The following is a 144,179-nucleotide window of genomic DNA, read 5'->3' on the forward strand; positions in this document are numbered from 1 at the left end:
TGCTGATGAGGAACTGATGAGGCAGCCTCTGCCTCTGTTAGGACAGGGAGACGGACAGTGGCTGTCACTCATTGACTAAGCTGTTTGACCCCTGTCTCATCTTGTGCGCGTCGAGTGGTAGCAGAATGTCTCCGCTCAGCGTGAACTACCCCGGCAACCACAGCCAGTTACCGTGGAGACGGCTGTCAGCACTCAGGACCTGAGCGTGAAAGGGGGGTGTTTCCACATATGCCGTTTCACGACTGGCCCCCCAAGAAGGGGTCCTGTTTCAGAGATGGGGAGAAGGGACAGAGGGGGAGGAAAGGGGGAGGGAGAGGGTATCCTGGCACACATCAGTGGGATGTCATGCAAAGCTATCCGACTCCCACTCGCTCTTCAGAGAGATCTAAAATTTTGCCAGGCCATCAACATCCAACCATCTCTCCATTTCACTGACCCCCATGTCTTCTCCTTCACCATTACTACAGCCCCCACCAGTCACATCTTTCCACACCTTCTCAACGTTGCTCCTCAAAGATTCTGCCAGCCTTCCATCACCTTGAGAGGGCCTCAACACAAACAGACTCTCCAGGCCACTCCTGTCCTACTGATAGCCACATCTCACAGCCTGCCTGTGTGTACTCAGCAGAGCTCACAGCTGGTGTTTTCACCTGAATGTGTGTTGTAAAAACCCCCCCCCCTTAGAGAGGAGCCAGAATGAGACAGCCAAACAAATCAGTGTCATTTCCTCCATAGTGGCTTGAATGGGTCCACTGACAGGTGAAAAGAGGGGAGTTTTCATCTTGTCACCTTTTAAGTAAATCTTCCTCTGACACATTTGTGTTAATATTTAAGGGCCTTCTAAAGGGGAACACTGACCCGTTAGTCAATTATTCAACCTTGCAGTGAAGTAAGAGATCCTCAATACTCAGAAACACTAACTGTAGCCATGTGTTTCAATTTATTAAGGAAAATACCTACTAAAACTCAGATGAAGGTCTTATGACTGACACACGAAAACATTGGAGAGAATACAACAGGCCCAGTGTATGGGAGTATACATGCCATACTATAAAGAGCTTGGAAAGGATGATATTGCTTCCTGTAGGACTAACTTCATCATTAGCACTACTTCCTCATCATAGGACATTTGTTGTTTGATGAATGGAGGCATGTCCAGATGTCAGGGGAGTGACAGCTAATTAAGAGTGTGCTAAGCCCCTTTGAGCACATTGTTCCCCCTGATGTCCTCTGGTCAAAATCATCAGCGCACGCTTTGATGCCACCAGAGGGGAGCAGGGTCACCGGGCAAGTCCCCTTCTTGAATGTTCCATTTCACGTCACAATGCATCAGCGCAAGGAATTAAGTAAGTACAGGAGTGAAGCAAAGACCAGACATAGGAGTATGTTGAGTCTTACTCTGTTATGGTCCGTAAAGTCAACAACTTATAGCTGAGGAATTGATGTTGGCAAGGAGTGTAGTCCATAAAATAAGCCAAGATAGCAGAGCTTTTAATAGCAAAGTGACATTCAGCAGGAACACTGTTTCCCAGGCGATGTTTTCATGCACACTCAAAACTGTCTTTTAGCCGTGGGAGTCCTCAGCTAAGTGGAGACATTAAGTGGGTTGAACTTTGACCTAAAGTACTGCAGATTACTTAGCTCCAGATGCACACATAGCCTATACACTTTCTCTCACACATATCCAGCATGCAAAACTTGAAATGACGTCATTACAACGAGAAAATTAGTTTCTGCAATGAGTAGATGTAATACAAACGCCTTCCTCTGTCTTACACCAAAAGAAAATACTTAATTTCCATTTCTGTATTTGAAGAAAAGTACCTCCTATTGTCAGACAGGCTTCCCCAGCCCTCGGTGAACCTCCAGAGGGCATGGACTGAGTACAGAGAGAGAAGAGCCTCATTTGTGAAACTGTGTGAAGGGCTGCTCTTTTATCTCCTGAAGAGAAGAAGAAGAGGGCGGCTGCTGCAGGGCCACACTATAATATCTTTACTGACACAATGAGACAGCGCTTACCCACACCTGCTGCCATGCCTGGGTGGAAATTCCTCAAAGAGAATCACAAACGCAGCTAAAGCCCTGAGCCTTTTAAGCGTTTATCAGTAAAGCTCCTTAATATGCTTCATCAGCTCGCCCGGATTCCTCCATCGGCCTTCGGAAGCAAATGACCTGTAATACCACAGTCCTGAATGCTGCATGATAATATCCTCATCCTCTTTTTCTCATTACATGTTATCAGCTATGTGCAGTTTACCGATGCTTAGCAGCAGTCTAGGAACTCTGCTCTATCTGTATACATGGGCTTTGAGAACGCAATCTATGATAAGTGAATGTTTTGGACGAAACCGCCTAGGACATACTATTCAACCCCACCATTTTGTGTTTCATTATCCACTGATTGTCCTCTGTCGTCGTTTGTCCTCATGCAATGTAAGCAGGAGATAAGGGAGATAAGACTGGCACAGTAATAGTGTCACGCCCTGATCTGTTTCACCTGTCCTTGTGCTTGTCTCCACCCCCCTCCAGGTGTCGCCCATCTTCCCAATTATCTGTACCTTTGCCTTACCCTGGATTTTCAACCCATGTCTGTCTTTGCCTGCCCCTGTGCCACAATAAACATTGTTACTTCGACAGACTGCATCTGGGTCTTACCTTGATCCCTGATAAATAGATGGCATCAGATATGGAGAAAATGCCCAGTGGTTCTCATTGACTCAACAAACAGGGGGATTATCATTGGAGGCTTGTCACACATTAGTGTCGTTTCAGGCTGCACAGTGCCTACCCACACTATTCACTCAGTCCTTGGGTAACATGCTTGTTTTGTCTCACGTTATCTGAGTGTTTAAGTGGAAATCATGAGACTATCCATGAGACCGTTAGTCTGCATTACCTAATCAGTGATGAAAACTACAACTTCTTCAATTTAGTTCAATTAAGTTCAGTTAAGATTCATTTACATTGCCTTCAGAAAGTATTCACACTCCTTGACTTTTTCCACATTTTGTTGTGTTACAATGTAGAATAAGTCAAGGGGTATGAATACTTTCTGAGGCACTGTATACAACTAGTCGCTGTAATTTTCACATGACTAGTCAGTCTGCGGGCAAACAACGATTCTAACAGTGAGGAAACCCTAAATCTAACTGAGCCGCCAGGTAGGCGCTGCCATTGACTTCATCTACACACACTGATATAACATCTATCCTGCCTGTTAGTTTGAGTAGAGACAGAGAGACACAGTATGTAATCCTCCTGGTCCCTAACATATATATCTATCTCAGAGCCCCAGGGACAGATCCCATATCCACCCCACACAGTGTTGATGGCCTTCAGCATTAACACCCTGCCAGAGACAGCACCATACAGAACAGCTGTGATGTCAGTGCCCCTGTGACTGGAACATGCACTGTCTACGTTAACACACTGATATTCACTGTCTCTCACTGTTGTGAATATCCACGTTTCAACAGAAGATACACTGTGAGAAATCTCTGGTGTCGCTGCCTTTGTTTAGTTGTTAGAGATGGGGAAATGGGGATACCCTCAGAGAGGGAGGAACTGTGACTACTTATGAGGATACGATTTCAACTGATCTGTACAGTACCTTTGGATATAATATATAGCTGTGCTATAAATCATGGATCAAATGGAGAGCCTTTACCGAGGGCTCGGTTAACCAAGAGACAGACTCTGTGACAAACGGTAATTGGGAGCATGGGAAAGATCACAGGGGAGGGTTTCTGGCAGGGCTCTATTTCAGGTGACCTTGGTGTCCAGCAGGCAGCAGCAGCCATGTAACTCAGTGATGTGTTTCAAAGGGGCCAGCCTGCTTGGCAGCACGGCAGTCGGCATAGTTACATTTGCTTACAGCTCCGGGTAGAAGTTGCCATCATAGAGCTAGGACCAGCCTATCCTCCCCAATCAGAGGGGCAGACAGACAAACAGACAGACAAACTGACACACACACACACACACACACACACACACACACACACACACACAAGAAATATAATGAAAGGCAGGCAAGGCAACTAACCATTTTTTGCATGTTAGCGGCCATGGGGGTGACCCAGCTGCGCAGCCTATTGTGCTGTGTAACAATCAGAAAATGCTCCTTCAACCCAAGCCCTGGAATAAAGAAAAGCACACAATTATTTAGGACTGGTCGCCATGGCAATGGAATGCAAGTGTCTGTAAGGGGGACAAGGGGGTTGGCTGAAAGGTCTGTTGATACAGTAGCACTCCACAACATTGGGACAGTGTATATCCACAGCCTGTACATGCCATAGGCTAAACAAATTTGTTTGGCCTATCATTTGGAGAACTGAAATGTGTATTGCCGCCTATCATTGGAGAACTAATATCTCTATTCAATATATAGGCCTTGTAGCCTTACTGAGGATGTTTTTCCCAAATAGGAATCTGACAGAAATATACAAAAATCTTACTATTTTCAGAATCCTATAGCATTCTTTATTTTATTGGGTAAGAAGAAAAATCGCATAGGTTATTTTGATTAAGCATAGCATAGCATAATTTACTAATGAATGTTATCGGCTGTTTAGCCTAAATGCTAATCACATTTTAGCAATTTACAATTTAAGATGGAATGTAGGAAACAGATGACAACTTACAAGTTGTATCTGCTTAAAATTAGTTAGTTAGTCCAGTATGGCTCAGTTGATAGAGCATGGCGCAAGGTTGTGGGTTCGATTCCCACGGGGGCCCAATATGAAAATGTATGCACTCATTACGATAAATCGCTCTGGATGAGAGGGTCTGCTAAAATGTTAGCCTATATCCACTGTAAATTAAATAACATTGCAGAGTGAAATGTTCTGCATTAATTAGAATAGTTTGAGGATTCTTTGCAAGAGAAGTTAATAAAAACCATCACACTTTTCTTCACATATACTGTATCGCGTGCATCGGCCACCCTGCTGTTTTCCTCTGACCAGTGCTGAGACGAACACAGAACAGGTGATGCGCGCTCTTACCGCTCTCAGATGAATCAGCGCGGCTCGGTTTCTCCGTGATTATCCTATTCGCGTGGGTGCTGTACGGGGTCTGGAGGGTCACCATGAAAAACAGAAGCAGACACGAGGGACCAGTTAGAGACCCCATGGCTACTGAGGTAAATAGTGCCAAGTACTCTAAACTCCTCGTGGTCAAGTGGCTCCCTCTTTTACCCTTCTCTTCTCTCCCTCTCTTTCACTCCCACTCACTCTCTCTCTCTCCCCTTCCCACGAGTTGTCAACATTTTGCAACTGTTCTTATCCACTCACGCGCACACAGTTGGCCGCTACTCAAACTTTAGTTGAATGAATGATACACGATCAGCGATAAACCCACATGCACAACCAAACTTCTAAACGCTTGGCTGACCTTTTAACCACACAAATCAAATCAAATCAGTATTAATTCATGCAGTGGTGACCCGGTGGGGCTGTTAAGTCTGTTTAGCTAAAATATATATATACAGTGCCAGTCAAAAGTTTGGACACACCTACTCATTCAAGGGTTTTTCTTTATTTTAGTATTTTCTAGAATGTAGAATAATAGTGAAGACATCAACACCATGAAATAACACATATGGAATCATGTAGAAGCAAAAACGTTTTAAACAAATCAAAATATATATATATTTTGGATTCTTCAAAGTAGCCACCCTTTGCCTTGATGACAGCTTTGCACACTCTTGACATTCTCTCAACCAGCTTCACCTGGAATGCTTTTACAACAGTCTTGAGGTAGTTTCCACATATGCTGAGCACTTGTTGGCTGCTTTTCCTTCACTCTGCGGTCCAATTCATCCCAAACCATCTCAATTAGGTTGAGGTCGGGTGATTGTGGAGGCCAGGTCATCTGATGCAGCACTCCATCACTCTCCATCTTGGTCAAATAGCCCTTACACAGCCTGGAGGTGTGTTGGGTCATTGTCCTGTTGAAAAACAAATGATAGTCCCACTAAGCGTAAACCAGATGGGTTTCCAAGAAGGCTCAAGGTCATTGGCCACAGATCAAATGACGTCAAATCACATTATATTTACCGTAGCTTTGATTGGACTGATCATGTTACTTTCAAAATCTTAGCTAGCAAGCTAGACAAGCAGTCATCATCATGAATCAGGTATTGGTGCTCATTGGCCATTGGACATAAAAATGTGTCACGACTTCCACCGAAGTCGGTCCCTCTCCTTGTTCGGGTAGCGTTCGGCGGTCGACGTCACCGGCCTTCTAGCCATCGCCGATCCACTTTTCATTTTCCATTTGTTTTGTCTTTGTTTTACACACCTGGTTTCAATTCCCCAATTACATGTTCATTATTTAACCCTCTGTTTTCCCCATGGTTTTTGTGCGTGTTTGTTTATTGTAAGTTTGGTCCTATGTTTGTGGGCTTGGTGTTACTTATTTTATTTTGAATTTTTGAGTAAAGTTCCTTTTGTTACTCATCTCTGCTGTCCTGCGCCTGACTCCTCTGCACCAGCTACACCCAGATCCTTACAAAATGTCAAGTTGAAAATCACAAATTCAACAATGAGTGGTTGTGAAGGAATCAGTAGCAAAGCAAAGCAATCACTATTTTTTTGCAAAGCAATCACTATTTTGCTTCTCCTGCCTGCTATTCGGTGGAGAGGGTGTGTGGTCCAAGTCTGAGTTTAAGGATATAAAACATCTGTCTGAAATGATCTCTTTTCCAAGCTTAAAATGATACACATTCACTCGCAGTACCATGGCCCAGTAAAGGTTGAGTCATTGGCCATGTTGTCAATCCAGCATGACTTCTGCAGCATTCAAAACAACTGGAAACTCAGAACTGGGAAATCTCAGGCTTCAATTCAAGACAACTGGGAACTTGGCGAAAAAACGAGCTCCGACTAGGAAAATACATTTTGAACGGTCATCCAACTCAGAATTCTAAACCGGGAACTTTGGCCTCTTTCTAGAGCTCCAACCTGAAGATCACTGACGTCATGATTCAACTGTGTTTTTTGTTGTTGTTTCCAGTTGTCTTGAAAGCACCTTTGATGACAAAATTTGCCCACAAGAAGCACCACCACGCCACCTTCCTGTTCAAGTGAGGACAGCGCAACAATGGTGAGTCCAAAAATGTATTGTATGCCGCTGCATAAATTAGCTCATGTGCTTTTCTTCACGAGGAGGGATACTATATAATGTTGTTGGCTCTGTAACCATGCTTGCCAGTGACAGTCGCTTCCCATTCAAATATTTGTTTTCAACAAAAAGTTCAGTAATAGACCCGTGTAATTCCAGTTGATATTGCAAGCATTGTTTATTGTTTTCTTGTCACCGTTATAGTGCAGTGAATGTATTGTTATGTGCTGTGTTGTGTAGTGGCTTTGCTGGCATGCATAAAAACAATGGTTGAGTTTGCCCCACCAACATTTACATGCTAAAATCTTCACTGGTCTCATATGTGAAAATGTTTCGTCTGTTCCTCAAAATTGTAAATGTCAACCATTCCCATGAAAAATTAGGTGAGACAATTCAACTCATTCAAGTTGTCTACAGAGAATATACAGTGCATTCGGAAAGTATTCAGACCCCTTGACTTGTTCTACATTTTGTTACGCTACAGCCTTATTCTAAAATATATATTTTTTAAATCCCTGATCAATCTACACACAATACCCCTGTCACGCCCTGGCCTAAGTTATCTTTGTTTTCTTTATTATTTTAGTTAGGTCAGGGTGTGACATGGGGGATGTATGTGTTTTATATTTTCTAGGGGTTTTGTATGTTTATGGGGCAGTGTCTAGTCTAGGTGTATGTATGTCTATGGTTGCCTAGATTGGTTCTCAATTAGAGACAGCTGTCTATCGTTGTCTCTGATTGGGAACCATATTTAGGAAGCCATATTCATTAGGTAGTTCGTGGGTGATTGTCTATGTGTAGTGTTTGCGTCAGCACTATTTGTTTATAGCGTCACGTTCGTTCGTTTGTTGTTTTGTTAGTTTGTCAAGTGTTCTTTGTTTCGTTTCATTAAAAGAAGAATGCATTGTTATCACGCTGCGCCTTGGTCCTCCACTCTTCAACCATATAACTAACGTGACAGAATCACCCACCAAAATCGGACCAAGCAGCGTGAAAGGAGGGAACAGCGCTTTATGGAGGTATGGACATGGGAACAGAATCTGGACTACATTACTTGGGAGGAGATAGACAGGTGGGCGATCGACCCAGGGAGAGTGCCGGAGCCCGCCTGGGATTCTCTGGAGCAGTGTGAGGAGGGATACTGGCGTATGGCGGCAGCACAGCGGCGCGGTAGGAAGCCCGAGAGGCAGCCCCAAAAATGTATTGGGGGGGGCTCTCGGGGAGTGTGGCGAAGTCAGGTAGGAGACCTGCGCCAACTCCCCGTGCTTACCGTGGAGAGCGAGAGTACGGGCAGACACCGTGTTATGCGGAAGAGCGCACAGTGTCTCCTGTACGCGTGCATAGCCCGGTGCGGTACATCCCAGCTACTCGTATCGGCCAGGCTAGAGTGGGCATCGAGCCAGGTGTCATGAAGCCGGCTCAACGCAGCTGGTCTCCAGTGCGTCTCCTCGGGCCGGTGTACATGGCACCAGCCTTACGCATGGTGTTCCCGGTTCGCCAGCACAGCCCAGTGCGGGCTATTCCACCTCGCCGCACTGGCCTGGCTACGGGGAGCATTCAACCAGGTAAGGTTGGGCAGGCTCGGTGCTCAAGAGCTCCAGTACGCCTTCACGGTCCGGTCTATCCGGTGCCACCTCCTCGCCCCAGCCCAGTACCACCAGTGCCAACACCACGCACCAGGCTTCCTGTGCATCTCCAGAGCCCTGTTCCTCCTCCCCGCACTAGCTTTGAAGTGCGTGTCTCCAGCCCGGTACCACCAGTTCCGGCACCACGCACCAGGCCCACTGTGCGCCTCCAGGGTCCAGTATGCCCTGTTCCTGCTCCCCGCACTAGCCTTGAGGTGCGTGTCCTTAGCCCGGTACCACCAGTTCCGGCACCACGCACCAGGCCTACTGTGCGCCTCAGCAGGCCAGAGTCTGCCGTCTGCCCAGCGCTGCCTGCGCTGCCCGTCTGCCCAGCGCCGCCTGCGCTGCCCGTCTGCCCAGCGCCGTCTGAGCTATCCATCTACCCAGTGCCACCTGCGCTGCCCGTCTGCCCAGCGCCGTCTGAGCCACCCGTCTGTCCTGAGCCGTCAGAGCCGCCCGTCTGTCCTGAGCCGTCAGAGCCGCCCGTCTGTCCTGAGCCGCTAGAGCCGTCCGTCAGTCAGGAGCCGCCAGAGCCGCCCACCAGTCAGGAGCAGCCAGAGCCGCCGCCAGTCAGGAGCAGCCAGAGCCGCCGCCAGTCAGGAGCCGCCAGAGCTGCCCACCAGTCAGGAGCTGCCAGAGCCGCCCGCCAGTCAGGAGCCGCCAGAGCCGCCCGCCAGTCAGGAGCTGCCAGAGCCGCCCGCCATTCAGGAGCTGCCAGAGCTGCCCCTCAGTCCGGAGCTGCCCCTCAGTCCGGAGCTGCCCCTCAGTCCGGAGCTGCCCCTCAGTCCGGAGCTGCCCCTCAGTCCGGCGCTGCACCTCCGTCCAGTGGCGCCCTCTAGGATGGTCTTCAATCCGGGACTCGCTGTAAGGGTCCCCGCTCCAGAGGCGCCACCAAAGCGGGTATTGACTATGGTGGAGTGGGGTCCACGTCCCGCACCCGAGCCGCCGCCGTGAGAAGACCCACCCGGACCCTCCCCTTCTGTGTCAGGTTTTGCGGCCGGAGTCCGCACCTTGGGGGGGGTGGGGGGGGGGGGGGGGTACTGTCACGCCCTGGCCTTAGTTATCTTTGTTTTCTTTATTATTTTAGTTAGGTCAGGGTGTGACATGGGGGATGTATGTATTTTTTATTGTCTAGGGGTTTTGTATGTTTATGGGGCAGTGTCTAGTCTAGGTGTATGTATGTCTATGGTTGCCTAGATTGGTTCTCAATTAGAGACAGCTGTCTATCGTTGTCTCTGATTGGGAACCATATTTAGGCAGCCATATTCATTAGGTAGTTCGTGGGTGATTGTCTTTGTGTAGTGTTTGTGTCAGCACTATTTGTTTATAGCGTCACGTTCGTTTGTTGTTTTGTTAGTTTGTCAAGTGTTCTTTGTTTCGTTTCATTAAAAGAAGAATGCATTGTTATCACGCTGCGCCTTGGTCCTCCACTCTTCAACCATATAACGAACGTGACAACCCTATAATGACAAAGCAAAACCTTTTTTAAATTTTTTATATTAGCAAATTTATTACAAATAAAAACTGAAATAGCTTGTTTATTCAGACCCTTTCCTATGAGACTCTAAATAGCCACTGCTTCCTTCCAAACCACTTTTGCGATTTCCGACTTGTTTTGTAATGTTTATGTCCAATGGCCGATGAGTACCGAGACGTTTTATTTCTCTTCATATGAAAAGGTTTGAAAAGGATTTGCCAGTAGATTTTCAACGTGATTCATGATGCCGACTGCTTGTCTAGGTTGATAGCTAATATTTTGAAAAAAAAACTGATCATGTCAACATCCTAATCAAAGCTACGGTAGATAAAACGTCCTTTGATCTGTGGCCAATGACCTTGAGCCTTATTGGACGGGCCCTTCTACCGTAAATCTATGCCAGAACCCAAAGGGACTTGAACTTTCTAGCTCTCCCTGTAGATTTTTTCGGTGACGAGGTGTCCCCATGAGTGACAGAACACTGAGCCAATCACAGTGCAACTAGAGAACATTACCAACCCCTACGCTCTGCATTTTCCGCTGGCTGCCCCACCACCTCAGAAAGTACTGAGCTAGGCTGAAACACCTGCATTTTGGTGCTGCCTCACTCAATAAAGCTAAAAAGAGAACATGTTGTATGTGGCTTTATTAACAGTTTTTTACATTGTGTGCAAACAGATATTTGATATGTAAAAAATACATATACAGTACCAGTCAAAAGTTTGGACACACCTACTCATTCAAGGGTTCTTTATTTTTACTTTTTTCTACATTGAGAGAATGTCAAGAGTGTCTTCACAAGGTCCTTTGCTGTTGTTCTGGGATTGATTTGCACTTTTCGCACCAAAGTACGTTCATCTCTAGGAGACAGAACGCGTGTCCTTCCTGAGCGGTATGACGGCTGCGTGGTCCCATGGTGTTTATACTTGCGTACTATTGTTTGCACAGATGAACGTGGTACCTTCAGGCATTTGGAAATTTCTCCCAAGGCTGAACCAGACTTGTGTAGGTCTACAATTTAATTTAGCAAATTAATGACTTAAAATGCAAATGAATTACTTAAGAATCCTACAATGTGATTTTCTGGATATTTTTTTTTTAGATTCCGTCTCTCACAGTTGAAGTGTACCTATGATAAAAATGACAGACCTCTACATGCTTTGTAAGTAGGAAAACCTGCAAAATCGGCAGTGTATCAAATACTTGTTCTCCCCACTGCATATATTAGCTAAACAGAGCCCCATCTGCCCTGAATGACAGGTCGCCACTGTAAAACACATAGGATGTGTGTATATATGGAAAAATAGACCTTAAAAAATGTCCACCAAATCGATTTGGTCGAGCAGACGACTTTTGATTAATCACTAGGAGCCCAAACAGAGCAGAGATCAGTGTCACTGATCCATGAGAATAACATCTACAACTTCTACAGACTCACAATGAAAATATTTATGTTTCACTGAAGGCAACAGACATAACAAATATCTGACATGTGGCTTTTTTTCAATTAAGGTTTTCCAAAGAACAGATATTTTGTGTGTGTGTGTGTGTATGTGTGTGTGTGTGTATGTGTGTGTGTGTTCATTTGATGAGACTGGGCTACCAATGACTGGCAGTACAGTCCTAACTATGGCATTCATTTGGAGAATTCTGCACCGCTTGTCCTATTTCCTCAGGATAGGTAACTACAGTGATTGCAGAGTGTAGCGCTGAAAGAAATAGCTCAGTCCGCCTTCATGCAATAGTGGGCAACACTGTGAGAGAGACCAAATAATCAGAGGTTTTCCTATGCCATCTCTATACGGCTAATCTCTGCAAACACAAAGTACAACTATAGAATGAGATAAGTTTCAATAATCAGGGATGCTCACACACCATGACGAGAAATCTCACCCATCTTTTCAGGAATCCTTTGTTACGTCGTGGTCTACTACAGCAGTAGATCCCCACAAAGTCAGCAAGACAATATAATCACCACAGTGAAACTATGAAACGTCTGCTGAACAGAAGAGTTCTGATACCCAATCATTCTCCATCATCACATCAAAACACAACTTTTCCAACTACACCCCCGCCGCACGACACACAAACATATCAAATGTCTTGACCATTAGTAGGAAATAATATGCGCAAATGTAATCAAAAATGACATTTCACAAAAAATCCCTCCAAACTTGAGTATTCTCAAGACTCTGTGATTTAATTTGAGGGTTCATACTGTATGTCTGTGTTCCCCACAGAAACTGAAGGACAGGGGGTAGGGGGTGTGTATTGGGGAACCAGTTTCAACAGAGCCTCAACTAACTGTGCTGTTCTGCTTCTCATTACAGAAGGATCTCACAGGATTGAGAGCCATCTCGTGTTTCTGTATTAAATTCTCAAAGATATAAAAGAACAGACATTGTGGAGTGAGACCCCCATGCAGTGAGGCACCAATCAGTCACAAACCACTCACTGGTCATGGGCTATTGATTCTACATGCAGCTCTCTTCCCATTATCCTCCCATAGTGACATCACCTACTAGGATTAGGGAACGTACTGTAGTAGCGCCGAGTCACCTCAGTGAGTAGGACAGAGATTCAGACATGGGAGTGATGCTTATATCACATCCTGGGCATAGTGAAGGGCTTTCAGTAGGATGGGGTACTGTACATGGGTGAGTAGGTGGGTGGGTGGTAGTGGGAAAGTTACTGTTGTGTGACTGTTGTCTTCAGTGCTGTCCTAGGGGATTTGAGACCATCATGTCAATGAGTCGTGAAAGAGACAGATTTTACCCAAGAGGACGGGTGCGGAGGTCCCTGTGATGAGTGATGCAGAACCACAAGCCCTGGAATAGAATAGAATGCAGAAGGGATAAATGTGAATCATAATGGACAGTGGGAGATAACTATAGCTGAGCAAGCAGAGAAGCAAGGAGCAGTAAAGTAGAGGCCAGTAAATGCAGTACAGTTCAGTGCAGTCACAGTGGGTCTATACTACGTGGGTGGGTGGTTGAATCAGCTACAGGTGAAATCAGATCTAACTCACTGACAGGTATGTGATGAAACAGGACTCCTGATGCTTCAGCAGTTGGTGATTTACTATCTGGAGCTGATTATGGCATGAGAATGTTTTTATGGTATGAGAACGTTCACCAGGCTGGGGGTACGACAGAACAACTAACCTCAGCTATACTTCCATGGTAGTGGTGGTGTTAGGTGTGTTCTGCTGGGGAGATGAGAACAGAATCGTTGTATTAGATGATGGCAAGGTGATGGACACTTGCTCCCTGCAGAGGGCACACCTTCCCCACTTTCTATGCTCATTCAACAGTACACTTTTACTCTCAGGATGTCTGCCATTCAAGATAACAAAAAAACACATTGGAACACAGACTCACTGTCCATTAGGCTACTGTAATTACCTGGTAATAAGCACAAGGCTGAGTTAATTCAACAAAATGTTTGTGCTGTTCAAGTAGGTTATATGTATTCCTGTGTTACATAGTTATTTCCCTAATGAAAGATGGGTCTACATTTCCTCGTAAATCATGAGAAGATGCAACCTGTATGAGTTGTGTCTCACATTACCCTGCTTGTCACCTTCCCACAGTGCCCACTGCCCAGTGGAGCTTGCCTCAGTCCATCCAAGCTTCCTGATAAATTTGTTTTTCTCTTCAGTTTACAAATTCCACATCTGAGAGGCTTTCATGAGGGAGGAAATTTGCCATGTGCCTTCCAAAAAAAGGAAAAGAGTTTGAAAAAAACACATTCCTACGCAATGGTTATTTTGTCAAATGTGGTCAACAGGTCTTCTAGTCCCATAACCTGATTGGTTCTCGACGAGTAAACCCTACATTCCATAAAGTTTCGCTTTGGCAACTTGTCTGACATGTGAATGAATTAATAGCATTTCTCACAAATACCACTGAGGTGCTTATAAGCGCATTTTACACACTGGAAATTCACTGTACCCAGAAGATACCAACCTAGCACGCTTCGGGACTGAGTGTAAACGCAGTACAGGATTAACTGAAAATGATTTGGACGCACGCTGTCATTGTGTTCCTGTGTCTTTGTCCAATCCACACTGCGTTTGGGCAGGTGAGTGTTTCCTGAGCTTGTCAGTGTCATGAGGGCACCCTGGGCACTATTAAGAGACAAGATATGGTGTTTCTTGGATATATTTTGCACAGCTGGTTGGTCCAATCAAAAATGTAGCTGATTTAAAAGCACATATTACACTACATATCACAGAGTAAAACGTAAAATCTAAGTAAATTACTGAATTTGATATGATCATGGATTACCATTATAATCTCTATGAGTGTGTTACGATTTAATGTAGGCTATTGTGGTTTCTGACGTGTTTAGGTAGTCCATTAATGTAATAAACTCAGAAAACATTTCCAGACCAATTAACTATCACATATAGCCTCAGGTCATAGTTAAAATTCTTGCCATTATCTGTAATGACCTGAAAAGACAGTGGATAAATATCACACAGATTTACAACTGAGAAAATAGACCTGAGAGAAAGGTTGTCTGAATGCCCTTTTCGTGGACAGGCTTTAGTTCAACATCTAACACTGAGGGATGCAGCATTGATGTCTGGGTGTTGTTGAAGGTCAAAACGCATCAAGCTGAAGTGTCAATCTCTTGTCAAAGTCAGGAGCCTGCAAGTCCAGCTATAAGATCATTATCCATGCATCATGACATGGACAGACACCCATTGATAGAACTGGTGTTTGGTCCACCTCAATTCCCAGGCAAGCTGCACAAACAATTACTAAGGCCCCTTGCATGCATGTACAGACACCGAGAGGCCCATCACTATGAATAGACCCAACACCTCTGACGTGTTTCAGCACAAAACCGCTAAACCTCTCTACCTTGTCCAAGGACAAGGGTCTATATTACAGCAGGCTGGTGTGTGTGTGTGTGTGTGCGTGTGTGTGTGTGTGTGTGTGTGTGTGTGTGTGTGTGTGTGTGTGTGTGTGTGTGTGTGTGTGTGTGTGTGTGTGTGTGTGTGTGTGTGTGTGTGTGTGTGTGTGCTATGCTGTACTCTTTCTGTTGTTCAGTTAGAAATTCATGTGGAATGTCAAATTTGGACTCAATTTAATTTTTGTCCACATTTAGTTAAGATCATGACGTACTGTGTGGTAAGGAGCTGTGTGTATGAGGAGTCTGTTCAGGTCTCATTAGTGATCTTTGGCTTGTTCTTGTCATGGCACAACTCACACTGCAGAACTGAAGCCATGCAGGGATTACATAATTGAACAATGTCAGCCAGAGTATTATTAGCTACAGGACACTTTTCCTTTTATGCAAAACCTTTCTGCATCACAGAATTCACTTAGAACAATCTAGAATTCTTGGATTAGATCACCATGCTACTTTGGCCTTCATCATTGCACTGCACACCTCTCGATTCAAAGAGCAGCTCAGAACTTACTGAAGGAGGCTATATGTTACCTAGGCACACCAAGATAATGTCACAGACACATGAAATGCAAATGCATGAAATGTTTTGCAGCGGAGGCAGAAAGAGGACATTGTCGCTGGGGCACACAAACAGCAGCCTCTCTCTCTCTCCCTCCCTCCCTCCCTCCCTCCCTCCCTCCCTCCCTCCCTCCCTCCCTCCCTCCCTCCCTCCCTCCCTCCCTCTGTCCTGACTGATGTCGCTCCAGCAGCCCAGCTCCCTGCTCCAGTTTCAATCAGCCAGGTGTTTTCACAGGATGACCAAATATTTACTTTTCTTACATAACTTCTGCCAGATGAAAACACTAATTGGCTTTCTGAAAACATTCATGAGAGGACAGAGAGGAGGAGGGAGAGAGTTGAAAGAGGGAGTGAGAGTTTAGGAAAAATATACTACTAACACTCCCTGATTTTCTCAGCCAATGGGAGGAGAGGCTGTGCCTCATACACAGGTGATGTTTACCCTCTGGGTGTTTATTCCACACCATCTGACCCCAAACAGCCTCCCTACCCTTTATCAAACCCTACAGTACACCCACCCCTGCATCAAACGATGAACGCTATGAGCAAGCAACAATGTTTTATGCCTCCAAGGAGATCATTCCACTGACTGTCAGAACTTCCAGAGACTTATGGGCTAAAGAGATAGAACAGCAGAGATAGGCTGGGATATGAGAGAAGACAGACTGGGAGGGGATTTAGTGTGATGGGAATCTGTTGTGAGAATGAGTCCAGATAGGATTGGAGCCACTCTTTCTCTCATGGAGTGTGTCTTCAGTCTTTCACAGCAACCCCCTTAGACCATACAGGAGGCCTACAGGACTTCTCTCTGGCACCATCAAGTAACCCCACCATGGGCATAAGCACACAACCTCCAGAACATAAAACTACTACCACTAGAGAACAACTCACTTTGCACAAAGGCAACAGCCTACCAACACTACAGCGACCTCTGACTTCAAGTTCCCCAGCTGGTGGTAGGGGTTGTTGAGATGCCCATGAGTGCCCAGAACTCTTGGTTCACGTGTAGGGCAGACAACCAGGGGGATGATGTCGCCGCTCAATTCATTCATTCACCACATCGACTAGGCTGCCTACTGTGTACAGTGAGATTAAAAACATGACCTTCTGAGTGCTGAGGTAGTGTTGAAGCAGGTATGTCTACTCTGATGTCTCTCCTCTGGTCTCCCTAGAAACCCAGACCAGTGACCATATGCCTTTTTAGTAACTTTTAGGTACTGTACACTACATTCTTTACCTTTCAGTGCTATCTTAGGAAAACCCCTCAAATACTTTCTAAATGCAGTAACAAATCACTTCATGTGGCTCACCAGCTGCTAGTTTATCATTCATAACTCAAGCCAATGTACAGTAGCTGCTGTACTTCTCTCCTGTTATTCCAATATTAACTTGTTGGTGAGGTCATTTCTCTGTTCTGTCCAGTGATTAGGTAGCGAGGACATTTGCCAAGCTTTTGCAGTGAATGTGTTTTGTATAACTGAGTGATGTCAAATTCTAGGAAGCTAATGTAAGAGTTAGTTCTGCCTCCATCTTCTGACCAAGTCACCTGTGTCTCACGGTCCCTGACTTGAGTTTAAATTAGGCAGCCGTCTATCAACTGTAACTGCATTTCATTAGGCAATGAATGTGCTCTGTGTAGCCTATGTCAGCATAGGAAAATAAACGTGCATGTTCCTTATGTTCCTCAACCCACGTTTGTAACGTGCCCCTTCACTAAAAACCAATTAAGATCTTCCTGTATTACGGCTTTTAAAAATACAGTAACTCTGCAAATGAATTGCCTTTTTGGGGATGACTCTCTTGTCAAGTTATCCCTGTACAACACTTTTTAACTGTTCGACTGCCACTGGCTTCCCCTGTTTCTGTTGGACAAAAAACTTTTCACCTGCTTACCATGCCCTGTCCCTGTAGGACTGTCCCAGCAGGCAGGACATGCAGAGCTCCCTAAAGCAGGTCCAGAAGCTGCTGTCGACCCACGAGGCTGCATATCTTCAGAGCCTCCGCACCCTGAGGAAGAAACTCAACTTGCTACAAAACACAGCCACCAAACAGACTGGCAAAGCAAACAATGGTAAGTCTGCACACAGCCCAAACATTGGTTGAAGAAGCAACATCTAGCCTATCATTTTAGCCATAGGCTTAAATTCGATTTCTTCACGTTTTTTTAAAGTACACTGAAATGCCTAAAATGGCTTTCAGTAGGCCTGCTGCTTTTTATTTTAGAATCCAAAAAACACCAGTTGCAAGAATGTGAAGAAGTTTTGTATTACTAATGTTTTTGCTATTGTTGTCAACCTCATGAACGAGAACCAATCGTGATTCAGTAAGTTGTGTAGGCCTACACACAGCCCCAGCCGGACCGACTAGTCCTGGTAAAAATGCTAATTAGCTGTAAAAATGCTAATAGCAGTGTCATGCTGCGTTCTAAAAATGTTTACTCTGGTGGATTATTATTCCTTTGCTACTACTGGTATGTCATTTCACATTTGGTGGTTAGCGGTAGGTAGAAATGTTAAATTGAGCTCCTATGGAGCTACGGCTGGAGAGTTAAGTCTTGGCTTATGTCCCCCTACCAACCACCCCCCACCACTTTACAGATACCTGTCTAAAGCTGGACACGCCTGCCAACAGCAGGAAGTTGGGAAAGGCGCAGACCCCAGGTCACGAGGTTCACTTCCTATGTGATGTGGGTTATGAGTTGGTGGGAGCAGAGAGCAGGATGTGTCAGGAGAGCCTCACCTGGAGCGGCCAGCAGCCCACCTGCCGCAGTGAGTGACCCTACCATCTGCTACAGATCACCCTACCACTAATCCAAACCTTAACCATTAGGGAGACACACATCTGACGTGAAATCACTATCTTTTGTCAACTACCATCTACTTCTTCTCTTTCTCTGGCGTCCCCCCCCCACCCTTTTCTCTTCTCCATTCCTCTTCTCTGTTCTGTCACTCATCTCTTTATCTGCTCTACCATCTCTCTCAAGTCCTTGTCAGCATCCTCTTTGTGTCCCCCTCTCTTTTCTGTATTTATCTTTCCCCCATTTTAAACTTCATGCATATTACTAACATTTATCTAGATAAGATGGCTTGCATCCATATGCGTTTCATTATCAAATTTCCTTTTTATGTATTTTCATGGCCATCCAGAATGGGTTATTGAATCCAGTGACTGTGACACATAGTGATAGCAGCCCTCTGTCTTGACAGCTCGCTAACATTTAGATAATGCTTCAAAGACGTTCTGTGAGACTAAAAGTCAGGCCCTCCCTTTCGCTCCGGTTATGTCGAGTACTCACACGCATGCACATTCACGCTCACAAGTGTGTGCACGCACACACACACACACAGAGAGAAGGAGCTTTTCTCTTTTGGTTCATGCATCAGAGCTATAAGGTTCCACCTGTGCTTGTCAGTGAGTTAGCTAGCCAACATTTACATCAGGGCTAATATTACTTCATTCTCCTCTCTTGACTAATCCCTTACTCCTCCTGTCTTTCCTCAGACATAAATGAGTGTGCCTTGTCTCCCTGTCTGAACGGGGGGACGTGTGTGAACGAGGTGAACCAGTTCTCCTGCACGTGTACCAAAGGCTGGGCCGGAGCCACCTGCCAGAGCCCTGTGCCAACATGTAGGTAGAGATGCTTAAGCAATAAGGCCCAAAGGAGTGTGGTATATTGGCCAATATACCATGGCTAAGGGCTGTCCTTATGCACGACGTGAAGTGCCTGGACTCAGCCCTTAGCCGTGGTATATTGGCCATATACAACAAAACCCTTGAGGTGCCTTATTTATATTATAAACTGGAACCAGGACTTACAGTCCTATATATCTCTATGCTATGGCTAACTAGTAACAACAACACACAAGGGCCAGACACCGAGGGAGACCCAGGTCCACTCCCTCTCGCTGGTTCTGGCTGGCTGGGCTATCATACACACTAAGGGCTCCAGGCAGAGCCAGCGAATCAATATGGCCCAGTTAGGTTTTGTTTTTCTCTGTTTTGTTTCTCTCTGTCTGTTTGTTTTCATTTCTCCCCCCTGTGTACAGTACACTGCTGTAAGTGAGAACCACACACAGACTAATGGGGATTTAGATGGACTTTGACCATGACTAACACTGCTTGCACTGTGTGGGAGCCTTCTATAAGTCTATCATCCCACTCACACACAGCCCACTGATAGAGGGCTGCATGGTGCAATGGATGTGAACACTGAGGTCAGGAAATGTTGGGAAACTACAGTGTTGCATGAATGTTTAATATTTAAAAGTTTAATGTAGCCTAACTTAAGTTGCAAGTCAGTCGAGACCATCCGCCCGTCTGGTCTCCAGACAATATTTTGAGTGTCTCATCTCCGTGTCCAATACATTTGTGCTCAGTCTTGACTCAGTCTTGGATAGTAACAACTGGTAATTTCTGCTGGAGACCAGCCGAGACCAGCGCAGTAAAAAACTCTTAATTATCAGCTTCCATTCAGTCAGCACATAAAACCGCTTTGCCAGGCCAAATATATACACTCCTTTGTTGAAACATTAATACCTGCAGTCTTTATATCTAGTATAGACATGTTTGCGCAGTGGCGAACCTATTGGACCTAGGCCTTCAGTGTGTGACAGGTTCGTGATGCTGAAAGGACAGCAACCGTCATACCAGCGGACTCATTTAGGACTGCACTTTTTTTTTAAACAAAGGGCCACTGGCGTAGTGGAGGCTATATGCAGGTATACACCGTAAACCCACTTTGTTATGGGCATTGTGTATACTCACTTCTTAATCCCCAGTGATGCATATCAAAGTAGTGTAGTGGAGATATATGACTTATCAATTACGTATAACAATAAAGAAACCATGCATAAAGTAGCCTACACAATCGCAAAGTACGTGACATACAGCTCTGGAAAAAATTGAGATCACTGCAAAATTATCAGTTTCTCTGGTTTACCTATTTATAGGTATGTGTTTGGGTAAAATTATCATTTTTTATATATATATATAAACTACTGTCAACATTTCTCCCAAATTCCAAATAAAAATATTCTAATTTAGAGCATTTATTTTAAGAAAATGACAACCGGTCAAAATAACAAAAAAGATGCAGTGTTGTCAGACCTGGAGTAATGCAAAGAAATGAAGTTCATATTCATTTTTAAACAACACAATACTAATGTTTTAACTTAGACAGAGTTCAGAAATCAATATTTGGTGGAATAACCCTGATTTTCAATCACCCAAACACATACCTATAAATAGTAAAACCAGAGAAACTGATAATTTTGCAGTGGTCTCTTAATTTCTTCCAGAGCTGTATATTCACATGCGCCGCACACACAGCCTAGTTTCAATGGAATGTCATCTGCAGGCAGCAAGAGCGCACAGCTCTCAACTGTTTTTTTGGCATAGAGCAGCTCACAGAAAAATGACATTGGTAGCCTGTAGGGTAGGTTGGAAATACTTTTCAATGTATGATATCTACCAGTAAATGCTAACTATGGCAAGAATGGGTATGCAAATAAGGTATTGACAAGGGTTTGATCCAAAGTCAGTAGGCTATTGTGATGAGCGATTCAGTCATCATATCTTGTTTGCATCAGTGGCGTAGGCATTGGTGGGCCTGGGTGGACACAGGCCTACCCACTGGGAAGCCAGGCCCACCCAATCAGATTGAGCAAAAACAGAAAAAGAATACATGATTATGACAAAAATATATATTATTTATATTGTCAGACCTCCAAAAGGGTCTCCTGATGTGCTTTAAACATTGTTGTGGACTTAGAACGTCACATTTTTGTTGTTTTTCTATTTAAAAAAAGGTGTGATTTAGAGAATGCAAATCTAAAAAACATAGAAGAACATAAGATTTTTCCTTCGCTTGGCAGGCCATTTGAGATTTATTTTGCAAAATGTGAGTATACCTACTTCTCCAGGCACAACTACACCACGGCATAGGGCCGATGGAAAGACAGCAGTCACACACAGCATGATGTTAAAGAATAAGCAATCCAATCACTCTGACATAGTAAGCCAGTGGGTTCCAATCATAAGAATACTAAAACACAACCATTAGGCTAAGCATTTCTTAATCGAAATGTACAACTATTAATTTCCATTGCAAAAAATATTTAACATTTAGCACACAAAGTAACCGGTGACCTAAAGTTTAAATGCAACAATGTTTCACACATAAGTTATTTTCAAAGAGATGGCTAACAACAGCAAGGGAGCTGAAATAAAATAAACAGTTCCACTCAAAAGATGAGGATAAATTTGGACTTATTCAAGAAGTTATTCTTGAAAAGGGAGAAGCTAACAAATTAGTAACATCCTCTTCTATAACACCTGCTGCAGCCGCTACAAACTAGCCTACAACAAAAGATAGCTAGCTACACCATAGGAAAACTACTGCTTGCTATTGCGCAGTGACCTGTCAGCCTTTCAGAAAGCAGATGTTTCCATATTTTTTTTGTAAAAAACAGTCCACCAATTACAAGTCAAAATGTGATTGGTTGATTCCACTGTCACTCCAAAATGTTGCCCTGATTCAGTTGAATGGCAGATGCCTTCTATGTATCTATTTTATATTTCACCTTTATTTAACCAGGTAGGCTAGTTGAGAACAAGTTCTCATTTACAACTGCGACCTGGCCAAGATAAAGCAAAGCAGTTCGACACATACAACAACACGGAGTTACACATGGAATAAACAAACATAAAGTCAATAATACAGTGGAAGAAATTATATATACATTGTGTTTAAATGAGGTAAGATAAGTGAGGTAAGGCAATAAATAGGCCATGGTGGCGAAGTAATTACAATATATCAATTAAACACTGGAGTGATAGATGTGCAGAAGATGAATGTGCAAGTAGAGATACTGGGGTGCAAAGGAGCAAGATAAATACAGTATGGGGATGGGCTATTTACAGATGGGCTATGTACAGGTGCAGTGATCTGTGAGCTGCTCTGACAGCTGGTGCTTAAAGCTAGTGAGGGAGATATGAGTCTCCAGCTTCAGTGATTTTTGCAGTTTGTTCCAGTCATTGGCAGCAGAGAACTGGAAGGAAAGGCGGCCAAAGGAGGAATTGGCTTTGGGGGTGACCAATGAAATATACCTGCTGGAGCGCGTGCTATGGGTGGGTGCTGCTATGGTGACCAGTGAGCTGAGATAAGGCGGTGCTTTACCTAGCAAAGACTTGTAGATGACCTGGAGCCAGTGGGTTTGGCGACGAGTATGAAGCGAGGGACAGCCAACGAGAGCGTACAGGTTGCAGTGGTGGGTAGTATATGGGGCTTTGGTGACAAAACGGATGGCACTGTGATAGACTGCATCCAATTTGTTGAGTAGAGTGTTGGAGGCTATCTAGCTTCTGATGGCCTAGCCAATGGCTGACTTAGCTAGCTAGATTTATCTCCCCAAAGACCAGCAAAGAAAAATCCTGATTGGATCTTTTTTTCTCTCCAGTGTTAACTGTTTCCTTTCCAACAAAAACTGAAGTGATTAAATAAGAACTTAATTGAAAATAATAATATAATTAATTATAGTTATTTTATAAATCCTTAGCCCTTCTCTGAAGGTGTAGAAGGCCCTCCTTATTCCACACTGTGTTTGGGTTATTCACAAATTGTAGAGTGGCTCTATTATCCCTCCGCCTGCCTTTTTTTCACCATTCTGAATGTATAAAGAATCCATATGTTCTTCTGAAATATAAACACAGAAATACTGGACATTTTGAACTGCTATTATGGTGGCAATTTGACATAATTACAATCATGGTCTTGAATTGGACTCCCATTTTTCTAGTCTTGGTCTTGACTCGGTCTCGTACCCATTGTCCCCCTCTGGTCTCGGTCTTGACTCAGACGAGATTTGCTCCGGTCTTGGTCATGAATCGGTCTCGCTTTTGGTGGTCTCAAACACAACACTGTTCCAAACACTGTGGTTACCCTGGGAACAAATAGTTAATTTGTAACTCTTTGTTCACATGGTAACCATAGTGTTTTATAAAGAAATAAGCTGCACTGTACTGATTTGAAGATGGAGATGTTTAGATGGCCATGCCCTCAGACTGCAGTCAGAAACCTCCATATCAATGAGAATCATCCTTAGTATCACTCTTCTCCTCATTCCTCTCTTTCTTTTTCTCCCTCTTTCTTTTTTCTCCAGTCTTTGTCACCATGACGAACACCTCGTCTGCCACCTCCTCTGCGGCTGCTGCCATCTCTCCCCCGGCTGTGACTGTTGGTCCGTTTGTCCGTCCGTCTCGCTGTACGCAGGTCCAGGGCACCACCCACTGCACCTGTGACCCCGGATACACCATCTCGGGGCGTGACAGCACCACGTGCACAGGTACACCACAATCAGCTACCATTGCTATGGTAACATAAAAAGACACACAGTCTGACCACATAATGTTATATACTGTAACTGACATCAATGGCAATTGATATGTGTGTGTGTGTGTGTGTGTGTGTGTGTGTGTGTGTGTGTGTGTGTGTGTGTGTGTGTGTGTGTGTGTGTGTGTGTGTGTGTGTGTGTGTGTGTGTGTGTGTGTGTGTGTGTGTGTGTGTGTGTTTCAGACATTGATGAGTGTGAGTTGTTCCACATGGGTCAGGCTGGCCGGCTGTGTTTACATGCCTGTGTTAACACCCCTGGAGGCTACCGCTGTACCTGTCCTGCTGGATACAATGTCACCCGCGACGGACGCAACTGCAAAGGTGAAAGGAGACCACCCACACACACACACACTGTAGCAAAGTCTCAAATGCTGAACACACACGCACGCACACACACACACACACACACACACACTCACACACACCATCAAATCATCTGGCTCAAAACATGCCAGTTATGCCAGATGAATACTAAACATTTGAATAGTCTACCACAAAGAGAAAGAAGATAACTTGGCTGAAGGATAATGAATGTTTCCTATTATTTCCTATCCGTTGTATCTGTAATTCCATGCAATTCTGTTATCCACTGGCTGAATAATTAAACAAACCATACATCTGGTCTGAATAAATGTTTGTTTTTGTAGGCAATTACAATAAATCAGTTATTTCTCTGTCTCGCTCTCTCTATTTTCTCTCTGTCTTTTTTTATCTGTCCCTCCCTAACTTTTACACACATTATTCTCCCTCTCTCTCCCTGGCCTGTAGACATAGATGAGTGTTCCACCAGACTGAATAACTGCACCCGGGAGCAGATGTGTATAAACACCTACGGAGGGTTCCAGTGTGTACGTGTGGACTGCCCCCGCATACGAAACGCCACCTACAGCAAAACCTCACCCCTGTGAGTACCTTCTCTTATAGTTAATCAAGAAAAGATTTGATAACATGTAACTCTTTATCACTCTCTTGCAATAATACACCTCTCAATGCCTATATCATTTTCTCTTTCCCTGTTCCCCAGGCGTTGTGAGCGTAACCCCTGCTCTGTGGACAACAAGGTGTGCTCTCAGGCCCCTAACTCCATCTCCCACCACTACCTGTCTGTTGTATCCAACCTGTCGGCACCACGCACCATGTTCCGTGTGTCAGCCCTCCGCCTCATGGGCGACACGTTGCGTTTCTCCCTGCTGGGCCGCGGGCAGGCCAGACGCCACTTTACAGTGCAGCGGTCGGACCGCCAGACAGGCCAGCTGGTGCTGGGGAGCCCGGTGCAAGGACCTGCTACACTGGAGGCAGAGGTGGAGATGACCGAGCTGGAGAAAGGGGTCCAGCTGGGGCGGTACATCACCAAGATCACCATGTTCATCTCCCAGTACGAGTTCTAGAGAGGGAGAGAGGAAAGTAGGGATGTAGAGGGAGGAATGAGCGCTGGGGGGCTGGGAGAAGTGAGGCACTAAGTCCTAAGGAACAAAGAAGGACTAAAATGGGAGGAAGTTTAGTCGAGACATACAGGTATGGCAGGAACGGATGCATTTGGTAGAGTTGTATCAATTATAATGACAGAAAGGGAATGGTTCAGGTAAGGTTTAGGGGGTGAGAAATTAGGGATGGGGACACAGGGTCAGAGACATGAAAATGAGAAAATGGCCACTTTTGGTGAATATTGAATGTTTCCTCACTGAAGCTGAGAGAGTGAGAGAGAGCTGGGCATGTAAATACAAGCAGAAGTCCTTAACTGGTTTCATTGTTTTACATCCAACATATGACAAAGTAACAATCAATATCTGTAAGATGAGAAGACATGAAGCTACACATTGACAATCCTATATTTCCTGGTCTTGTGTTAAACTTGTTTTGATATATTTATTTTGAAGGTGTTGTAAACCCCTGTTTGTGATCTGCTTTTTATTTATCTGAGAAAGCACTATTAAACATGTAATCCAAACAATACTGTATGATTTCTAGGGTTTAATTATTTACTTTTCATATACACTTATGTCTCTGCACAGGACTGTATAAGGGGCTTGCCTTGAACTGTGACCTGTAGATGATCTGTCCATCATAGAGGCTGAAACAGGAGTATGATGTACAGTACTAGTAGTGCAGGTCTGGGGAAGACATCAGGCATGGCAGTACAGAGCTACACTGTCCAGCAGACAGACAGCCAAAGTCACTCTGCTCAAAGAGCTCCTAGATCCTTACAGTATATGCATGAGCTAAACCAGCAAGCACAGTGTATATTGTTACTTAATGAGATATGACAAATTGAAATGCTCTTTTCCACCTTTTTAGCACTGGGTGTTTGGGTGCTTAGGTGTGTGTGTGTGTGTGTGTGTGTGTGTGTGTGTGTGTGTGTGTGTGTGTGTGTGTGTGTGTGTGTGTGTGTGTGTGTGTGTGTGTGTGTGTGTGTGTGTGTGTGTGTGTGTGTGAGAGAGAGAGAGGAGATGTACTGTAGATTTGGCTGGTGTTGTTGTGGCGTGGGTTGTAGAGGATGCTGATGAAATGTTTCACCCCTGTGTCAGGCTGCCCACAAACCTTCCCCACTCTCTGCACTCTATCATCTGGACGGACGTGAAAACCCTGGTTAACACCACACCACACATAGGGCCAATGCCACGGACACACACAAACAAGATCCATGTGAGTAGTGGTGTGAGAACGCATACACACAAATTCTTACACAATAAATGACCAGAAGTGTATAAGATATCCCACATCACAGCTCCCTCAACATAGAGCACCCTGTAATGACCACAGCACAGTGAGTGTACTTTATATAGGCACTGATGTAAGTGTAGAGTGTGAGGGGTTAACCAGTCCAATGCAGCCACGCAGAGCTAGGCAGTGTGTATCAAGGCACAAGGCGAGACCCAGATGCAGACACAGGAGGCAGATTGTTGGAGTCTTATAATGTGTTTAATCCAAAAGGGGGTAGGCAAGAGAATGGTCGTATATAGGGAAAAGGTCAAAACCAGTTCGGAGTCCAATAGCTACCGAAGGGCACGCAGATTCAAGGTCAGGACAGGCAGGATGATCAGGCAGGTGGGAAATAGTCCAGAGTCAGGCAGTGGTCAAAACCGGGAAGACAAGCAAAAAGAGAATAGAAAAGGAGTACCGTGAAAAACACACTGGTTGACTTGACTAAACATACAAGACAAACTGGCACAGAGAGACAGGAAACACAAGGATAAATACACTGGGGGAAATAAGCGACACCTGGAGGGGGTGGAGACAATCACAGGGACAGGTTAAACAGATCAGGGCGTGACAGTGTGCCTCAGACAAACAGGCACTGACACACTAAACCCAGCCCCACCTCGGAGTCACCATGTTGGGCTGAGAGAGACGAGGAGGGACTCCCCTGACCTGGCTGAGACCCACTAGGGGACCACAGGGGGGATGAGGATCCCAAAATGAGATTGCACACAGAGGGACAGGGGGAAATGATAAAGAGAGATAGAGGAAGAGAGAATGATGGCTGAATAGAGTGGTATCAATAGCAGGCAATTCACAGCGGTCAGTCAGTCATCGGCTAAGGGCTGCTGTGAATTAAGAGACTCTATTTCTGCTCTGAAAGAGACCCCTCACTGTTCTTCACTCTGTCTGTATCTCTCCCCCTTTCTGTCTTGATGAAAGGAAGGGACAGAAAGAGAAAGGAAGTAAGGAGATGTATAGTTGAATGGCAGCCTGTCCCAATGTTGTCTGTCCCCGGGGGAGGAACAAAGCTGATGTGGTGATTAGTCCGTCCCTATATCCTCTCTGACCCCCTCCACACCTCTCCTCTCCTCACCCCCTCCTAACCCTCCTGTCTCTGCCCACCCAGGACTACCTGTATCTCACACACACCCTCCTCCTGTCCTGAATACAAACCCTACACCTTGACCCCACTCCTCTCCTCTTTTCAATCTGTCTCAGACCCCACACATACACATTAAAGATCCAATGCAACTGTTTTTTTTATATCAATATCAAATATTTTCTGGGTAACACATAAGTACCTTACTGTAATAGATTTCCATTAAAATGGGCAAAAATTCTAAACTATTTCTCAAGCAAGAATTTAATTGGTCTATTAACCAATTTACTGCACGGGGATGTCACCATGGAAAGCCAAAACTCCCACCCATACAAACCTGCTAATTATACGGTCCTGTGTGGGAGATTGTATTTTAATTCAGCAACTATCAGGAGATAACACTGATACATTTGTTCACACTTTTACAGTGTTAGTTTCATCAGCTGCACTGGGCCTTTAAAACACAAGCATATACAAACATGCATGAGCACCCAGGCGCACACACACACACACACACACACACACACACACACACACACACACACACACACACACACACACACACACACACACACACACCCTGGGTCTGAGTTGAAAACAGAGTTGGAAACAGTAGCGAGCGTTCCAGTACTCTTTATCCATTAGTAACCTTAGACCACCATTCCATTCCAACAACATCAAAGAGATCCAAGCTCTCTTCCTCTGTATCCCCCTACACACACACACACACACACACACACACACACACACACACACACACACACACACACACACACACACACACACACACACACACAGTACAGTCAATAGGGTGCTCTGATGATTTCATCTATCACGGCCTGTCTGTGGGTGCCCATGTGTCAGGTCTAGAGTGTCTCTGCTTCCCTCCATCTCTCTTTGCCTATCCCTCTCTCTCTCCTCTCTCTTTCCCTACATCTTCCATCTTTCTCTCTCTCCCTCTCTGTCTGATGTGGTGGATGAGTCACCCTCTGAGCAGATAAACCTCTGAGTGCCAGCGGTGCCAACTCTCTGAAATCAATATTCTCATTCCAGTCCGGCCTCCCCACACAATAAGAGCTTATACTCCTATAAGCCTTTACCTAGTCCTCTTTGAAGCCCCTCTCAGTCAGACATCAGGATTGTATGTGAAAGGGGACACTCCGTCCCTGTCGTAGGTTTAAGGGAAGGAAGGAGAGTTGGGGCCCAGACCCTTGTCTGTTGACTGGGCCCAGGCAAACTGAGACATGGCCTAGATCTAGAGCCAGAGTTTGGCTGGCAGAGGCCCAACCTGGGTGGGCGCACTGGGCAGGTGAGGGGGGTTGGTATGCATGGCAGCAGTGCCCAGCTGTTACAATGGGAGGTCTGTGAGAAGTACGGCCAGGGCCAACAAAGCCCTGACTGTGCCCACGTCAGTCCCCCAGTCCTAGAGCCAGGAACAGGTAACATATGCAGCCAAGTACGGCAAACAGGATGTGGGGGTGTAAGGAAGGTGGGTGTGGAGTGGGGGAAGGGGAGGAACTGTTCCAGAAGATGTCTGATCTGACCTCTAACTGTCCTTTACTCCTCTCCCCGGGACACTCTCTCTCTCCTTCCTTGCTGGTGACTGTTATCAGCACCTCACAGCCCTTCCAAGCTGCTCACTCCACTCCCAATGCCCCACGACCGAAGCCTGAGTGTGTAGGAGCACCTTAGACCGGCTTCTCAAACTCTCCCTGAACTGTGTGACCTGGCCCTGATTGATTGTTGCTAAGGGGCACGTTGTTAGGGGCCAGGCACCTGGCAGCACTTCAGACTGTACAGGCCACTATCTCCTCACTTCTCTGAGTAGACTTGTGGATTGGAGTGCAGAAAACCACATCCTTCGCACAACTATTCAAATCAAAATCAAACTTTATTTGTCACATGCGCCGAATACAACAAGTGTAGACCTTACTTACAAGCCCTTAACCAACAGTGCGGTTCAAGAAGAGTTAAGAAAATGTTGACCAAAAAAACGAAAGTAAAAAAGTACAAAAAGTAACACAATAACATAATGATAACGAGGGTATATATACAGGGGATACATGTAGGTAGGGGTGAAGTGACTATCAATAGATGATAAACAGCGAGTAGCAGCAGTGTACAAAACAAACGGAGTGGGGGGGTCAATGTAATATTCTGGTGGCCATTTGATTAATTGTTCAGCAGTCTTATGGCTTGGGGGTAGAAGCTGTTAAGGAGCCTTTTGGTCCTAGACTTGGCGCTCCGGTACCACTTCCCGTGCGGTAGCAGAGAAAACAGTCTATGACTTGGGTGACTGGAGTCTCTGACAATTTTATGGGCTTTCCTCTGACACCGCCTATTATATAGGTCAGGATGCTCTTGATGGTGCTTCTAGCCTCAAGCCATAAGACTCCTGAACATCTAATAAAATGGCTACCCAGACTATTTACATTTCTATTTCTTTTACGCTGCTGCTACTCTCTGTTTATTATCTATGCATAGTCACTTTAATAACTCTACCTACATGTACACATTACCTCAATTACCTTGACTAACCGGTGCCCCCGCACATTGACTCTGTACCGCTACCCCCTGTATACAGCCTCGCTATTGTTATTTTACTGCTGCTCTTTAATTATTTGTTACTTTTATTTCTTTTTTTTCAGTATTTTTCTTTAAAAAGTATTGTTGGTTAAGGGCTTGTAAGTAAGCATTTCACTGTAAGGTCTACACTGGTTGTATTCGATGCATGCGAAAAATACAATTCGATTAGATTTGATTTGAAGATACGTTTACCAGTCAGTCACATGGACCTGCACTGCACCCTAGTGTCAAGAACAAGGCACTTTACCAGCCTGAGGGGGTTTATGCATGGGTTTATGTGGAGGCATCATCTTAATGGAACAGGATACCTCTCACCAAACATGCCTCCCCTATAGATCCCCCCCCCCCCCCCTGTTTAATTGATGTCAAATTATTAATTATGTATGTAAGATTGGTCAATAATAGTGTTATACCACAAGGTGGCAGCACCAGTGAACATTGATTCACTATTATGGTGGCCTGAGCTGCTACTGCTTCTCCACAGCTCCTAAAATGAAGTTAAAACTGTTTCCCTTGCTGTGAATTCAATATCACTTTTAAAAGGACTCACATCTCACAATCATCTCATCATATTAATCAATAAAGTACTCGTAACACTAAAGTCTCTCCTGTTATTGATCCTAAATGTTGATATCAGGTTAATCAATGGTTTCAGAGAGGTTGATGTTGTTTCCTGTGACTGCAGCATGAGAGACTCAGGTTGCTTTCCATCTATTAGCTGTTGTTCATCAGCAAATAGAGCTTGCAGTATGTTTCCTCTTCTAGTTTGTTATTCTTCCTCATCCCTCTCGTACTACCTCCATCACTTATTAGACAGTCAAGCTCACAAACAGGTGGTTGTTCGTATCTTTCTACCTTTACTGTGTGGGAGAGAGCATGTCTGTGTGATTACTGTGGCTCAGTGACAGAAATAACACAAGCTTTCCCAATTACAGCTCCAGAGTGAGGCCACCTGTTTCTTCCTCAACATCATGCTCAGGGAAATTGTACTTGCAGGTATGATGGCTTTAAATACCTTAACCCATTTGTTCCCACATTTTTCACAGACATGACACTATGCAAATATTTTGCAATTAGTAAGCCTAACATGTAATCCATATTGACTTTTTTATACATATTAAAAAGTATATTATATATACAGTATATATATATATATATATATATATATATATATATATATTGTCCTCTTGCTCAGTTGTGCACCGGGGCCTCCCACTCCTCATTCTATTCTGGTTAGCGCCAGTGTGCGCTGTTCTGTGAAGGGAGTAGTACAAGATCTTCAGTTTCTTGGCAATTTCTTGCATGGAATAGCCTTCATTTCTCAGAACAAGAATAGACTGACGAGTTTTAGAAGAAAGTCCTTTGTTTCTGGCCATTTTGAGCCTGTAATCGAACCCACAATGCTGATGCTCCAGATACTCAACTAGTCTAAAAAAGGCCAGTTTTATTGCTTCTTTAACCAGGACAACAGTTTTCAGCTGTGCTAACATAATTGCAAAAGGTTTTTCTAATGATCAATTAGCCTTTTAAAATGATAAACTTGGATTAGCTAACACAACATGCCATTGGAACACAGGAGTGATGGTTGCTGATAATGTAATAATGGGCCTTTGTACGCCTATGTAGATATTCCATAAAAAATCTGCCGTTTCCAGCTACAATAGTCATTTACAAAATTAACAATATCTATACTGTATTTCTGATCAATTTAATGTTATTTTAATGGACAGAAAATGTGCTTTTCTTTCAAAAACATTTCTAAGTGACCCCAATCTTTTGAACAGTAGTGTATTATATATATATATAAATGTCACGTCCTGACCATAGTTTGCTGTGTATGTTTCTATGTTTTGTTTGGTTAGGGTGTGATCTGAGTGGGCATTCTATGTTGTTTGTCTAGTTTGTCTATTTCTATATGTTTGGCCTGATATGGTTCTCAATCAGAGGCAGGTGTTTGTCGTTGTCTCTGATTGGGAGCCATATTTAGGTATCCTGTTTTGTATTGTGGGTTGTGGGTGATTGTTCCTGTTACTGTGTTCTTGTGTTTGTGTTGTCACTTTACGGGACTGTTTCGTCTTCGTTCGTTTATTCGTTATTTTGTTTGTTTCAAGTATTCACATTAAAATGGATACTCACCACGCTGCATCTTGGTCCGACATTTCTTATTCCTCGTCAGAGGAGGACGAAGAATTCCGTTACAATAAAAAATATTAAAAAATATATAAAATATATATATATATATATTTTTTTTTATAGTATTCTCGATCTTGACCAATGGGAACATAAATCCTATGCCTATAATACAATTAACAGACATTTACCCATATTCCTTAGCCCCAATATCTATATTCCTCAGCCCACTTACCCACACACCTAAACCTAATTATCCACACACCCCAGCCCATGTCCTAACCCTAACACCCACAAGCCAATATCCTAATGGTGATACAATAAAGTACTAATACACCCATTTCCTAGCCCTAAATGCCCTATTTGTTACTCATAGACCCTAGTTCCTTTGCCAATACACATCATCCCTGTTACTTTTTATCTCAGCACTGTTACCCACTTTCCTTAGGCCTCTATTCCCCAAGTCACTCATATAAACCAGGTCAATCCATGGGCATACTCATATAAACCAGGTCAATCCATGGGCATACTCATATAAACCAGGTCAATCCATGGGCATACTCATATAAACCAGGTCAATCCATGGGCATACTCATATAAACCAGGTCAATCCATGGACATACTCATATAAACCAGGTCAATCCATGGGCATACTCATATAAACCAGGTCAATCCATGGGCATACTCATATAAAACAGGTCAATCCATGGGCATACTCATATAAACCAGGTCAATCCATGGGCATACTCATATAAACCAGGTCAATCCATGGGCATACTCATATAAACCAGGTCAATCCATGGACATACTCATATAGAACAGGTAAATCCATGTGCATACTCATATAAACCAGGTCAATCCACGGGCATACTCATATAGAACAGGTAAATCCATGGGCATACTCACATAAAACAGGTCTACCCCAGTGACCAAGCCTCAACATTCATATTAACCTGGTCTACACTCATACTTCAGCCCCAATATTCTTACAGACCAGGTGTACACCTGCATGTCTAACCCAGTACTGATTTTAAAAATAAATTAACAGGAATACTCCTTCATGTTAGCCCCAATTGTCAAAAAATGGTGTACTTATGCATTTCAGCCCCAATACTCATACAAACCAAGTCTACACCTGTAATTCAGCTACAATATACAGTACATACCTACAATGTCTGCACCTGTGCTTGAACCCAATTAGTCAACTAAGCCAGGTCTAAATGTTTGCAAAATGGCACGAAAGTAATGTTGCAAAAATGTGGCAAAGCAATTCACTTTTTCTCCTGAATACAGCATTGTGTTGGCTGCATCAACCGCAGGGCTCTCCAGAGGGTGGTGTGGTCTGCACAACGCATCACTGGGGACAAACTAACTGCCCTCCAGGACACCTACAGCACCTGATGTCACAGGAAGGCCAAAAAGATCATCAAGGACAACAACCACCTGAGCCACTGCCTGTTCACCCCGCTATCAGCCAGAGGTTGAGGTCAGTACAGGTGCATCAAAGCTGAGACCGAGAGACTGAAAAACAACTTCTATCTCAAGGCCATCAGACTGTTAAATAGCCATCATTAACTCAGAGAGGCTGCTGCCTACATACACAGACTGAAATCATTGGCCACTTTAATAAATGGAACACTAGTCACTTTAATATTGTCACTTTAGGCTTCCCGAGTGGCGCAGTGGTATAAGGCTGTACCATCAGAGATTCTGGGTTCGATTCCAGGCTCTGTCTCAGCAGGCAGAGACCGGGAAACCCACGGGTGGTGCACAATTGGCCCAGCGTCATCCGGGTTAGGGGAGGGTTTGGCTGGCAGCGATGTCCCTGTCCCATCGCGCACTAGTGACTCCTGTGGCGGGCCGGGCGCAGTGCACGCTGACCAGGTAGCCAGGTGTACGGTGTTTCCTCCGACACATTGGTGCGGCTGGCTTCCAGGTAAAGTGGGCATTGTGTCAAGAAGCAGTGTGGCTTGGTTGGGTTGTGTTTCGGAGGACGCACGGCTCTCGACCTTCGCCTCTCCTAAGTCCATACGGGAGTTGCAGCGATGAGACAAGACTAACTACCAATTGGATACAATGAAATTTGGGAGAAAAGGGGGTATCAAAAAAATTAAATAATGTACCTTTAATAATATTTATATATCTTGCATTGCTCATCTCATATGTATATACTGTATTCTATACTATCTACTGCATCTTAGTCTATGCCGCTCTGACATTGCTCGTCCATATATTTATATTTTCTTAATTAAATTCCTTTACTTAGATTTAGATTTGTGTGTATTAGGTATTTCTTGTGGAATTGTTAGATATTACTTGTTAGATATTGCTGCACTGTCGGAATTAGAAGCACAAGCATTTCGCTACACTCACAATAACATCTGCTAAACACGTGTATGTGACCAATCAAATTGATTTGATTTGATCATGTTATGGGTATGCTTGAAAGGACTGGGGAGTGTTTCAGGATAAAAAAAAGAACAGCACAGGTAAAATCCTAGAGGAAAACCTGGTTCAGTCTGCTTTCCACTAAATCAAATCAAAGTTTATTTGTCACGTGCGCCGAATACAACAGGTGTAGACCTTACAGTGAAATGCTTACTTACAGGCTCTAACCAATGGTGCAAGAAAAAAAAGGTATGTGTGTGTGTGTGTGTGTGTGTGTGTGTGTGTGTGTGTGTGTGTGTGTGTGTGTGTGTGTGTGTGTGTGTGTGTGTGTGTGTGTGTAAAGAAATAAAACAACAGTAAAAAGACATTTGAAAAAAGAGTAGCAAGGCTATATACAGACACCTGTATAGTCAGGCTTATTGAGGTAGTATGTACATGTGAGGTATAGTTAAAGTGACTGGTTGGTCGGGCAATTTAGGTAGTATGTACATGAATGTATAGTTAAAGTGACTATGCATATAACATAAACAGAAAGTAGCAGCAGCGTAAAAGAGGGGTTGGGGGGGGCACACAATGCAAATAGTCCGGGTAACCATTTGGTTAGATGTTCAGGAGTCTTATGGCTTGGGGATAAAAACTGTTGAGAAGCCTTTTTGTCCTAGACTTGGCACTCCAGTACCGCTTGCCATGCGGTAGTAGAGAGAACAGTCTATGACTGGGGTGGCTGGGGTCTTCGACAATTTCTAGGGCCTTCCTCTGACACCACCTGGTGTAGAGGTCCTGGATGGCAGGCAGCTTTGCCCCAGTGATGTACTGGGCTGTACGCACTACCCTCTGAAGTGCCTTGTGGTCGGAGGCCGAGCAATTGCCTACCAGGCAGTGATGCAAACGGTCAGGATGCTCTCGATGTTGCAGCTGTAGAACCTTTTGAGGATCTCAGGACCCATGCTAAATCTTTTTAGTTTCCTGAGGGGGAATAGGCTTTGTTGTGCCCTCTTCACGACTGTCTTGGTGTGTTTGGACCAATCTAGTTTGTTGTTGATGTGGACACCAAGGAATTTGAAGCTCTCAACCTGCTCCACTGCAGCCCCATCGATGAGAATGGGGACGTGCTCGGTGCTCCTTTCCTGAAGTCCACAATCATCTCCTTAGTCTTGGTTACGTTGAGGGATAGATTGTTATTCTGGCACCACCCGGCCAGGTCTCTGACCTCCTCCCTATAGGCTGTCTCGTTGTTGTCGGTGATCAGGCCTACCACTGTTGTGTCGTCAGCAAACTTAATGATGGTGTTGGAGTCGTGCCTGGCCATGCAGTCGTGGGTGAACAGGGAGTACAACACCAGACACTGGAAGATGAATTCAACTTTCAACCTGAGGAGAACGGTGGGAGGAACTTTAGGAGAACAGGCTCATTGTAATGGCTGTGGTATCCATATGTTTGATGTGTTTGATACTGTTCCATCAATTCCATTCCAGACATTACAATGAGCCCATCCTTCTATAGCTCCTCCTACCAGCCCACTGCTTTCAACAGGACAATATCCCTAAACACAAGGCCAAATCTACACTGGAGTTGCTTACCAAGATGACAGTGACTGTTCTCGAGTGGCTGAATAGAGTTTTCTCTGAAATCTGCTTGAAAATAAATGTCAAGACTTGAAAATGGTTGTCTAGCAATGATCAACAACCAATTTGACAGAGCTTGAAGAATTTTGGAAATAATAATGTGCAAATGTTGCACAATCCGGGTGTGGAAAGCTCTTAGAGACTTACCCAGAAAGACTCACAGCTGTATTTGCTGCCAAAGGTGATTCTAACATGTATTGACTCAGGGGGTTGAATACTTATCTAATCAAGATATACTGTGTATACAAAAAAAATAAGAACACCTGCTCTTTCCTTGACATAGACTGACCAAGTGAATCCAGGTGAAAGTTATGATCCCTTATTGACGTGACTTGTTAAATCCACTTCAATCAGTATAGATGAAGGGGAGGAGACAGGTTAAAGAAGGATTTCTAAGCCTTGAGACAACTGAGAATGTGTGCCATTCAGAGGGTGTATGGGCAAGACAAAAAATGTAAGTGCCTTTGAACGGGGTATGGTAGTAGGTGCCAGCCGCACAAGTTTGTGTCAAGAACTGCAACGATGCTGGGTTTTTCACACTCAACAGTTTCCCATGTGTATCAAGAATGGTCCACCACCCGTAGGACATATCTCTCAATTAAATTTCAATTCAATTTAAGGGGCTTTATTGGCATGGGAAACATATGTTACATTGCCAAAGCAAGCGAAATAGATAATAAACAAAAGTAAAATAAACAATAAAATGAACAGTAAACATTACTCACAAAAGTTCCAAAGGAATAGAGACATTTCAAATGTCATATTATGTCTATATACAGTGTTGTAACGATGTGTGTGTGTGTTTCTCTCTCTCTCTCGCTCTTTCGCTCTCTCCCCCGCACCTGCCGTCTCAACCTCTGAATGCTCGACTATGAAAAGCCAACTGACATTAACTCCTGAGGTGCTGTCCTGTTGCACCCTCTATAACCACTGTGATTATTATTTGACCCTACTGGTCATATATGAAGGTTTGAACATCTTAAAGAACGATCTAACCTTAACAGCTATTTACTCTTATATTCGACACCAGCACAGCTAGAAGAGGAGTGGCCACCCCTCAGAGACTGTTCCCTCTCTACATTTCTTCTGTCACGTTCCTGACCTGTTTTCCTTTGTCTTGTATTTATTTAGTTGGTCAGGGCGTGAGTTGGGTGGGTTTGTCTATGTGTGATTTTCTATGTTGGGATTTTGTGTTCGGCCTGGTATGATTCTCAATCAGAGGCAGCTGTCAATCGTTGTCCCTGATTGAGAATCATACTAAGGCAGCCGGGGTTTCACATGTGTTTTGTGGGTGTTTGTTTCCGTGTTTGTGTTTTTCACCACACGGTACTGTATCTGTTTTCTGCACTTCGTTTATTTGTTTTTGTAATTCAGTGTTCAAGTTTCGTTATAATAAATCATCATGAACACTAACCACTCTGCGTATTGGTCCGATCCGTCTCGCCTCTCCTCGTCCGAGGAGGAGGAAGAATATGAAAGCCGTTACATCTTCCTAGGTTCCTGCCTTTCTAGGAAGTTTTTCCTAGCCACCATGCCTCTACATCTGCATTGCTCACTGTTTTGGATTTTAGTCTGAGTTTCTGTGTAGCACTTTGTGACATCGGCTGATGTAAAAAGGGCTTTATAAATACATTTGATTGATTTGATTGATTGGAGTCAACATGGGTCAGCATCCCTAGGCCAGGATCCTTGTGGAACGCTTTTGACACCTTGTAGAGTCTATGCCCCCAAACGAATTGAGGCTGTTCTGAGGGGTAAAGGGGTGCAACTCAATATTAGGAAGGTGTTCATCATGTTTGGTATACTCATTTTATATGAGTGTTTTATTTTTCATAATGTTTTTACACATTTAATTTTTCTTCCACTTTGACATTAAGGAGTATTTGTACAGATCAAAAAAATCCATTTAAATCCATTTTAATCCCACTTTGTAACACAACAAATGTGGAAAAGGTCAAGGGGTGTGAACCCTTTCTAAAGGCACTGTAAATGAGACCTTAGGTCTGGAATGTGGTGATGACATATGCAAACAGATGTCCTTGTTTTATTTATGACAAGGATGAATATTGGAATACTGCTGAAAGGTTATGTATATTTATGTTTCAGATTAATTTGCTTAGTTTAGATAGCTGTCTGACATCTGAACTGAGAGGGTGTATTGCTATGAATGCAACGCAATCAAGGATGTCTACACCTGTACTTCAGCTTCAATTTACATACCTACAAAGTCTGCACCTGTGCTTGAACCCAATTAGTCAACTAAGCCAGGTCTAAATGTGCCGAAGCTTGACTACTCATAAACTGTAAACCCGGACTACACCTTTGACTTAAACCAGATCTACATACGAACCAGGTTTACACTAATGGCTATGTCCCAAAACTCTGATAAAGCTGGTTTACCGTTGTAACTATTAAGCAAAGGTTTTCCAATGCCTCACAAAAAAGGGCACCTATTGGTAGATACATTTTTTTAAAGACATTGAGTATCCCTTTGAGCATGGTTATTAATTACATTTTGGAATGTGTATCAATACAACAAATCACTAGAAAGATATAGGCGTCCTTCCTAACTCAGTCACCAGAGAGGAAGGAAATCGCTCAGGAATTTTACAATGAGGCCAATGGTGACATTAAAATGGTTACAGAGTTTAATGGCTATGGTAAGATAAAAAACAGAGGATGGATCAACAACATTCTAGTTACTCCACAATACTAACCTTAATGACAGAGTGAAAAGATGGAAGCTTGTACAGACTAATAATATTGCAAAAAATGTGGCAAAGCAATTAACTATTTGTCCTGAATGCAGAGTGGGGCAAATCAAATACAACACATTACTGAGTACCACTCTCCATATTTTCAAGCATTGTGTTGGCTGCATGTTATGGGTATGCTTGTAATTGTTAAGAACTGGGGAGTGTTTCAGGATACAAAAGAACAGCACAGGCAAAATCCTAGAGGAAAACCTGGTTCAGTCTGCTTTCCACCAGACACTGGGAGATGAATTCAACTTTCAAACTGAGGAGGCTGGTGGGATGAACTTTAGGAGAACAGGCTCATTGTAATGGCTGGAATGGAATAAATGGAATGGAGTCAAACATGTGGTATCCATATGTTTGATGTGTTTGATACTGTTCTATCAATTCCATTCCACACATTACAATGAGCCTGTAAGGCGTGTATATGGGAGGCGAAGTCAAGTGCAGGAGAGCGGAGTATAATAAACAGGCGCACTTTAATACCGGTTACCAAATGACAGCACATAAAACATACTAGTGCCAAAAACACGGTCTATAACAGTGTGCAGCGCCTGACAATCATCCACGTAACAAATAACAATCACTCACAAATACAACATGGGCAACAGAGGGTTAAATAGTAAACAAGTAATTGGTGAGTGAAGCCAGGTGTGTAAGACAAAGACAGAACAAATGGAAAATGAAAAGTGGATCGGCGGTGGCTAGAAAGCCGGTGACGTCGACCGCTGAACGCCGCCCGAACAAGGAGAGGGACGACTTCGGCGGAAGTCGTGACAGAGCCAATCCTCCTACAGCTCCTCCTACCAGCCCACTGCTTTCAACAGGACAATATCCCTAAACACAAGGCCAAATCTACATTGGAGTTGTGTGTGTGTCTGCATTTTACTGGACCATTAGGAAGCTGTTGTTGATATGTTGTTTGGACTGTGAATGCTAATTTGAACACTTATAATCCAGTCAATGATAAGAACTTAAACTCTGTATCCTCAATGGCCTGGGCTGTGGGGGGACTGTGAGGAGGGGTGTGGTGGGCTGTGGGGGGACTGTGAGGAGGGGTGTGGTGGGCTGTGGGGGGACTCTGAGGAGTGGTGTGGCAGGCTGTGGGGGGACTGTGAGGAGGGGTGTGGTGGGCTGTGGGGGAACTGTGAGGAGCTGTGTGGTGGGCTGTGGGGGGACTGTGAGGAGTGGTGTGGTGGGCTGTGGGGGGACTGTGAGGAGGGGTGTGGTGGGCTGTGGGGGGACTGTGAGGAGGGGTGTGGTGGGCTGTGGGGGAACTGTGAGGAGCTGTGGGGGGACTTTGAGGAGCGGTGTGGTGGGCTGTGGGGGGACTGTGAGGAGGGGTGTGGTGGGCTGTGGGGGAACTGTGAGGAGGGGTGTGGTGGGCTGTGGGGGGACTGTGAGGAGTGGTGTGGCAGGCTGTGGGGGGACTGTGAGGAGGGGTGTGGTGGGCTGTGGGGGGACTGTGAGGAGTGGTGTGGCAGGCTGTGGGGGGACTGTGAGGAGGGGTGTGGTGGGCTGTGGGGGAACTGTAAGGAGCTGTGGGGGGACTTTGAGGAGCGGTGTGGTGGGCTGTGGGGGGACTGTGAGGAGGGGTGTGGTGGGCTGTGGGGGAACTGTGAGGAGGGGTGTGGTGGGCTGTGGGGGAACTGTGAGGAGCTGTGTGGTGGGCTGTGGGGGGACTGTGAGGAGTGGTGTGGCAGGCTGTGGGGGGACTGTGAGGAGGGGTGTGGTGGGCTGTGGGGGGACTGTGAGGAGTGGTGTGGCAGGCTGTGGGGGGACTGTGAGGAGGGGTGTGGTGGGCTGTGGGGGAACTGTGAGGAGCTGTGGGGGGACTTTGAGGAGCGGTGTGGTGGGCTGTGGGGGGACTGTGAGGAGGGGTGTGGTGGGCTGTGGGGGAACTGTGAGGAGGGGTGTGGTGGGCTGTGGGGGAACTGTGAGGAGCTGTGTGGTGGGCTGTGGGGGGACTGTGAGGAGTGGTGTGGCAGGCTGTGGGGGGACTGTGAGGAGGGGTGTGGTGGGCTGTGGGGGAACTGTGAGGAGCTGTGTGGTGGGCTGTGGGGGGACTGTGAGGAGCGGTGTGGTGGGCTGTGGGGGGACTGTGAGGAGGGGTGTGGTGGGCTGTGGGGGAACTGTGAGGAGGGGTGTGGTGGGCTGTGGGGGAACTGTGAGGAGCTATGTGGTGGGCTGTGGGGGGACTGTGAGGAGCGGTGTGGTGGGCTGTGGGGGAACTGTGAGGAGCTGTGTGGTGGGCTGTGGGGAGACTGTGAGGAGCGGTGTGGTGGGCTGTGGGGAGACTGTGAGGAGCGGTGTGGTGGGCTGTGGGGGAACTGTGAGGAGCGGTGTGGTGGGCTGTGGTCGGAATGTGAGGAGCGGTGTGGTGGGCTGTGGGGGGACTGTGAGGAAAGGTGGGTGTGGTGGGCTGTGGTGGGACTGTGAGGAACGGTGGGTGTGGTGGGCTGTGGGGGGACTGTGAGGAACGGTGGGTGGGCTGTGGGACGCTGTGAGCAGCTGTGTGGTGGGCTGTGGCGGAACTGTGAGGAGGGGTGTGGTGGGCTGTGGGGGGTCTTTGAGGAGCTGTGTGGTGGGCTGTGGGGGGACTGTGAGCAGCTGTGTGGTGGGCTGTGGGGGAACTGTGAGGAGGGGTGTGGTGGGCTGTGGGGGGACTTTGAGGAGCTGTGTGGTGGGCTGTGGGGGGACTGTGAGGAGCGATGTGGTGGGCTGTGGGGGAACTGTGAGGAGCTGTGGGGGGACTTTGAGGAGGGGTTTGGTGGGCTGTGGGGGAACTGTGAGGAGTGGTGTGGTGGGCTGTGGGGAGACTGTGAGGAGGGGTGTGGTGGGCTGTGGGGGTACTGTGAGGAGCGGTGTGGTGGGCTGTGGGGGAACTGTGAGGAGCGGTGTGGTGGGCTGTGGGGGAACTGTGAGGTGTGGTGGGCTGTGGGGGAACTGTGAGGAGGGGTGTGGTGGGCTGTGGGGGGACTGTGAGGAGCGGTGTGGTGGGCTGTGGGGGGACTGTGAGGAGCGGTGTGGTGGGCTGTGGGGGGACTGTGAGGAGCGGTGTGGTGGGCTGTGGGGGTACTGTGAAGAGCGGTGTGGTGGGCTGTGGGGGTACTGTGAGGAGCGGTGTGGTGGGCTGTGGGGGAACTGTGAGGAGCGGTGTGGTGGGCTGTGGTCGGACTGTGAGGAGCGGTGTGGTGGGCTGTGGGGGGACTGTGAGGAAAGGTGGGTGTGGTGGGCTGTGGTGGGACTGTGAGGAGCGGTGGGTGTGGTGGGCTGTGGGGGGACTGTGAGGAACGGTGGGTGGGCTGTGGGACGCTGTGAGCAGCTGTGTGGTGGGCTGTGGGGGAACTGTGAGGAGGGGTGTGGTGGGCTGTGGGGGGTCTTTGAGGAGCTGTGTGGTGGGCTGTGGGACGCTGTGAGCAGCTGTGTGGTGGGCTGTGGGGGAACTGTGAGGAGGGGTGTGGTGGGCTGTGGGGGACTTTGAGGAGCTGTGTGGTGGGCTGTGGGGGGACTGTGAGGAGTGGTGTGGCAGGCTGTGGGGGGACTGTGAGGAGGGGTGTGGTGGGCTGTGGGGGAACTGTGAGGAGCTGTGGGGGGACTTTGAGGAGCGGTGTGGTGGGCTGTGGGGGGACTGTGAGGAGGGGTGTGGTGGGCTGTGGGGGAACTGTGAGGAGGGGTGTGGTGGGCTGTGGTCGGACTGTGAGGAGCGGTGTGGTGGGCTGTGGGGGTACTGTGAGGAGCGGTGTGGTGGGCTGTGGGGGTACTGTGAGGAGCGGTGTGGTGGGCTGTGGGGGGACTGTGAGGAAAGGTGGGTGTGGTGGGCTGTGGTGGGACTGTGAGGAACGGTGGGTGTGGTGGGCTGTGGGGGGACTGTGAGGAACGGTGGGTGGGCTGTGGGACGCTGTGAGCAGCTGTGTGGTGGGCTGTGGGGGAACTGTGAGGAGGGGTGTGGTGGGCTGTGAGGGGACTTTGAGGAGCTGTGTGGTGGGCTGTGGGACGCTGTGAGCAGCTGTGTGGTGGGCTGTGGGGGAACTGTGAGGAGGGGTGTGGTGGGCTGTGGGGGGACTTTGAGGAGCTGTGTGGTGGGCTGTGGGGGGACTGTGCGGAGCGGTGTGGTGGGCTGTGGGGGGACTGTGAGGAGCGGTGTGGTGGGCTGTGGGGGAACTGTGAGGAGTGGTGTGGTGGGCTGTGGGGGAACTGTGAGGAGTGGTGTGGTGGGCTGTGGGGGGACTGTGAGGAGCGGTGTGGTGGGCTGTGGGGAGACTGTGAGGAGGGGTGTGGTGGGCTGTGGGGGAACTGTGAGGAGCGGTGTGGTGGGCTGTGGGGGAACTGTGAGGAGCGGTGTGGTGGGCTGTGGGGGAACTGTGAGGAGCGGTGTGGTGGGCTTTGGGGGAACTGTGAGGAGCGGTGTGGTGGGCTGTGGGGAAACTGTGAGGAGCGGTGTGGTGGGCTGTGGGGGGACTGTGAGGAGCGGTGTGGTGGGCTGTGGGGGTACTGTGAGGAGCGGTGTGGTGGGCTGTGGTGGGACTGTGAGGAGCGGTGTGGTGGGCTGTGGGGGGACTATGAGGAGCGGTGTGGTGGGCTGTGGAGGGACTGTGAGGAAAGGTGGGTGTGGGGGCTGTGGTGGGACTGTGAGGAACGGTGGGTGTGGTGGGCTGTGGGGGGACTGTGAGGAACGGTGGGTGTGGTGGGACTGTGAGGAACGGTGGGTGTGGTGGGCTGTGGGGAGCTGTCAGAACCTGTGGGAGGCCTTCCTCTCCTCACCCAATACATTCACAGCCTGCATCACCAGGCGACAGCACTCAATTTAATATCAGCTGTCAGCAGTCCATGCGTCTTAATGTTGTAACAGGCCTCTCCTCAGGTGGAGATCACACTTTCAAGACAGCGTCTGTACTGAGATATATAGATGCTATGAAATAATGAAATACATGTGGTGAGATCAATAGTTGGGGGCAAACTCCTCCTAAGCCTTCATGTTCTAGTCTTGACAATAGGGTGTGAGAGGGTTCAAGGGGACGGTTCTATTGCTGTTTATTTTCCCTCCGACAATTAGTCCTTATACTTTAAGTATTTAGCTATTTCCCTTGATGATCTGCATTCTCTAACTATGTTTTTTATGCTTCTGTTTTAAAACGTCATATTAAAAAACAGTGTCTATGTGACAGCGACATCCGAGGAAAGGGAACAGAATCATTGATGATGAATATGTCAGAGCCGAACGCACAGGGAGGGTCTTATCTCCTAGTTAGTAAATAAATGCACTGTATGCACTCCCTGCTGATGTCAAATTATTTCCCTGTGAAGAGAGAACAACGTAATCAAAACCGGAAGTATGGTGTGTCAATATAGAAGATTTAAATATGATACGCTCTAGAGGAAAAAACACCAATAACTACAGAGGTCCATGTAGTCGATACACAGTTGGTAGAATAAGTGATTCAATCTGTTCTCTTTTTTGTCATACATTTATCTATAAACGTAGATCCTGATCGAGAATGCATTCTTATTTCCAACAACAGCCAACTGGAGACTTGCAAGAGAGTGTTGAGGGGTTGAATGAGCCAATTAGAAGCTGGGATGATTAGGTTGGTATGATAATACTGTATGAAGGGCCAGATTAGGAAGCCAGGAAACCGGATCGATAGCCCCTCTAATGACAAGTGCCATAGGATCTTTAGTGACCACACAGAGTCAGAAGCTAAGTATGTGACACAATCACTAACAACCTAATTTTCCTTGGAGGTATCCGATCCAAGTAGCTATCCCAGGCCAAGTCCTGCAAATTAGTAACAATTATAGTGACAAATGATAATTTATCAAGCACTTTCCATTGGATTACGCTCAAATTGCAAATAAACAAGTTAAGAGTTGCTGGTCACATACAAGGGTTAAATGTAGAAGGGCTGGAGGTGTTCGTCATTAATGACAACCTTATTCCTCTCAATGGGTGCTCCCCCATCACAGTGTCACTCTGTAGGACCCAGGGGAAGTGAAAATTACATACCTCCTTCTCTACGGGGCAGAAGGGACCCTGCCCTCTGGTAAGAAACACTCGATAAAATGCCATCTCTCATTAAACCCCCTTTTCTTCCTGTTGGAAGTGACTGGTGAGATAGGGATTTCTGATGTCTGTGGTTCACATAGAGAAACACTGCCTTTATGTCTGGAAGTGTTGTTATCTTAAGACAAGGGTCATGCTACAGTCAGAGATGCGTATTGTCATGGCTTTGGTTCATGCCAAGTCAACCAATCCAGTCTCAGGTGGCTAGGTCATGTACTGAGGATGTAATCAGATGTCAAAGTCAAGACAGTCCTTTGTTGGACACTACAAAGGAGACGACTCCGGGGCAGGTCAAGGACCCTTGTGGCGTGGGTTTGTTGCAGACTTGTGCTCCACAAGTAGCAAAGAGGAGGGAGTAAGAAAGTAAAATCTCACAAACTGTACATACACAATATGAACAAATTCTGGGTAATGTTTGGTCCATGTTCAAGATTGAGTAGTGTACAAAATCAAACACCAACAGGAGCAGTATATAATGCCAAATGAATACCCTGCATGCTGTGTTCATCGGGCAACTACAGTAAGTTGTTGAAACGTTGCTATTAAACCTTGGAAGTACTGAAACAGTGATGTTATTCTACTTGTTGCTCATGTAAAAGATTGACAATCAGCATTTGGCCCTAGAATCACAGAATGTTGGTTTTGATGTTGGGTTAGTGATGCCGTCGTCGAAGGCTCTTGTTGTTGATGACATGACCTGTTGCTATCGTTAAATCAACCACTGACATTGCAGTTAGGCAACCTCTATTGTAACAAGTGATTGCATAAGTAGAGAGGCACAGCAGGGTTAAATCATATGGACTTGGCAAAAATCAATACACTGCAGTTTACCAGAGGCCATAACAAATTGCCATCTTTAAGACAAAATCAGAATAAGACCACTTGTAATTACTGAGACTGTGTGTAAAGAACACAATAAGAAATTTGTTGTTCGTCATCCATAATTTCTTTGTGCTATATTTAATTGGAGGCCTAAATGTATTTTTGTTATCCGTATATATAGATATATTTTACATTCATTCAAATACTAATTTAACTACAGCACATCCTCCCATACCCCAGCTCTTGGAGAAGTGCATGGTATTTTAGGGCTGCATCTAAAAAGGGTTAAGATTCTTGCCCTTTCCCACTATTACATCAGCTGCATTGCCATGACAACAGCAATTAGCAGGAACTCGGTTTCCAGGCAGGCAGTGAATAACTCTGTGCCTTGTCACCATGGCAACCGAGATCAGGGCAGCCACACACACATCTGTCTGAAGTGAAAAGCAGCCATGATGGTGTGGAGCAAAGCACATGGGCTTCTCTCTGTGAGGACAGATACAATTGATCAAAATACAACTATCTAAGCTAAGCAAAACGTATAGTGCATGAAATAGCAGTTGCATTAAGTATTGGGTTTAGTTGATCAGTTAATTTTATTCATTTGTGTAGTCATATCACCCTTGGCTACTGAAGAGATTTGATTCCATGTTTCTTTGAACATAGAAGGACTAATGCCTACACCTGTCACATTCCACAGGGTTGCCAACTTTTGAAGAAAGCTTGGAGTGAGATTTGTAATGTGAATTTCAATGCCCATTGGCACAACCCCTAGACGGGGGTACTGGGTGTCCTCCCCCAGGAAAATTGTACTGTTTTAAAGCTAACTTCATGTATGCAACATGTGCCGGGAAGTGCTACCACTTCACCAAGGCTCTCCACAGGAAATGCTAATATTAATAGTTGATGGCAGTGGGTAACCAAATCATAGATTGTAGTCTCCTTGTCAATAGACTGCTTTGAAGGTAAAGACACAAACATTTAGTATTTTGTAATTTGGGTGAACGATCCCTTTAAAATAGGACTGGAAGAAAATCCTGTTTGTTCTCCAGGAGGGTTTGCCACCCCTGATCTATGTTTCCCAAATGCTGGGTGTTTGAAAATGTTTTTGTTATAACAATTAATTTCTCAAAATCACCAAACCTTTAAGAAAATCTAATGAATATCAATATTCAGGTACTTTATGCCTACTAGTTGAAGATCCTTGCCATTCTCTTACTCTACAATGACAAAATATATGTGTTTGTGAGTTGTGAATACCCCTAACATCTCTGCCTAGCATGTACAAAACACTAAAATGTACAAAATTATATTAATACTCAATGCTTATTTGTATGACTTATTCAAAATTGTCCATGAATGGCTGCAATAATATACAGCCTCATATAGTTAATTTTCAAAGACAAAAGTAGAAATATTAGATTTAAAATATGTGAACACACTGGAAAAATTGTGAAGACACAAGCAGAGTAATTACTCTATATTAGCCCATTGTTAAGAAAAATAATTATTGTACTGATTAGACCAAATAAAGTAAATAGATCAAATCTCATAAAGACATGATTACACAAATTTGCCCCTACACCCTCACAAATCATTTTCCGATTGATTCTTTCCCCTATAGAATCAAACGTACCTTATTGATTCACAACAGTTTGACAAAATGGTATTATTCATGGTTACAAATCAGTTCACCCGACAAAACTTCCCTGCTAAAACATACTGTAGGTCTCTGCTGCCTTTTCGTTGTTACAACCTTAATTCTAATCACCAAAAGAACGGATGCAAGTGTGGATTAAATCGATTTTAGCACATGCTGTCAAAAGGCTGCATTCTGCAACAGGGACGCAACCAAATTTTGTTGACAACATTGTACATAAAACAACGTTACCATGCTGCTCTTTTTACAGTTTTATAAACGCAGCAGAGAACGTTCTCTCTCCATCAGCTCTGATGTTACGTGATACTTTAGTGTTTCTGGCATGATATGATGGCCGCTCACCGGAAGCGTTCATGGGGATGGTACATGTCTTAGTGTGTGTAGAGTAATATGGGAGGTCAACGCTGTTGATCAAATCGACTACATTTACTCAAGAGAACCATAATAATAAAGAAGTGTCTACTGTTCATCCTGTTCACATCACAAGGTCAAACATGACCAAAATACACAGCCTGTATGCAAAAGGCCTCACTCAGCGCAAAATGCATATGGTAAATGTAGTGGAGCATTAATGGCACCGGGTTTCAGTTTTTAAAAAACATGAGATTACTGTTTCATTGCAAATGTTATTTAAAGCAGTTTACAGTTAAGCCATATACTGTATAGACATGCATGCAAGCAACATGCTCCAACAACCTGAGCTATCGGGAACCAAGATTCTTTTTGAAAGATTTTGCAATTTAAATAAAAACTGTGAACCTTCAAACTACATACGGACTTAGGAAATACCCCCGACCATGAGGATAAACTTTTATAAGGTCACTATGCGATCGTAATTTCAAAAATCCACTTTCATGTCATTTGCTCTTGCATGAAGTACCTGCAATTCTCACTTTTCCCAAGTGAGAGAGAGGGCTGAAGTGATTAGACTGAAATAGGGACTCCTGTAGGGTTTTCTGTTTCATATTACAGGTCTGGCATCCAGGTGAAATCAAATGGAAAGCATTCCACATGCGGACGGACACCCTCACACACACTCACACACAGGGAGCCGCTGTAGAATCACACCTCTCTCAGAGAGAGAGAGAGTGTGTAAGTGAGAGAAAGAGAGAGAATTGTACACTATCAGTGTACTAACACAGAATATTCCAATAAATTATCGACCAGCTCATCGAACACAAATTCAACCCTAAGTTGAGGCCGCACCAGCTCCACTAACACTGCCTTAGCATCTCTTGAGCCCACTCACTCTAAATTGTGTTTTTTTCTTCCAGATGGCCATCCTATCCTAAAGAATAGCGTAACAGTCCTTCCTCCTAAATGTGTAGCTCAGTTCCCCAGTGCCCTCCCACCCATCCCCCTCCTTCCAACTGAAGGATCAGCGTCTGTTAGCAACAGTCCTGTGAATAATCCTTCACTGTAGAACATACTGTATGTTTCTCTATGGAGGGCTTTCAAGAAGGATTCAGGTCAATACAGGACAATATCTCATACTAGGGTCGGGCAGTATACAGATGTTCGTACCTTCATACCATTCTTGTACCATACCGGGGTAAACAGTAGCACCGGCAGTGCACACATCTTTCCAAATGTAAAAAAAAATAAAAAATACTAACAAGCAAACTTAAACTAATTGCAACGGCAGACAATCCAGCTCATAAAGTTCTACAACTGCTGTATCTTAAAAGGCTACTCACAGTTTGGTGCAAGAACAAAACATATTGGGGTGGACGTGGAGTTGGCCGCTTTCCTCAAAGCCTGCATGATGTCTGCATAGCGGAACTGCACATGTTGAATGGCATCCTATATGGATGCCCATCACGTGGGACACAGTCTTTTCAGGGTCGGGTTTGGAGAAGTGGAGGGGATTGATTGTCTCTGCTGTAGCAAAGAAGCTTGATCTTGCAAAAGCTAGCCACCAAATGCATAGCTGGAGTCCTGAGCTGGAGATTACTATCTAAGATGTGCCAAATAAATTAACTTATAGTCATAAACACTGAGTTTACAAAACATTAGGAACACCTACTCTTTGCAGGGCATCATACACTGACCAGATGAATCCAGGCGAAAGCTATCATCCCTTATTGATGTAGCTCGTTAAATCCACTTCAAATCAGTGTAGATGAAGGGGAGGAGACAGGTTAAAGAAGGATTTTTAAACCTTGAGACATGGATTGTGTACGTGTCATTCAGAGGGTGAATGGGCAAGACAAAAGATTTAAGTGCCTTTGAATGGGGTATGGTAGTAGGCGCCAGTGGTAGTAGCCCACTGATTTGAGTGTGTCAAGAACTGCAACGCTGTTGGGCTTTTCACGCTCAACATTTTACTGTGTGTATCAAAAATGGTCCACGACCAAAAGGACATCCAGCCAACTTGACACAACTGTGGGAAGCATTGGAGTCAACATGGGCCAGCATCCCTGTGGAACGCTTGTGACGCCTTGTAGAGTCAGTTTCGGTCTGAACGTTCCGATAGCAACGACTATGGAGGAAAAAGTGGCAATAAGTGATATGTTAATTGACGCTTCTGTCTTGTGCTGTTTATTCCTGATAGTTTTCAAAACCTATGAAGATGTCCAACCCCCCCATACCATGGGTATTTCAAAATAGCCCGGGATACGGTATATACACGGTATACCGCCCACGCTTTTTTCATTACGTTTAATAACCTTGCAATGTGCTAAGGACATACAGTATGTCGCAGCATTGGGTATTTGTTTCAGGATAGGTTTCAATGGATAGGTAAGACATCCACAATGAAAAGTCTCCTTTATACAGTACCCAGCTATTACCGCTTTCTCATACAATTGATTTGTCCTACAATTTTCATTCATTGCTTTTTTACATTGGATTTACCCAACTATTATAAGCCCATGTTCTTTCAACCCTTACATGTGTCTATTCGTCAAATATGAACAAGAATGGCATTTTAAACTCTTTTTGTGTCGATTATAGCATTCTGTTATTGTATTGTATTATATTTCATATTCCATTTTTTAAAGGAATAACATGGTGGTTTTAGATTTTCTTTATAAGAAAAAGAAAAGACAAACAAAAGAAACGGTCTTCTCAGCCCCCTGTTTGATCTTGCTCCGTGATTCTGTGCGCTCTAGCAGCGATGGATGTGTGTATAAAAAAAACTCACAAAAAAGAGCGAAATAGGCTTAAAACAGTGGAAAGGACTGCACGCATGGCCTTGAGTGCAGCATAATGGGTCTAACACCAATTATCCCTGTTCCACGCATGGCCACTCTACAACTTATAATTTCCTTTGCTAGCAGCATGTTATAGTACAGGCTAACATTAAAAACAGACTTTAAAAACAAGGGAAAGAACATTAGAGTTTCTTAGTGAACATTGCAGTATGTAGTGTGCATTCTCTCTAATAGGGGCTATGGGGACAAAAGGTCTTCATCTTTTCATCAGGGTAAAACTCACATCCTGTATGTGGAATGCCTATATCTGTGCCTGTCCAGGGTTGTTCTGAGGACACACACATTTGGCCAAGCGTTTTCCTGAGTACATGACATTATTAGTGTATTTCTAGAAATGCAATTATACCAGTCTTGCTCGCTCAGGCTTTTAGCAGAAGCCTGAGATGTATTATAAAGATGGACTAGACCTGTGGGTGACACAGTGAGAAGGAGAGAGAGAGCAGTACTTGTGCCATCAACGGAGGAAGGCCGGGGCCTACTTGAGCTCCATTTGGTGGCTCTCACCTGCCTCTCATCTGTGAAAAGCTCCTTTGTTCTGCAGGGGACCATGAGGGAGGTTGCAGATGCTTAGGAGGGGGGCTGCATTTTGGTAAGTTGTTCCTCCAGTGTTGTTTAGACATGGTGGGCCAAGCCATTTAAGAAAAGGGAAATTATGAAAGGAAATTCAATTCAGGTACAGTTGGGGATCTGTGATGGACGTGACTGAAAAGTTTACTATTAATACTAAAAAGCGCATGGATTTATATTATATTAATATACACTACCGTTCAAAAGTTTGGGGTCACTTAGAAATGTCCTTGTTTTTGAAAGAAAAGCACCTTTTTTGTCCATTAAAATAACATCAAATTGATCAGAAATACAGTGTAAACAACTATTGTAGCTGGAAACGGCTGATTTTTAATGGATCTACATAGGCGTACAGAGGCACATTATCAGCAACCATCACTTCTGTGTTCCTATGGCACTGTAACGGCTGTCGAAGTCGTTCTCCTCCTCAGACGAGGAGGAGCATGGATCGGACCAACACGCAGAGTGGAAAGTAGTCATTATTTAATGAACGTAAACTGAACACTTACACATACAAAAACAACAAACGTGACCAAACCGAAAACAGTCCCGTGTGGCACGAACACAGACACGAGATACAAACACCCACAAAACACACGTGAAACCCAGGCTGCCTAAGTATGATTCTCAAATCAGGGACAACGATTGACAGCTGCCTCTGATTGAGAATCATACCAGGCCGAACACAAAAATCCCAACATAGAAAATAACACATAGACAACCCACCCCAACTCACGCCCTGACCAACTAAATAAATACAAGAAAAAGGAAAAACAGGTCAGGAACGTGACAGGCACATTGTTAGCTAATCCAAGTTTATAGTTTTAAAAGGCTAATTGACCATTAGAAAACCCTTTTGCAATTATGTTAGCACAGCGGAAAACTGTTGTCCTGATTAAAGAAGCAATAAAACTGGCCTTCTTAAGACTAGTTGAGTATCTGGAGCATCATCATTTGTGGGTTTGATTACAGGCTCAAAATAGCCAGAAACAAAGACCTTTCTTCTGAAACTCGTCAGTCTATTCTTGTTCTGAGAAATGAAGGCTATCCCATGCAAGAAATTGTCAAGAAACTGAAGATCTCGTACAACGCTGTTTACTACTCCCTTCACAGAACAGCACAAACTGTCTCTAAGCAGAATAGAAAGTGGGAGCACAACTGAGCGAGAGGACACGTTCATTAGTGTCTAGTTTGAGAAACAGACGCCTCACAAGTCCTCAACTGGCAGCTTCATTAAATAGTAGCCGCAAAACACCAGTCTCAACGTCAGCAGTGAAAAGTCAACTCCGGGATGCTGGCCTTCTAGGCAGAGTTGCAAAGAAAAAGCCATATCTCAGACTGGACAATAAAAATAAAATATTAAGATGGGTAAAATAACACAGACACTGGACAGAGGAACTCTGCCTAGAAGGCTAGCATCCCGGAGTCGCCTCTTCACTGTTGACGTTGAGACTGGTGTTTTGCGAATCGCTGCAAAATGCTGGTTAAGTGTGCCTTGAATTCTGAATAAATCACCAACAGTGTCACCAGCAAAGCACCCCCACACCATCACACTTCCTCCTCCATGCTTCACGGTGGGAATCACACATGCGGAGAGCATCTGTTCTCACAAAGACTCAGCGGTTGGAAACAAAAATCTCAAATTTGGACTCAGCAGACCAATGGACAGATTTCCACCAGTCTAATGTCCATTGCTTGTGTTTCTTGGCCCAAGCAAGTCTCTTCATCTTATTGGTGTCCTTTAGTAGTGGTTTCTTTGCAGAAATTTGGTCATGAAGGCCTGATTAACGCAGTCCCCTCTGAACAGTTGATGTTGAGATGAGTCTGTTACTTGAACTCTGTGAAGCATTTATTTGGGCTGCAATTTCTGAGGCTGGTAACTGTAATGAACTTGGGTCTTCCTTTCGTGTGGCGGTCTTCATGAGAGCCAGTTTCATCATAGCGCTTGAGAGTTTTTTGCGACTGCGCTTGAAGAAACTTTCAAAGTTCTTGAAATGTTCTGGATCGACTGACCTTCATGTCTTAAAGAAATTATGGACTGTCATTTCTCTTTTCTTATTTCAGCTGTTCTTGCCATAATATGGACTCGGTCTTTTACCAAATAGGGTTTACCAAATATCTCCTGTATACCACCCCTACCTTATCACAACACAACTGATTGGCTGAAATGCATTAAGAAGGAAAGAAATTCCACAAATTAACTTTTAACAAGGCACAGCTGTTAATTGAAATGCATTCCCGGTGACTACCTCATGAAGCTGGTTGAGAGAATGTGTGAGTGTGCAAAGCTGTCATCAAGGCAAAGGTTGGCTACTTTGAAGAATCTAAAATATATTTTGATTTGTTTAACACTTTTTTGGTTACTACATGATTCCATATGTGTTATTTAATAGTTTTGACGTCTTCACTATTATTTTACAATGTCGAAAATAGTAAAAAAATAAAGAAAAACCCTTGAATGAGAAGGTGGGTGCAAACTTTTAACTGATATTTTATGTATGTACTAATATATATATATATATATATATATATATATATATATATATATATATATATATACACACACACACACACACACACACACACACACACACACACACACACACACACACTTTTTTGTGAGGACCAGATAACAAAAAAAATATATGCTTTGTTATCTAAAAAGCAATGTCTGACATTTTGAAGAAAGCCTCATTCAGAATTGAACTGAATTACTCACTACATCCTCATCAAATTGTGTAGTACATGAGTGAATAAAAATAGTTTTAGCTCGCATAGAATTACATTTTAAGAATGTTCTTGACAAAATGTGTCTGAGTAAATGGTACTGGTTTATTCAGATTTATTGAACAATTATCTCCCCTTGGTAATGCCACGCCATATTACTCTAAAGCTCAGAGAAAATATACTGTAGTTGTTCGGCTGTGAAAATCACACAAAATAAAGATACAAATAAATAAATAAATTATAAAATAATAATTGGTGGGTGTTTATATTTGTCCTGTTACACACAAGTGTGTAATGCAAATGTATTTCTTACATATCTCCACTCCCCCTGAGACACCCGCAGGAAGTGAGGTCATGGCAAAGGTCACCATTGTCCTACGCCCCTGGAGCAATCAAGTATTCAAACCAGTGAACTTTTGGTTACTGGCCCAATGCTCTAACCTCTAGGATACCTTTCGAAATATGACTATTCCACTGCAACTGTGGTTTCTCTCTGTGTAACCACGGCATCCTCAAATTCCAGTAACAACCTTTGTAATTCCCTCTTTGATGATGATTGTTTGCACACAATTTGTGGCCTGTGCACCCTCTCCAGTACATAGTTCTTCAAGGGTTCTTTGGTAAGGCTGATGGTTTTATGTTGAACCATAATGACTCAAATAACCCTTCAAATAACCCAAATAACCTCTTTGCAGTTCAGAAAAGGGTCCTTTCCTCTTTCAGTGATAATTAAAATGTAGGAGCGGCGGCTCAATAGAATATTTTTAGGCGTGGTTTGCACACAGCTTTTTTTGTGCAAACGTAAGTGTCATTCCAGTTTATCTAATGTGTTGTCTTATACCATTAAATGTTGAACATGACTACAGCCAGAAATTGTGTCTTGTGAAAGACTCACGTAAGTCCTTGTGTCATGGGAACTGTTGTCTAAATCAGTGGTTCTCAAACCTCTCCCTGGGGACTCCGAGCAGTTCCATGTAAATGATCTATTCCAGAGATAGCTCACCAGATGAATCAACTAACACTATAATAACAACAAAGGAATTTTAATTTAAGAGAAAGCAATATAATATGGCTAACCAGAATAAATAACCCTGTATGGTTTTCAAAAGGCTATTGAGATTCTCCATAAAGGTTATATACAGATCATTTATAGTTACATAATTTATAGTACCAGAAAAGGGTTGTAATGATTTATTGTGCTATATAATATATATATATATATATATATATATATATTATATATATATATGGTTCTTTATAGAAGCTTATAAAAGGATTATTGATAGCACAATAACACTGGGTAGTTGGGGTGGCAGGTAACCTAGTGGTTAGAGTGTTGGGCCAGTAACCAAACGGTTGCTGGATTGAATAACTGAGCTGACAAGGTAAAAATATGTTGTTCTTCCCCTGAACAAGGCAGCCCAACCCACTGTTCCCTGGTAGGCCTTTCATTGTAAATAAGAATTTGTTGTTAACTGACTTGCCTAGTTAAATAAATGTGAAACCTTTAAAAATAAAGGTTCCATTTAGAAATGTACGAGCATGGTTCTTTATAGAACCTTAAAAAACTAATTCTATATAGCACCTAAAAGGGTTCCTGTATTTTTAAGCGCCAAATAACCCGTATTTGGCTCTATATGAAAAACATATTTAAAAGTGTGTACAACACATGAGTAACGTGTGATGTGTAAAAGTCGCCGTCTCTGTCTGATTCCCCACCCAATCAGAGGGACTAGTCCTACTCCTCCCGCCCTGCCTGTGTTGCTGGCCAAGCTTCATCCTGTTCACGAATCACGCTGAAAAGGAAAGTCTGCCACTCACTGAAAAACAGCTCAGGAAAATATTGGTTGCTTTTTACTCTAATGCTGGTTGCCATGGAAATAGAAATGTGCCAAACAAAGGACAGAGAGAAAGGGAGAGAGGAAGAGAGAAACAGGAAGGAGAGGAGATAGCTTAACAACTCATGTGACGCGTGTGTGTGTGGTTTGTTTTGCATCCAGTAAAAGATTTATTCAGGTGTGATGGAGTAATTGTGTATGTTTGCTATAAAGGAAGTTCAAAAGCCATCAAGACACCTGTAAATATGTGTGAAACGTCTTGGACTTTTGATTGGTTTGATTGATTGGTGATTAATTGGCTACTTTTATGTGTATGTTCAAGAGGAAGAGAGAGGAGGGGAGAGAAAGAGGGAGAGATTGAGGGAGAGAACGAGAGAGAGAGAGAGAGAGAGAGACCATGTGTTTGTGTGGGTGTTACGTGGGTGTCCTAACGGATTGGATGACTACGCTCTTGGTGGTGCACGGTTGTTTGCCATTAAACTAGTCTTCTCTCATGTGGTGAGCTACGTACTCTGTCAGTATTCTTTGATATTACTATGAACAGGCATAGTATTGAAAAGTGTTTTACTCTGAAACATTCAAGGAGTATATCGCCTACTCCAGTCACGCTGAAGGCTAAATGAATGTCGTTATCGCCTACAGTCATATCACCCAGTATAGTGAAGTTTGATACTGATGTTGTTTTGCACTGCACTACTACATAAATGGAATATGGTTCATCTTTTTATTTTTTTCACACTTTCTTTTCGAGAGCTGGTGCTGTTGGCGTGTGGGGTGAACAGTAGGAGAACACTAATGAGAGTTTCAGGGAGAGCAAGGTACCAAGCAAAGGAGGAGAAATGGAATAGAGATTGGCCAATCAATGATTCCCTTCATTTTCTAAATGAAGAGCAGAGCACTAAGAGGTCAAGCAGCACTGTGGGTGGGCTGAAGTGAGAACAGACTGACACCTGAACTCAACAGGAGAAACACTGGGGAGTCGGGGGCTCATATTCACAATGGGGCCAGTTGGAGGAAGTAGTCTACTCATGCACAATGTTAAAAACATTTTTTTTTACCAACATTGGACTACCAGTGGTTTACTTTTCATTTGCCACATGACATCATGCTGCCGTTATACCCTAAGATATCAAATCAATCTGATTCTCAGTTAGGTCTTAAACCAGAACTAAAATCTTGCTTAATTTGGTCAGATATGTCTCGTCTGTCCACAACAGATTAGTTAGGACCTAAATGAAGGTCATGGTTCTGCAGCATGCATTGCCCGGCTGGAGAGCATTAGAATTGTTTGAGGTTTTACACCCTACCAAAGAAAAGGTCATTAGCTGATGAGGGCAGTTACCTGGAAGAGAGGCACCTGGTGGGTGATCCTGCTTTTCTGTTGGCTGGAGAGAGAGAGAGAGAGAGAGCGAGAGAGCGAGAGAGCGAGAGAGCGAGAGAGCGAGAGAGCGAGAGAGCGAGAGAGCGAGAGAGCGAGAGAGCGAGAGAGCGAGAGAGCGAGAGAGCGAGAGAGCGAGAGAGCGAGAGAGCGAGAGAGCGAGAGAGAGAGAGAGAGAGAGAGAGAGAGAGAGAGAGAGAGAGAGAGAGAGAGAGAGAGAGAGAGAGAGCGAGAGAGCGAGAGAGCGAGAGAGCGAGAGAGAGAGAGAGAGAGAGAGAGAGAGAGAGAGAGAGAGAGAGCGAGAGAGCGAGAGAGCGAGAGAGCGAGAGAGAGAGAGAGAGAGAGCGCGAGAGCGCGAGAGAGAGAGAGAGAGAGAGAGAGAGAGAGAGAGAGAGAGAGAGCGAGAGAGAGAGAGAGAGAGAGAGAGAGAGAGAGAGAGAGAGAGAGAGAGAGAGAGAAAATACATGAGCAGATGCTCGCTCTCACGCTGCACAGTGAATTGCCCATACCCTGCCTAAACAAACCCAGCCCATCACAGGCAGGTGTGTGTGTTGTAGCACTGATACCGAGTACAGACATCTGTTCTAGTGACCTTTGAACCCCAGGTCTGTTTTCATGGCAGGTAGCAAAGCCCTTATCGTCTCCTGAGAACTCTGAGTGGCTGATTGGAAACATCGGGGAGCATGATGAACCATGGTCTATAAATACAATGTGAGCCACTCCCTCTGGTCCAGGCTTTTTATTAATTGTCTCATTAAGCACTCTTTATACACAGGGATTAAAATAGAATCAAATCAAATTTTATTTGTCACATGCGACGAAAACAACAGATGTAGACTTTATCGTGAAATGCTTACTTACAAGCCCTTAACACAATGCAGTTCAAGAATCACACCCTTACAGAGAAAATGACGGTATCGACTGGAATTGCAGAAATACTACACCAATATTTAGATTTTATTTTACAAGGCAAGTCAGTTAAGAACAAATTCTTATTTTCAATGACGGCCTAAGAACAGTGGGTTAACTGCATTGTCCGGGGCAGAACGGCAGATTTTTACCTTGTCAGCTCAGAGATTCAATCTTGCAACCATTCAGTTACTAGTTCAATGCTCTAACCACTGGGCTACCTGCCTACCCATACCATTATAACCAGAATGTTTCAGGAATAATGTTTCATACATGAAAGAATATATAGATCTGTGATATATGCAAATGTGTTTTCATCGACTACAGTATGTCAGACCCGAACATTTAGTGCATCACAATAAAAAAGCTAGTATATTATATTGAAGTCATTAGTATAATGCTCAACAAACTATATTTTTGTGTGCTCTTCATAAGATATATTTCCATATGTCTCATTTTTACCCACCAAGACACTTGCATACAAATCCAAGCACATTTCTTTGGACAAAATACAAAATTCAGGTGTTCATTCAATCAGGAAAAAACTATAACTCTACATATTTTGAGTAGATAATACTGTTTAAAGCAGCACATTGACATCTGAAAAGATTACATGGTCTCTTGCTTTGTGAAACTGCTAAATGCCAGTTACAGGCTCTTTGCTGCTGTCTTGGATAAAAGAGAGGAAATATGCATGTAAAAAGCCCAATTTGAGAAGAATACAGAGAACAATTTGCCTCCATGCGTTCTTCCTGAGGGTGGAGACACTGTGTTTAAATGCAAGCTGTTTCTTTGAAAGGCTGAGGTGCTGATCTCCAGTGGAGAATGGAGGCAATGTTCTGTATACTGTAGTCGACACACATTGGGACAAAGCAGGAGCAGATCTGTCAGGCAAGCATGCTGGTAGGCTACTATACAGCTACTTGTTTAACAGGAATACAGTGACACAGTGGTCAACATGAACAGAATAGTGTGTGTCGTATTTTAACAATGAAATGCCTTGTGAATAAAACATATAGTGACTTTTTTCACATTAAAAAGGAACTACATGATTTGTCACAATAATTGATATTGTTGCTAATTCCCCTATGATTATCAAGGCATTAAGATTATAGATGCAGTCTTAATGCATTAAGGGGTTCATTGGAGGTGTTTTCAATTGGGTTTTCACAATGCATGCAAAAAATGTGGAAGGGGTTTAACCAGATCTGGTACCAACAGGCAACAGCTGTGAAATCTATCTCTCTAATATAAACAGGTATATAGTATCTTGCATATTCATATGTATCTGTTGAATGGCTTGGTGGAAGATTGGCTGGAGTTGTGGTGTGCCCTTTAAAAAAAAAAGATATTCAGGGACTTTCAAATTCAGTCTCCTCGATGGTGACGTCACCGATGTTCAGAATATTGACAGGCCACCTGTCGGGCGACCTGCTCTTTAAAGCGGCAGAACTGTAACAACGCTAGACTTCTCTCTCTCTACACATGGCAAAGAGACGGGCCGTCATCTTTCTTCCTTAACATATAGCAAGAGAGTAAGCGACAAATAAACGGAGGAACAGAGATAGAGCAGGTTGACAGGGGGAGAGAAGGAAGTGCTATAGGTTGGCGCTAATCCATGATGTGCAGTTTATACCATCTGAACCTGATAGTCCTTCTCAGCAAACCAGTGACGCGTGAGGCATCAGCAACCAGGGAGGATTGAAGGAACAAATGAACGCTGTGTCTTGTCTAAGTACTCTGAAGGTAAGATACTTGTATTTACTGCGTGTGTGTGTGTGTGTGTGTGTGTGTGTGTGTGTGTGTGTGTGTGTGTGTGTGTGTGTGTGTGTGTGTGTGTGTGTGTGTGTGTGTGTGTGTGAGAGAGAGAGAGTTTATGTTGGGGTCGGGGTGAAAGGAGAGAGGATGCCGGACAGTGCAACAGGTCGGCTGTAGCAAACAAGAACCAAGCACACAGACGGCTTTTTCCTCCACCTACACAGTAAGCTACTTGGGCTACATTCGTCCGTCAAAAGCATTGGTAAAGAACCCCCGATTGAAATAGATATATTGTAGGCTAGGTACCATTTATATATTCCGATAAACCCTGACCTTTCGAACCGTAGACTACATTATATATTTATTCACGATTCCTAGGATTGGGATTGAGCAGCTGTAGTGCGCCGCTATCAAACGGATTTGCAGTTAATTATTTGTAAAAACGTCTGCTACATTGCTTTCCGATAAGTAGGCTATATGTAACCATTGCCATTTCTGACATCATTTATTATTGCTTTATGCTACTTCCTGATAGATAAACCATCCATAGCACACACAGTACTATCATCTCCGGTTCAGCACCACCGATGTGGACAGCTCCTTTCGCTATGGTGTTGGCTGTAATTGGTCTGTTAGTTTCCCACTGTAAATTATCCACGGTAAACACAAAACTAGTAGATATATTTTCTAAAAATCATATTTGCATAACACTTGCAGGTTAACGAGTATACCTGTTCATTGTTCCTGTTTAACCAATTGAAGTGGCAGAATAGGGCACCTGTACTTAGTAGCATATAGTGTATAGTATGAGTAGCATATAGTATGAGCAAACATGTTTAACAAACAGGTTGGTTAAATGAATTCAGTGGGTTTGGTGTAGTTATTTGGAACAAACCAGTATACACAAATGTAGAAATTAACCAAACCAATTCATGCTAGGAGTCTATCTTTGATGGCTGATTGTTTGTGGAGAAATTATTTATCATATTGATGCCTCTGGCTCCCTCAAGGCTAAACAGATATGTGCAAGCAGGGATGCATCTGCCAGGAGCACATCGCGCGAAATTCAGTCTCAGCTCTAACCTTGAAGAGGGCAATCTGCTTCTGAAAGAGGAGCTCTTTTGAAGCGCCACAGGGTACAGAAAACACACACACACACAAAAACAGGTCTAAATGTATTTGTGTGTGTGTGTGTGTGTGTGTGTGTGTGTGTGTGTGTGTGTGTGTGTGTGTGTGTGTGTGTGTGTGTGTGTGTGTGTGTGTGTGTGTGTGTGAGTGAGTGAGTGAGTGAATGGATGCCATTTAAAGAGAGACATTTGAAGTAAAGTCCCAGTAGTTAATGCCCGAGTGGCCGGTTTGTATGTGGGTCCCCATGGAGCCCAGGGGAGGAGCCCCAGCATCTGAACTGTCCTTTCATCAGCCTGTCAGGGCAGGGAGCTGGTCACCCACACTGAGAAAGAGCACCCAGACTCCTCATCACCACACAACTCAGATATTTAAAGAAGAATTCCACAACAGCCGAGATGAGACAGGAAAGAACACAGCTGATCAGAGGAAGGGAGAGCAAATATTCACTCCAAATGCACTAATCTTTCTATGCTCCAATAAAAACAAACAAAGGATAATAGAATAGAGAGTGAATCATGTGTCTAAGCATATTCATCCCTGTTGGTTTGTGACAAAAGATTGTTCACACAGCTTTTGGTATCTTAGAATACATTTCCATGGTTTCGCTGAAGCAGAAGGGAAGGCGAAAAAGTGTGAACAGTATCTATGGAGAAGGAGGTGAGGTGGCGGTGTGGATGCATGATAGAAGTCTGTTATACAGTCAGTTTGGTGGATAACATGTAGTCAGAGCTGAAGCTCAGTCCTAATGTAATGCAGAGGAGTGGGGAAGGAACGTGGCAGATCTGACGCCAGATGGATGAGTTGAGAGTCAGTCAGTGTGGCTGTGTGCCCAGAGAGAGTCACCAAGCCTCTCAGAGGACCATATATTCACTTACTGACATGGACACCATGGCCCTAACCCCCCAGCCGGTCTCTAACCAACACTCATTTCCTGCATCCACACACCATAATATTACTACTCACATATCCCTCTTATGACTGACTACATTGCCTCTTATGACTACCTCAACCCCCAACCTTTTCTACACACTTACCCCCACCATCACCTCCAATCACTCTCCCCCACACCTTGAACGCCCCCCATCACCCCAATATATCACCCTGCATCTGCCTGTAACCTTCATAACCCATCCCCCCTCCATCCCATCCCTACTCCAACAGCAGCCTCCACTTCAACCCCAGAATCCCACCCCACCACTACTTTGATATACCTCCAGTGATGTTATGGTAAAAAAAAATATGCTGATCGCAGTTCTCATGAGTAAAGTAACGTTCCCTATACTTTCAATGCATTTTTACGCAAAAGGTGGGTTAGCGGCCATAATGTGTGTTTACCTTCTACTACACCACAGTATACCTCCATCCCTGACTCCCCTCCCTCCATCCACCAGCACCTTACTTTCCCTGAAATTTGTTTTATTACAGTACCAAGAGGGCTGCACTTTAGAAATCAGTAGAGAGTCCCTGTGCTCGTCTTCTTCACGCCCGTCAGTGTAAAAAATCCACTCTAAAATACATCTGGCACAGAAAGAATCTTACACTAGACGGGGTATCGTACACTATAACGAGGTAAAACGATTGGGAGAGCGTGCAGTGCACACTAACTGAGTCACCATAGAGCACATCCATTGGGGAGGGGGCCAGAGTGGAGGAAAGGGGGCCACTGCCCCCAGTCTTCTGTCCTGCTGAGGCATGGCTGTGGGTGGTGAGTCGCCAGGCTCCAGCTGGCCTACTGTCTGTGGCAGCAGCTCTGGTGCAGGAGTGGAGATAGATCACTGCCCTACACATGAACAGGGTCACTGATAGCACAGCACCTGACATGAAATTACACACTAAGTGCAATGAAACATGGAGAATACAGAATAAATACAGAGGACAGTCGCAGTCGGGCTACACCTAATGTGATCTTTTACTGTCATTTGATCATACAGCAGCAAAATGTTATTTCAGTTAGTGTCTCCTGAAAATGGGATCAAACTGAGAATCCTTTGAGGTGACGGAGAATTGTAATCGAATGTGTATTGACCCAAAGGTGTTTTTATTTGATTTGCTGGGTAATTGATAAGGGAAAATACAGTCTGGATAGCCTGGGGATGTAATGGATTTGATTTTCCTGCACCGCGTGTCAGCAGCTGTAAGATTAGATTTAATATTAGGACCTACAGGATTTCTTCCATTGTGCAAAATTCAGTTTCTAGTCACAGCTTTTTACAAGAAAGAAGCCACATATTTAGAGCTTGTTTCCAAAGGCACCCCATTGGCCCATAAGACTACCCTTTAAGACGAAACAAAATAAATATACACAATGATAAAAAATCCATTTAGATAATGATCATTCTTAATTCAATACTAGGGAGGCTCTCTAGGTAGGACATGTACAGTGTTGTTGGGAATCACTCCATGTAGATGAGCTACAGTAGGAAATCATTCAATTGCAATTACAGCAACAGTGTGCACTGCACGCTCTCCCAAACGTTTTTTTCTCGTTATAGAGTACGATTCCCCGTCTAGTGTAAGATTCTTTCTGTGCCAGATGGATTTCAGAGTGGATTTTTTACACTTTGACGGGCGTGAAGAAGATGAGCACAGGGACTCTGGACTGATTTCTAAAGCGCAGCCCTCTTGTTACTGTAATAAAACAAATTGTTCATGTAACTCGACAGAGACCTCAGGGGAGACATCATGCTTGAGTAGTAAAGAGAAGCTGAGCTGTGCTCCAGTCATAGCAGACACTGGATCCTGTGCTGTTTCTAGAGCTCTGATACGTCCTCAGATCTGCCAACAGGCCACAGGCAGGTATTCTATTATTACATACAATAAGAAACAACAATGCCTGCTGTATTTCATGTTCCCCTGCCACTGTAATGTTAGTCTGTCAGATGGAAACAAACCGCATTTCAGATTGAATTGAGCTGTTTTCTGAGCCGTTGGCTGTCACTCGCGTAAAGATGAGGCCCCTGGGAACAGAGGGAAAGTAATACCTAGGGCCATAAGGGATTATTTAGTGGTTGATGGGGGGGGGGACTGTTTGGCTCCTAACTCCCAATGTACTCCTGACAGGTATTCCCTCATCAGCTTCTTAATGTGAGATCAATAGGGAAGCCCCCACCAGTGTTTGTGTGTACCTGCATGCATGCGAGTGCCTGTCTGTTTGTTCATCTGTTTGTGCGTTTCTGTGTGTGTGTTTGTGTGTTTGTGCATGCACATCATGCAGTATGTATGTATATCGGTGTTGTTATCGGAGATAGGGGAGGGTCTGTTTGTCTCCATAAGTCTCTCCACTAATCAGAGCCGCTCCACGCCTGTGGAAAGACAGAACTAATGAAACGAGGGGTGAATAAAATGCCATTTAAGAAATTCCCGTCATGTTCCCTGCTGACAGGGCTGGGTGATGGGATGTTATAATGGAGTTAAGGTGAGGCCAGAGAGCTGCCCTAAGGGCATGATTATTCTCACTCAGAGTTATTGAATTAAAGTCCCCCTCATCCTCATTTCAGTCTGGTTCTGGAAAACTGGAATGCATTTTTCTTTTTACACCTGATTGTTTGGCCTCAGGGAGTCTGTTTTATCTTTCTCCCCGTGCAAGGTGCATGCTGGTCTAATTTGTAAGTGTTACTTGGAATCAGAATGTTTCCAACTGCACTGTCTAGACATTGTGATTTTAAATGTAACGACATATACTGTATCTAGGTGTTCTTCCTCTTTTGTTCCCCATTCTACATCTTATGTCGAAAGGAGAATGTGAAATGTTCCGAGGTGGTGTGTTTTAGTCACGGGGTCAGGCCGAGACAGGAAGAAACATGCTTTTGTGTTTGTTATTTTCTCCTTTTTTGTGTTGATGCAAAAAAAATTGCAAATTGCCAGCATTTTATGAATCATAGTCTGCCATAATCATAGGCGCTCTAGTTGAACATTAGTTTCCATTCAAAGCGCACAAGGACAGAATTGGCCCTGGCCCCTCTCTGCCCGCTGTGTCGGTAATTGTATAGAGGACAGGCCTTCATTTGAGCTGGAGAGCATAATTCAGCCGGCTTTAATAATGCATTACCATTCCATGCTGCACCTATTAGTTCTGCCAGGACTCCAGTAGAAATAAGAGGAACATATTCCAGCCCTTTTTCCTCATGAAGACCCCAAGTAAATATATAAATGGATGCAGAGGCAGGCTCTGCTATTTTGAACGAGTCTCTCATATTCACACTAGCGGCTGGCCCTATTATGGTTAATATATATTTAATTGGGAAAACGTATTTGATCCAAGTCAATTTCACTCTCACAGTGGGACTCCTAACGTAATACATTACCCATGTCGGTGGCAAGTTACCCTTTCCTCCCCAGCCAAGTCTGCTCCCATTTAGTGGAGCTGACTCCCATACAATGCTATCCAATTATGACCTCCGCTTTTGTTTGCGATAACCCAAGCAGTTCCTTATGCAAAATAAATGGGACTTGAATATAGGCTAATCAGGCCAGTTAGCACACTGCCAAACCCGTCAGTGGGGGTAATGACAAAAAGCTATTTAGAGGCTAATAATTATATATTCATTGATATAGAATGATGTGTTTGTGTAGGCGTGTAGACAAAGAGAAAGCAAGAGGGATGGAGAAGAGTGGAGAGACGGTATTGTGACTACTTAGCCTTAGACCATTTCAAATGAAGCAGATTAGCCACAGTTCCAGTCAGAGGTGGCCAACACAGCTCCATACTACCTGCTGAGATCAATGGGGAATCATTCATTTAGCCAAGTGCCTTATTTCACATTGACTCGTTTAAAATTCATGGACCCAGCTCCCTTTCAGCACCTTTTCAGCATCCAGACAGGTTGAACTGCCTTTGATGAGCAAGTTGATAACTTGATACTGAAAGACTGTTATACTTCTGCTACTCAGTATGTTCAGACCGTTAAACAGAATGGCTAAATATTCATCAGAGAGGATAGCGGGTGAAGTATCATGTCCTATTTGAACTCTTTATTTCTACTTCAATGCATCCAATCAAGAGATCTGATCGTGATTGAAAGTATCTTAGGAAAATGATGTGCATAAACACGGTCTATTGCACATTTAGTTTCTCTGTGTCCCACTGCGTCAGTTGGACGATTGGTTGCACTATGCATTAGATGCAGTTTGAGCATTTACAAGGACACCCTCTCTCCATTGATGGGTTTTATTAGACTCAGAGTGCTGTGGCTGTATTGACTGCGTCCTTCCTGACCACTGAGAGAGGAGGGGGACACAGGTGACAGTCTCTGGAAATGAAGGACAATATTATGGATTTGGGAGGGACTGCCCACTCACAGGAAAGGGCATTAGGATTTTACACCATGACATTATTAACTTCTCCAAAACAGGATTTGTAAGGTCACATGGAGCCTTAATAAACAATTCAAACAGTTTAGTAGCTATAACTGCAGTCTTGAATTTATTTGTCTTAATTTCCTATTAATTAATACAGGTGGTAAATTAAATCTTACAATGTATCTGGCTGGACCTGATCGAGCTTGTCGTGTCTTTTTATTTTCCCTAGGGAGATGACACTGCATCGTGACTCAGAGGGCTAACATCCAAGCTGACCTTACAGAACGCTACAACAGAAACGGAGCCATAGCTCAAGGTGAAGAGTTCTGACTTTTGTGGTCCTGGATGCTATGGAAGACTAGTGATTTTGTTGTTGTAAATACAGCACCCAGACAACAAGTCATAGTCTACCTCAGTGTCCAGAACTCATGCATCAATGACACCTCAAGCTTTTAATAGAGACATAATCGTAGAACGCTTAGGAAGAGTGGACTCTTTTTTTGAAATTGTGGGATGCACTGTAACCTATTGTCATTTTCTATGGCTTATGTGTTCTTTGACGTTTCATCATAAATTCACATATTGTAAGTCTATTCCCATTCAAGAAAACTCTCCATCTTGATTGAGGCATATTTTATTATTCTTTTAAAATATAATGGCTTTTGTCAGTTCTGTGTTTAGGCTACATCTGATGTTAAAATTGACACGTTTCGGCCATAGAGGCTTCAATCATCAGATGCTGATGAAGACTTTATGGCCAGCCAAAATAGGTCCATTGTGAGTGTTGATATGGAATAAATACTCATACTTAATCCTCTTCGTTCCTATCTGGAACACAAGTTTTCTATGAGAGAGCGCCACTGCTGCTGATCTCCAGCCTTTTTGGGAATGTATTGAAATATGTTATAAAATAATGGATTATGTGTTGTGATTTCTTATTCGATCAAGTCTTAAGAAATCTTAGCGTAGGTCCTTAACTTTTTCTTTAGTGTTACCAATCCGAAGGTTATTAACACTGTAATAACACAATGCACACACTCTGTTTACAGATATCATTCCAAAGCCCTTGAGTGGCAAATAGTAAATAGTAAGCCTTGTACAGGAAAGTCTTGTCCGTGCCAGACGGACCATAGTGCCAAATGACTCTGTATAATTTCCCAGCAGTATAGCCTTGACAATGTAGTGAAATTCTAGACCTCTATAGAATTTTTCATTCATTCGCCGCAAGGAAAGAAGAATGTATTGGTGGAAATTAGTTGTATTTATTGCATTTACAGTAGTTACTGGATGCAAAGAGAGATGGACAGATATGAAATAGAAGCCTAATGACAGCCATTTGTAATAGCTTTTTTTGAATATGAATATGCATCACAGAGAGTAACAATGAGAGTGGGCGTTACCTTCAACTCTGAGATCAGTGTAGGATGTTTCCATGGTTACTACCATGGCAACCTTTACTAAAAAACAGACATCAGCCTAGAACAAATCAGTATGGAATAGTCTGATTTCCATGGCCTCGAGGGTCATTGTTGGTGAAACTCAACAACCCTTTCAATGTGCTGTAGAAATACATCTCTATGGAAAAGGGGCATGCTGTAGAAAGCTGGATAATTGAATGGTGCCTCAACTGAAATGGACAGACAACCAAAATATAGACATAACTGCTACAATAATATCAGGCTATACTGCAGAAAGAATAATCTCCAAGGTCTTTTTGCAACATTGAGTATTAAAATGGCCTGAAGTACAGTGAAAAGATTGTTTTATACAGTGCATTTTGAAATGAATCCATAATAGATGATACCAAACTGAACTCAATGTTGGAGAAATACCTTTGGTATCATTTTAGCAGTAGACCTCCTCTGTCTACATTTTTCTTAGGTCATTAATTGTGCCATAGAGTTACGTTGAGTGGGTTTGAGACAGGGGCTCAGCAGCAATAGCCTACCAAAATGGCTTTCCAAGCATAGATCCAATGCTGCCACTTTATCTTAATATCAAATAATGTATGATTAACAATTAAGTACCTTACTGTGATTTTTTTTTTTTTTACATTTTAATTGAAAACAAACTTCTAATATCAAAGGGCAATTTCTCAAGCAATAATTTTGCAGACTGAAAACTAGATGTTGACTTCACAGGGCCTTTAATGAGCAAGGATATGATACATAAATTCACAGTGTTATTATTGGTTCATTTGTAATTATTTGCATTCTTTTATTTGGGAAAGGTCATTTTTAACGTGACTCCAGCTGGCTTTCTGCAGAAACATGACAAACATGATCCATACAGTGCATTTGGAAAGTATTCAGACCCCTTGACTTTTTCCATACTTTGTTACGTTACAGCCTTGTTCTAAAATTGATTGTTTTTCCCCTCACCAATCTAGCACAATACCCTATAATGACAAGGAAAAAACAGGTTTTTAGAAATTATACCAAATTTATATATAATATATATATATATATATATATATATAATATATATATATATATATATATATATATATGTGTATTGTGCTAGATTGGTGAGGGAAAAAACAATCAATTTTAGAACAAGGCTGTAACGTAACAAAGTATGGAAAAAGTCAAGGGGTCTGAATACTTTCCAAATGCACTGTATGGATCATGTTTTGTCATGTTTCTGCAGAAAGCCAGCTGGAGTCACGTTAAAAATTACCTTTCCCAAATAAAAGAATGCAAATATATATATATTGTTGGTGAAACTCAACAACCCTTTCAATGTGCTGTAGAAATACATCTCTATGGAAAAGGGGCATGCTGTAGAAAGCTGGATAATTGAATGGTGCCTCATATATATATATATATATATATATATATATATATATATATATATATATATATATATATATATATATATATATATATATATATATATATATATATATATATATATACACACACAGTGCTGTGAAAAAGTATTTGCCCCCTTCCTGAATTCATATTTTTTTTTGCACATTTGTCACACTTAAATGATTCAGATCATCAAACAAATGTTAATATTACACAAAGATAACCCAAGTAAACACAAAATGCAGTTTTTAAGTGATGATTTTATTTATTAAGGGAAAAAAGCTATCCGAACCTTCATGGCCCTATATGACAAAGTAATTGCCCCCTCTTGTTAAATCATGAATTAACTGTGGTTAATCACATTTTTTGGAAAGCGGAGTTCAATTTCACTAGCCACACCCAGGCCTGATTACTGCCAGACCTGTTGAATCAAGAAATCACTTAAATAGAACCTGTCTGACAAAATGAAGTAGGCCAAAAGATCTCAAAAAGCAAGACATCATGCCGCGATCCAACGAAATTCAGGAACAGCTGAGAAACAAAGTAATTGACATCTATCAGTCTGGAAAGAGTTACAAAGCCATTTCTAAAGCTTTGGGACTCCAGCGAACCACGGTGAGAGCCATTATCCACAAATGGAGAACATTTGAAACAGTGGTGAACCTTAGTAGGCCGGCCACTCCTGAGTCAGGAGTACCAAAATTACCCCAAGAGCGCAACGACGACTCATCCAAGAGGTCAAAAAAGAACCCACAACAACATCTAAATAACTGCAGGCCTCACTTGCCTCAGTTAAGGTCAGTATTCATGACTCAACCATAAGAAAGAGGGCAAAAAAAGAGGGCAAAAATGGCATCCATGGCAGAGTTCCAAGGCGAAAACTACTGCTGACCAAAAATAACATAAAGGCTTGTCTCTCTTTAGGCAAAAAAACATCTTGATGATCCCCAAGACTTTTGGGAAAATATTCTGTGGACTGACGAGACAAAAGTTGAACTTTTTGGAAGGTGTGCGTCCCGTTACATCTGGCATAAAAGTAACACAGCATTTCAGAAAAAGAACATCATACCAACAGTTAAATATGGTGGTGGTAGTGTGATGGTCTGGGGCTGCTTTGCTGCTTCAGGACCTGGACGACTTGCTGTGATTGATGGAACCATGAATTCTGCTCCCTACCAAAGAGTTTGTGACCTCAATCTGAAGCGCACTTGGGTTCTGCAGCAGGACAATGATCCAAACCACACCAGCAAGTCCACCTCTGAATGGCTAAAAAAAAAAAAGAAAAATGAAGGTTTTGGAGTGGCCTAGTCAAAGTCTGGACTTGAATCCGATTGAGATGCTGTGGTGTGACCTTAAAAAGGCGCTTCATGCTCGAAAACCTCCACAGTGATGTGAAAGACTCATTGACAGTTATCGCAAATGCTTGATTGCAGTTGTTGCTGCTGAGGGTGGCACAACCAGTTATTAGGTTTAGGGGGAAATTACTTTTTCACATAGGGCCATGAAGGTTCGGATAGCTTTTTTCCCTTAATAAATCAAATCATCACTTAAAAACTGCATTTAGTGTTTACTTGGGTTATCTTTGTGTAATATTTAAATTTGTTTGATGATCTGAAACATTTAAGTGTGACAAATGTGCAAAAAAATATGAAATCAGGAAGGGGGCAAATACTTTTTCACAGCACTGTAAACATATATACTATATATATACACTGCTCAAAAAAATAAAGGGAACACTTAAACAACACAATGTAACTCCAAGTCAATCACACTTCTGTGAAATCAGACTGTCCACTTAGGAAGCAACACTGATTGACAATAAATTTCACATGCTGTTGTGCAAATGGAATAGACAACGGGTGGAAATTATAGGCAATTAGCAAGACACCCCCAATAAAGGAGTGGTTCTGCAGGTGGTGACCACAGACCACTTCTCAGTTCCTATGCTTCCTGGCTGATGTTTTGGTCACTTTTGAATGCTGGTGGTGCTCTCACTCTAGTGGTAGCATGAGACAGAGTCTACAACCCACACAAGTGGCTCAGGTAGTGCAGCTCATCCAGGATGGAACATCAATGCGAGCTGTGGCAAGAAGATTTGCTGTGTCTGTCAGCGTAGTGTCCAGAGCATGGAGGCGCTACCAGGAGACAGGCCAGTACATCAGGAGACGTGGAGGAGGCCGTAGGAGGGCAACAACCCAGCAGCAGGACCGCTACCTCCGCCTTTGTGCAAGGAGGAGCAGGAGGAGCACTGCCAGATCCCTGCAAAATGACCTCCAGTAGGCCACAAATGTGCTTGTGTCTGCTCAAACGGTCAGAAACAGACTCCATGAGGGTGGTATGAGGGTCCGACGTCCACAGGTGGGGGTTGTGCTTACAGCCCAACACCGTGCAGGACGTTTGGCATTTGCCAGAGAACACCAAGATTGGCAAATTCGCCACTGGCGCCCTGTGCTCTTCAAAGATGAAAGCAGGTTCACACTGATCACATGTGACAGACGTGACAGATTCTGGAGACGCCGTGGAGAACGTTCTGCTGCCTGCAACATCCTCCAGCATGACCGGTTTGGCGGTGGGTCAGTCATGGTGTGGGGTAGCATTTTTTTGGTGGGCCGCACAGCCCTCCATGTGCTCGCCAGAGGTAGCCTGACTGCCATTAGGTACCGAGATGAGATCCTCAGACCCCTTGTGAGACCATATGCTGGTGCGGTTGGCCCTGGGTTCCTCCTAATGCAAGACAATGCTAGACCTCATGTGGCTGGAGTGTGTCAGCAGTTCCTGCATGAGGAAGGCATTGATGTTATGGACTGGCCCGCCTGTTCCCCAGACCTGAATCCAATTGAGCACATCTGGGACATCATGTCTCGCTCCATCCACCAACGCCACGTTGCACCACAGACTGTCCAGGAGTTGGCGGATGCTTTAGTCCAGGTCTGGGAGGAGATCCCTCAGGAGACCATCCGCCACCTCATCAAGAGCATGCCCAGGCGTTGTAGGGAGGTCATACAGGCACGTGGAGACCACACACACTACTGAGCCTCATTTTGACTTGTTTTAAGGACATTACATCAAAGTTGGATCAGCCTGTAGTGTGGTTTTCCACTTTAATTTTGAGTGTGACTCCAAATCCAGACCTCCATGGGTTGATAAATTTGATTTTCATTGCTAATTTTTGTGTGATTTTGTTGTCAGCACATTCAACTATGTAAAGAAAAAAGTATTTAATAAGAATATTTCATTCATTCAGATCTAGGATGTGTTATTTTAGTGTTCCCTTTATTTTTTGAGCAGTGTATATATACACATAAGTACACACAAGTATTCAGACATTTTACTCAGTACTTTGTTGAAGCACCTTTGGCAGCGATTACAGCCTCGAGTCTTCTTGGGTATGACACTACAAGCTTGGCACGCCTGTATTTGGGGAGTTTCTCCCATTCTTCTCTGCAGATTCTCTCAAGCTCTGTCGCTGCACAGCTTTTTTCAGGTCTCTCCAGACATGTTCGATCGGGTTCAAATCCGGGCTCTGGCTGGGCCGTCAAGGACATTCAGAGTCGTTGTCCTGTTGGAAGGTGAACCTTTGCCCCAGTCTGAGGTCCTGAGCGCTCTGGAGTAGGTTTTCATCAAGGATCTCTCTGTACTTTGCTCTGTTCAGCTTTCCCTCGATCCTGACTAGTCTCCCAGTTCCTGCCGCTGAAAAATATCCCCACAGCATGATGCTGCCACCACCATGCTTCACTGTAGGGATGGTGCCAGGTATCCTCCAGACGCAATGCTTGGAGTTCAATCTTGGTTTCATCAGACCAGAGAATCTTGTTTCTCATGTCAGAGTCCATTAGGTGCAATTTGGGAAACTCCAAGTGGGCTTTCATGTGCCTTTTACTGAAGAGTGGCTTCTGTCTAGCCACTCTACCATAAATGCCTGATTGGTGGAGTGCTGCAGAGATGGTTGTCCTTCTGGAAGGTTCTCCCATCTCCACCGAGGAACTCTGGATCTCTGTCAGAGTGACCATCGGGTTCTTGGTCACCTCCCTGACCAAGGCCCTTCTTCCTCGATTGCACAGTTTGCCATGGCCGCCAGCTCTAGGAAGAGTCTTGGAGGTTCCAAACTTCTTCCATTTAAGAATGATGGAGAATGATGGAGGCCACTGTGTTCTTGGGGACCTTTAATGCTGAAGAAAACAGCATTACATCCCCAACAAAGACCGAACAAGCAGTAATTTGTCTCATAGAATCTTCAAAATTAAGTATGAATGAAATCAAAGACTGTGGCGTTTGCTATGTAGTATTAATCATTCATGAAACTCAACAGAAAAACTATAGTGAACTATAGTGCCTTTCCAAATCATGTCCAATCAATTGAATTTACCACAGGTGGACTCCAATTAAGTTGTAGAAGCATCTCAAGGATGTTCAATGGAAACAGGATACACCTGAGCTCAATTTCGAGTCTCATAGCAAAGGGTCTGAATACTTATGTAATTAAGTTATCTGTTTTTATTTTTAATAAATTTGCAAACATTTCTAATAACCTGTTTTTGCTTTATCATTATGGGGTATTGTGTGTAGATTGAGGAACATATTTAATTTAATCCATTTTAGAATAAGGTTGTAATGTAACAAAATGTGGAAAAGGGGAAGCGGTTTGACTACTTCAGATAACATAATATAACCATATGTGGATATTGCAATAATAATAATAATAATAATAATGAGACTATGATTAACCATGTTTTAATATTGAAGGATAAACTGCCAAATAACCTACTGCATATTTGCTAGAGTACTCTTATTTCTCCTGTCTTATTCAAATGTAAAAAACCGGAGAAGATTCAGAATCATAGTTTATTTGATTACAGTCATTGGACCAGAGCTGTTTCAATTGAACACGCTCAGCACATTACTTTGGACGGGTTGTGAATAGATACAGTACAGCTACGAACGGAAGTGACTTTTCATTGTACGCTAGTAGAGGATTTTAGCTAACCCTTTTCCTAACCTTAACCTAATTCTCCCAACCTGCTACGAAAAAGTAATTTACGGTCATGGATGTATACCCAAAGATTTGTTCTATCTGTGTTACCACATAGTCGAAACCCTTTGGACGAGCATCTGCTTGTGTCTACTGAATGACATCACTTCATCCGAACATTCCCACACCTTTTCTGCAACTCTCAAGTCTCTCTGCTGGAGGTTAATGGATTGGAAGATGAAAAGTTAAAGTTTTCAGTAAGTGAATACATTGCAATATGTTATTTACATATTCATTTTACACTTTTTCCTGCTTTATGTATGCATAAGAGGTACGGGATAACTCATTTTTGTGTAACAACAACAAAAACGTTGAAGCTAACGTTAGCTAGCTAACTTTTTTGGGCCAAATACTGCTAGCTAACGATGGCGTTCTGTGAAGATACTCAACCAAATTAGCTATTTTGGCAGCTAACGTTACGGTATACGTATGTATTTTGTTGTTCTCGTAAAACAATGTTAGCCAGTTAGTTAGTTAGCAACAAAAGTTACTTTCCTCGCTAGTTAGCCAGCTAGCTACCGAGACTATCATTAGATCTGGTCCATCAAGCGATGACAACGAATTGGCTGGTCATTTTGTATTTATTTAACTAGACAAGTCAGTTAAGAACAAATTATTATTTACAATGACGGCCTACCAAAAGGCCTCCTGCGGGACTGGGGCCTGGGATTAAAAATAAAACATAAATACAGGACAAAACACATCACAACAAGAGACAACACTTCATAAAGAGAGACCGAAGACAACAACATAGCAAGGCAGCAACACATAACACAGCATGGTAGCAGCACAAAATATGGTACAAACATTATTGGCACAAAGTCAAAGAAGGTAGAGACAACAATACATCACACAAAGCAGCCACAACGGTCATCTGCTAACGTCTTCAGTCTAAGTGTTATTTTTGGCAGTAAATTACTTTTGTTTAGTGACTGGCATCAATATACCTTTTCTGTAACTCAGAGTAAAGATGTTGCCCGAGTGATGGATAACGTTTTCTTATGTGCGCACAGGGTGGCGTACTTTTAAGCATTTTGGTCCACGCTCATACTTTGGATCCCCACTAGTGTAAGCGCACCCGACGTCAGTGGTCGAAAGTATTTTATGTAGGATAAATGATGCCCTGCACACAGAGAAGGGTCAGAGAGGAAGATGCGAAGCGTTAGTATGTATTTTTACCTGAACTTGTCGCCTGCCTTCCTACCTTTGTGACAATAACTCCCATTATTAGGGCGGAGACATGAACATCTCGTCATTATATACAGATCTCTGGAAAACGTATCCAGGCAGCACTCTCTGGCAACATTTATACTTTTGGGTCTACTCTACAAATCATTGATTGGGTTCGTGTATGCAATGGACACGCAATGGACCAGAGCTATGCCATCCTGTGCGTAATTAAGCTAAAGCTAACCTGCAGGCTGTGCGAGTTCCAAATCAAAGTTTTTTTTTTACTTGGCGGACGAGACGTCAGCCATCTTTTCCATGCTAATTAATGTATACAAATCCCCAAAACAAATTCAGACTGGATGTGCTGTTTAGCAGATGACTAGCCAGTTACAGAAATCCACATCTTGTTTTGCTAGATGCTTATTTTATTATGACCAGATAACAATGCCATCTATGAAGTTCCCATCATAGCATGGACTCATTGGCATTGTCTATATAACGATAGAGCTAGGCCTATATTTAAGCAATAAGGCCCGAGGGGGTGTGGTATATGGCCAATATACCACGGCTAAGGCTGTATCCAGGGACGCCGCAACGCGGATAGCCTGGATACAGCCCTTAGCCGTGGTATATTGGCCATATACCATAAACCGTATTGCTATTATAAACTGGTTACCAATGTAATTAGAGCAGTAAAAATAAATGTTTTGTCATACCTGTGGTATATGGTCTGATATACCATGGTTTTCAGCCAATCAGCCTTCAGAGCTCGAACCACTCAATTTATAATATATTATTTACATAATATATTTGTTGTGCCTCTTTCTATTAGCATTTTCTTTCTTTCACACATCTTATTTCTTTCCAACATGGATCACATTGAATGTTAACATATTTTCTGTATGAGGATTATTGATGGGGTTTTTCTGTATGAGTGTATTAGTTGATTGTGGTTATTTTGGCCTGTGTAGGATGTCCTGTCTAAGATGATTGAACTCACAAACCAGAAACCCTGAAGGGACCCCTGACAGCTAGCCCAGGCTATCAGCGATGTCTCCCAAAGTGCCTGGTCATGGCAGGGCGGAGGACATGGCGGTGCAGGTCGCTGTTCGAGTGCGCCCCCTGCTGCCCAAGGAGCTGCTGCACAGCCACGAGAGCTGCATGACGGCTGACCCTGAGCAGCGCAGGGTCACTCTGGGTCACGACCGACACTTTCACTGTGACTTCCTGTTTGAGGAGAACAGCTGCCAGGAGGAGGTGTATGCTGTGTGTGTCCAGCCCCTCATAGAGGCCTTCTTTCAGGGCTTCAACGCCACTGTCTTCGCCTATGGACAGACAGGCTCTGGCAAGACATACACTATTGGAGAGGCCAACATTTGTGAGTTTCTGGTTTCTTCCCTGCTACCTGCAATGTTTGGTCATTTAATAATTTTTGTTCTATGGCTTTTGAGTCCGATCAAAGGAGATGTACTAGCTTGTTGTGTAGAGGAGCGGAGAATGGATGCACGTCTTCTGGTGTGTGATATATAAATGCTGATATGCAGAGAGTTCACACCCATCCTGGAAGCCAACTGCACTTCCTACAATTCAGCTGCCACAGCCTGCGGGAACAGTCCATACCAGACAGGCTTGCCATCTGAGCTACTGGTGTGTGAGATGGCAAAGCTGTGTGGGTGGGTTATGGTTATAACACAGAGCGTGTGTGTTTGTGTGAGATGAAGTATATGTTATATTAGATCAGTTCTGTGGTGCATGTGTGTGTCAGAGGTACGTGTTCCTTCAATGAAAACAGTGCAAAGCTGGAGGCAATAGTTTTATATACGTACATACTTAATTATCCTTAGAGGTTACTAGGCTATACCATACAGGGTATATGAACCCAGTGTCTGTGTGTAGCTTCATTTAGGGATGAGGAGCAGGGCATCGTCCCCAGGGCTGTGGCTGTGGTTTTCAAGCTGCTGGATGAGAATGACCTCAGTGACTTCTCTGTCCGAGTGTCTTACCTGGAGGTGTACAAGGAGGACTTCAGGGACCTGCTGGAGGTGGAGACAGCCAGCAAGGACATCCACATCAGAGAGGATGACAAGGGCAACATTGGTATGGATCATTTTTGTTTGTTTTTCCAACAAATATTTATCACAAACAAGCATCTCTTTGTGTTGTCAGGGATCTTAAATTTCAACATCAGGGTGGGGAGTAGTCAAAGTCATGTGTGTTAGTTATTCATGGCTCTGTCTGTGCTCATGTTTGTGCGCTTCCCTGCAGTGCTATGCGGGGTGAAGGAGTGTGAGGTGGAGGGGCTGGACGAGGTGCTGAGCCTGCTGGAGTCTGGCAACACAGCCAGACACACAGGCGCCACCCAGATGAACCCCCACTCCAGCCGCTCACACACCATCTTCAGCGTGCACATGGACCAGCGCCGCGGCGGCTCCCAGGCCCATGGTAACCCCACCACGGGCACCGGGCTTCACGTCCTCTCTTCTAAGTTCCACTTTGTGGACCTGGCAGGGTCGGAGAGGATCCTCCGCACAGGAAACACAGGGGAGAGGCTGAAGGAGAGCATCCAGATCAACAGTGGCCTGCTGGCCCTGGGGAATGTCATAGGAGCCCTGGGAGACCCCAAGAGGAGAGGCACCCACATACCATACAGGGACTCCAAAATCACCAGGTATGTAGTCTAACATTTGGGTACTCATAAAATGGTGTGCAGGATATATTGCTTTCCTCCTCTTTATTTTGCAAATAATTTCCCTCCGATTGACTTATGACATTTAAAATCTGTATTCAGGATCTTGAAAGATTCTCTGGGAGGAAATGCCAAAACGCTGATGATTGCATGCATCAGCCCCTCCTCTGCGGACTTTGACGAGAGCCTGAACACACTGAACTACGCCAAGCGGGCCCGCAACATCCAGAACCGGGCCACGGTGAACTGCCGAGGAGAGCCGGACCGTGTGGAGGGGCTGGAGCAGCAGATCCGGGCGCTCCGCAGGGCCCTTGAGAACCGTCAACGCTCAGAGACCCGTATCATCGCCCGCTCGGACCCAGACAAGCGGTTGCGCCCCGGAGAGGGAGAGATCATCAGACTGCAAGCCCAGAGTGCCCACTACAGGACCTGCACTGACACTGCATACAGGTGAGATGAAACTGCTTTGTTTTTCTTAATAATCATTGGCAATAAGTTCAGTAGTTGACTAGATATAATATAATCAGTTTCATAAACAAAGTGCACTTTATTGTGAGGACAGATGTGTGTGGGTGTTGTTTGACTAATGAGCTCAGGAGTAGTTGTCTGAATATGTAAGTCTGTGTACCCATCCCCAGGTTGCTGTGTGAGCTGCAGGGTGAGGGGACGCTGACTGCGGAGCAAGGCCTGAGGGTGAAGGACTGGCTGTGTTCTGTGGAGGAAGAACGCAGCGGCCTGACCACTGCCTCAGGACCTGACAGCGGCATCGAGAGCAGCTCAACCGAGGACACCGCCACTCTGAGGAGGGGGAGGGCTGCCGTCAAGAACCAGGTCATACACACATTAACAATCACTACATCACTCACTACATATTCATAAAGCTCCTATTTATTCAAAGAAAAGGTTGAACAAAATATTTTATCTTATCAACAAGAGGTTCATCCTAGGGCTGGGTAATATATCGTATTTTAAGGTATACCGGTATGAACCCATATACTGCTATGGGTTTTTACAATGCTGTTTATAGCGATATGTTGATACAGTGCTAAGTTAACAGTTCTATAAAGTGGACTACTTCATGGTCAGTTTTTTCCTAGTTTGATTTGAGTTTAAAGCAGTCAGAATGGCAGAAGCCCAATAAAACCACTTAAAAATAATTTGTTGTTGTAACTAACCAAAGTAAAGTTGTTGCCAGAGTAATGGATAACGTTTTCATATGTATGCACATGGTGGCATACTTTTAAGCACTCTGGTCCACGCTCATCCGTCGGATCTCCACTAGTGCACCCAACGCTTGTGGTCGAAAGTATTTTCTCATGGATAAATGATGCCCGGCACACACAGAGAAGGTTCCGAGAGGAAGATGTGAAGAAAGAGGTTTCACTGCTCATAAAACATATTTAGAATGTTTATTTTTCAGAAACATAAAATACTGTCAAATACCACCATACCTTCAAAAATGAGAAAAATATTGTAATGTGATATTTTGGCTATGTCGCCCAGCCCTAGTTCATCCTATCCTAAAAACATTCAAACAACCTGATGGAGTTATGGTGGTAAGGCATCAATCATCTCACCGAACAATCCAGGTAGTGTTGTGCTCTGTGACTCATAATGTATCTGTCATTGAACCCCACAGGAGGCAGAGAGTGGTGGGGAGGAGTTGGGCCGAGAGAGGGAGGAGAGTGTGGCTCAGCTCCAGGGCCAGGTCCAGCAGCTGGAGAGAGAGAATACAGACTTCCTGGCTGCTCTGGAGGATGCCATGGAGCAGTACAAACAGCAGGTCAGAACTACACAGCATTTTGACTTCTTACTGGCATTTTAGTGTTCAACATGACAGCACTGTAATCATCAAATCAAATGTATTTATAAAGCCCTTCTTATATCAGCTGATGTCACAAAGTGCTGTACAGAAACCCAGCCTAAAACCCCAAACCGCAAGCAATGCAGGTGTAGAAGCACGGTGGCTAGGAAAAACTCCCTAGAAAGGCCAGAACCTAGGAAGAAACCTAATCATCAAAGAATAAAAGCAAATACATTTTGTCTCATTTCTTAGTCTGTCCTCACTTGCCTCCTATATTTCAGTACTAGTCTCTGTCGATAATCATTTCCATCTTGAGAGATGATCAACATTGTTCATTGTTTCAATGTTATATTCTCTCCCCCTCCCCTAGAGTGATAAGCTGCAGGAGCAGCAGGACGTGATAGTGGAGCTGCAGTGTCTGCTCTCGGGGCCAGGTGTACCGGGGCTGGGATTACACCTGACACCACGCCCCCACACCGCCCCCCAGGGTTCCACGCGCCACTCCCACAACGGACTTACCAACAGACAGGTAACACATCAGATCAGCACCTCTTAGTAGTGGGATGAAAACTGGCATGAAGTTCCAGTCTCAACATTAATCAGTAGTGTGTTCCACAGTGTATGTCGCTGTGTGCTATGAGTGTGACTGTGTTGGCTGTAGGTTGGTCCACTGGAGAGCAGCTCATTTGGTGACCAGATCCAGTGTGGTTATGGTCAATCTTCTCATGACCACGAGGACCTGGGAGGGGGAGAGGTGAAGGACTCTGAGCAGGAGGACGCTTACGTCAACATGAGCCATGACAGACGGAAGTATGGAATATCACATCTTTATTTAAAACAGTGAGATCAGGCAGATTATAGAATGCCCAAGCATCATTGACTTTCTAGGTTATTGATGGCTACTGTATGTATCTCTTAGACACGTGAATCTGACTTGGACTAAGAGAGTTATCATGGGTGGATCAGCAGCTGGAGGGAGAGGTCTCCTGTCTCAGCTGCCTGGGCTGCCTGCCTCTGAACAATTCTCCACCAGGCGACCATGTGAGTCCCACAGCAGGACGGGGCCTAATCAAATTCTAAATGAACTAATTCAAAGTTAAGTTATGACTGTGGAAGCACTAACATGTGTTTGCGTCCCCTTCTCTCTGTGCAGCCAACTCCAGTGTAGGGGAGAGCTCAGTGGGGCTGGGGTCAGAGTGGGGCCTGCTACAGGCCCAGCAGAAGATCAGAGAGCTGTCTGTCACCATCCGCATGAAGGAGGAGCTCATCAGAGAACTGGTCAAGACAGGTACATACCTAAGACCATTCCTTCCTGGCTTTCTGTATGATGGCAATCACATGCCTGTTTTCTCCCCATAAACAATACGTAATGTACCATGGAGTGGTGGGACAGATGTTATCGTGTATTACTGTAGGTAAGGACGCCCAGGCTCTGAACAGGCAGTACACCCGTAAGATCTCTGCCCTGGAGGGGGAAGCTGAGCAGGCCAGGCAGGAGGTCCAGGAGGCCCAGAGACAGCTTCAGGACCTGGAGAAACAGGAGAAGGAGACCAGTGGTGTCACTGACAGGACCAGGGCCCAGGAGTGTCGCAGGAAGATAGCTGCAGCACAGAGCAAAGTACAGGTCTGTCTGTCTGAGTCAGACTCCTACACTAATGCATACTGTACACTCGTAACATCAGTTAGTGTGTCTGCTCATAGTGGATGTTTGTATTTGCCTGTGTCGGTTTGTTCATATATGTGTGTGTGTGTGCGCATTAGGTCCTGAGCCAGCGTCAGAGGGACACTGCACGGCTGGCCTCGCTGTCTGCGCAGAGCGAGCGGCGTGTTTCGGAGCTGGAGCGCAGCGTGCAGGGCATGAGGAAGCAGCAGGAGCAGCTGCAGAGACGTCTGCGACACGAGAGCCAACAGAAACGACGCCTGGAGACAGAGATGCAGCGACGCACGCACAGAGTCAAGGTGCAGCCCTGGAGAATGTAGAATACCTGCTAAGAAACAGAGTGGAGCAGGACAATGCTGTGGTTTTTACAGATTGGCATTTGTCACATCAAAAGTCTCCAGTGATCACATGGCATCAACACATGACTAATTTGCATTCATAGCGTATTCCATACACTCCACTGGGGCCTAAATTCTGTGGACAGAATCATAAAATATGATGCCTGCCTACCTTGGTATCCCTCTGTTTTTACTGAATACTCCTTTTTTCCCTCCATCCCTCCCTCTTTCCATCCCGCCCTACCCAGGAGCTGGAGATAAAGAATGAACAGCAGCAGAAGATCCTGAGGATAAAGACGGAGGAGATTGCTGCCTTCCAGAGACAGAGACGCAGCGGCAGCAACGGCTCTGTCATATCACTGGAGGAGCAGCTGGTGGGACATGGGGCTTCTACAATGCTTATGAAGCATTTATATAGCACATATAAACAGTTGATTAAGTATTTATCCACCAGTTATACAATAGGCATAGAATCTCAGAAGCATTTATACAGATGTTACATACAAACCATGCTCATTCACCTCTATGCAGTAGTTCTACGCCATTTATACAGTAATTCTACAGCCTTTTCACGTATTTTATGTGGTTTTACACATATTTTCCTCTATATATGAGCCAAGGACATAAAACAACAAAACACTAGCCTGGCCAGGAGATCAGCTGGCTACATATTTAGCCAAAAGGCATGTTTCAACATCCAAAGGCTTTATTTCCATTGTTAAAAGTGAAAGATGAAAAATGGCTCGTATCCCCCAGCAACTATATGCAGCTGAGTTTCCCCTGTGTGTGTCTTATATCTCACACACATAGTACACATTGAGTGGAGTCTCAAGTCATTAACTGGTGTGCCTGGACAGGCCCAGAGCTCACACTGACACTCACACTGGACCAGCGTGATACACAGCCACCATACTGAACTCTGTGAGAAAGCCTGTTTTAGTGGGTCTCTTAGCATGGTCTTTTTAATGAAGAGAGTAAGAGACCTGGCAGTCTGTGTGATGGAGATAGGTGCGATATAGATCAATACACTGAATGATGGGCAATCAACAAAAATTCTCAGCTGCCTGTCAGTTATAGATTTACAATGTTATGAGGCAAAAGTGTTTGTTTGTTCTTTTCCGAGCTTCCAATGAGCAAAATGGCTTGTCTTGTTATTGAACGTTCTTCAGATGTGGGGTGTGTCTACATTTGCTATGTGTGCCCCTTTGTGGGCAATGTGTGTTACTTCTGAAATATTGAGTTCCTTTGTACTGTACTACTGTGTTTCATTGTGGATCCAAATTAAGTGTGTCTGCATGTGTTCCCGTGTGTGCAGAAGATTGAGGAGCAGAAGCGCTGGCTGGATGAGGAGATGGAAAGTGTTCTGGAGCAGAGGAAAGGACTGGAGGACCTGGAGGGAGAGCTGACCAAGAGGGAACAGATCCTAGCCAAGAAGGAGGCCCTGCTGCAGGAGCGCAGTGGCCTGGAGACCAAGAGACTCCGCTCCAGTCAGGTACACACACATTAAACAGGCCCCATACACTCAGTGGCCCTACAGGTATAGTGGTTTGCCAAGCTAATTTCACTGTCAATTTAATGATTTACTGTACTTCTATTTGATAAATCATTCATAAATCTAGTACGGCCGAGTAGCGTATTTCCTTCAACTGTAGTATATCTCTTCTCTCCCCGTAGGCCCTCAGTGAGGACCTGGTGACGCTGTCTGGCCGTATCGAGTCTCTGGAGCGGGAGCTGAGTGAGAGGAACGGCCTGCTCCGCAGCAGCAGTGCCCAGGACTCCCAGCAGATCCGCCAGGAGATCAACAACCTGCGCCAGGAGAAGGACACACTGCTCAAACAGAGAGTGGAGCTGGACGACAAACTACGGCAGGGTAGTCTGCTCTCACCAGAGGTCAGAGACCCTACAGGCTTACAGAAGCTTCTAACACCACCCCAACACTTCTCTGTGGATTCTTTCCATTCGTAGTATTTGTAGTTTCTGTAGTTTGGCGTGTTAGGCGCTGAGTGTCAATGCTGGCGGTGCCCCTGTAGTTTGGTATATTGTGTGTGTGCCTGTATTCCCCCCCATTTCAACCCCTGTGGTTCTCTTTGTTCTGTCCCCAGGAGGAGCGGTCTGTGTTCCAGCTGGACGAGGCCATCGAGGCTCTGGACGCGGCTATAGAGTATAAGAACGAGGCCATCACCCAGAGACAGAGGCAGCTGAGGGCCTCTGCCAGCATGCTCTCCCAGTGGGAGATGAACCTCATGGCCAAACTCAGCTACCTGTCTGCCTCAGAGACCCGTGCACTGCTCTGCAAGTACTTTGACAAGGTCTGTCTGTGTGGCCCTCTTCCCTACTGTTGTGGTTTTCATTGTGTCTGCTCATGGCCGCATAGCCTATGAGTACACAGCAAATCTCCATTATGATTCAAAGCAGCATGGAAATCGAGTGAGAGAGAAAGATAGGGGATGTAAGTTGTTTGTGTGTGTAGGTGGTGTCGCTGCGGGAGGAGGAGCGTAAGCTGCAGCTGGCCCTGGCAGATCTGGAGATGCGTGGTGAGGAGCAGCTGCAGCTGGTGCAGTGGCTGGAGAACGCTCTGGACCGCACGCAGCTCGACACGGACCGCAGGCTCACACAGCAGCAGAAGGAGCACGAGAGGAGTATACAGCTACTGCTACAGCAGTGCCGAGGTGGGCCTCACACACAAATAAATACACACACCTGTAGGATTTAGGCATAACATGTCAGAATATAACCAACATTTTTTGTTTTCAACAAAGATCTAGGCACATTTGCCGTTATTGCTCCACCTCAAGACAACAAAATGAGACACAGGCACAACTACGCATATTTTTTATATATATATATATATATATATATATATATATATATATATATATATATATATATTGTTGATATTTTATCTCTATTAAGTTTGCCATGTCTATACCCTCCATTCAATCCTCCCACACCCAGTGTGATAACAGCCACCAGGCCCATTATCTGCAGCGCAGTGTTTCTCAGGTATTGTTGTGGTCCCCCTGATGTTTACTTCCCTACAGAGCAAATGGACGAGGGCCTGGCGGGGAGGCAGAGGCAGTACGAAGGCTGGATCCATAACCTCAGTAAAGAGCTCAACCACTACAAGGCTGCCAACCTGGAATTGAGCAATCGGTTCAGGGAGCTGTGTGGCAACACCAGCCAACCCATGGACCAGGAAAGGGGTAATGTATGGCTCATTTTGGATAGGGACATACTATTGTCATTTTTTTCAAAGCGCTCTAGTCAGTGGGTGAAGTACATTAATGTAACATAATGTAGGTAAGATAACAGAAGGTATGGGTATAAAAAAACAATCAAATCTGATTTCTGCTAAAATAATCCTCATCTGCTCAAATACTTAGACATCTGCTCTCTCAGAGAAAAAAGTACATATGTAAAATGCACAATCTGTCAGGGAATAATAAGTATTCAGTGTTTGTGACTGAGTATTCCTCCTAGTCTGTCCTGTTCAGTGCTGGGCTGTGAGGCATGTGAATATTCATTATTTAATATGTTGCGTTGCAGTTCCAGTCTTTGTTGGCAGAACAGCAGGCAGTGGCAGTGTGGAGAGGCTGAGCCGAGGCCCAGACGACAGCCGTAGGGGAGGGCCAGGAGAGCCAGAGAGACCAACCAGGTCCCGGGAGGAAATAAGGGAACTGGTCAACACCCCTCTCCCTGCCACATGGAGGCGCTCCTCCCTCCCCAACGAGGACCCCTGCGGCATGGAGGAGCTACAGCAGCAGGTGGCCATGGAGATACCTGTAAACCGGGTGGTTCAGACCGGTACGGGCCCTTGGAGTGGGACGACATCTCTGCCATTTGCCAAATCACGCAGAGAGTCCCGCCGATCCAGCCTCAACACCGGACCATTGATCTCAAACAATTCCAGAATTGATGTGAGGAAAAATCCTGTTTAAACGCACAAGGACCTCATGGTAGAATCAAGTTTAAATGCAAAAGGACCTTATGCAGAATTCAGTTTAAATGCCAAATGACTTAATGGCAGGATACTGTTTAAAATGCAACAGAATCAAGTTCAATTGAACATGTCAAAATGTACTTTTTTTTCTTGTTTTCGTATTGTTAAAATTATGTATTTGTTTTATAACCTGTAAGTATATTTTGTATTCATCCATTCTTATTTTTCTATATTTGTGGTTTTATAAATAAATGTTGGAAGAATGCTCTTAATTTTCTATATCAAGCACTTTTCTTTTCCTCCGTGTAATTCATATCCGCTTTTAGAATCATAGACGTCATCATCGGTTATGCTCTTCACTGTTGCTAGTTTGTCATCACTAACCATTTCTGTATGTGAAATAAAATATGATTCTTGATTTTGTAATCTCTGACTGACTAATATGTTGTAAAGGCGTAATATAAAAAATATTGAAAGTTGTGGTTTGGTGGCTAAATAATTTATAAAAATTGCTATCTTAAATGCATAATGCCATACATTTGCCCTTTTTACATCAGTGCTATACAGATACCCAGCCTAAAACCCCAAAGGGCAAGCAATGCAGAGGCACAGTGGCTAGGGAAAAACTCCCTAGAAGGGTGGAACCAGGCTCCGAGGGGTGGCTAGTCATGGAATTAGAATACTACAATGGGAATTAAACTTATTACGATGGGATAAAAATCAACCATTTTGGTCAGGGAGTTGGTCAACCATGGTATGACTGCTGTGATAAAATATTGTGTGAAATAATGAATTTGAAGAATGTAACTGCACTGTATGATTGTTAGTTAGCCAGACAGTTCAAGAAGAATGATTCCATACATTTTTCCATTAACTTCCAATATGCCAAAATTACATTCAAACAATGCAGTCACTCCACAGCCATACACTGGCTGAAATCAGTTGATGGCAAGTTGTAAATGCAACTTGATATTGTATCATATAATAGCTTTCCAAGAAATTGAAAATATAGACATTTATGATCTGTTTACATATACATTACCAAATGCATGTGGACACCTGCTCGTCAAACATCTCATTCTAAAACTATGGGCATTAGTATGAAGTGGTCCCCCCCTTTCTGCTATAATAGCCTCCACTCTTCTGGGAAGGCTTTCCACTAGATGTTGGAACATTGCTGCGGGGACTTGCTTCCATTCAGCCACAAGAGCATTAGTGAGGTTGGGCACTGATGTTGGGCGATTAGGCCTGGTTTACAGTCAGCGTTACAATTCATCCCAAAGGTGTTTGATGCGGTTGAGGTCAGGGCTCTGTGCAGGCCAGTGAAGTTCTTCCACACCGATCTCGACAAACCATTTGTGTATGGACCTCGCTTTGTACATGGGGCATTGTCATGCTGAAACAGGAAAGGGCCATCCCCAAACGGTTCCCACAAAGTTGGAAGCGCAGAATTGTCTAGAATGTCATTGTATGCTGTAGCGTTAAGATTTCCTTTCACTGGAACTAAGGGGCCTAGCCCAAAAAATGAAAAATAGCCCCAGACCATTAGTTCTCCTCCACCAAACTTCTCAGCTGGCACTATGCATTGGGACAGGTAGAGTTCTCATGGCATCCGCCAAATCCAGATTCGTCTGTGTTCTTTTTCCCATCTTAATCTTTTCTTTTTATTGGCCAGTCTGAGATATGTATTTTTCTTTGATAGTCTGCCTAGAAGGCCAGCATCCCGGAGTCGCCTCTTCACGGTTGACGTTGAGACTGGTGTTTTGCGGGTACTATTTAATGAAGCTGCCAGTTGAGGAATTGTGAGGCGTCTGTTTCTCAAACTAGACACTAATGTACATGTCCTCTTGCTCAGTTGTGCACCGGGGCCTCCCACTCCTCTTTCTATTCTGGTTAGCGCCAGTTTGCGCTGTTCTGTGAAGGGAGTAGTACACAGCGTTGAACGAGATCTTCAGTTTCTTGGCAATTTCTCACATGGAATAGCCTTCATTTCTCAGAACTAGAATAGACTGACGAGTTTCAGAAGAAAGTTTTTTCTGGACATTTTGAACCTGTAATCGAACCCACAAATGCTGATGCTCCAGATACTTAACTAGTTTAATGGTCCGTTTTATTGCTTCTTTAATCAGCACAACCGTTTTCAGCTGTGCTAACAATTGCGAAAGGGTTTTCTAATGATCAATTAGCCTTTTAAAATGATTAACTTGGATTAGCTAACACAACGTGCCATTGGAACACAGGAGTGATGTTTGCTGATAATGGGCCTCTGTATGCCTATGTTGATATTCCATAAAATAAATCTGCCGTTTCCAGCTACAATAGTCATTTACAACATTAGCAATGTCTATACTTTATTTCTGATCAATTTGATGTTGTTTTAATGGACAAAAAAAAGAAGCTTTTCTTTCAAAAACAAGGACATTTCTAAGTGACCCCAAACTTTTGAACGGTAGTGTAGTATATAAATGAGTACACAATGATTTCTAATACTGATCTAACGATCCTGGATAAGATATGCCTCAATTTAAGGGGGGAAAAAAATTCAAGGTTGCCAGAAGTCGAACCTAGAATCTTCTGCTCCGTAGTCAGACGCGTTATTCGCCATTGCGCAACAAACAGCTGAAAAAAGACGCCAAAATTGCTATTTTGGTCAATTCAGGGTAAATTATTGTTAGTGAAACTGTACAATATGTTTCGAATTTGCAAAACATATGGTATGTTACATATTCTAGCTAGGTGACTAACGTTAGCTAGGCTAGGGGTTAGGTTATATAGTTAAGTTCAGGAGTTAGGTTAAAGGGTTAAGGTTAGGGGAAGAGTTAGCTAACATGCTAAGTAAAGTTAGTTGCAAAGTAGCTAAAAAGTAGCAATTAGTTGAAAAGTTGCTAATTAGCTCAAATTGTCCGTTATGAGATTTGAACTCACAGCCTTTAGGTCGAAAATGCAGAGCTATATGGAGCCCTCCACATTGTTACAAAATTTGGGAGACACAAAGCAATGCGATAAAGAGATCAATTTGGCCTCTGCGTGCCTACTGAGACTCCAGAAATAGCATCACACCATTCATATGGCGCTTCCGACCAAATTTTCGGTTCAAGCATAAATTGGCTCCAACTGTCTGTGTTGATAACCGCCCCCCCCCCCCCCCCCCGAAATATCGACAATGTTCTGAACGTTTTATCTCACTCAGTACAGCAGCCCGGCCCCAATTTGTGGTTGGCAAACTGTGTTATGAATAGCCTGCGTGATGATAACAAAGACAGTGGAATAAAGCTAAGTAGCTAACCCTACTTAGCTTCACATATACCTCTCTTACTGATAACAATGCATTGTTTCCGCAGAGCCTTTTTATTTGGATGAACTGAATAGATAACCCATCATGTGAGAATCTCGTTTTGTGATTTGGATGGGTGGCGCAAAAAGAAAATGAACGAGCTTGCCAGGAGTCGAACCTAGAATCTTCTGATCCGTAGTCAGACGCGTTATCCATTGCGCCACAAGCCCTCTCCTGATATAATTTGCCAAATGAGGCATTTTTTTATTGGGCAATTCCTGGTAAATTATTTGTAGTGAAACTGAATGTGATTGGTTAGCATAAAGCTAGCAGCTTGATCAATCCATCGTCTGCAATAGACATACAGCGTTTACTGAGATGCGGCCAGTGCAGAAGGCAGGGCACTTATACTGCGTGGAGCAGAGCAGAGCTGTTGTGAAGGGAGTTTGTGTATATACAGGACGTACCACCCCCACCTACCGTCAACCAATCATCAGAGCTCGATTTGCAACCTGGTTTCAGAGCATTTCGTATTATTCTGTACCTAAATCCGAAGACGCCCCATTTCATATATGTTACATTTCGTATGGTATGTATTAATTTGTGGATGTCCAATACCCAATTCGTACAATATGTTTCGAATTTGCAAAACATATGATATGTTACAAATTCTGGCTAGGTGGCTAATGTTAGCTAGCTGGCAAACATTAGCTAAGTTAGGGGTTAGGGTTCATGATAGAGTTAAATTTAGGAGTTAGGTTAAAGGGTTAAGGTTAGGGGAAGGATTAGCTAACATACTTTTTGCCTGGGCCTCTGTAGAAGTCAGGGCATTCATACTTCTTGTGCTTCATGGAGCAGAGCTGTTGCGTTTCTGTTTATACAGGACCTCCAGTCCCACCTACCGTTAACCAATTATATAAAAACAGAGCTATATGGAGCCCTCCACATTGTTACAACATTTGGGAGGCGCAAAGTGATGCTATTACGGAGCTCAATTTGGCCTCGGCATGCCAACGTTGTTGCTTTACTCCGCTATTGCGTCACTCCATCCATATGGCGCTTCCGCCCACATGTTCAGATCAAGCATAAATTGGCTGTTAACGTTAACGTCTGTGTTGCCAACCAGGCACCCCCATGAGAAATTTGGTTTGGATTTGGATAGGTGGAGCAAAAAGAAAATGAACGAGCTTGCCAGGAGTCGAACCTAGAATCTTCTGATCCGTAGTCAGACGCGTTATCCATTGCGCCACAAGCCCGCTTCTAAAGTCTGTCCCCGCCATTGCAGTTTTATCATTGGCGGAATTGTCTGTGATTGGTTTGTGCGTAATATCGTCGAAGGCGGACAGCTATATGATTGGTCCTCACCCTGCTGTTAGTATTCGGGGACATCAAAGATTTTCATAGATGCATTTTTTATTTATCGTTTTTATGATACTACACGTCGAGCATTTTGTCCAGTAGACCTATTGTTGACACTGTATGTATTCATTATAACATACATATAGTTATATTCTTGTGTATTCTATTTTATTACTCTTGTGTTACTATTTTATTTTCAAACTGCATTGTTGAGGGCTCGTAAGCAAGCATTTCACGGTAAAGTCTACACCAGTTGTATTCGTCGAATGTGACAAATACAATTTGATTTGCATGTATTTTTCCCCCCAAACAGAATATACATAACTAAATGCCCCATGAGCTAAACTGTCATTACTCCAATGTTGGTCAACACTGTAAATGTAAGTACATGTACACTGTGTAGCTTCAAAACATGGTTAAAACTATCATTTTGATATCATGGATGGTCAGTCTTCTGTTTATGAATTTGAGAGTGTTGTTACATTTCTCCTGCCCCACCCCTCAGCTTTTTACCAAAACAGTGGTTGTTGCAACTGTGGCCAGCAGCCATTTTAGGCCTAGGTTTCAATGGCAAATAAGTCGGCTATGACTATTGGTCAAACAGTAAAACTACTCATAACTCAACCATGCTATGCAACATGGTAAAGTATATTTATGCAACAGATTATACTGTCTAAACTCAGCAACAACAAAAAAGTCCTCTCACTGTCAACTGCGTTTATTTCCAGCAAACTTAACATGTGTAAATATTTGTATGAACATAACAAGATTCAATAACTGAGACATAAACTGAACAAGTTTTTCAGACATGTGACTAACAGAAATTGAATAATGTATCCCTGAACAAAGGGGGGGGTCAAAATCAAAAGTAACAGTCAGTATCTGCTGTGGCCACCAGCTGCATTAAGTACTGCAGTGCATCTCCTCCTCGTGGACTGCACCAGATTTGCCAGTTCTTGCTGTGAGATGTTACCCCGCTCTTCCACCAAGGCACCTGCAAGTTCCCGGACATTTCTGGCTCGGCCCTCCCTCACGCATCTTTGGTTCACTGGTTGACACTGCGTGTCTGATTGACAGGAACAACAGGTGAGGCTGTTAGTCTGAGCAGACAGTCAGAACGAATGTGTGTGTGCTTGAGCGTTTAGGCCTATATTATTATTTATTTTTTTGTTCTTTGAATTAGTTCATTATATTCATTTAAATATTTTGGATTATTCATATCTTCATTTTAAAAATATTTTTATAAATAGATTCGGCTCTTCTGATATGCAAGCCGGCTCCCAACGTTCACCTACAAGAGCCAGCTCTTAGAGCCGACTCGTTCGTGAACGACCCATCACTACAGTCTCCTTCAACTGCACAGAGAGAGTGGATGCTCCTGTTTCTCTGTGCTGCTCCTTTCACCTCTAGACTTCTCCATTCAACTTTTACCACCTCCTGACACCTTTCATCTGGACTCCTTTAGCATGTGTGCTTCACTGCCCAAAGTAAGTAGACTTAGTGGAGCCAGAGTGTCTTTGTGTATTAGTTTATGCACCTGTTGTATTCTATGTAACAAACACTTATTACCTGCTTACTAACTATTCAACTGTTATCCAACTGGTATTTGGTGTAATTTAAACTCAGCAAAAAAAGAAACGTCCCCTTTTCAAGACACTGTCTTTCAAAGATCATTTGTAAAAATCCTTCATTGTAAAGGGTTTAAACACTGTTTCCCACGCTTGTTCAATGAACCATAAACAATTAATGAACATGCACCTGTGGAACGGTCGTTAAGACACTAACAGCTTACAGACGGTAGGCAATTAAGGTCACAGTTATGAAAACTTAGGACACTAAAGAGGCCTTTCTACTGACTGAAAAACACCAAAAGAAAGATGCCCAGTAAAGACACCAAAAGAAAGATGCCTGCATCTGGCGAGACCCAGATGCAGACAATGGAAGCAGGTGGTTGGAGTCTTACAATATTTATTAATCCAATAGGGTAAAGCAAGAGAATGGTCGTGGACAGGCAAAAGAGTCAAAACCAGTTCGGAGTCCAAAAGGTACCGAAGGGCAGGCAAAATCAAGGTCAGGGCAGGTAGGATGATCAGGCAGGCGGGAAAGTAGTCCAGAGTCAGGCAGTGGTCAAAACTGGGAAGACTATCAAAAAGATAATAGCAAAAGGAGTACGGGAAAAACACGCTGGTTGACTTGACTAACATACAAGACCAACTGGCACAGAGAGACAGGAAACACAAGGATAAATACACTGGGGAAAATAAGCGACACCTGAAGGTAGTGGAGACAATAACAGGAACAGGTGAAACAGATCAGGGCGTGACACAGGATCCCTACTCATCTGTGTGAACGTGCCTTAGGCATGCTGCAAGGAGGCATGAGGACTGCAGATGTGGCCAGGGCAATAAATTGCAATGTCCGTACTGTGAGACGCCTATGACAGTGCTACAGGGAGACGGGACGGACAGCTGATTGTCCTCGCATTGGCAGACCACGTGTAACAACACCTGCACAGGATCGGTACATCCAAACATCACACCTGCGGGACAGGTACAGGATGGCAACAACAACTGCCCGAGTTACACCAGGAATGCACAATCCCTCCATCAGTGCTCAGACTGTCCGCAATAGGCTGAGAGAGAATGGACTGAGGGCTTGTAGGCCTGGTGTAAGGCAGATCCTCACCAGACATCACCGGCAACAACGTTGCCTATGGGCACAAACCCACCGTCGCTGGACCAGACAGGACTGGCAAAAAGTTCTCTCCACTGACGAGTCACGGTTTTGTCTCACCAGGGGTGATAGTTGGATTTGCGTTTATCATCGAAGGAATGTGCATTACACCGATGCCTGTACTCTGGAGCGGGATCGATTTGGAGGTGGAGGGTCCTTCATGGTCTGGGGTGGTGTGTCACGGCATCATCGGACTGAGCTTGTTGTCATTGCAGGCAATCTCAACGCTGTGCGTTACAGGGAAGACATCCTCCTCCCCCATGTGGTACCTTTCCTGCAGGCTCATCCTGACATGGCCCTCCAGCATGACAATGTGATTTCCTGCAAGACAGGAATGTCAGTGTTCTGCCATGGCCAGCGAAGAGCCCGGATCTCAATCCCATTGAGCATGTCTGGGACCTGTTGGATCGGAGGGTGAGGGCTAGGGCCAATTCCCCCCAGAAATGTCCAGGAACTTGCAGGTGTCTTGGTGGAAGAGCAGGGTAACATCTCACATCACGAACTGGCAAATCTGATAAGGTGCAATATTCTATTATGCTGTTCAGATTGTATTCGTTTTGAATGGTTAGATTTATATGCACTTTGTTTATATACATTCAAAAGTTATACTTTAAATGCAAATGTTTAATAGCATTCTTTTTCATAACAAACCAATGCATTTTTAAATACATTGTGTTTAAGGTAGAGTATGATTTCATTTAATAATTTAATTAGAATTGTTTTAACACCAATCATATTCAAACTATCGCAAACTGTTTGACTTGAAAAAATACAAAAGCATATATTTTTTAAAGAGCCGTTTGGGAGCCAAAAGACCCGGCTCTTTTTGGAGTGCTGAGCCGAATGAGACGGCTCACTGAAAAGAGCCTGAATGTCCATCACTAGGAGACTGACATTAGAATCAGCCTAAACTGGTCAAAACCAGGTAACTGTCTGCAGCTGATTGGCTAAATAGGTCTGGCACTCAGAATCACAGTTGCCGGGCTACATGGCAACAAATCAGAGGTCAGGTGGCCATGGTCAGGAAGGTGAGAGAGTTCAACAGCCAGACACTTCAGCACTGTAATGACGAGCGGTGTCAGAGGGAAAAGGCTATGATCATTGCTATCTGGAATCCTTGGGATGTCCTTACCCCTTTTGAAGTTGACATTTAAAATGGTTAGGGTTGGTTAAGGGATATGGTTAGGGCAAGTGTAGGGGTTAAAGTTAGGGTTAGGGTTTAGGGTAGGGACGTCACAAGGATCCCATATAGCACTAACCATATGGACACTGCTGACTTGCAAATTAGGTTTAAATTAGGTTAAAGTTGGGGTTAAGGGTTTAGGATAGGAGGATATTGTGAACTAATGTCTCAAGGGGAAAATTGTCTTAGACACTGTACATTACACAGTCAACATAATACATACATTGCACGTTAAACTTATCATCATACACTTCTCATATAGCCACATACATAATACTTTGAATATTCCCTTATTCTGTCAGCAGCATATGTCACGCCCTGACCATAGAAAGCCCTTGGTTCTCTATGGTGTAGTAGGTCAGGGCGTGACTAGGGGGTGATCTAGTATATTTATTTCTATGTTGGTGTGCTTGGTATGGTTCCCAATTAGAGGCAGCTGGTAATCGTTGCCTCTAATTGGGGATCACATTTAGGTAGCCTTTTTCCCACCTGTGTTTTGTGGGATATTGTTTTGAGTTAGTGCATGTGGTACCTTTGATGTCACGGTTCGTTGTTTTGTTTCTTTTTGTTTGGAAGATTTGTGTAAATAAATATGTGGAACTTTAATCACGCTGCGCCTTGGTCCGTCTCTCCACACAACCGTGACAGCATACTAACACAGCTCAGCCATACGTATTGCTGTTTAGGTATTAGATGGATATGGGAATGAAACAGTGCTTATACCTGTTCAGCTTACATGTGGGTACCATATAGCAGGGGTACTGAAGTACTATTTGAGAAGCTCCGGTCACACAAATGTCCTAGGTGGCAAATATCCGGATGGATAATGTAATTTATCGGCGTAGTAACAAACCCCCACCTCGCAACCCATGCGACCCCAAACTGTTCACACCCTTCTTGTTGGCGGAGAGAAAATGTTGCTGTTTTAAAGCTAATTTTCCGCAATTCTACACATTTTGCATGTGGCAAACATTTTTTTTTTGCTGTTTTAAAGCTAATTTCCCGCAATTCTATGCATTATTCCATGTTTTATGTGTGTTTTTATGATACAAGGAAGCCCGGTTTGTATTGACCCCGTTCTTGGTCCGGATCCGGTCCGCAGTCCGCCAGTTGAGTATGGATGCCCTAGTGTCTGCCTGAGGGGAGCTACTGATACTTAGAGTAAATTACATGGGAGGGATCTGAAACACCTTCCTGTGCTTGTCTGATAAAGGTCTGTTCAAATACAGTCTGCAGGGAGGGATGTTGCCTCACACCGATTACCTTCATGGCAATTTGTATCAGGCAGGCATTTTGGGATTTAAGTTGGACTGATAAATTGACAAACCAGACTGTGATGCCATATGTCAGGATACTTAATTACCACATCGTAGAACAGGAGTATTATTTTCTGGTCAAAACCAAAACCCTGAGTTTACTTGGACCTCCCAGCTCAATTAATAGGTATACCCGTCTTCCTGCTGCTCCGGAGTCTCCCATACACAGAGCAGGGCTTGGACCAGCCTTTGGTTCTCCAGGAGCAGAATCTGGTGCTTTGTGTCTACACCTTGCTGTCCCACTGTCTCTCCATCAACATCAGCTCATGTAACGGATGTGAAATGGCTAGCTAGTTAGCGGTGGTGCGAGCTAATAGCGTTTCCATCGGTTACGTCACTTGCTTTGAGATTTTGAAGTAGTGGTTCCCTTTGCTCTGCAAGGGCTGTGGCTTTTGTGGAGCGATGGGTAACGATGCTTCGTGGGTGACTGTTGTTGATGTGTGCAGAGGGTCCCTAGTTCGCGCCCGGGTCGGGGCGAGAGGACGGACTAAAGTTAAAACTGTTGCATTGATGCTGTTGACCCGGATCACTGGTTGCTGCGGAAAAGGAGGCGGTTGAAAGAGGGCTGAGTGTAACAGATGTGAAATGGCTAGCTAGTTAGCGGTGGTGCGCGCTAATAGCGTTTCAATCGGTTACATCACTCGCTTTGAGACCTTGGAGTAGTGGTTCCCCTTGCTCTACAAGGGCCACAGCTTTTGTGGAGCGATGGGTAACGATGCATTGTGGGTGACTGTTGTTGATGTGTGCAGAGGGTCCCTGGTTCGCGCCCGGTTCGGGGCGAGGGGACGTACTGAAGTTATACTGTTACACTCACACCCCAGAGCCTGCAGTCTGAACCCAGAACCACCCATAGAGGAAAAATACCTGGGGAAAGGGGTTATTGAAGTCTTCATTAAAAATGTGTTTTCTGTCTCTCAGAACTTTATGCCTAGTTACACACAGAATGTACAAAACTTTAGGAACACCTTCCTAATATTGAGTTACACCCCCTTTTGCCATCAGAACATCCTCAATTTGTCAGGGCATTGACTCTACAAGGTGTTGAAGGGTTCCATAGTGATGCTGGCCCATGTTGATTCCAATGCTTCTCACAATTGTATCAAGTTGACTAGATGTCCTTTGGGTGGTGAACCATTCTTGATACACATGAGAAGCTGTTGAGCGTGAAAAACCCAGCAGTGTTGCAGTTCTTAACACACAAACCGGTGCGCCTGGCACCTACTACTGTACCATACCCTGTTCAAAGACACTTCACCCTCTGAATGGCACACATACACAATCCATGTCTCAATTGTCTCAAGGCTTAAAAATGATTATTTAACCTGTCTCTTCCCCTTCATCTACACTGATTGAAGTGGACATTACAGGTGACATCAATAAGGGATCATAGTTTTTCCCACTAGCACTGACTTTGCTGATACATACTTTGTTTGAGGAAAATGTATTGATATGATTGTGATGTGTTGTTGTCTCACCTACAGTAGCTATCTTAAGATGGATGCACTAATGTAAGTCACTCTGGATAAGACCGTCTGCTAAATTACTAAAATGTAAATGTAAAATGGATTCACCTGGTCAGTCTATGTCATGGAAAGAGCAATGTTTTCGAATGTTTTGTCCACTCAGTAGATTAAACTAAGCTTTATAAACTAGGTTTTGACACATTTGTGCACCTGCAAAATACATATTATTGTCTTGTAGGCTTACCAACTGACATGCTGTCTTTTAGCATTCTCCAGACAAGCCTAAAGAGCACCTCTTCCTGGTAGCTGAGCTGTAATTACAGGTTGACAGACTGGGGTCATCTCCATGGCCCTCTGCTACGTCCTGAGACAGGAGTGAACAGGTGGATTCTGCTTGTGTGAACAAGCTTTTCAGGAGGTCTGACATTAAATAATATCCATCACACTATCTTGAAATATCTGTAAGAAAATAATCTGATATAAAAACTGATCATTGCAGACGGCCGTCGTGCAATCTGATGTAAGACAATGGTGCTCGCCCCACATTGTTGCATGTAGCTGAGCAGTTCTCTGAGAGTCGCAGTGTGGAAAGTGTTGCAATTCAGACACAGCGACAAACGGACATGGATTTGTTAGCCATGTCTGCTATAAGAGCAATGTTGACCTACTTATATAGTTGTTGTGTTATGCTGTCTTTGTATATTCCACTTCATTTCTAGACTAGTAGAGGGCACTATGTTGGGTCACGGGTCATGGTCACATGTAGACCTATATAGACACACAGGTGACCAGTAATTAGGGATGTATAGGTATGGAGAGCATATGTTTCCTGCTCAAGTGTTAACCCTTTGTAACTATGAAATGGCAGATGGCAATTACATCTGACAGTATGGAATTCCTGCTGTTTTAATATTTGCTGCTCATAAATGGGCAAAAGACCCAACTAAAAGATCTAGGTCTGGAAAGCAGATGTGTTTTGCACGCATTTATGAACATTTGCAATCCAGCCTGCGCTGGCTAGGCTACATCTGCCCTTTTCCTAATTTGATGATGGTCATTAAATGTTGTATGCATATTATGGAACATAAGTTTGTAGAAACCATTTGTTGATCAATTGTTTTTCAAGCCCATTTGTTTAATCGAAGTGTGTTTGTTATTCATTATTGACTGTTAGTGTCAAATAGCCAGCAATTTGAATTGTTTTACTTTATGGATTCATACACTAGACGGCGGCAAAGGACTGGAAAATTTTTACTCATATCCTTCCAGGAGGAGCGACCACCTAAATTCCAAACGGAAAACTTTGTAGCCTTTCTTTCCCTGCAGTTGATGACGTGCCCTAGCGGAACTAAGGGACTCGAGGGGGGTAGGTAAATTGTGATCGTTTTGTTTAAGTTTCTAATAGGATTTCCGTCATATTTCCACCATAAACCCACTCACTGCAGTCATTTCAGATGTGCAATGAATGGCCCATAGCCTATTCAAGGAGCAAATTCTCGTTTGGACGTTCTAAAACTTTTTACGAAAATATTGTATTTTTGTCTTTATTAATAGGCCTAGGCCTATTCACAGTAAGAATGAATGTATTTCTTCAAATCGTTAAGTTGTGCCTGTAACCTACCTGGATTCCATCCCATCCCATCATGCACGGTGGCAGGTTGAAACTGGTCATGCGGCTTCCTTCCCAAAATGATTCCATACGGTCACTCAACGAATAGATTATGTCCTATTTTGCACACATAATAATGGTGTATGCATGAACTAAATCAATGAATGATGTATCCAATTTTACTCTACTTATGGAAAGTAATCTTGATCGGTCATATACTGTGAAGAATTTGGGGCGCGCGTAACGTTAGTGAGTGAGTGACTGAGTGCAAAATATAAAGTTTCCTTAGGCTTGAATTTACTGAAAATTGTAACGAAATCAATTGTAAGATAACATTTTATTTTTGCTTTAAACTAATGAGCCATTTTTTTTCTTAAGAAATCTCTCACACACGCACGCACATGTGGCCGGGTTACGGTGTTGTTGTTGGCCTAATTTAGCAACTTATAACAACTGACTCACACACATGTATCGAAATGGCGTGTCTCGACAATATGTCAACATATTATTGTTTATTATAAGGAGACATGTAATAATCCAAAGAAATTAAAACACATTAAACATTTTATTATAATTGAATCATGTTAAAAATCTAAATAATTCTAGATCTCTGAAACTGTGCACTGCCATTTGTTAGAACACAACTTTCATTCTAAAGTTACATATTGAACAGTGTTGAAGTGTATAGTTCACTTTCATTCATTTGTTAACCAACTGCAACAACAAAGCTACTTTAGGACTATACAAATAATTTTACAGCTTTGTCTGCATCAAACATGGAAAATATTGCATTTGACTTCTAAGAAAAGAAGGACTCTTTGTGCAGTGAATCTAATTCCTAGGTTTAGTGTGTATTATATTGGCATATTAGAAAAAATATCTTATAGAATATCGATTGTAATTTGTAAACTTTTTTAGAATATGAGAATATGCATTGGGGGAGAAATATAAAATATAAACGATCTATTAAAGATTTGGATTTTTGTGTTTCGACCATAATTTTGTTGATTTACTACCATCATTTCTGATATATTACAAAACATCTGACACAAACAATTCGCAATCCTATATTACAATGCTGAAACAAATTGAAATAGGCCTAATATTTACAAAATTATCTTAATTGCCCAATTAAGATTGCATATTGCATTTTCGATTACAAACATTATAGAGGTTATGTCTAGAGCATATCCCATTGACTTTACAGTATGATAACACGAGGAATGAAAAACATCAACTGAGCGCTAGATGTCGGTATAACCCAAGTCAGTTGGACCATTGTTCAAGCCAATTCATGGATTTCTTATAGGCCCTATCCTCTTATCAGATGACGGTCAATCCACGGGTCAGTGCCATAAAATTAAGATTAAAATAACCTACGGTCAAAGCTTATACGCACCTCAGTATTGTTCGATGTCATCGATTTACGGATTGAAAAACCTACTATTTGGGACATATTTCAACAATTTGATCTGGAGATCCAGCAGGTATGTGTGAATATAGGCTATGGATTTTTAGGCTGACCTGGGTAACATCATTGCATACATTTTATTTAGATAATGCATTGTAAAATCGTTTATCTGACAATGGCTCGCACAATTGGTTAACAAGCTAGTAATACATCCGTCTATATAAACACGAGCACTTCATCTAACCTTAAATGACCCTCTCTACATGGAGAGACCGGACTCTCAGGGAAACACCACTTTGTTATAACAAAACCCAGGGTTAAGAGGTCAAGAACTGACCTGCTCTCTAAGCGTTAGTGATGTGTTCTGTCACTGCCTGAGCCATCAAGCCCTCAAAGTCCCTCGTGACATTAGTCCATGACATTAGTCTATGATCGACTAATGAATATGACACACACATGGGCTAATAGACATGCATTTTATAGGCATCCATTCGAAATTCCATATGTGTGTCTGTGTGTGTGTGTGTGTGTGTGTGTGTGTGTGTGTGTGTGTGTGTGTGTGTGTGTGTGTGTGTGTGTGTGTGTGTGTGTGTGTGTGTGTGTAATCTAATTGAGTAAATAGCAAAGTAAAGACAATCTGCTTCACACTAGTGTAACCATATGATTTTACCAAAAATAAAAACTACAATGCATTCAGTAACATTTTTGTTTTTTTGCATTAGACAAACGGCACAGTCAAGGCTGTCCAGTTATTATACCTACTCCAAAGAGCCTTTAAAAAAGAACGTACTGTTTATGCCTGTTTATGCCTTATTTCCATTGTCTCGTAAATAAATGTATTTCTATTTAAAACATGATGATCAGGATCATTTTCTTATAAGATGCTTCATCACTGAGAGCTGTATAATCATGCATTACCTTTGTTTGGTCCACCATCCAAAATGGTACATAAATGGTACATTTAAAAAAGTACTCTTTTTACAGTATCTCTGCATATTATTTTCTCGACTTCCCTGTTCGACTGGGGCCAAACGGAGAGGGGAGATCAGAGTTAAGTTCAAGAATTCCGTCTTCCAAGCCTGGGGAAAATTGTATACCCACAAAACATAGTCCAAATAGCTTTTTGAGTAACTTTAAAATTGATTTGTTGGTTGTGATATTGCAAACTTAATTGATAGTTTAGAGAAATTAGATCACGACATTTCATGAAGCATAAAAATCGTTTACCTTCCATAAAGTATTGCATTTTCTATATTGTCATTGCCTATTGGATTAAAGTACCATACATACACTGCTGGACTGGGTCGTTGTGGTGTAGGATATCCGCTTTCAAACATGAAACATGGAGAGTGCCAAGCATTGAAGGTAAAAGGGGGATTAGTGAGAAGAAAATGCTCATGCTAAAAGTGTAAACTGCAGGTCTAAATAGCTCAGCTGATAAATGAAGATATAGCAAGCTGCATTGATTACGTCTCATCACATAGCACGCACTAACCCATAACCCACCTGGACAGTTTGCCAAAACGGTTGGAGAAAAAAAATGCCATAATAAAAAACTAGGATAATATAGCCTAATAAATATGATAAAGACATAGAAATTACATTACAGACGTATTGTTAATGTATTATGAATAGCTACACAGCATCGTTACTGAGCACATGTACCACAGAGCACATCTTAGACTGAGCACCTATAGTATCAAAGTACAGAACTACAAGGCAAAATCCAGATTCAAGAGATTTTCTCTCTCTCCTTCGATGATAGCCCTATTCTAGCACCCTATTTCATCCGAATTAGCTTAATTTAAATCTGCCACGCCAAGACCCGAAGGTGGATTGTGCAATACTAGGCCTAGCTCAGTATGTCGTCATCCAATAACATGCATACAGAGTTAATGGGGGAAATGCATCTAATAAACACAAATAATACTGTTGTAATAACATTGTCATAATGCTTGCCTCTATAAGGTGCTTTTAAGGGCTAAATGGTTTGGGTATTAAAGAGGTGTTTAGCTATTTCTGTTACCTAATTTTGCATAAAACACACACACACACACACACACACACACACACACCACACACACACACACACACACACACACACACACACACACACACACACACACATAGGTATAAACCTGCGTAAAAGTCACCAAACGTCCTTAAAGCCCATGCAAACAAATTGTAGCCTACCCATTTCGATATTTTTCTTATATAGTGTAATAACCAGGCGGTAATATTATCTCAAGTAGCCTATAGCTTAAAAATGAATAGAAAAAGCGCTTTCTCACATAATGGCATACGCGCAAAGCATGCTTAACTCACACGTGCATGCTCACTCTTGTACCTGACACACACCCGCTCGCGCGCGCACACACACACACACACACACACACACACACACACACACACACACACACACACGTCCCCTCTATGTAGCCTGTCTGTGATTGGTCACTCGGCCGTTTGCTGCTGGAATGACGTCATTGCAGGAGAGAACTGTCAGAGGGAGAAGCATTTAGAGAAAAAATTCTATGCTCTCAGGGTAGTGAGAGCAACGGAGGCACGGAGGAGAGCTACGATGGATAAACTAACGGGCCACGGGAGGACCGCGCTTTGATTTATAATCCGTAGAGAGATACCATCTCTTCTGCCATTCACGAGAGACAAGTGAAATAATGGTTAAGGGATCTCACAACCTCGGAAATAAACCACCAATTCGACATGGATGTTTCCAAAACAGAGGTTTGAGGTTTGAGCATCGACAGCGCCTTTTTAGAAACCGGCTGTCTCCGCCTGCTTCGAACGGGGAATTTGGGATGAGAAGCATTTTTCGTTTTCTGTACAGACACATGTCCTCTCTTCATAGGTAAATAATCTGATTTAATTTCCTCGGTAAAACCTATTCTATAGGCTAGCCATATGCTTCTCATCCTTTACCGGAACCCTTACTGTTGACTTCCACGCGGAAACGCAGCCCTCCATTGGATGGCAAAAGAACCAGGACAAATTTCCTCACATTGAAAAGTAAGGATTCCTTATTCAATAGACGTCGATATGAGTTTATTTTAGGCTAAATAACATACCGCTAGCTGGAGACACTCATCTTTGTTAATCATATCGCAGCCATCAATTCTGAGCATCAATTATATATATACAGTGTTAAGGAGTTTGAATTGATCTAGTTTACATAAAGTTGTCTAATTATGGGACAAATTAACATGTGTTTGATCTGATCAACTGTAGCCTAGGCTTATATAGTCGAAAGAGCGGATAGACCTACATCGCCCTGTATAGCCTCTATGACATGTATAGGCCTATTTGTGAAATAAACGCAGTCCTTTTGGTCGTGCAGATACTGCTAGGGGTTTTATGTATATGGTATATTGGTTATATTATTTTCTACATCCATTTAGTAAGATAGTCGGTGTGATGAAATTGAGCAGTTTCAAATGTAGCCTATAGCCTGGTAACCTAACTGCCTTGTAAGAATATCCTCATCCATACATTAGGATGTGTAATGTCACCCACACCTTTTCACATACAAAGAAATGTACATAGAATATGCAATTATTTTGGCTATTCTCTAAAATAGCAATAAAGTTGTATACATTTCTGTACATCTTTTCATTGTTGCATTATATTAATAACAAACAACATTGCGTTGTGTTAAATTATTGATGTGTTAAATCGAAATTATTTGGAATTGCTTACAAGCTCACTATTATTCGTGACTTTTTCAATTAAAAGCTATGACGTCAGACGCACTGATAAAGGGAAACGTGGGTTCATCACGAGGTTAGTCTGTCTTAAAACATGTGCAGAAGGCTTATTATAGATAGACTAGCTACAATACTAAACCCGGTAAAATAATGATGGTCTACAGGCCTACACGCTTTCTTCTTGATGACATGATTTAGCTTTTTTTTTTACACTCTCTTGTGAGAAATGAATGAATACGTGAATGAATAGCCTACGTGTGTGTTATTGTGGGTGTCCTCTATGATCATTTGAAATAGATACATTTTTCCAGGAGGGGTAAGAAACTAAATGATATCCAGATATAAAGAGCCTATAGACTAAGGATTCCAATAATAATATGACATCCAATAATAATATGACAGTAATAATAATAATAATAATTTCATTGTAATGATCACATAGTGCCATGCAGTCCTTACCATAATAGACACAGGCTATTTTTCTGGAAAAGTCACTAAGCCTATAATATACTGCCTGCAAATACGATGTCAATCGATGCAATTAAATCGGCTGTGATATGTTTTTACATTAATTGATCCTCATTATTGTCATAAGATATGTAGTGGGGGTGGAATGTTAAGTGGTGAAGATAGTGTATGGGAGCAGAGCTATAGGCCTATAAATAGAACATTTCAATGTTAGCCAAGTCCTCCGCTGGTTGAGAGTCTATTGATCGATTTACTCTAAAGTGACTTGGGATTTAATATGACGATGATTTAAGTTATGCAGAATTTAAGGATCTTTCACAAAAGGCGGGAAGCTGGTTGCACGTCCAGGCCATGCTAGTGATGTCACCATGCATGAGTCTATATCAGTGAGAGTAGTTAGAGATGGAGACAGATTAAAACCTTTCACAGAGTCTTATTCATCGACCCCATGGTCTGTACATCAACTAATAATAGGAGATATTTCTATTGATGTCTATTGATGTAGGCCTGTTTATTATGATCTTTTTGGGGAAGGGGGCAGATTTATGGAGACCAATTGGTGGTAGCAATATCATTATTAGGCTAATTATTGCATTAACAAAATGATTTTTGTCATGTTAGGTGGAACCCATACGATACTCTGGCAGTATGTACGAGGAGGAGTCGGTTGCTATCTTTGGTTATCTAGCTGTATGAGTGTTACTCGGCCGTCATAAAGCTAGCTAACCGAATGTAGGAATGTCCTCCAAACCTGCGACTCGGACAGGAATAAACGGTGTCCAGGAGTAAAGACACAAAATAACATAATTGATATGCAATTACAGGCCAGTACCCCATTGCCTTTCCGGTAAGTTATAACAATTTTCCCTAATCACTTATTATAAACATCTGTTGAAACACTTATGAATTCCTCAAAACCTGATACAACCCGAAATTATTTTTATGCTTTTTCTTATTTCATTTAGAGAATATATTCTCAAAATATAAGTAGGATAATCTTTATAGCATGCCTTTAAATGGTAAGTCAACATTTTCAACAATGGATTTAAAATCATGTTGTGAATTGAAGTGTATATTTGTCCCACTTTTGTTTAGTATGCTTGGAGCAAGAAAACTCTTTATATATTTATTTATTCCATCATGCAAGGCATCTAGAGTGATTTTGCCGAAAACATCTTCTAAAACGAAAAATACTTAATAAAAAGCCTTTATTCCGGTCAGAGGAATACATAACTTTATCCAGTCATATGAGTGAACTGTAACAATTGATTTTCGGGCATGAATAAAGCTTTGTCGCATCAAAGTATCCGTAGTTGACCTGTATTCCTTATAGTTCTCACTGCATAAATCAGGTTTACGCACACGCAAACACATATTGAATTAAGGTTTAATCAGATGGATTAAGATTTGTAGCTCATATTGATATCATTCTTGTCTCAGGTGGAAACGTTTTGATTTTCCAGAAAATGGCCGATATTAGCCTTTATGACGTATTTAGGCCTACTGTAGTCCAACTCCTATGAAAAAGACTGTCCTGATTAAGATGAGCTATGTAGGCTTTACCTACTCCTTGCACTGAAATTCTGAAAAGCGTAGGCTAATCATATCTTTCAGTCGATATTAAGTCAAGCGATCCATGTCATTACATAACGCATACTTCCAGTTGTGTTCTCACATTGAGTTGTGTTGTCTAGAAAGGAAGAACACTTAAGATGTTCATGGTTTTGTAGATTTAAATGCATTATACCTCCCATGTGAGTCTCACAATACCTTTACGCATTGTGCGCACACCTAATCGGCCCAAATGATTCAAGTGTCTCAATTTGGACTTTCTGCCTGGCCCTTCACGGTGCTATAGCTGTCCCTCAAAAGGCAACTTCTATAGCTTCTCTTGGAGAACCAAATCCGCCGATGCATTTTCATTCAACCAACAACTCCTCTCAGAGCCTACAGTGGCGCTCAATGGCTGGAGCGCGCTCCTGGCTAATTGGTTTGATTCAGTAAAGGAGGCTATACGCTGGATTTGTGAAACGTCCCGAGCGAGCTTTTCCCACGACTGGCCGGATCTCTCCATTCTAGTGTGTCACCAGACAATTTAGAATTTCCACTGGTCAACCCAGTGACATAGGACCTACCAGTCCCTACTCTGATAATCTCGTCCTTAACCAAAACCGCATCCCCTTGATCTCTATTGTGAGCTTTACATTATCCAAGTGTAGGCCGATATCTAAATTCCTCCTCATGTCTTTTAATACTGAGAGTAGGCTAGTTGTTGATGATGGAAATGAACAACTACTATTAACTCACTTGATTTGAACACGTCGTATTCTGATCAATCTCAATATATGTTTAAAATATCCATCTATTATTATTTATTGTACCTTCACCTTTATTCACTAACTGCTTCTGATTGTACCTCTACAAAACTCAAAATAAAAGCCTTGTGTCGACCTCCTCCAACCTGCCTATCTGAATCTCCTCATCAATAACTGTAATGCAGGCTCTGGTCCATACAAGTCCCAACAAAGAAGAATGGAGACATTATCTAATTCAACCACACCTATCTCATCACTCTATTCTTCTCTAGGCCTAATCCATATAAACGTGTCCTTGCCTGTTGTAGAAGAACCCTTGGCATGACTATTCTATAACCCGACAATGATCAAATTAATTGTTGCTGAATGTTAGTGATGAGAATTCAAGCGTATTGTTTTAATGGATATGTTTAGCTTTTTTGTTGTTGCACTGTTGCATTGTATTGCATTTGGAAATGTCTTTGTTATTGTCAAAAGTTGATCCAGTGCCCTTGTCACTGCAGTGGTTGCCTGAGATACACCCACAAACTCTGCAGTATGAACAACACAAACTGTCTACTAAATGGTAAGTAAGGTATACAGTACATGTGCATATTATATGGTAGAGTAACAGCTAACGGCAGATATAGAGAGGCATGATGAGAGATGAGAGAATATGAGAGAGAGGTTGAAAACAGAACATGAACATGAACCAATGTGGGTGTGAATGACAGGTGCTAGGATGCAGCCTCTTGGCTTCAGGTTTCTCTATGCCTCCATGGGAGCCTTGGTGGAGATGGAGATGTGTAAAAGCTCCAGTATGTTCCTGGTTTGTGCTGGTGGCAGTGTGACCCAGATCTGAGCTGGCTCCCTGTAGTTGTCAGGTTCTGACGCTGCTGCCTTCAGCTTTGTACTACAGAAAGGAGGAAAGAGCAGAGGAGGAGTAAAGGAGGAAAAACGCTGAAACTTCAGCATCTGCTTCAGCCACTTCTTTCCTCTGAATCCATTCTGTTTACAAAGAGGCTGTCTGCCTGTTTCATCTCATCTGGGTTTTGTTTTCCGACCCGACCCGCCACCCACCCACCACCCACGTTCCTCACTGATCTTCAAAAATGCATTCTCCCTGAAGATGGAGGAACTATAGTCTCCATCTCCCACTCCCTCTCTCATCCTCTGCTTTTATAGGCTAATCATAGAATAACCTCCTTTATGGACTCTAAATTCATTTGACCCGACACAGTAGCAAGCAGATTGCTATTCTGAGTACATCTTACAGCCTGAAACTATTTCCTCCTTTTATTCATGAAGGCATAGATTTGAACGCTAAAATATAAATGAGTATTATGAGTGTCTTTTACATCAATTTAATCATGAATCTTTTTGTGAAATAAATAACTTTTGATGAACAAGTACACTCTTTACATTAGACCATCTGCTAAACGGGACAACGCACCACAACAAAGCATTTTGTGCTGGCAAGATGTAGGGTGGCTGGCGGGTAATGTTTTTTCTCTCCGACATCTAACCACTCTCTGACGAGCTGGCAACCCCTTTAATTAATTAACGATGTTGAGAGCGGCTCGTTCTCTATTGTCTCTAATACACTGACCCCTCCCACGGTCTGAAACGACAGCAGGCTCACATACACACTAAAGCAACATTGCAGCCACTATGGATAGCACAAAGCCAGTACAATATATGCCATACAGCCTACTGTACAGCATTGCTTGTGTCAAATAACCAGACTGTTTTAATTATTCACTCTATTAAGATTACTATAAAAAGCATCACCCAGAGTCTAGTACCTTGTAGTGGTGTGACTGTCAGATACAAAGGAATTACAGTTATTCTGTCCTTTTATTTCCCTAAAGACAGATTATGTCGTAGTTGCCATGGCAGTGATAAAAGGGGGTCTGTTTTGTGCTTTATTTCCTCCACAGTGACTGCCAGCCATTCACACCAGGTCTGGATTGAGCAAGGGGAAAGTGGCACAGTCGTCACAAAAAAACAGAAAGCAGGAGGGTAAGAAAAAGACCAACCTCCTTGTCCCTCTTCCCTTAAATCTCCATCACCGGAAGCCTTTGGTGCCATCTGTGCCCCCGGAGAAAAGGACGGGCGAGATCCTCCACCCTGTGCCAACGGGGACAAAGGAGCTGCCAGTTAGAGCGGCCCCCCTCGCAGGCAGCAAGAGGACTCTGTGTGACTGACTGGGGCTGAGCTACGGAAGCCATCTTGATGGAGAGTCTTGCTGCTGCTCCTAAAATGGCTGTGTTGGCATGAGGTAGGGCTGGCTGCAGCATTAGTTCTATCAGGCTTTTATCCATCACTCCCCTCATCAGTAGGTTAGCCTCTATCAGCCCTCTCATCTTCCCCTCCAGTCTGAACTGGCTAACGAGTGTGGCAGGGCTTAGGAGATATTAGATAAATGAATGCTTGTAGGCTAGAGAAAAAGCAGCCCCATCCATTACTGTTTAGATGTTAACGAGGCATTGCATTAACGAACTGACAATAGCCTTGTTTGATTGTAATGTGCATTCAGCACACATTGCAACATACAATCCGTTTTTCTTTTTACAATACACCACATTAAATACACGTATTTCTATATGAATAAATATTTATCTCTTAACTAATCCTAATTTTGAACGTGTATCTTTCTCTCACACACACGCACACACACACACACACACACACACACACACACACACACACACACACACACACACACACACACACACACACACACTCCTTGCACTCTCAGGTTACATAAATCTGGTCATGTGAGATGATGATGATGTCCTTGTGGCCTTCAGCCACAGAGCAGAGCTAGCTCACTCTTTAGTCATTACACCTTCAATCAGTCTCAAACCTACAATCAACCCTCGCATCTCAAACCGCTGTTTGTCTCATACATACATCTTACATATGTGTCTCACATCTAAACCCACTGTTTTCTAATACTTAACTTACAACTTCTATCTCACTCGCGATACGTCCATTGTGTATGCATTCATACCTCATACTATAATGTGTCTCCTACCTACGTACATCTTCTATGTTTCATGACTATTGTACATAATATGTACATTCATATGCACCCTACCATATGTCTTAGAGCTACATTTATTCCTGTATATACTGTAATTTCAAAGATATGGATATTGCTTACGTTGCACATGGAATTACAAAACACAAAGTGATAGACATTTTAATTTTCCATCATTGCACCTCATTGTTTACTTCCACTCTTGGTCACTTTGGCTATTTGATATTAAGCTATAAACTATTCAAAAAGGACAAATGTGCACAGGGAGTGACTCATTTAGCCCAAATTAGTTTCAGTCATTTCAGATGTTGTCTTTATGTATAACAGAGATGAACTACAGTTTATATATCCATATTATCAGCACTTTTATTTTATTTACATTTGTCATGAAAAACGTGCATATTCACAAAATAAGACAGCAGCAACTATGGTTGTATCTGTGTGTTTATCATAGAGAGGGAAACAGGATGTACAGTACTGTAGGCTAGGCCTACCAGTCATGTTGGATGGTGTACTGTACAACATGTTCTGTTGATATTATCATCTGGGTTATGGTGAAGAGTATAATTGGAGTATGATTTTTCATAGCTTTAAATTATCAGTCAATGTAACATGGCAAATGTATTTCTAAAGAATATATTTCTATACACTATAGATGTTTCTATAATAGTTTGAGAGGAGTATTGAAGTTTACCTTATAGGCCCCTCAACTTGAACTAAAAATATGTCTCTTGGTCACAGTACAGTATGAAAGTATTATAATGATCAGAGCAGGTCATTGCTTTCATTGCACACACTGCTGTTGCTATGCAACTTAGAAATTACACGTTAGCTGGACAATTATATTAACAAGCTAGGAATATGAATATGGCATGATAAATGAAAAAAAGGTAGGCTACCTAATGTAGGTTATGTGGTTGATATAACGTTAGTATTAGACGGAATTTCACAAAGTCTAATATTACAGAGACTGCATGGAAATATCAAATGTATTTAATCTCACAATGTTCTGAAAATATTTTATATCGGAAAAAAAAGAATCACATTCTTCTAAACAAGAAATTATTCGCATACTCACTGAAGGTATGACCTTGTCTGCCTATTTAGAAACCGATGTCCAACACAAACCGGATGCAAATCACGACCTTGAGATAGGATAATTTGTTGCAATAGAAAACCCACAAATAAACGCAAATATTTATAAAAAAGGCTTTACATACGGCCTACTTCATCCATCACTATTAAAGACCACATATTTGTAAGGAAGAAAACACCAAAATATAGCCTGTTACTGAATCATTGGCTTTGCAGAGATAACAAATAAAGGAAACAATGATGCAACTGCAGCCGTTAATGAAGAGCACCAGACAAGCTCTGCATATTAACATAATTGCATAGAAACGAGGAGAGAAACCAGAGCCCTCTTTAAAGGCACAGCAGCACATTAGAGGCGCGCGCTGCAGCCTTGTATGCACGTGGGGTTTAGCTGCACGAGGCATGCGACAGCAAAGTGGAAAATGTGGAATTAATTTTTGCCAAATGTAAAAATATCCAGTTTAACCGAATATCCCCTAAATCCTGAAGTCCCTTTACTGTAACTAATGAAATATAAACGCCAGTGTAGATCATCTCTTACAGTAGTGTATCTTTCTATGAAGCCTTTATGGCAGCCAAACAAAACCACACCAGATACAAAGAGAGAGTGACTTATAATACATATAGCCTAATGCCTCCTGTATGTTAAATATAATGTCAATTGTTAAATTATGATTTCATTTAATTACAAAAAACAGGCCTATAGACACATTCCACCTGACATCATATGGTATATTATGTTTCTATGAGATTTTGATTAAGGAATAATACCCCACTAAATCATGTAGGGAAATAGCATTCATTTGGAGAAACATTTATTTGTATTCCAAAAAATGTCTGCTTAATTGTTTGCACAAACAAAAATAAAATCACAATGTTTGTTGAGTGATTATACATCTTACATGCATTGGATGAAAGATCTACAGTAGCCTAGCCTACCCATACTTGCACATATTCATCATCATGTACAGTACATGGGATGATAAATGAATAACCACTATGTATTTTAGTACAATCAAAGATTACTGTAGCTTTAACATAACAAAGAAAAAAATGTGCCTTTAATATGATGAAGGAAATCCACTATGCCTTTAATACAACAAAGGGTAACTGTGCCTTTAATGCCCAAGCAAGCTTTAATTAGACTAGCAGTCTCTCCATAGGGGGGAGGGGCCTCCTCATACCTGATTTGCATATTCTCAAGGCCTCCATCGCAGATGTGTCACTGCGTAGAATACAGGGTTGGGCAGACATAAAAAAGCTTACTGGATGAAGCAAAGGACTAGCTCTACACACAATGTGTAAATTAAACCTACGATCAATTGTAGGGAATCTCATAATTAATAGCATTTGATGTAAATATGATGATAAGTGTGTGTGTGTGTGTGTGTGTGTGTGTGTGTGTGTGTGTGTGTGTGTGTGTGTGTGTGTGTGTGTGTGTGTGTGTGTGTGTGTGTGTGTGTGTGTGTGTGTGTGTGTGTGTGTGTGTGTGTGTGTGTGTGTGTGTGTGTGTGTGTGTGTGTGTGTGTGTGCGCGCGTCCAAGGTAAATGCCTATGACATTGAATATACTTTGTTAAGTCTATTCCTGTGTTCAAATGCTATCACATCTGCCTTGTATCAATTAATAAATCATTTCCACTATGTGGATTAGGTGCCATAGCAACTATTCTACGCAGAGCACGGATGTGAGTCATTTTTTATTCATGTGAGAGAAAGTTCTTACAGTGATCCTTTTCCACCATATATCTGTCATAAAATTCTCATTTACTGTATATTCTACTTTCAACACATGAACGCAGATAAAAAGACTGTTCCGTTTCAGACTGACTGTGGGACTAAAATAGACGTATTTTGATCCTGATGCTTCATGTCCCATTTACTCAGAGACAGTGGACTTGTATTTGGATGATTCTTACTACTAATTGGGGGGTGATATAGAGAATGCTCTTGTCTATAATCCTCCTGGTTGACAGGTTTAAAGGTTATGAAATCTGTAAACATGACTGATCTCTTTGTTTTCATTGGGAGGATTGATTTCATATGGCCTAGTTCCCAGTTAATGAAGAAGACTATTGCTGTTACAGTAGTCTACATGCATATCTCCCCATTGTCTTCAACCCTGATTGTTAACGCTGGACACAGTGAATTATTTGGTGGTGATGTGGTGGGAGCCAGTGGTACAGTATGTAATCAGTGGTTTGTCAGTGAATGCAGTAGACCTGAAATCTAATTCAGCACCTAGGACAGCACCAGGTTAAGGCAGATGTTTTTACTGTAATGACTGGTGATGTTGCATTCTGCATGCACATGTGCCGAGTAGATGCACATTTTAATTAGACATTGGCTGTGTGAACCAAAACACGTTGATTTGAACAACATGCTCTCACAGTCTCACGTCAGAATTAGACGTTCATCCATGTTTCTCAAATGTCAAACGTCAAATTTCAAAGTGTTTAAGGTTAAGTTTAGGCATTAACTCCAAAATCTTAGGCATTAACTCTGAATGGTTAAGGTAAGGTTTAAGGTTTGGGATCGGTTTAAAACAAAAATCTCAAACAGATATTTACTGTAAGGACAACGTTTGGGAACAACTTTCTATCGCTGGATTAGAACATGCAACGTTAAGCCCATCCGCCATCCCCGTCCACAACGGCCTAGCAAACCCAAACCTACTTGATAGTAAAAGCACTCAATGTTGCCTCTGGTGGCCGGTTTCCACATCATCTCCCGATGTCCTCAGACATGGATGGACGTCTAATATTGACTTGTATCACGGGTGAACTGGCTGGATTTAAATGTGTTCTATAAGCGCATGGGACAATGCTATCTTTCCGCAATGTGATTAATGCCACATTGTAGGGTGCCCATAGACACGGAAGTCTGAAATGCACATGTGAACAGAAAAACACACACACACACACACACCCACATAAAAAACAACCATACAGATTCCTGTTAAATGTTACTTTTAGCCCCTGGCACAAGGGAGAGCAGAGAGCAACAGTGAGCTGTGATCTTTGAGCCTGGGCTGCAGGGCTGCAGGTCGGTGTAGTGCACTGTGTACTGCAGCTGTCTGTCTGTAGCTAGTCTGCCTGTTGGTAAACAGTAGAGGGAGTCCACATTATCATTCTGCTCCTGGCTCCCCTCCACAATGACTGCTTTGTGAGGGGAGCTCTTGACAGAGGTCCACCACCCCTCTTTCCCACCATTGTATGGGTGGGTGCTGCAGGAGACACAGGGGGTAATGGGGTGGGAAAGACGCTCCATACCAGACACTGCCAGATGCCTGCATTAGCGCCAAAACCATGAGAGTGCCCCATGGACAAGCAACCCCACTCCCCCTGTTTTTCTATGTATTTATGTCTGTGTGTGTGTGTGTGTGTGTGTGTGTGTGTGTGTGTGTGTGTGTGTGTGTGTGTGTGTGTGTGTGTGTGTGTGTGTGTGTGTGCGTGCGTGCGTGCGTGCGTGCGTGTGTGTGTTTGCACAAATTATCAAATTAGTTTAAAGCCCTAAATTAGCTACTTTTGAAATTATGCTGTGCTCTTAAAATAATAACTTAAAGGATAATCAGATGCATGTGTTAAAAACGTAATCCATAGTTACAATGTTGGAAAACCTAAACGTATCTTAACTCACTGAGTAAGCTGGGGGTTACTGCCCCTCATAAAAGTTTCAACTACCTTGTGTCTATAACAGCCAGTATATTAATGGTTGTTTATGGGAGAACAATTTTCAATCATTCCCAGACGTAATATCTTTACAGAATCTTGGGATTTAAAAAAGCATAATTTGTTAGATTTTCCAATAAGTATGGATTAACAAATTGGCATTGAGTATGTCGTGTTACATTTGAGCTGGGTGACAAACTGTATTCTTGATTCCCCTTCTACCACAGAGAGGCTATTAATTAAACGGCAATCACAATATATTACCCTGTAAAAGGAGGCAGCCAGAGGGAAAATGAGAGAGAAAGGAGGGAGAGAAGTTGTTTTTTTACCAAGGGGCAGACAACAATATTTCACAGCAAAGCATACAGACAATGAAGAAAGTAGGTAATAATGTATGCAGGAACTAAGGAATGAGAGGTAAACAAAAGTAATGACAGAGAATTTGAGAGGGATAGCACAGAAGAGCTCACTTAAACATAATGTTTAAAACAGTTGTAATGCGAGAGAAATTATGTTTGAGCGTTAACAGGTTTATCCATTCAGAATGTAACGTGGTGGGGAGTATATGCGTGTTGGGAAAGTGTGTGTGTGTGTGTGTCTGCGTGTGTGTGCGTGTGCATGTGTGTGTTTGTGCATAGTATATGTGTGTTTTTATGCACTTATTAACACTTCTGTGTGTTTATATGTGTGTGTGGACAGTCAGTGTGTGTGTTGGGGGAGGGACTGTACTGTCTGCCTCTGTGTGTCTGTCTGTGTTTCCATGTGGCAGAGGCTGCAGCTGGCATATTAATAGACTGGGTGAACAGGGTCTGGGAGCTGTCTGGAACCACCTTGTATTATCCCACTAAGGAGCTCAATCTGAATCAAATGCAAGATACTGATCATACTTGGGTTATGACTATAAAATGAGTTCTTTCTTTTCAGAGTGTTACCGTAGCTCTATTCTCCCATTTCTCATGAGGTCAAGTGGGCTGTTAGAGAATGAGCTAACAATAAGAATAGAATGATGGCAGTGAATGCTTCTGTTACACCTCCACTGAACTGTGGTTCCCACATCCCACATTGTACTGTGACTGACTGTTGCTGAAGCCTTGTGGATTTGATCAAGATCCCCCTGCTAAACACAACCAATGTATCAAGACAGTTTTTTCCCCATGATCCAGGCAGAATTAACAATTGACTGGTGGGTTCAGACAAACACAATTAAATTGCATAGTCATCTTCCATCACATTCAATATTATAACCTGCCCATGAAAGGGACTAAATCACACACCCTACTCTGAGCTTTGTCTGAAAATTGTATGTTTACGCTCCCTCTTCTCTCCCCCTGTGAGGATACCTCAGCTGCGATCTCGTCTTAATCTGGGGATAAATGCGATTATCCCACCAAGGGTTGTTCTCAGCTTTGTAACGGCGACAGGGGACCTTTCACATCTCTTTTCTTCCCACGGCCCAGTGGCCATAAACAGCCTGGACCCCCAGACATGGCCCTGCCTCAGCTTACAGGCATTAGTCTGGAGACAACGGCCATAACAGCCCCAGCTAAAGGCTATGGTGTATTCACCAAATGCGGGCAACCAATTGGTCAACCAAACAAGTTTTAATGACCACTTCAACATAAATGTTAGGCAGGCATGTTGTATCCATTTATTGTGGGATCATTTAGAAAAGGTTAAGGAAATGTATCACTAGATAGTCTGCACCTCCATTGTACTGCTTGTATCTCTCTATCTGTCCATCACTCACACGGCCTGTGAACATTTCAGGCTGTCTGTCAAGTTCAAGTTCACAGCGGTGGGAATGTCTAGACTCTGATTCACATTCAGTACTTCTTCATCTACTTTTGTCAACTCCCCCTCCCATCCTCTCCCCTCATGGTCATGTCCAAGGCAGGCTGGGGGAGCCCAGTGTTCTGTGGTGTTTCCGTGGCGTTGCTATGACAGAGGGGCTGCGGCGTTGTTATGGTAGCAGGCCTGGCGTGCCCAGCTATGTGCTGGTGAAAGGGACAGCCTGTCAGAAAGTGTGTGAGAAGTCCCTTAGGTCCCCCTTACAGCTGGGCAAAGGCACCCTGTCCCCCCTCTCTGGTCCCCTCTTGTCCCCCTCCCGTCCCCCTCCTGTCCCCTAGCACACAGCTCAGAGCCTGGGAACACAGCACAGAGAACATTTTATATTCATCAGACTCCCCTCTCCCCCTCCCTCCATCACTCACTCCTTACCTCCCTGTCTCCTTCACTCTCCCTCCATCTTTCTCCCATCCTGTCTCTCCTATGCATCCCTCCCTCCCTCTCTGGGACAGTAGAAGCAGGACCCTCTCATCTGTCTGCCTCTGCCTACCCTACTAGCCGGGAGCTCATCCAGTCAGGTTGGGGCTTTCAAATCCAAATGGACTGGAATGGCGCTAAAGACTTTGAGTGAGAACACTGGGGGCTATGTGTATTTGGACATTTTAAATGAACCTGAGTGTGTGTGTGTGTTTTGTTGAGGTCTCATTCAGGACTGAAGACGAGTATTGAGTATAAAAGGCTGATGATTTGCATAAGCTGCATGCTGTCTGAGGGTTTGGCGGGGGGGGGGGGGGGGGCGCCGAGAAAAAAATATATGAGAGAACATAAAAAAGAAAGAGGGAGAGATCCCGCATTGTGGAGGCAGAGAAAAAAAGAGGGGGCTTGAATAAGGGAGAGGGTGAAAATTGACAGAGAAAGGGTCTGGCCAAGTCCCCCGGTGGGATTAAATTGTCCAGAAACCTCTCTATATATAATTTGGTGAAATTGGTAATGGTGCGGGTAGACTGCCCCGTGTATATTCAAAACTGGATGAGAGGCTGCTAGATTTGTCCTAGTTGTTAAGTTGATGACAGTTAAGGATGAAGCAATAAACACAGTTATCAGAAAACTTCAATATCCCACATGAATTCACAATGATTCTTTGTATTGGTAAAATGTGTCACTTTTTTGTTTCTATTCACTCTGGAATTGCTTTGCACATACTGTAATACAATTGTCCTTATTATTCATAACATTTCTATTGGCGTACTCCAAGTACCGAAACTGGTGTTAATGTGTTTTGAATAACCCAATGTAGAAATAGATGGAAGACTGTACATCCACATTTAGTTTTTAACCAATCATTCACTGACTGACACATTCTCTGCTTCCAAACTAGATTCCATCAAGCGTCAAGCCCAAGATCATTGTCATCACTCCATCTTACTGTAACCTAAAACAATACTGGTCACTGTTTACAGTTAGCCAATACGCTGTGTTCTGGGTTCCTGTGTTAAGCAATGTGACATGGGTGACTTTCATGTTGTTTCTGATCTCTGTGTCTCCAGGTCCTGCAGGTGTTGACAACCTCCAGGCGAAGCCTCTTCCATCAGCCCTGAGCCCTGGGCCCTGAGCCCTGGGCCCTGAACCCTGAGCCCTGGGCCCTTCCTCATTGGCATCCTCTCCAGTCAAACACTAAGAAATGAGGGCACTGAAGAATCGCCCCTAAAGTTAACAGACAATGCTTGTAGAAATTTACTGTAAGGACAATGTTTGGAGATATTTACTGTAAGGACAATGTCTGGAGATATTTACTGTAAGGACAATGTTTGGAGATATTTACTGTAAGGACAATGTTTGGAGATATTTGAAGACTTTGTTTGCAGAAGTTGCGCACAGATTATCTGCTGATATATTGCACTTGGGTAATCAATGTTCTCTTCTCCCCGGCTGAGAATGTATAGTTTCAACATAACTTTTAATATTACAGCAGAATGTAAGACAATGTGTGTATGATGTTAAATAAAAGGGATGTGATCAACATGTGTTCATACTTTAATGTAAATATGATGATGTGTGTGTGTGTGTGTGTGTGTGTGTGTGTGTGTGTGTGTGTGTGTGTGTGTGTGTGTGTGTGTGTGTGTGTGTGTGTGTGTGTGTGTGTGTGTGTGTGTGTGTGTGTGTGTGTGTGTGTGTGTGTGTGTGTGTGGTTTGGTCCCTATTGTACTCTTTAGAGTACTCTGGAGTATACTGGGCTTCAGAGAAGCACTACAGTGCCCTAATGAGTGGGCTGCTTACAAGAGAAGCTCTCTGGATGTCTATCCTCTGTCATGTGCAATAAGTTACTTTATGAATAGAACTGACTACTCTATGCAAATAAATGTGAATGACTCACCCTCTGGCTGTATTGCAAATGTTGTTTAATGTTTGACTGTCACAGTGAAAAGAAAGACATTGTTTGGTGAAGATTTCATCCATTTACTATATATTCATCAAATGCTGCATTTTTCCTATTACAAATATTATCTGCATGTGTTCATAGTGATCAGGGAATGTTCTACATGAAATGTGTTGGATACAGTATTGAAGCAGTCCGATTAATAGCTGTCTCATTGCCTGATTATTATTATTATCCTTATTCTGAGAGATAGACAGTTTTGAACATACCTGCAATAAAGAAAGGGACACATACTTGTACACAAACGTCTTACAAAACGTGTTTTTGTAATTGAGTTCTGACTTGTCATGACTTCTGTGCTGTTTGAATTGAATGTGTATACAGAATAAATAATACAACAGATGTCTAAAAGATTCTAGTGTTTTTTTGATTGGAAATACAGAATTTATTGATATTGAAGTTTATATGTCTGCATTTAGACAGAAAGCCCAATTCTGATTTTTTTTAGACCAATCACATCGGATCTTTTCACATCAGATCTTTTTCAGAGATTATTTGATTGGCCAAAAGACTAATAAGTGAAAAACAGATCAGAATTGGGCTGCCTGTCTAAATGCAGCCTAGAGACACAGACTCTGAGAACGACAGTATGTTGCTCTTAAAGACAGTATGTGTATCAGCACCTTGGAAAGCACACCACAATAGAAAGCTGTTGGTAGATTGGTCTGGATCTTCTATTTACCAGATGAGTGTGAATATTATGCCTTATTTGGAAATGTGAATATAGGCCTACAACCGTTTGGACATAAACAGACCATCCTCATGAAGTCTTCTGAAGTAGCCTAAAATTAATTTAAAAAAGTAGCCTACCAAGGATTCTAAGCTCTCAGGTTTGTTGGTCTTTGATCGGTAACTGCTTTCATATACATTTTTTGCATATGCATTTTGAGTGACAGATGACAAGTAATTGCTGAGAAACATTGAACATAACCTAAAATTATTCTGCAAAAAACATAATAAGGCATACGCTGAGAGAAATGAAATCATGCTAAAGGATTGGACGAAATCTAAAGTGCAAAGGCATAATAACATGCAAAGAAAATAGACGTGAATCAAAAAAGAGAGAAACACTGAAAGTCTAGAAGTTGAGCGAGCCGGTTGAGACACAGTGGTGCAGAATACAGACATGCTCCTGCAGAAGTTTCCCTCCTTGAGCTAACTCCCTCTCGCTCAGAAGGCGTTGGTTGTCGTTTTGAACATTTAATTGTTAATTGCTCTTTATTAAATTCGATAGAGTATCGCCAACCCTCGCCATTTGACTTCAGACTGGATAGCACAGACTCGTCGACTCAAAACAAGCAACTCGTCTTTCCCCTCAAAGATGCTTCGTCGTGAATTGACCGCAGAAAAAAGAATCTGAAAATCAAATACATTCTACCCAAATTAATAGGCTAGGCCTACATCTGAATTTTAGATTTTTTTAAAATCACGAATCATTGCTTTCACAAAGCCTGTGATTAAGGTAAGCAGCGAATTATTTAATTTTGTGTTGTGCTTAACCAGTCTGTAAAGCAATGATATTGATCATGTGTCTGACAACTCATTTACGGCTATGTTGTCTCTGCATTATTAGTCGCGTCCACGTTGATAATAATTTGCATTGGTCATTGACATTTGGTCATAGATTGGCCCGAAACACACTCCAATCGAACGTTTAGTCGACGCCAAAATACCTCGTGATTTCTTATTCTAAATATATCCAATACGGTTATCAAAAGTTATATTTTCTTTTCGACCGTTCCAAATTAAGTTGCTTTCATTTGCTCATAGACCAGCTGTTTACTTAGTATCTTTGACTCTCACAGATTGTTTTATGACGAGCTTCATGTCATGGGCCACCTATCTCTGACACCTTTTTAATGAAACATCTAGCCTATAGAAATTAACGGTATAAGAATATAATGTCGATACATCTTTGTTAATCGTTTATTAGCTTAGATTTCTAGAGTGCCTACAGTAGAACATCTCAAAATAATACGTACTTGTAACATTTTGCCTCCATGTATTAGCGCTTCAGATACCCTATACGTGAACACTACACTAGCTTTACAATCTAGTCAGTTGAGTTTACTTCCTTAAAGGAAGTTTAATTGCAGATACAATAGCCTACAATAAAACGTTTCTGGATTGCTTTACATAAGGTCAAATTAGGGTTAGTGTTCAAATAGAATATTGTTTATTGCACGTTCTTTTGTCGGAAAAGCTATTACTTTCCGTCAAAATGCAGACATTTTGCTATCCCAAATAGCCACAGCATTCAGAAGACACTGTGAATGTAATTTTGTGAAATTATAACACAATGACAGAAATTATCATAAATGTGCACTTTATTGTGTTTTAGTATCAGGAGGGGATCAAGCAGTAAGCTGAGTGTGAGGCTATATTGCTGACAATCCCATCTCCAAGTCCAGTGCCAAACAGGGCTGGATGAGTGCGCCAGCCAGAGAGGGTTATGACCTGTCCTTGTAAAGGGACAGCTTGACCCGGCAAAGACCAATAAAGTGGCACGTGCTTATTAACATGTCCTGCTCACAACAAACCTGGGGTGTTTTAAGACATTGTAATTCCCTAAACGTATAGATAACAGGCAAGTAAGATAACAAATAACTATTTTAAAAGGTTTCTAAATACAGTAGTTGATGAAGTGTTTACATAGTTTATAGACAATTAACTAGTTTGTAGATAGTTTATAAAATGAACATTGTTATTCCTTATACTTCTCTATTTCTTCCCATATAATTTATCCAGTGAATCTATAACTACCCATCTATTATAATCAATTTAACCTTTGAGAATCTGTATTTTTATGTAAAGAGTTGTATCTTAAATTCTACATTTCATTCTATGATACCGGACAGTTCATTGGGAACGAATGGGCAATGTTATGTTGAAATGCAGGTACTTAAAAAAAAGGCTGCACTTCATATTCAGGAATGATGTCAAATATAGCTTTCATCAATGCAATATAACAATACAGTGCATAGAAAATACGAGTTTTGACGATGGGATGACGGGTTTCGATGCTTGGAATGTGATTCAGAGAGCGACCTGTTAGAATCCTAGATGTCAGTGCTATTAAGTGTCTCCCCAGGGCCCTCTAGAGCAGCCAGGGGTCAGAGGGGATGACCGCAGTTTAAGTGGCTTGTCCGTCTATTCCCCAATGGCCAATGGAATGAACTCCATTGACACTCCTGACATGAATTTCTTTCACAATGACACTGAAAGTGTGATCGTTTGATTACAGACACTGAAATATGCTTATAATCATATCCCCTATTAGGTAATAAAGGATTACATATACGTGTTTTAATTACAGTATATTCAAAACCATACTCTGTAACCTTGACCTTGCAGTTTTTCAATGCACAATAGACTTAAAATTCCAATAATATACAAATTTTCCCTTGCATTATAAGGGTTTTTAACTATCAAAAGTAACAATGTATCCCTAACTAAAAGTACAATTCATTTCACAGGACTTTAGATATCCCATCTCTTACAGAATCCTCACTATTCTTGCTTGGGTGAAACGTGTATGATAATGTAAATACATTCTGTATGTGTACAGTGTAAACTGAAGCCACTCCCATGATGCTCCCAGCCTAGCCTAAACTAGACTAGTTGTGTGAATGTGAAAAATACTTGTGAAACAGCCCAGGCTCCCAGACGAGCCGACTAGACTCTGTCTCAGCCACAGGAACTTGACTGCAGGTGTTCTGTCACATGGCACTCCAAGATCATTTGTATTCATTCATTTATTCTTCTCAGATTTTCTGCTTGTCATAAGGAGATAGATAGGGCCTATTGTAGTGGGAGGCATTGAGGGTCCTCATACTTACCATCACTGAGAAATGAATCTTCAGGCTTGCCGTAGGAGAACAAAACAACCTTTTATGTGCCGTGTAACAATATGTAAATAAACAAAATACTCGTCATCATAATTTCATCTATTTACATTGCTACACTCTAAGAGGCGTTCTTGGATGGAGGAACAACTAAACCGTCCTGGGGAGTAGGGAGGTGACTAAACATGGCACCTATAGTCTAACAGCTCAAACTCTATCATTCCTAAAACGGTTTATGGGACTGTAAAATAGACATATTTTCTGTGGCCATCATTATGAGATGTAGAGGGAAAAACATCTAGCCAACTTCAGAATGGACTGTAAGCAGTCATTGTCAACAGAACACAGCATCTCACTGTATGTAGCAATAAACTCAATAGAACCAAGAGCCTTCTGTACAAGACTAGCACTCAGAAACGCCTGAGCCCCCGTGCACTGATATCAAAACACAATCGTGTACCTCTCTAACTGCAAGTGGGGAAAGAGGAGAGCAGAGAAAACGGCCAGTCTTTCATTGACATCATTATGGCCGTCTCCTGAATGGAGAGCAGGCAGAGCGCAATTAGCTATAGACCAGCTCCCCCTGCAACGGAGGGCCGTGGATTATTGCCCAATCATTTATATCTTCCAAGCCAGTGAGCATTAGGGCCTGTATTCTGTGTTAGCATAAGAATAGAAACAGGTCCTGTGAACTTCACCGACCTATTGACCCTGCTCCCCAGACATGAATAGCACCACTTTCAGGCTCCCCAGCCTCTCAAACAGGCTTGAACCATGCCTAAAGTCCTAATCATGGTAATTTAATATATCTTAAGCCCCTGGCTGCTTTAGTGGAACTCCTCTATAGTTTGTTTTAGGCATTCACTCCTTCTCACCTCATCATTACCGCTCCTTATTTGGCGAATTTAAGGGGCTGCTATGACACTACAAGTCCCTTTTCATCACCTAAATAAGCTGTGCTTCCATATAATTAGAAAGGTTTTCTCAACTATTCAGTCTTTTCAGATCAAGACAACAAAAAGAGGAAACCTTACTGAGGCAAGATACTGTACTCTGGCATGAAGAACCATGCCAGAGAATGACCCTGTCTTGGATATAATTCTACACTATTTACATATGTTGCAAATTATGGCCCACCATAACCACTGGCACACACACACTCATGCGTAACTCTCTCTGAAAATACACGCATACACATGCACACACACACACCTCATTGAGTTGTGCACTGAGGATGCATGATAATACATGTGGGAGGAAGAGGAAGAGGAGGAAGGGCAGGGTCATTTAACGCTGGGGATAGGCCTAATAGACAGTAGAAGAAGAGACATGTAAATGTCTTTCTCAATGATGATCCTCCTCGTTGTCACTATTATTGGTTACTAAACCTGCTGAACAGTCCCAAACTGTACAAACGTAATTGTATAACTGAGAGATTGTATAACTAGACTTTTACACATAGGATTATTTTATATCAGTGTTCATGTTAATGCGAATGAAAAGATGACAAAATGCCTGAAAATCTCAAAGCACAATGAACAACTGGGGAGTGACTTAGCGATGCACGTCTCTCCCTCCCTCCCTCCTCCGCTCTTGTGTGTGTGTGTGTGTGTGCGTGCGTGTATGTGCGCGCGCGTGCGTGCGTGCGTGAGAGACATTTTTTACAATTTCATCCATATTTTTATTCACTCTTTGAAAACAGTATTACAATCCCATTCGGTAGGAACAATATATCTGTCTCAACATAAAAGCACAAACAACATCTTTACGACAAAGTAACTACGCAAGCATCCTAAACACACATGCGCATTTCAGTGGAGAGGTGCAAAAGCGACCTCCCCAGGAGAGAGGATGCATTTCTACAGACTGCAGCAGTTTGTAGTCCAATTAAACACAGGGGTTTGTGGTAGTGGACCGAGAACATGAAGGAAGGCAAGCGTCTCGGCAATGACTTTTGATGCATATAGCTCTGTATACTATAGAGCTGAAAGGAGAGCGTCCTGTTTGAAGAAGTACAGGCCCTATTTGAACTTTGGCAATGGCCTTTGGCAAAGTAGAAAATAATGCACGTGTAGCCTATACATTCATTTTAAAAGATAACCATTTCATTTTCTATTAAATCATGTTCTCGAGAAATATCTCAAGAAATCCTTTTTGATAGGGTGCCCGTCCGTATTATAGCCAATCATATATCAGTCATGAACATGAAGTGCTCATGTGAAGCATAGCAAAAAAGTGCCCCATATCAGAATGTCTTAAAATAATAAACTAAATAAGCCTAAATAGAGTTGGCAATGTGTTCCTACTTCATTGAAAATCGAGTTCAACTTTAGCCACATCAATTAGGTTAAAGTTATGACAGAGTATGTGTCGCTGAGATGGAATAGGCCTACATTAGATATGAAACATTATTTAATCCGGATATGACACTGCCCCTGTGTCCGCGTAAAGCAATGTGCCCAACATCAATTCATCTTTAAAAAGCTTTATTAAAATACATGTTCTTTTATGTAATTTAATTATATAAATGCTCTCACTGCCGCTGCTACAGCGTTAACTACATTGTGTTAAACATAATTAAACATAATTACTCCTTCACCACTGCCAGCTATACTGTTAATGCACCCTGGGCAGGCGGGAAGGTGTGACGTTTGGAAAGTGTCCAGGTTTAAAAGCCTTCTCTTTGTCAAGAGGGATAGACACATGGCCATTACGCTCCCAACTAGCATTTTGATCAGTACAACAGCATAAAGTCATTTAAAAAATAGCAGTCATTAACACCTCCACAAAGTATTTTATTCTGTTGTTTTATGACGCATGCTCGTCTTTTTAGTATTCGATTCCTATTACTAGTATAGGCCACTATTTGTGTTTTCAAGATGCTGAGAAAAATACAACTGTATTTTTATCAGCAATAAAATCTCACTTGTCTAACTAGATAATTTACTACATATTGTACTTGCATGATATATGTGTGATAAGCTATATTAAATAACATTCAATATAATTTTGAAAAGAGAGAGAGAGCGAGAGAGAGACCTGCTATGCAGAGAAAGTCTAGTTGGGCGCTGTCCAGGGTACAAGGTGCTGAACAATGTGACTACACGCATGTATGAGCATGTCGTGGCGTGTCGTGGCTGAGTAATTACCACTGTTTTCTATCAACCACCATTTCTCCAACTATAGACCTAGATACAGCGAAGGCAGAAACATATTTAACTCCTTAAACCACGATGGTGGCCCGATTAGACTCAAGACATGAAACCCTTTTCAACAAAACCTAAACAGGTTAAAGACCAAGGAGAGCGACCCATATATTGCACGCGTGAAACAACGACGAATTCGATCACTCCATTGATGATACATAGCTTGTAAGTGTTTTCTGAATGTGCCCTTCGTCGTGGTCATAGTAACATGTGTTCGGCCTCAAACATGATGCCAAGTAGGCCTACTCTGACAAACGAGCGTAGAGTGGCACTAATGTAGTGTCGACCTAAAGTAGAAGAGCAGTACTCGTGCTCTCTAATTTCATGATGTTTGAATGATGTTTGAATTCTTCGTGGGCATAGCCCTGTTAACAATAGGTGTTATCGTGTTGTAAAATAAGTGCTCCTCATCAATGTAGCTAAATAGATTTTTTGAGTCCAAGTATGGGTTGAATAACGCCCCATACCCTTAATTTATCCCCAAGTGCTCCAGTAGGCCTACTGAAGGCTACATTCGATAAGATATCTAATGTATTTTTAACTTATTTCTTGGGCAATTAATAACCAGCACATTAATGCACACTGCTGTGTTAGGTCTATAGCTTTATGCATGCATTAGAAAACCTTGGTATGCTCGATAATAAATAGCCTACAGATCAGGTGAAATTATATCCGCTTATAGAGAGGCCACATATTGTAGGCTTAATGAATAGTGTTTAGAGAACAGAGCAAATCGGTAGGCTAAGCAGGGCATGTTGAGTGAGCTAACTCACAGAGCCCGTGGCGGACAGAGAAATACTCTAATCTCCAAATGAAATGAACTCAACTGTGTCAATATGATAAAACCCAACTGCTTCCAATACAATGCTATAAAGACCAACGACATCTGATAAAGAGCTTTAAAGTTTGAGCTATTATGGAAAATCATGACTTAAATGTCTGAATAGATGGCGTCTAAATGGTGTCTCTATTCTTGGCTCGCTTTGGTTAGGCTCCGGTCCAGAGGGCTGCTTATTGTTTCAGCATTGACACATTTCGATACGTTTCAGAGCTTCATAGTTTCAGCGTTTCTAGTTGTGCGATCAGAAATGTCATAGTATAAACTCTATCTTATTTATCATTTTATGCATGTGTTATTGTAGCAGTTGTAGTTGCAGAACTTATTCAAACACTAAAATAAAGTTACTGTAATGAAATAACGTTTTAATAAGTTTTCAAAAGAATGTGCTGATCATACTTCAGGGGTGTGGTTGCCAGCTACAGTAGTAGTCTGTAGCCTACCTGATCTGGTCCATGGAAAAATGAAGACATTATTTTAACTATGTGATGCATTTCATATGCTACTACGATGCTTATAGCTTTTCAATTGTATAGTTTTAAGTTCTCTTGCACAAATACCACGACAAACAAATTGACAATAAAACATTTCGATCAAGCACATTTCTTGCAAATTATGCTGCGGATAAAAGTGACTTCCACTGTTCATGTCAGCCCCTATGAAACAAAAGGGATTGACATAGCTTCATAGCAAGAAATATGTTTTTATAGTTCAATCATGCATTTCTCTATTATATCTCAGTTACAGATTTGATCTCATCAGAACGTAATTTATAATATTTTATAGGCCAATTTTTGATTTGAGATTAATCGGGAACTTTCCTCTTCAGAGTTGTATATTTATCGATTTTTTATCTTTAATTGACATCAGGCGAGTCTCGTAGGACACACAGGGGGGTTATAAACCACATCTATCACATCTATCTATCACATCACTATCATAAATTCATACTTACTGTAACCTGTGTTTCTCTACTTTTCAAAAATGTCTATGAATTATTTATTTTTCTAGGCATATTTGCATGCCACTGTAGCCCAATAGGCAATATTACAACTTATATGGTGTGTGTAAGCATTTATAAATGTGTGCTGATTACCTTTGTGTTAATAGTAGCCTATACATTTTAAAGGCTATATTATACTTATGGTAAATACTATTTGACTTCTCCTCGTAATCTTTTATTGTAACCACCTTCCAGATGTTTTCATCAAATAGCCTATTGAGATTATTTTCATAATGTATTAAGTATATCTAGTTAAACTAAATCTCTACTATTATTTCGATCTATTAAGTGACATATATCAATTTATAGAAAACATTTGGTCCTTATAAATGCAACATTTGATGTATTTATTTAATTCATATTTTCTTCTCAAAGGGTCTTTTTTAAGACACTGAAATAAATCGAAATAAATGTAGCTTTAGCTATACCATTTTCTAAAACAACAGGGACTATGTTTTAGGCTATTTTATCACAATGACTGTCCTAAGTGGAATTACTGTACTACATCCCATAAGGGAAAAGGAGCTGCTAAGAGTGCGGCATCTAGTGGCATCCTGTAATCAATGCTCATTAGTAAGTAGGCCCGGAAGCGGATGGGAATTCCGTGATTTCTCCATGAAAGCATAGAGCCCATGTATTTAGATTATCTAACTCATGTGTATTATGTCATCTGAACGCGAGACTCTGCTCTAGAATGGACATACACCAGGGTATTAAACACATTCACTAAGCCCCAAAAAGTATAAAAAAATAACACAGAGGCCTATATTTAATCATGGCCACTCACTGTAGGGTTAGTTAACAGTGGGTTCCATTCATGGCGGTGGTGCAGTGTGTATATTTGTAGGGGGGAGGTTGAATATATAGAGAGTAGGAAGTCACACAGTAGAGTTATTGTCCTAGCTGTCTCCTAGTCAGAGAGAGAGAGAGAGAGTCTAAGCGTTCTCTTTCAGATTCTGGTGCTCCAAGTGGCACAGCCTCAGAATGTTAATGGAGACAGAACAGACCATGGGGGAAGTAGCCAAGACCAACACCACCATTACTGCCGGCCCTACTAGAGCCCTGGATCTGTGCACTGGTTCTGGTTCTATCCCCCTTTTGTTTATTGTGAAAAGCGGAAAAGAAAGAGGGAGAAATGTGCTAAGCTCTTCCGTTTGGGTCTCTCTGAGTGATTGATACAGTTCCTGTGTAGTAGGAAGGACTCAATAATGTTTCCCACTCACTGCCATCTTGGTGACTGGCCAGTTAAGCCTATGTGTGGGTTATGTCCAAGTGAAGTGATGCGTTTTTTTTATTCATCACATCTCAGTCAAACATATATAATTATATATGTCAACCTTAACTCAAACAAGACATTGCCATTTCTCTTGAGAGAAAAAATCTTCTGTATGTTACCTATTTATGTAACTTCTTTCACTCTATTGTAATGGCATTGTTATGTTGAAATCTCTGTTGATCCTGTGGAGTTCCAATGTGGTATCAATTTTCTTTAAACTCTTGACCTTTTCAAATGATTGCAACAATGTACAAACATAATCATTATAGCAGCTTGTAATGCCTCAGCATCAACTCATGCAAAGTGCCATTCCAAATCCATTTCAAGTCTGCCGCTCAAAACAACTTAGAAATATTGTGATCATTTCCAAATGAACATGAATTCAATTATGTTTGTACAATCTATATGTGCATGCACACTGTTAACTATATGGGCCATTAAACACGAGAGCACATTACAAACCAGATTTGGCCAGGCCTACCCCCCACATACACACCCGTGCCTGCAGAAAGTCAATGTAAGTGTAATGTAAGGGTAATATAGATGACTATATAAGGTATTGTGTTTCCCACAGAGAACAGAGGCTGCATGGTAAACCCATTGGGTGAAGATCAGATGCCCAAATTGCTGCCAGGCTTCACTGTGCCAGTCTATGCCACGTTGGCACCCTCTACTGGTAACGCGGGCCTCTGTCTCAGCCTTGCACTGTAGAACTCAGCATGTCAACTGTACTGTAACTATACTTCTCATATGGAGAACTCTATTGTTCAGCAGTCTATTCTAGGTCAAAAAGGCTCCTTAACAGCTTCTACCCCCAAGCTATAAGACTGCTGAACAATTAATCAAATGGCCACCCCCCTCCCCTTGTACAAATTACCTCAAATAATATGTACCCCCACACATACCCCCTGTATATAGCCTCATTATTGTTATTTTTACTTTAGTTTATTTAGTAAATACTTTATTTTCTCTATTTTCTTAAAACTGCATTGTGAGGAGTCTGTTTGAGAAACAGTCCTCAACTGGCATCAGTGGGACTAATGACTCTAGAAATGGGGAAAAGACCAATAAAACGGGGGGGGGGGGAAAGTTTACGGGATTCTACCCGGAGGGGTAGGTCCCGAGTGGACAGCCATACCCTCTGCCCGACCCGTTAGCGAGGTGTCAGAGTCCGGTGGCGGTCTGCTTGTCGATGATACCTGGAGGTTGTCTTGAGAAGAGCCACCCGAGCTCTTTTCCAGGTAAGCTGACAGCGACGGATGAACATCTGGGCTGAAAGTATGTTGACCTCCGCTTCTTGCTCTGGGAAGAGCGGGGGCTGATATCCCATGGAGCATTCGAAGGCGGATAGTTCAGTAACCAAGCAGGGGAGAGTGTTCCTGGCATATTCCACCCAGACCAGTTGCTGACTCCAGGTGGTGGTGTTACTGGCAACAAGACACCGGAGTGCCGTCTCTATATCTTGATTAACTCGCTCCGACTGGCCGTTGGACTGGGGATGAAACACGGGGAACAGGCTGGCCGACGACCCAATAAGGGTGCAGAATGCCTTCCAGAATCGGGACGAAAACTGAGGACCCCGATCTGAGACAATGTCGACCGGGAGTTCATGGATTCGGAAGACATGCTGCACCATGAGATGGGCCATCTCCATGGTGGTGTTGCCATCTGACGGAGGAAGCCCAGTGACAAAATCCAGGGAAATATGAGACCAGGGGCGATGAGGAACAGGAAGTGGTTGAAGGAGACCAGACGGAGCTTGCCGCGGAGTCTTGCTTTGAGCACACACCATGCACGCGGCGACGAATGGCCGAGACATCAGGAGCCATGGTGGGCCACCAGAAGCACTGTCGGAGGAAAGCCAGAGTACTACAAGCACCAGGATGACAGGTAAGCCTGGAGGAGTGAGCCCCTTCCAGGACGTGGGACTGGACTGAATCAGGAACGAACATCTGGTTAGCCGGGCCTTCCCCAGGGTCTGGCTGGGAACGTTGTGCTTTGCGAAACAGAGCCTCAATACCCCAGACAACCGCAGCCGCCAAACATGAGGCAGGGAGGATGGTTTCTGATTCCGAGGGTGTGGCACCGCTGCCACACTGTACAGGTGGGAAAGGGCTTCCGGCTTCACATTTTTGGACCCTGGGCGGTAGGAGATGGTGAAATTAAACCTAGTGAATAACAGAGCCCACCGGGCCTGCCTAGAGTTAAGGCAGTTGGCTGTGCGGAGATATTCCAAATTCTTGTGGTCGGTCCAAACCAAAATGGATGTTCCGCCCCTTCCAGCCAATGCCTCCACTCCTCCAGGGCCATCTTTCCTGCTAGGAGTTCCCGGTTGACAACGTCATAGTTCCTCTCCATCGAGTTGAGACATGAAGGCACAGGGATGAAGCTTTTGGTCCTTGACGAATCGCTGGGAAAGAACGGCCCCTACTCCCACGTCGGAAGCGTCATCCTCCACCACAAACTGACGGGTTGGATCCAGATGGATGAGGATGGGGGCAGTGGTGAATCGATGCTTCAAATCCGCAAAGCCTTGTTTGCTGCTTGGGACCATGTGAACGGTACCTTGGGAGAGGTGAGTGCAGAGAGGGGAGCCGCCAGGTTTCTGTAGCCCCGAATGAAACGGCGGTAAAAATGAGCAAACCCCAGAAACTGCTGTAGCTGCACCCTGGACGTGAGTTGAGGCCAATCCATCACCGCTCTCACCTTTTCCAGATCCATCTGAACATTCCCTTCAGAGATGATGTATCCCAGAAAAGTGATTGTGGAGCGGTGGAACTCGCACTTCTCTGCTTTAACAAACAATTGGTTCTCCAGAAGGCGCTGAAGAACTTGTCAAACATGGAGAACGTGTTCCTGGGCAGAACGGGAGAAAACCAGGATGTCATTGAGGTATACAAAAACAAACCGATTCAACATGTCCCGGAGCACATCGTTAACCAGTTCCTGGAAGACCGCAGGACCGTTCGTAAATCCAAATGGCATGACCAGGTACTCATAGTGTCCACTTGCTGTATTGAAAGCAGTCTTCCACTCATCTCCTTCACGTATCCGGACAAGGTGGTAGGCATTCCGGAGGTCCAGTTTTAAAAAGATGGTTGCCCCCTGGAGAGGTTCGAAAGCCGAGGAGAGGTGTGGTAGCGGGTACCGGTTCTTGACCGTGATGTCATTGAGACCCCGGTAATCAATACATGGATGCAGGGTCTTGCCCTTCTTTCCTACAAAGAAGAATCCTGCGCCGGAAGGAGAGGCCGAAGGGCGAATGCTTCCAGCCGCCAGAGAGTTATCAATGTACTCCTCTATGTCCTTGGTCTCAGGGCCAGACAGGGAATAAATCCGGCCTCGAGACGGTGTGGTGCCCGGGAGGAGGTCAATCTCACAATCGTAAGGACAATGTGGAGGAAGGGAGGTAGCACAAGCCTTACTGAAAACCTCCTGGAGGTCATGATACTCTGTGGGAACGGCAGAGAGATCCGAGGTCGAACTTAACCCAGCAGGCAGAGGTTTAGGGGAAGGCTCCGCCGCCTTCAGGCAGTGTGAGTGAGAACGGGCTCCAACCCAGGATTGAACCCATGGTCCAGTCAATATTGGGATTGTGCTTTTGGAGCCAAGAAAATCCAAAAACAACAGGGATGTAAAGAGACTCAATGAGAAGCAGCTGTATTGACTCACTGTGATTACCAGAAATACGCAGAGTCATGGGAACCGTGCTGTGTATGACTCTGCCAATGGAACGGCCGTCCAGTGCTCTGGCATCCATGGGAACGGAAAGGGGTTGAGTGGGAATACCTAGTTCAGATACCAGGGTAGTGTCCATGAAACTCTCATCAGCCCCAGAGTCAATGAGCACCCGAAAAGACTGACTGGTCTCCCCACAGCAGAATAATAGCAAACGGTGTACGGGTAATAGCAATTAGGGAAATCCCAATCTGACTCACCAGAGTACTTGTACCTACTAATGATCTAGGTCTCCTCACTGGACAGGTAGCAATGAAATCCCCCGCAGCACCGCAATACAGACAACTGTTGGAGCTTAGCCCATGTGAACGTTCCCTAGGTGATAATCTAGCTCTTCCCAGTTGCATAGGTTCTGGTGTATCTGACTCACCCGTCGTCAATGATTCTCGAGAGAGCTCGGGTGGCTTCGGATCCTCCTGGAAAAACAATCCTCGGGGACTTCCGGGTTCCCTCGGAGGTGAGCGAGCCACTGAGGATGAACGAGTGTGCCCGAGACAAGACCTTCTCTTACTCCTGCGTTCCCTTAGGCGTCCATCAATTCTAATGGTGAGGGCGATGAGAGAGTTTAGTTCCACCGGTAGTTCCCGAGCAGCTAGCTCATCTTTTACCAGCTCAGATAATCCGTAAAGAAAAGTATCGAAAAGAGACTATGGATTCCAGGCACTCTCGCGGCCAACTTGTGAAAATCATCTGCGTAGTCTGCCACACTACGGGAGTTTTGACATAATTCCAGAAGTTTACTGGCCACCTCTCTCCCGGATACCGGAGAATCGAATACCTTCCTCACTTCTGCCATGAAATCCTCCAGATGACAACAAATGGCGGATTGTGGCTCCCAAACTGCCGTAGTCCAGGAGAGCGCTCTTCCCGACATTAGCGTAATAACATACGCTATCTTAGATCGGTTTGAAGGAAACGAAGATGGCTGTAGCTCACAAATAAGAGAGCACTGAGAAAGAAAACCCCGGCAGGTACCAGGATCCCCAGAATATTGCTTCGGAAGAGGTAAGTGGGGTTCTCGGGGAGCCGGGGTAGGCTGTACAAGCTCACCACTAATAGGAAAAAATTACTGGGTGGTTGGGGTTTCTCAGAGGTGTCAGGCAGCCTCTGAGCTAATTCCCTGATTTGCTCCATAATCTCCTTAAATCATTGGTCGTGGCGCTCCGTCAAAGAACGGAGCCCTTCCAGAAGGTCCTGTAACAGATCCTCATGTCTCCCAATAGTAGCTCCCTGCAGGGAGACAGTGTGGCAGAGCTGGTCCAAGTCTGCTGGGTCTGTCATGGCCAGTTCGTACAATAAGGGCACAAGGCGAGACCCAGATGCAGACACAGGAGGCAGATGGTTAGAGTCTTAGTTGTTTATTTATATCCAAAAAGAGTAGGCAAGAGAATGGTTGTGGACAGGCAAAAGGTCAAAACCAGATTCTGAGTCCAAGAGGTATAGAGTGGCAGACAGGCTCGATGTCAGGGCAGGCAGAAGGGTCAGGCAGGCAGGTACAGAGTCCAGAAAAAACAGGCAAGGGTCAAAACCGGGAAGACTAGAAAAAGAGACTAGAAAACAGGAGAATGGGAAAAACACGCTGGTTGACTTGAAAACATACAGGACGAACTGGCACAGAGAGACAGGAAACACAGGGATAAATACACTGTGGAAAATTAGTGACACCTGGAGGAGGTGGAGACAAACAAATGAACAGGTAAAATAGATCAAGGCGTGACACTAGATTATGTAAGTGGTAAAAACTTCTCCACAATTTGGATGCTTTTCCATTGACTCAGTCCCATGCCAATATGTATGTACTGTATCGTGAACTTAAAAGTGATATTAGGTGATATTAATGTTAGATTCTTTTGTTGCATTAATTATTACATGTACTTTAAAACCTTTTCTCAATAGGGGGTGCTGTTTTCACTTTGTAAAAATTTCATTCCCAAATTAAACTGCCTCGTACTCAATTCTTGCTCGTACAATATGCATATTATTATTACTATTGGATAGAAAACACTCTCTAGTTTCTAAAACCGTTTTAATTATATCTGTGAGTAAAACAGAACTCAAGTTGGAGCAATTTTCCTGTGAGGAAGTGAGAAATCTGAAATCAGCCAGGCTGTTCTGAGGTCAGTTTATTAATTTGCATGTCTTCTATTGGTTGAGATGCACTGCATACGCCTTCCCCTAGATGTCAGCAAATAGTGAGAATTTGAATGGAGTTGCTAGGCAGATCTGAGGCCATATAAATGGACTGGGAACGTGGGGTCCAGTCTTTCCTTCATTCGCCATGACGCAAGACAGACCTCAGGATGGCGTTCTAGAAAGCTCCCGTTATAGGTCTTAGATATATCCGGCTCTGATTTTATTTCATATAGGTGTTAAAGACATCATAATGTTGTTATTTTAAACCGAGTTATATCAGTTTATATCAGTATATTGCGATTTTCGGTATTTTATTTGTGCTGAGTTATGGTGAGTTGGACACGTCTTCGCCACATGGCTAATGTTTACTGCTAATTCCAAAGTTGAAGGCGACAATCTACAACCGAGCAACGATTCCTCTGGACAAAGGACAACTTGCCCAAGATTCTGATGGGAGCTCATCAAAAAGTAAGAAGTATTTATGATGTTAATTCGTTGTTCTGTTGAAAAATGTAAAACTACTGATCCGCCATTAATTTCGGTGCGGTCTCGCTTTAACGCACGCTGTATGTCGTAGTAACGTTCATTTTAAAAATCGAACACAGCGGTTGCATTAAGAACTAATGTATCTTTCATTTGCTGTCCAACCTGTATTTTTTAGTCAAGTTTATGATTAATTACTGATTAGATTAGGTGCCTCTCCCAAGATTTCTCCCGACATATTGTTGGCAAGTTGGCTACTATTCTCATTGTATAACCACGATTTGTGCCGCTAAATATGCACATTTTCGAACAAACTCTATATGTATTGTGTAATATGATGTTATAGGACTGTCATCTGAAGAAGTTTGAGAAGGTTAGTGAAAAAATTAATATCTTTTGCTGGGTTATTCGTTATTGCTATTGTTGGCTTGAATCAATGCTGTTGTGTGGTTGGCTATTGTAGTAAGCTAATATAATGCTATATTGTGTTTTCGCTGTAAAACACTTAAAAAATCTGAAATATTGGCTGGATTCACAAGATCTTTGTCTTTCATTTGCTGTACTCTGTGTATTTTTCATAAATGTTTTATGATGAGTATTTAGGTAATTCACGTTGGTCTCTGTAGTTATTCTAGTTGCTTTGGTGAGAGTTGTGATGGTGGCTGCAATGTAAAACTATGATTTATACCTGAAATATGCACATTTTTCTAACAAAACATATGCTATACAATAAATATGTTATCAGACTGTCATCTGATGAAGTTGTTTCTTGGTTAGTGACTATTTATATCTTTATTTGGTCGAAATTGTGATAGCTACCTATGCAGGAAAAAAATAGTGGGGAAAAAAAGTTGTGTCTTTTGCTATCGTGGTTAGCTAATAGAAATACATATTGTGTCTTCCCTGTAAAACATTTTAAAAATCAGAAATGATGGCTGGATTCACAATATGTGTATCTTTCATCTGGTGTCTTGGACTTGTGATTTAATGATATTTAGATGCTAGTATTTACTTGTGACGCTATGCTAGGCTATGCTAGTCAGCTTTTTTACTGATGGGGGTGCTCCCGGATCCGGGATTGTGACCAAGTAGAAGTCCAAGTAGAAGTGCAAGTCGGCCTGCACATACACATGCTAATTTATGGTCCTTCTCTTTGGTGCACGCACACACGCACACACACACACACACACACACACACACACACACACACACACACACACACACACACACACACACACACACACACACACACACACACACACACACACACACACACACACACACAAGCACACACCACAATCATCAGCACGCACACACAAGCAGACACACATAAACACACAAACAAGTGCACATACACGCACACAAAAACACATAAAACCCAAATAAAATATCCGGCTTCCCATCCAAAGGATCCAAAGGTAGCATGCCTGGCTGCCATGATGAGTTTAACAACAAGGGGCCTGTGAAGATGTTTCCTGTGGCCCCAACACTAGCAATCAGAGGAAAGGGCCTTCATTTGTACATCTCTTCCCCTCAATGCAGCGTATTGTTTCAGCTCATTGGGATGCCTTGATGAGCTTGGAGGATGAGGGGCAGATGATCAGCATTCTCCCAGAGACAGAGACGGGCCTGGTCCTGGAAACAAGGAGCCACTCAGGGTCTAGGCCCTCTGTCCACCTCGGCCCAGCAGAGCAGGGTAAACCCAGAGAAGAGAGCTTTGTGCTGGACAACAAAGCACAAACATTCCCCTAATTTCTCGCCTCATTCTGCCCCAATCAGAGCTCCTAATTAACACTGAATGTCCTTGGAGAGAGTGGAGATCAAATAGTAGCAATTATCTGTGTGGACTTTGATGAGGTGGACTCCCATGCATTCATGTGGCTGCAAATTTGATCAACAACAATCTGGTTCCCCTGCTCATGGCAGAAAGAGAAAGGGCAGCATGTTTGTGTGGCCTCCTCGGCTAAACAACACGATGTGACTAAAAGAACTTGCAAAGGTTTGGGTTATGTGACGTCGCACACGTTCTAGAACACTGCAGCATTTAAGCTGATATGTCCAATACAGTTTACATTTTTCTGAAGGAAGGGAAACAGGGCACATACTCCATCAATTTCACAAAGCATTTCTCTCCAACTGTGTATACTGTATATATGGTAATGAGTAGAGATCCTAGCACAGAGGAAGAGGCTAATGGCCAGGCAGCTGTGTTATTACTGCATGTTCAGACCGTGTTCACACACCCGCCAATACACACATTATGAAGAAACAAATGCATACAAGCACACACACAAATACTGTGTCTCTGTCTCTGTCACACACACACACTCACAAACACACACACACACAGCCGTTCATAAAAAAATAAGATCACTCCCTCTCTTTCGAGACATTGGAGGGAAAACTCTGAGTTACATCAGGAGTACACACAGTCTCCCACAGTCACCGGGGTACAGTGTCTCTCAGTGGTCAGGCAGGGCAGTGTGTGGATATCAGGTTTTGTGAGGCTCTGACATGATGTGACAGGCCAACTCTCACTCACAGAACTCTGTATTTTGGTCAATATTTCTGCCTTCCTCGTTAACAATGGTTCAGTGGAGATTTCTTTATTCCAGAGCAGACAATGGTCTCTTTCTTCCTCATCCCCACACCCACCTCCACACACACACACACACACGCACACGCATACACGCACACACACTGGCAGACGCACGCACACTCGCTTGCTGTCACACTCATTTTGATGGTAATTAATGACATCACCTCGGAGTGCGAGGGTTGGACTGGGGGAAGATGAGGAAGGGGAGGTGGGTTGCATTTGTTTGCCGAGCGGACCGTGGGAACAGGGGGCTCTCCAGGGTGGCGAGTCAGGGGCTCCAACAATACACACTCTGTCGCCTTTCACCCAAACACACAGCCTTCCCCAGAGAATACACCCCTCCCTCCCTGTCCCATGCTCTCTCACTCCCTCCCTCCCTCTCTGTGAGTCTGTCCTTCCTTCCCTCTCTCTGACTCTCTCTCTCTTCCTCCACTGCACTTGTCCTGTGCTGTATGAGTCGGCTGCCCCCTGTCTGCCTGTCTGTGCATCAGTAGTGTCGTGGAGAATTGTCTCAGAAATATAACACTCTTACAAGAACTTGTGAATTCAATATAGACTTTTAATACAAGGTATCATGAGCCGTGCTGGTCCGCGGAACAGCCGACCCTTCTTAGCACTGGCTCTGCTTTTATACATACATAGCATTTGTGTACATCCCATACGTAAATGAAGTTACTCCCCCTTAGTTCGTCTGCCACCATTATATTCCTAATCTGAGATCTTTGCTTGTTCACGCCCACTAACGCTCATATCTGCTTTTGGTTAGGTTATAACGAGGACAGAACCCTTTTCATGTTCTAAAAAGAATGTATGCATTGCATGCTTACGTTTCACCTGTTAGTCATCAGTCATTTTGCTATTATCCTTTTTCCTGTATCCTTCTGACCATAGTACGTCCAGCTGTCATGAATGTACGTGTGACCTTGGTTAATGTATGCTTTGGCATGTTACCCTTTTCAGAAATAGAGTATAGCCTTGGTGTCATATGGCCTGGGTGTCATCTTCTCTTAATGTGCATGTCCTTGCTACTTTAGCCTAGCAACTAAACATATCTATATTTAATGCTGAGCTCTCCTTAATGGTTTGCTCCTACAGTAGCAGCAGCCTCCTCTCACCACAGCCAAACAGGACAATGTGATGCATCAAAGTAGAAAGAGTAAAGTGTGCACACCATTGGCTTGATGCTATATGTCACGGATCTCCCCCGGTACTGCTGCTCATTCTGTTCACCAGTTCCGGAGGTCTACGTCACCGGCTTTCTAGGCTTCACTGAACAAGATTCATTATCATCAAACCGGACTGTCTTGTCTGATTACACACACCTGGTTCCCACTTCCCCTGATTAGTATGTTATTTATGTGCCCTCGGTTCCCTCCGTCTTTGTCGGTTATTGTTCTCATGTCCGTTGGTCGTGTGAGTACCTATGCGTTGGTGCAGCTGTTATGTTGCGTGCTTTATATATTGTGTATTACGGGTATCGTCCTGTGTCGTTCAACAAGGTTTACCCTCGCTCTTTTGTTTGGGTACAGCCCAGTGTTTTGTATACGTGTTTGTTTTGGGTGTATTAAAAAACCCTATTGTGTATTCCTGCGCCTGTCTCCAAATCCTTTATACCAGTGTGACAGAATAACCGATAGCAAAATGGAGACAGCAGGAAAGGCCGAGCTGGCGACCATTGTAGGGACAGTACAGCACCACGAGGACTGTCTCTCCAGACTCGGTATCGCCATGGACAGTATGCTGGAAACCATCCTGCGCTTGGAGGGGAGTGTGCAGTCCCTCCAGTCTCCAGCACCGATCCCTGTACCAGCTCCCACACCACGACCTACCTCTGTTCCATTGAAGCCGGGTCCGTGGAATACCCCTGTCCCTCCCGGAGGGCACCAGCAAGATGCAAGGGGTTCCTTCTACAATGCAAGCTGTACCTCGCGTGCTACGCCAGGGCTGTTTCCGGAAGAGACAAGGTTGCCACCGTCATCTCGGCACTGACCGGACGGGCTTTGGACTGGGGTGCCACGGTCTGGGAGACGGGCGGACCCGAGGTCAAGTCCTACAAGCGCTTCACCCTCCTCTTCCGCTCAGTGTTTGGTCATCCTGTGGAGGGCAGAGAGGAGGGTGAGCATCTACTTCGACTATGCCAGGGGTCTAGGACCGCCTCGGAGTTCGCCCTGGAGTTCCGGACCATCACGGACTCCACCGGATAGAATGAGTTGGGTCTGGTCACCATTTTCCGCAGTAGACTGCGGGAGGAGGTACAGCTGGAGGTAGCCTGCCGTGATGACAACCTGTCATTCGACCAGCTCATCAGCATGGCGATCCGGTTGGACAACCTCCTGCAGTCCTGAAGAAGACCTGTGAGAAATTCGGAGCCCAAGGCTACCCCTGCTCCGTGGCCAGAGCCGATGGAGGTGGGCTCGGCACGTTTGCCCGAGGCAGAGCATAGGAGAACGATGAATCTGGGCCTCTGCTTCTATTGTGGAGAAAGGGGTCATTTCTCCCCTACCTGCTCTCTATCCACTAAGAGGCGAGAAGGTGACAAGCTAGGGAATTCCCAGGTAGGAGGCAAGGTTTCCTCTACTTGTCTGTCAAATCAACCAGTGTGTCTTCCCGTAAGTAAAGGGCCTGAGTACCCTGGCCCTTCACTCCCGTTAGCTCTGATTGATTCCAGAGCTGCCGGGAATCTCTTAGATGGTCACTGCATTACGCATTCCTTTGGTTCCCCTACAGTCACCAATTCCATTTCAAGCCCTGGATAATCATCCAATAGGAACAGGGCTCGAACATCACATTACTGTTCCTGTTTCTTTGCTGACCCATGACACTCATTCAGAACAGATCACTTTCTTGATTATAGACACCCCCACGCACCCCATTGTTTTATGTCTCCCCTGGTTGAGTTTGCATAACCCGGTTATTTCCTGGTCCGAGAGGAGACTGCTGGGTTGGTCGCAAAAGTGTCAGGGGAGGTGTCTCGCAGTGTCTGTCACGCCACTACGGTGGAAAGTCCGTACTGTGCTCCTCAAGTGGATTTACCGGAGGAGTACCAGGATCTGCACAGGGTTTTCTCAAAGACCCAGGCTACACGCCTGCCTCCCCATCGCCTCTGGGACTGTGCCATTGACCTATTGTCTGACACTGTCACGTTTTGACCATAGTTCTTTTGTGTTTTCTTTGTTTTAGTGTTGGTCAGGACGTGAGCTGAGTGGGCATTCTATGTTGTGTGTCTAGTTTTCCCGTTTCTATGTTTGGCCTGATATGGTTCTCAATCAGAGGCAAGTGTTAGTCATTGTCTCTGATTGGGAACCATATTTAGGTAGCCTGTTTTGTGTTGGGTTTTGTGGGTGGTTGTCTTCTGTCTTCGTGTGTCTGCACCAGACAGAACTGTTTCGTTTTTTTCACATTTGTTGTTTTGTATTTTGTAGTGTTCACGTTTATTGTCTTTATTAAACATGATGAACACTAACCACGCTGCGCTTTGGTCCTCTCCTTCGTCCACAGAAGAAAGCCGTTACAGACGCAGCCCTCCCGAGGACATGTCTATCCCGAGGAATTTTATCCGCCCCTCTAAGTCACCAGCCTCCTCATGCTTATTTTTTGTCAAGAAGAAACATGGGGGAACTGCACCCCTGCATTGATTATTGAACACTGAACAAGGCCACCATCAAGTTCAGCTATCCTTTACCCCTCGTCCTAACCATCATCGAACAAATGCACGGGGCGCAGTACTTCACGAAGCTGGACTTGAGGAGAGCCTACAATCTGGTGCGCATTCGTGCAGACGATGAATGGAAGACTGCTTTTTTCATGACCACGGGTCATTACGAGTATCTCATAATTCCCTTTGGCCTGTCTAATGCTCCTTCAGTCTTCCAGGCCTTCATCAACAAAGCGTTTCGGGACATGCTGGGATGGGGCATAGTGGTCTATATTGACAACATTTTGGTCTATTCCTCTGACCGCGTCCAGCATGTCTCCTTAGTCAGGTCTGTGCTGAGAAGACTGTTGGAGCATGATCTATATGTTAAACAGGAGAAAAGTTTGTTTTTCCAGCGGTCCGTGTCTCATCGCCACGGAAGGAGTGGAGATGGAGGAGCAACGAGTCAGCGCAGTCAGGTCATGGCCCATCCCCAATTCCGTGAAAGCAGTCCAGCGATTCCTGGGGTTCGACACCTATTTCCAGAGGTTCATCCTGGGCTTCAGCACGGTGGTCGCGCCTCTTACCTCCCTGCTGAGAGGAGGTCCCCAGAGGCTTCTTTGGATGGCGGAAGAGGAGAGGGCGTTCGAGACGCTGAAGGCACTTTTCACCACTGCTCCCGTGTTGGCACATCCCGACCCCTCACTCAAACTTCATCGTCGAGGTGGATGCCTCTGAAGTAGGATATATGGCGCAGTGCTGTCCCAGCGTACCGGAACCCCTCCAAAGCTGCGGCCCTGTGCTTTCTCCTCTAAGCAGCTGAGCCCCACCCAGTGGAACTATGACGTAGGAAACGGGAACTTTTGGGGGTCAAGAAGGCTCTGAAGGCATGGAGGCACATTTCCTATAGGACAGGCTCGAAGAATGTGAAGGCGGACGCCCTGTCTCGCCTCTATTATGCAGAGGAGAGGCAGGGAGAGGAGACCCCGAGCATCCCTCCGTTCCACATCATCGCGCCAGTGGTATGGGATGTGGACGCCGACATACGGAAGGCCCTGCATACGGAACCCGCACAGTGTCCGGAGAACACAACGACCCTCGGTGGACTTTGTCACTGACCTTCCCCCCTCCCAGGGGAACACCACCATTCTCATCGTTGTGGACCGGTTTTCCAAAGCTTGTCGCCTTTTCTCTGCCTGGGTTTCCGTCGGCCATGCAATCAGCGGAGGCTCTTTTTCGTCACTACGGGATCCCGGAGGATATTGTGTCAGATCGTGGCCCTCAGTTCACCTCACAGTTATGGAAGGCGTTCATGGAACGCCTGGGGGTCACGGTCAGTCTCACCTCCGGGTATCGGCCTCAAGCTAATGGGCAGGTGGAGAGCGTCAACCAGGAGGTGGGCAGGTTCCTGCGGTGTTACTGTCAGGATCGGCCGGGGGAGTGGGCAGATTTTCTACCTTGGACGGAGTACGTGCAGAATTCGGCACTTTTTTGGTTACTAGATGATTCCATATCTGTTATTTCATAGTTTTGATGTCTTCACTATTATTCTACAATGTAGAAAATAGTAAAAATAAAGAAAAACCCTGAAATGAGTAGGTGTGTCCAAACTTTTGACTGGTACTGTAAGTACAACAGGAATGCAAAATACTAATACAATTTCAGTTGGTTTACAGCATTTCCATCGAGAGTCTGACAGTAAGCATGGTGACACCTTCGAAGATGCTCTGTCATTCACCTAAGGTCAAAACAACACTGCAAGAGGCCATAGTGGAAGGGCTTAGTGAAGGACAATACACACAGAAGGTCCTATTCAGAATAGGACAAAACAACAACTCAGTATTTCCCAAAACAAGAGGAAAAAAGCACATGTGACATAACTTGGAGGTATTGATTTGTACATTTCACCATGTTTAACACCAAGACCAACAGCCAAACAGGAGCTGTGTTTACGCTGTGTTTACGTTCCATTTATGTCTCTTTTCTCACCCAAAATGTACTGTACTTTAACCCTTTTCAAATCAGAATACAAATACAATCAAGGAAAGGGTGGGGGATGTTCTTCCCAGCAATGAAAATTCCTGAGTTTACAGTTGCTTGTGAAAGTATTCACCCTCATTGGCATTTTTCCTATTTTGTTGCCTTACAACCTGGAATAAAAATGGATTTTGGAGGGTTTGTATCATTTGATTTACACAAAATGCCTACCACTTTGAAGATGCAAAATGTTTTTTGTGAAACAAACAAGAAATAAGACAAAAAACTGATAACTTGAGCGTGCTAACTATTCACCCCCCCCCCCCCCCCCCCCCCCCCAAAGTCAATACTTTGTAGAACCCCCTTTTGCAGCAATTACAGCTGCAAGTCTCTTGGGGTAT

The 144,179-nt window shown here is 43.4% G+C and overlaps 4 protein-coding genes, 2 long non-coding RNA genes and 2 other non-coding genes across 10 annotated transcripts in view; 3 read left to right on the forward strand and 5 right to left on the reverse strand.

Moving 5' to 3' along the window:
• The window catches only part of LOC129854199 (C-type lectin domain family 18 member A-like), a 20,115-nt gene extending 14,819 nt beyond the window's left edge, over positions 1–5,296 (reverse strand). The window contains exons 1-2 of the mRNA XM_055920991.1: positions 5,004–5,296; positions 4,043–4,134 (exon numbers count right to left, since the gene is read on the reverse strand). Coding sequence (XP_055776966.1) covers positions 4,043–4,134; positions 5,004–5,130 — 219 coding nt within the window. The 5' untranslated portion in view covers positions 5,131–5,296. The remainder of the gene's footprint in view (positions 1–4,042; positions 4,135–5,003) is intronic.
• An 8,672-nt stretch (positions 5,297–13,968) lies between these two features.
• On the forward strand, positions 13,969–26,047 carry LOC129854201 (fibulin-7-like). Its single transcript, XM_055920997.1, has 8 exons — positions 13,969–14,307; positions 17,617–17,776; positions 18,303–18,473; positions 19,207–19,332; positions 23,865–24,047; positions 24,278–24,415; positions 24,863–24,998; positions 25,119–26,047. The coding sequence occupies exons 1-8, from the start codon at positions 14,242–14,244 to the stop codon at positions 25,480–25,482; spliced, it is 1,344 nt and encodes a 447-aa protein (XP_055776972.1). The 5' UTR covers positions 13,969–14,241; the 3' UTR covers positions 25,483–26,047.
• Positions 26,048–40,327: 14,280 nt separating this feature from the next.
• On the reverse strand, positions 40,328–54,804 carry LOC129852909 (uncharacterized). The gene is made up of 9 exons (XM_055918512.1): positions 54,747–54,804; positions 43,874–44,071; positions 43,176–43,410; positions 42,858–43,009; positions 42,557–42,726; positions 41,710–42,000; positions 41,062–41,246; positions 40,777–40,950; positions 40,328–40,424 (listed from the first exon to the last, which is right to left on the reverse strand). The coding sequence occupies exons 1-9, from the start codon at positions 54,802–54,804 to the stop codon at positions 40,328–40,330; spliced, it is 1,560 nt and encodes a 519-aa protein (XP_055774487.1).
• Positions 54,805–74,158: 19,354 nt separating this feature from the next.
• kif7 (kinesin family member 7) lies at positions 74,159–86,661 on the forward strand. The gene is made up of 20 exons (XM_055920998.1): positions 74,159–74,781; positions 76,726–77,132; positions 77,651–77,851; positions 78,020–78,422; positions 78,543–78,890; positions 79,079–79,271; positions 80,080–80,223; positions 80,615–80,773; positions 80,906–81,054; positions 81,164–81,285; positions 81,398–81,532; positions 81,660–81,868; positions 82,006–82,203; positions 82,491–82,616; positions 83,558–83,734; positions 83,917–84,132; positions 84,345–84,551; positions 84,713–84,911; positions 85,284–85,445; positions 85,789–86,661. Exons 2-20 carry the CDS (start codon positions 76,805–76,807, stop codon positions 86,178–86,180), a joined length of 4,068 nt encoding a protein of 1,355 aa, XP_055776973.1. The 5' UTR covers positions 74,159–74,781; positions 76,726–76,804; the 3' UTR covers positions 86,181–86,661.
• Positions 86,662–89,613: 2,952 nt separating this feature from the next.
• On the reverse strand, positions 89,614–89,686 carry trnar-acg (transfer RNA arginine (anticodon ACG)). The gene has a single exon. It is a non-coding gene; the product is annotated as a tRNA-Arg (tRNA).
• Positions 89,687–90,639: 953 nt separating this feature from the next.
• trnar-acg (transfer RNA arginine (anticodon ACG)) lies at positions 90,640–90,712 on the reverse strand. The gene has a single exon. It is a non-coding gene; the product is annotated as a tRNA-Arg (tRNA).
• Positions 90,713–103,056: 12,344 nt separating this feature from the next.
• On the forward strand, positions 103,057–119,397 carry LOC129854203 (uncharacterized). Of its 3 annotated transcripts, XR_008759276.1 has the most exons (5): positions 103,060–103,557; positions 105,342–105,567; positions 107,539–107,600; positions 108,955–109,295; positions 118,157–119,397. It is a non-coding gene; the product is annotated as an uncharacterized LOC129854203 (long non-coding RNA). The 3 variants fall into 3 exon arrangements; XR_008759275.1 differs by having other exon boundaries at positions 103,057–103,557; positions 105,342–107,600; XR_008759277.1 differs by having other exon boundaries at positions 103,057–103,399; positions 105,342–107,600.
• On the reverse strand, positions 105,912–111,551 carry LOC129854204 (uncharacterized). The gene is made up of 2 exons (XR_008759278.1): positions 111,139–111,551; positions 105,912–109,144 (listed from the first exon to the last, which is right to left on the reverse strand). It is a non-coding gene; the product is annotated as an uncharacterized LOC129854204 (long non-coding RNA).
• Positions 119,398–144,179: the final 24,782 nt, after the last annotated feature.

The sequence above is a fragment of the Salvelinus fontinalis genome, chromosome 4 (assembly GCF_029448725.1).
Source record: "Salvelinus fontinalis isolate EN_2023a chromosome 4, ASM2944872v1, whole genome shotgun sequence".
Taxonomy (NCBI): Eukaryota; Metazoa; Chordata; class Actinopteri; order Salmoniformes; family Salmonidae; genus Salvelinus; species Salvelinus fontinalis.

Coding starts and splice junctions, on each gene's coding strand:
- LOC129854201 (XM_055920997.1), top strand. CDS start 14,242: ATGATTTGGACGCACGCTGTCATTGTGTTCCTGTGTCTTTGTCCAATC. Junction 19,333..23,864: donor CCAGAGCCCTGTGCCAACAT/GTAGGTAGAGAT, acceptor TTTTTTCTCCAG/TCTTTGTCACCATGACGAAC. Junction 24,999..25,118: donor TACAGCAAAACCTCACCCCT/GTGAGTACCTTC, acceptor CCTGTTCCCCAG/GCGTTGTGAGCGTAACCCCT.
- LOC129852909 (XM_055918512.1), bottom strand. CDS start 54,804: ATGGTGACCTTTGCCATGACCTCACTTCCTGCGGGTGTCTCAGGGGGA. Junction 43,411..43,873: donor CCACCACACCGCTCCTCACA/GTACCCCCACAG, acceptor CCCTCCTCACAG/TTCCCCCACAGCCCACCACA. Junction 40,951..41,061: donor CTGCCACACCACTCCTCACA/GTCCCCCCACAG, acceptor GTCCCCCCACAG/CCCACCACACCGCTCCTCAA.
- kif7 (XM_055920998.1), top strand. CDS start 76,805: ATGTCTCCCAAAGTGCCTGGTCATGGCAGGGCGGAGGACATGGCGGTG. Junction 80,224..80,614: donor TGGAGCAGTACAAACAGCAG/GTCAGAACTACA, acceptor CCCCTCCCCTAG/AGTGATAAGCTGCAGGAGCA. Junction 85,446..85,788: donor ACCCATGGACCAGGAAAGGG/GTAATGTATGGC, acceptor GTTGCGTTGCAG/TTCCAGTCTTTGTTGGCAGA.